The sequence below is a fragment of the Phalacrocorax carbo genome, chromosome 1, assembly GCF_963921805.1.
Source record: "Phalacrocorax carbo chromosome 1, bPhaCar2.1, whole genome shotgun sequence".
In the NCBI taxonomy this organism is placed as follows: Eukaryota; Metazoa; Chordata; class Aves; order Suliformes; family Phalacrocoracidae; genus Phalacrocorax; species Phalacrocorax carbo.
This window is the reverse complement of record NC_087513.1, coordinates 69213932-69325424: the sequence shown is the minus strand read 5'-3', so window position 1 is coordinate 69325424 and position 111493 is coordinate 69213932. Positions and strand designations below refer to the sequence as shown.

At 47.1% G+C, this 111493-nt stretch overlaps 1 protein-coding gene across 2 annotated transcripts; it reads right to left on the bottom strand.

Annotated features, from left to right (window-relative positions):
- Window positions 1-12349: 12349 nt before the first annotated feature.
- On the bottom strand, window positions 12350-110176 carry LOC135314679 (chromatin remodeling regulator CECR2). 2 transcript variants are annotated; one of them, XM_064458638.1, is made up of 19 exons: window positions 109959-110176; window positions 59515-59609; window positions 36651-36834; window positions 35760-35899; window positions 35127-35231; window positions 34462-34511; window positions 31966-32135; window positions 31141-31218; window positions 26177-26333; window positions 22304-22433; window positions 21979-22016; window positions 21789-21880; window positions 21383-21509; window positions 19539-19972; window positions 18280-18408; window positions 17340-18165; window positions 13869-15276; window positions 12906-13011; window positions 12350-12623 (listed from the first exon to the last, which is right to left on the bottom strand). In XM_064458638.1, exons 1-19 carry the CDS (start codon window positions 110133-110135, stop codon window positions 12618-12620), a joined length of 4452 nt encoding a protein of 1483 aa, XP_064314708.1. In that variant the 5' UTR covers window positions 110136-110176; the 3' UTR covers window positions 12350-12617. The 2 variants fall into 2 exon arrangements, with proteins under 2 accessions (XP_064314708.1, XP_064314717.1); XM_064458647.1 differs by lacking the exon at window positions 31141-31218.
- Between the last annotated feature and the right edge of the window lie 1317 nt (window positions 110177-111493).

Below are 111493 nucleotides of genomic sequence, written 5' to 3'. Positions count from 1 at the left end.
CACAAGGGACCAGGTGAAATACTGAAACCCTTCCTCCTGAACCCAAAATCTAGGGGCTCTTCAAGGGCTTGACCAAGGGGGAGTTTGTGACAGAGTAACTTCCCAAGGGAATCTGTGTTTAAGAGCAGGGAAGTGCGGTAGGATGCGTTTCCCTAGGGAAGAGGAGATCAGAGGGAGGGGAGACAGGGCAGGCAGCCAAGGGAAGCGGGGTAGACTGGTGTGTGCAGGCTGCATTTCCTCAGGGGAGATTCATTTCATATGCAGGTATGTCTTCAAAGGGGACACCCGGGTGCAGGGGAACATGTGCTCCTGAGATGAATTGCCGCCCTGGGAACTTCAGTGTAGAGGCAGATGCCTACCGGAGCCATTTCGCAGGGGATGGTTCTAGTTTGCTGCTGATTTTCCTAATGAAACTTAGTGGTGCGGGATCTTCCATAAACCTGTGCAGGCTGGAAATGTCAGAGACCATCAGCCGCTGGGCCTTTGGAGGCGGTAAATCTGCTGGCATCTCCTATTTTGTCCAGGCTCCTACTAAAAGTATGGACCCGATGCAGCTGGCTGGTCTGCAGGGCTGGCTCTCTGCACAAGTCCTGCAAGACATCTTTTCCCACTCTGCTGATGCAGCAAATCACAATCCAGCATCCCTCTCAGGAAAGAAAATTAAATCAAACTCTCTCAGATCTCTCCAGGAGGAACATATCATGCGGCACACATGGTGCAGCTTCCCTCACCGAATTGCCCATTGGGGAGCTTGAACCAGCAGCTGAGCCAGCAGCAAGGCATCCCCCCCACCTCCTGGCCAAACCCAAGGGGTGAAATGGTGTCCTTGTGCCCCCCTGCCCCTTGTAAAGGCACCCCCCCATCTGCTGGCTGAGGTAGCCCTCTCCCCCGCCCCTGGCGTGGGCCAGGCAAGGGTTTGATGGATTGCAATCCTCCTCTGCCATGGTCAAAACAAAGGTCATGGCCTGAGGAAATTGCAAACAACTTTTGCCCGCTGGCCCCGGAAGAACGGGTGCATTCGTGACAAGGGGGTGAACGTTTTACGATCCCTCCACCCTGGCAGCTTCTTTGGGAAAGGAATTTAAAAAAGATCAGCAGGCAGGGAACATGTGGCCTCCCGGTGTTGACAGAGGAGGAGGGGGCAGTCCTGAGATGCCGCTCCAGGCCCATGGGAAGCCCCTGCCCCTTCCCGCCTTCTCCTGCTCCTCTGGCAAAGCAGCTCTGTCTCCCCTCTCCTGTGCAAGCACAGGGCCCTCAGGGCTTCCCATTTGGGAGCAGCTTTTAGGGCTCTTGTTATAGTCCAGAACAAGTTTGCAGTTTTTGGTAGTGCTCAGGAGACCCTAACATGCTCAGCCAGTGTCATTCGTTGTAATATAAATATACAACAACACTGCACGCTCAGACTGAGCTTATAGCTGGGATCAAGGCGTTTGGGTTGATTCCTGCCTGCCATGGATGCAGGCTGCCCCACCGGGTGAGCAACTTTTCTTCGCCTTCCTGTGCCTTCTCCGCCAAACAAAAATCGCAGCTTCGAGGGCTGGAGGAGATATAGGGGGGTCCCACCCCTCAAAAGAACCCCGTCTGCTTGGAGAAGTTGCATTTTACATCTCAACGTGGGACAAAATAAAAATCTTGGAATTATGAGTGGATATATTTCTTCTAATACATATAGCTAGACATTTCTGTGAATAGAAACCATACATTTTAGCCTAAACCTGAGTCCTCCTGAGCTACCCCAAATGTCCTGTCTTTCTGTACAAGGTGCTCTCCCATGCTTAAGTGTGGTGACTAATAGGAAAATTCAAGATGGAAGCTTTACCTGCAGGATTCTTTACTTTAGGGAAATGTACAAAACAAAACAAATAAACCCTTCCCAAAACACTGATGGGTGCCAAGGGCTCTCCAGTTCTTCCCTCGCTATTAGGCACCCCCCAAAGATGCACTGTCCATGAGCTCTAGCAAAGCCTTCCTGAAGTCAGAGCTCTCCCCAGGGGCTGCCCCACATTGTGGTGAAGGGCTGCCATTTATTTCCACACACAAACTGGGCCTAAACTGGTCCCCATTGAAACCAATTCCTCCACCCATCCCCATTTCAAGCCTACACAAATTTGTGAGCAGCTCTGAGACAGCTGGACAAAAAGATGGAAGTGGGATGCGTTCCAGTTCTTAGGGAGAAGGAGGCTAGAAAGGAAGTAGAGAGTTTAATGCCTCAGCCTAAGAGCTCAGGAAAGCTGTAAGAAAGTACAAGTGGGCAGCTCTGCCAACCCCGGGAGGAAAGGAAGAAGGAAAAGAACCAAGAATTGTGGGCACCAGAAATTAGGAAGAAAGGTGACACGTGGCCTAGCTTGATGCTGCCTGTTACACTCACGATAACATCTTGTCAAGGTTAGGATGTGGCATTTCCTATAGCACAGATAAGCTTTGTCTTTGCCTGGGCTGCAAGGCAGCTCTAAAATCAGCGACTTTCCGCCCCTTCACCAGGGCTGGTTCCAATTAGCGCTGGCTCTGCTCAGTGCCGGCTTAGCCCCAGGATTAGAAATCTCCCCCTGCCAATCCCCTCTGACCCAAACACTTCCTGGGACTGATGGGGCGACTGAATTCCTCCCCTTCCTAAATTGGACAGCTTGCTCTCATCACCCCGAACTCTGGCCCCTGCAGCAGGGAGAGGAGGAAGGGGTATGCGTGACAGAGAGCAGCCCTTTGCTCACCCCCGGGGACAACTTACCTCACCCTGGCTCTGAGGAGCCAATGCCCTCAAACAGCCTTGCAGGGTCTGGAGCTGTAGCCGTGCTGGGCAGCACCCGTTGGGATGCTTGGCTTCACCTGCCTGGCACAGGCAGCAGGGGCAGCTCCCACACACACCTGGCTGGCAGATTTGATGTTTGAGATTTCATGGTGTAGCAGATCACTTCTCAGGCTCCTCCAAATGCCCAGGGGCAGGAAGGTGCCAACATATGCTCCTGCAGGCTTCTTTGGGCATGAAATATGCAGGTATGCAGCAGGATAAGTCACTCTCAGACCAAGCCGCAGAGGGTACAGTGAGTCCCTGAACAGCCCCAGGAGTGGAGGCGAGTTGGGGATTTACAGTCAGCTCTGAACCAATTCACTTGGGCTCATTTGCCCATCTTTGTAAAATGCTGGTCACCTCAGGGGATGGACTTGCTGCTTAGGGCACACAGAGGGAAAGGAGAGCAATGAGGACAGCGTGACGACCCTGGCTTGGCCAGCAAGTGTCAGGTCTCCTGCACAGGGAAACATTTTGTGAGCATCTCTTTGCAGAGGCAGCTTTGGTGCTGTGAGCTGGGGGGAGCGCACTGGGCTTGGGAGCAGCCCCAGCCCTGGTGAGGCTCCTGCAGGAGGGGCAGAGCCCATGGTGTAAGCGGGCTACTCTGCAAAGCTGTTTTGGCAGGAGGAGATGTGAGCAAGAGCATCTGTTGCCAGCCCTGAAGAGAAGGAGCTTTCACCAGCTAGAACTGGGGAAGAAAGGGAAGGTGCATGCAGTGTGCGCCTGGGAACCTTCATGCCCTCGGCCTTTTGCTGTTTGTCCCCTGTGCCTCCTTTTGCTGGCACCAACTTTTAAGGAAAATAGCCTTGATTTTGTCCTGATGAAAAGCTGCTGAATCAGAAAATTTGAGCAAACTTTTTCTTCAGGGACAAGCTGAGCAAGTGCCAAGTACAAGCTGCCCTCATGCACCTACAGCAGGCACCTTCCCACGTGAAACGATACAGCTGGTTCCCAGTTTCGGTGCCAAAACCTTTGTGAGAAAGTCTTTCAACAGCTCTCTGGTGGGAGGGCTGCAACCACTGGCCCATCTCACATGGGAGATTTAATAAACAGCAAACAACAAGCACTGTTTTGGGTCCAATACAGATTTGGACCACTGCACATGAGCTCAAAAGGCTTCCCATTCCTCTAACAGCACCTAAGGGCTGTCACACCCTATACTGTTTAGCATTAAAGCAGCGCAAAAGGGAACCATGTAGGCTAAACTAGTTTCTCCTTCATAGCAGCATCATACCTTTACTTTACTCAAAGGCAGTCACAGTTTTTAAAGCAAAGAGAGGTTGCACGCAAGTTTGGGGGAACAGACTACCTGCGACCTAAGACTGCACAGTGTTTTGTGGAGGGGGGGGAGACTTTCCAGCACACCTGAGCTGCAGAAGAACCTGCAGCCCACCAGGGACCCAGGAGGAAAGCAGTGACACCATCTCATTTCCACAACTGGGTTGTTTGTAGGCAGACAGCTGTGTTTCGGAAGGGGAAACGATCCCAATTAGCTTTCCAGGTGCTCTCTTGTAAATGGCTTTCAGGTGGTACAGCCGGGTCTGACTGCAGTCCAGGGCTTTGTCTCTCTGAAAAAAGCCCTCTGTTCCCCTCCCACCCCCATCGGCTCCCTCCTTGCAAATGAAGAGGGACACCATCCAGGAGACAAGAAAACACACGTACAGCATGGGTGATTGCTATTTTAAGAACATACTTTATACAAAATAACCAATTCATATGGAAATAAAATCTACAGACCTCCAAGGATCAAGCTTTTAAAAAAGTTTTTTAAAAAAATTACCCAACACACAGTATTAAACTAACTATTGAGGTAACTGTCGCTCTTGGGGAACAAAGGTAATCAGCAGACCAAGACAAAATATACACAATATAAAAATAAATAGCATTCCCCTTTCCAGTATTGACCAGGAAAGTTCACACAACTTTGCAGCAGCAGGAGAGAGAAGAGGATCCCTGACACTGTGCTCTACGGGATGGGGAGGGAGGTGGGGGCGAGAGCAGGGGCTCCTGGGCACCAGGCAATGGAGAGGTGCAGGATCTGACCCTCGACTGGGGAGAGGAGCACTGGGATGACCAACTCCAGCATAAACTCCTTCCACTGAAAAATTTGGGCTATCAAATCCAACCTTTCCTAAACAGCACAGGCAGCAGGCCAGCTCAGTTTCTAACCGAGTCAAAGACGAGTAGGACTAGCTCTTGAGCATTAAGTCCCACCAGACAGCAAAACACCCCAGTGCAGAGCTGCACGTAAGTCAGATTCCCCCCACTGAAGGATGCAGGCAGGGGTTGTTTTCACAGCTTGGTGAGGGAGGTCTCTGCTGCAGCATCAGCTCATCCTCCCATTGCCCTTGGATAGTTGCAATCAGCTGATAAGGGCCAGGCTTTTGCCCCTGTAGCCCCTAGACCCCCTCCCTGTTCAACAACAAAAAACACAGCAACATAAGAACAGCCTCACCCAAAAAGAGAAAGGCCCCCGTTTTCTCCTTGTGCCCCCAACAGACAGATTACATTCTTTACAAACTTACAATAACACAAAAAAACCCAAACCCCAATGTCACCCACCTTCAGAAAAATTGATGTAGTGGCATAGGCTCTCCCGCTACCTCCCCCATCAATGCCAAGTAGTAGCAGGTTGCTCTCCCCCAGATGCATTAAATCAGTGGTGCACCCACCCCTCACTCCGTGGCAGCAACAGGCACCCCTCTTCCATGTGCTCTGCTTCATGGACAGGCTCAACTTTACCAGCTTGCTCCCCTCCCTTTCTACATTCCTGAACACAGAGGAAAGAAACAGCTCTATCCCGGCTACCTAAATCAATGCATCAGTCGCTGGGAAAGCAGGAACACGGCAGAGATGAAATGCAGGGCTACAGAAAGCACCTTGCTTCCCACTCAAACTGTGAAGCCCAGCACTGTTTCATAGCCATCCACTCCCTGAAACAATATGGGAAAGTCAAAGTTGCACTGCTGCATGTTATTATTGCTCAGAAAAAATAAAGCAGCAGCATTCACTGATGTATCAGAGAAGAGAGGAAACAGTTTTCATGGTTGTACACATTATATGTTTCCAACCGAAGCTCACTGGGAGGTAGACACACCAGGATCATGCACAGGAATGCTGCACAGGGACCAGGAGCAAATCCTTCTGCTGGCAGAAGGACAGACATCACCGTGCCAGGATGGCAAACGCCAGGGGCATGCGGGAGAATGCCAGTGAGACACCGAGGACGCCTTAATTTCATGAAGAGAGTAAATGTGTACTCCTCAGCTGCTTTCTACATGCGTGTGCAGGGGAGATAGCTGGCAAGTTCAACCTTCTGCCCGTCTACTCACATGGGCAGAGAGCTTTCATCTCTGCACTTGACAGCAACCGACTAGAGCAAAGTGAGCAGAAGGAAAGAAACCTGAAAGCTAGAAAGCAAGGAGAGGGGAAGTGGTGGTGCATGACACAAAAGGGGATCAGAGGACTTTCCAGACTAAAAGTTGAGGCCTGAGCTCCTGTAGCTGCCTGACTTGCTTCAGAAAGGCAGATAGCTTCTCTGATGTACTCAGCAGTGTTTGAGTGCACTACGTGTCTGCTTATGTCTTACCGATTTGAAGGCCAAAGGAGTCGCTAATGGCTATCTGGTCTAACTTTGTCCACAACAAGGGAATTTTGCCCACACAGTCAGTTCCATTTTTATTTAGAAGGTATTCCACTTATTACCTTTCTGCTAGTGAGCCAAGTATTTCCAAAAAAGGGGCAAGGGACAGACAGACTTGCTGGAGTTGGTGAAAAACCCAGTTAATCCTCAGCCCTAATTAATCCTTCACCCCCCCTTTCACTGTAGCTCTTGCTCTCTCCTAGATGCACTGTCCTCTTTGACATCCGCATTTCAAAAAGAGGAACACCTTTGCCGAAAGAAGCCTAGGCCACTGCTGCAGATTAAGCAGGAAAACTCCCAGCCAATGCAAGGCCAGCAGTGTTAAAACTACAAAATGCTCCATGGTCTGTCAAATACTGCATGTGAGCTGAGGCGGTAATCAAAAAGGGTATGGTGTCACACAGCTAGCTACACCTGTGCTTCAAAGGTAGACTTGGATGTTACTATCTAGCTTTAAATACATAAAACCCTGCGCTGAATTTCCTTGCTTAGGAGTGGACCAAGCCTTGCTCTTGTCATCCCAGGAACTCCTATTTGGAGACAGCTGGAAATGGGTCTTCCCCAGCTCTTTTACAGAGAGGGAAGTGGGCAGTGGAGAGTGAAAACCAGAATGCGTAGTTCATTATGTGCTGGTTAAAAGCATTTTCCTTCCGCATGGGCGGCAGGGGTCCTGCCAAGCCCAAATGTGCTTTACCCCCATCTGTATGTTAAATAGGTACAGATGGGGAAAGGCTGGAAGGTCAATATTTGAGATGCTTTCTTGGTTACAATAAGCACACGCTTTTAAATCTTGCCACATGGCCTGCAGCTGCAATGCTACTTTCACAGCCCGCTATCTCAATCTTGGCCTTACAGAAAAGATACGGCACACACACCTGCTCTTCAACCACCACCTCTGGACTTAGAACGAAACAGGAATTCTGCAAGAGCAAACTCCTCTACCACCAATGCACCACAGTAAAAACTTTTTAAGGGGTTGCTCTGATTAAGGGCAGACCCAGTTGCACAGTTGCTCTGCAGCTGGGGGAACCAGGGGCAACCACACCATCACAAATTCCCATTTGTCTTCTCCAAGCCACCCCTCGGGATGGCTCTTCCCCATCACTTGATTCAGCGCCTTCTCCAAAACTCCACAATGCACATGGCAACACTGTCTCCTTAGAAAATGAAGGCAGAACAAAGCCACCAAGAGCAAAGAAACACCCCCAGCTGAACACAAAGATGCACAGAAGACTGACAGAGATCAGTAGAGGAAAAAAAGGAAGGTTGTTTTCTAATTATACTTTCATTTTAAATGGAGAAGTGTTGAGGTGAGAAGCTGCAAGAGAACTGCCTCCGTCAGCAGAATGAAAGACAGCCTCTGTGACTAGCTTTCAAATAAGACATCAAGAAGCTGATAGCTCTCCAAGACCCCGAGAAACCACACTTACAAAAATATACACAGGAGATTCATTTCGGAAAGTCTGCATGGGAAAGGCATTTGGCAGAGAAGAAAGGATCAGAAGCTCTTCCAAGAAAAGTGTCTCCATGTACTTTAAAGTCACAAATCAAACTAGTTGGGCCTTGAAGCTTCAAATTTACTTTCCTCTTTTGTCCTCCTCATTGTAGGCTGGTGCCTTGGATTGCTACCGAGTGGTTTGGTCGGTCACACTATGGAATTTATAGACGGCGAACTTCTGCTGGGCACAGCTAAAAATCACTGTGAAGCCTAGTGACTGGCCTTCTTAAAATACTCAAGCTGAATTGCCAGGCCCTGTAGTGCTTAAGATGCCTGAAGCTTCCAGAGTCCCAGGGGAAGTTTATACAATGGCATCTGTAATGGCAATTGCACATCTCGGGAACACCACACACCACTTGCAAAGGGCAAGGTGGTGGGGAAAGCAAGATGCTAAAAAGCCCAAGTAGCATACAAAGCCCATCTGAGAATATTGGAAATTTTTGGCATGTTCAATCATGGTCAACATAGTATTTGTTCTACATATTATATAGTCTCATTTAATGCGAAATCCGTAATTACAGCAAAACACATCCTCTGTATGGGAAAAGTAATAGCTACAGGAAACTTTGCAAAGTCACTAGCTCAAGATGCTTGCTGAAGAAGGACCAACTGGTAATTACTATACTACAACAGTGCTGGGGGATGAGAAAGAAGGCTTCCAAACAGAGTCCAGAATTTCTCTGTATTGTGTTAAAATATTTAAGATAGTGGCACAAATATGGCACTCAAAAGCCAGGGTATTTTAAAATGCAGCTACACTTCTCCTGCACTGTATGCCAACCTGTGGCAAAAAGTACCACTCTGTACATAAAAACCTGCCACTTTATTGTCTTCTAAACCCTTCCTTAAACCTGTCTCTTTCCTAATATCTACAAAACAGCCCTGCAGAGCATGGGTTAGGAAACCATAAACTATAAAATACACATTTTCTGCTTCTCCCTGTGCATTTCCACTGGTGTTCCACCCCAGCAATCTGCTCCCAGCCCTGTGCCCTCTGAAGAGTGCCAATTTTCTGTGATTTGCTCAAGATTGTAGCTAGTGAGATAGAGCTCTGATTTTTAGGGCATCCCTAGATGTAATCACAAAAAGAAGAAAAGAAGAAAAAAATAAAATCCAAACACTTGTGAACAAAGCATTTGAAAGTCTGGAAACTCTGAGCTAAGATTCTACAAGCAGCTCTCTCCCTTAGCGCGGCCTGTCCCCAGGATAGCCCTATCCCTGTAGCCCAGCCATAGTTACCCCTACACTATATTAGTACTTTTCTAATATAAACCATGTGTATCCTCACAACAGCAGCCTGTTAGTCACTTTAATAAGAATTACTGACTACATCAAAAGTCATTTACCTAGAAACCACCCTAGAGGGAATCAGCTTCACTACTCTGTTTTGTCTACCATCCACAAGTCAAACCCTTCTTCCAGATTTCCATTATATCAGGTAGGGGATAATATCTTCACGTCACACGCTCCATACAGGATCCTCAGGGTATTTATCACTAACACTCCACTACCCTCTCCAGGCAGGCCACAAGCAATTCTTGCCTTTCTTATTTGTCCCCTGTTTTGATCTGGGCTTGGTGCTCATCCAGATACCATGACCACTAGAACCATGTTTTCAGTGCCAGTTCCAGCTGAAGGCCAAGAGTGCTTCAGCTTAGTTGGGGTTTTTTTATAGCTTCTAAAAACCTCCTGTTCCACAAAGTTCACGATGAGCTGAATGAAAGGCACTTCAAATATTCGGGTAACTATCTGTGATACAGGTGAGACAGGCTGAAGCCCAGCAAGGGTTGTTTGCAGAATCTACATTCACATTTCCAGAATTTCAAATACTTTGCTACAAGTTCTATTTTACGGTTCCTCTATTTTTAAATGTGCTATTTCAAATTTTTTTAATATGTATAATGAACTAAAGATTGCTTTACAAGGGGGAGCAACCATGTTTTCATTTGTTAGGGGTCAGATTTATTGTCCTGAAGAGCAGTCATACTTGCACATTTTTTCTTAAATAGCTACTACTGCTTCAGTACCTCCATTCAGGGAAGTATCCAGACCTGCATTTCCAAGCAGCTGGGGCATATCTCTGAAAACCCACTGCAGCTGACAAGCCAGCAGCAGACCCTCAGATCCGGGACAAATTTGGATGAGCTGTAGCATAATGTCTTGGCTGGGGAGAGCAGTTACCTGCTTCTCAGGCAAAGGACAACCTTCAGGATTATCTATTCCAGTTGTACCAATCCCCCAGTGACAACTGCTCCCTGACAGATGAACACACACACAAAAAAATCTCCTTTTCATAATGTAATGGCATCTATAGATAGATATTTTAAGTATTTCACATTATACTCCTTTGCAGAGGAGCCAGCTGTCCCAGGCAACTCAGTGGACTAAGCAGACAGCAGCGATAGTTCACAGGCTAGCTGCAGCAGTGAGTAAGAACAACAGCATTTATAAACACGCTTGTGAGAATAGGGTGAAGAAGTTTAACTCCTGTTAGGCTTGGAAAATGCCTTGGCTCTGCACAGCTCATCAGAGGCAAAAGTACTTTAGCAACAGAACAGTGAGACTCATTGGTAAGAGGATACTAATGTGGCAGTCCTTCCTTGTTCTAACTATTTCAAGAAAGAATATTTCTCATCTTTTAGGCTTTTTGTGCTTCCAAAAGCTTAGGACAGAAGGAGTAATGGCTCAGTCGGATGCTACCTACCATTTACTCAGCTTTGCCAGCCCATGGTAGATCTACACAGCAGGACAAAGGCATTGCAGTCATGCGTGCTAGTGCAATCCAGCTAAAGATATGGGTGATGGCGCCATCCAAGACAACAAAGCAGCCAGCAAAGTTCTCCAGAAACCTGGAGACAAAGACCTTCCCCTAGCTAGTACCACAGACTAAAGGGCATGCTGCTCTGTCTTCACTTCTGCTGCCACTTATGCTTTTGCTAGCACAATTTGTCCAATGCATTGGCACATCCTCCTTTTAACCATACCACTGTCCCTCCAGTGCAACCAGCAGCCTGCCCACTAGGGCTGTGGTCCCAGCAGATCTTGCTGCCCAGACTTGTAGTGTAGCAACTCCCCTGTTTTACCCCAGCTCCCCCAGGAATAATTAGCTGTGTTTGCTTGTTAGCTTTATAATGTGAATAAATGCAGATGAAATTCCTACTGAACGCATTCACCAAAACTAGATTTGAACGCCAGTGGCTGAAGAAGTGCTGGCACACATGGATTTCCCATAGTTGCAGTACTACAACTGGGGAGGAAATCCCCTGCAGACTGCACACAGCCTCTGAGGGAAGCTGCCACTAGCCCTGCTAGGTAGGACCTGCTGCTACGTCATCAGCGATGACAAAGTTAAACCAACTCAGCTTGAGCACACAGCCTTCTTGTCCCTCAAACCTTGAGCTGTGACACCCCAATATATGATGTCAAATCAGTGCTTTCTGATTCACCTGTAACTTCCAAACCCCAAATCCAACTCCATAGGCCACAAATGGCTCACACCGCAGTAAACCAACCATTCTTCCAAAGCAGCCTCATGCTCCTCCTCCTCCTCCACAGGCAACTGAGAATGATCAGGAACCCTGAGGTACTTTCTGCTTTGCTGCTGGTAAGAAGTGAATATAGCCAAGGGTCAGAGAAAGAAAGATGGGGACTCAGCTCCTCTCCTCGGACAGCAGGGCACAAAGTTTGTTCTACAGGTGCTGCTCCACCCCCAGCTGCACTGGTTTCACCAAAATAAGTCTAAGATGACCACTTATGCCATTTTCTGTTTTCTAGAGCATATATTTCTCCTGTCAGAAAGGCAGGGAGAAGGGTACTATACTAGCAGAAGGGACAATGCCATGAATGTCCTGTTCTGGTTTCAATTCCTGGTCCTGGTTTCCTTGTTCCCCCATGATGACAGGAGCTGGAAGTGCACTCAGGCCCTGGATCCAGAGGGGGGGAGGTAGGGGTGAGGGGGGGAAGGAGAAAGAAGACAAGAGAAAAAGGAGGACATGTTATGCTCCTGAGCAATTCCTGCTATTAAGTCAACCAACCGTCAGGTTGTGTCTTGGTTGCAGAGGACAGGAAGGAGGACAGCAAGTCATCCATCACACATTCCCTCACCTCTCCCCGCTCCCCCCAAACCCTTACCCTATCCTGAAAGATTTCAGTGTGATATGATTGTAAACAGTTAAGGATTCCTCCAGTGCTAAGCCCACTACAAGCTGGGCCCACCCCCTCCCCTATTATGTACAATACATTCACCAACAACAGAAATTTATTTAAAAAGGCAACAGGTTAAATTCTGTAAACTGGATCCAGCTCCAAAACACACACATTAATACTACAAGTAAAATTCCATCATCATCCTCTTCCACCCTGAAAAATATACCTGAGTTAGCAGTCAATGAAAGTTTCTGCCCCCACCCCCGCCCCCCCACCCAAAAAAATCCCTCAAACCCTGAACAAGACGCAGTCTCCGGTCACAGAAAGCCACTAGTTTGTCGCGGCGGCGAGCCAGCTGCTCAGCTGGCTGGGGCCTAGCACCACTCCGGGTTTCCAACACAAAAGCCGTGAGGCATCATGTTCCACGGACCCAGGAAGCTACATGCTGCTCGGGCGAGGGGAGGGTGGGAGGAAGGCCTGCCCCTCCTCCCCCTTGTCCAAATCACGTGTGGCTTTCGTCTTCATGAGGTCCTTCCTTCCTCTCACTAGCTCTGGAAGAGGAAGAACAAGAGTTGGAGGCTTTAACTAGCAGCTTTAGAAAAGAGTAACCTCATGATTGCATGCCACCAGTTCAAAGCTAGCACTATCGGTCCGCCTAGGTTATGTTTTAGTGTTAGCTAAGACTACAGAGACATCCCCAACTGCTCTGTAGGGCAGCAGCTCACTTCCCAGCTTCCTCCAGTGCTTCCCGCTCTCATCCAACACTTCTCCCTTCCCACCGGTTCAAGGAGTAGGACTCGCATTTCAACTCTGCTCTCTTTAGGGGCCCTTACTTGATCCAGAGGCAATGCTGATGGTTTTTGTGGCGTCAAATCTTCCCGGGACATGGTTGCTGTAGGCATCTTCGGGAAGGCAACTTGAGCCTGATGCATTTGCATTCTGGAGCCAGGTTGAATGGAGAGAGTTTTAGCACATGAACATCAAGAGCAAATCTCATCTACTTGGTTGAATGCATACATAAGACATTTGCATACAAGCATGCATCTCGTGTATTTTTCTTTCTGGCTTTCCCCCAAAACACAACCTTTAATCCATGCCACCCCCACAATGACTTAGTTGTAAGCCAAGCCCCCTGAATACTTGATGACGGACTGTCGTGCTGGGACTATGACAAAACAGTAGCAGTTGAGCACATAAAATCTGGACAGGGAATTTTTTGAGTAACAGAAGTTTCCACTCTGGAATAAAATGTGATATGCACAATCTCAGTGAGAAATAATTTTCTGCGAGGGAAATGTGAGACAGAGAGGAAGGGCAAAGCAAGAAGAAGGGAAAAAAGGGGCAACATTAAAGTGAAGGAGTTCATAACAAGTTCATAACTTTAGTTAACTACTCTGCCCTGCTATGAGGAAGATGCAATAAAATTCTTGCAAAGAAAATGGTAAGAGATCATTTGATTAAGAGGTGCACAACCCTGGACAACACATTAACGAAACACTGTGAGATAAAACAAAGCACTGGTGTGCGGATGAGATGGATGGGACAGGCTAACAGGTCTCCCGTGATAATTATTGCTACTTGTTTTTAAGGAGCTGCAACAAGACTCTCTCCAGCTTACAGAAAGGTCTAAGTGACCTTTTACTCCAAGGGTCTGAGAGTCATCTGTTAGCCTCTCAACAGCACTTGCCATTTCCTCTGACTTCAACCCATGTCCTTTCAGGAATATCCAAACACTTATCATCACCCAGGCATCACCCCCCTCCCGCCTTGCCTTCTTGCAGAAAACACGATCTTACCCCGAGGGTCTATACAAGTCCTGGGGTGGCCCCCCCATGCCACCTCCACTGCCTCTCTGCTCCATCAGCAAGGCCTGAAAGTGACCTACGTTCTCCTCCCGGCAGCGGTACAGGGGTCCCTCCTGAGAGAGGCCATTGGCCTGGCCGGAGGCAGGGTGATGAGACAGGTGAGCATTCATGGGTGATCCATACGTCCTGGGCTGGAAATGACTGGCAGGATGCCGTGATGCATAAGGAGAGCCAGTCTGTAACATCATCCCATGGGGAGGGAAAGCCGACGGGCCGAATCCCATCCCCGAACCCAGGTGCGGTGGCGGGGCTCCATAGAGGAACTCCCCTGCTGCCACCGAGCTTTGCCTCTTTGTGGCCGCATTGTGGTTGTCCAAATCAAGAAACTCTTTGGGACTCTCCGGTCTTTCCTGGGATTCCTCAGACTTCTCGTCTTCAGGCCCCAGATCCTGCCCGTCACTTGGAGAAACCTCTTTGGCACTCGCTATGTCCATGCGGTTGGGAGAGGCCAGGGCGGTGCTCAGTGCCTCGCAGCCCTGCAAGCTGCTGGCAGACCCCCGCTCCGGGAAAGGGGGTCTGGCCAGGGGTGGGTGGGCAGTGGGGTGCCCGCTGGGGCTGGCCTGGGGGTGCAGAGGCCTCTGCCAGTCCGAGTAGCCCTGTGGACAGGCGTAGTAGGGCGGTCGCTGGTAGTGGTGGTAGGAAGGTTGAGGCTGCGGCTGGTAGGGATAGGGCATGCCCTGTGGGTGCCGATACCGGGGGAAGACACCGGGGTGGGCGCTGCTTGGCTGGAAGCCCCGTGGGGGAAAATGCTGGGGGTGAGAGGCGGGAGGAGGTGGTTTCCCCCCCATCACAGGGCCAAACCCCTGGAGGCCTGGGTTGATGTGGTACCGGCCAGCTGAATTTGGGTATTCCAGACCAGGCATGTAGAGAGGGTGGAACTGGTTGGGGGTGGCCCCCATGGAGCTGGTGTCCATGCCGGGGAGGCCAGTGCCCTGCCCCATGCAAGGCACAGCTGCTTCAGACAGAGCTTTCCCCCCGCCGCAGAGGGGCTTCTCCAGCATGTTGGTGGCTAGCCCCTTCCCCTCAGTGCCGGCTGCTGGCCCCTCGCCCGCCGCCCCGTTCTCAGGCAGGGGACCCCCTCTGTCAGAGGTGGGCACCAGGTCCCTCACGCAGCCTGGGCCACTGGCGTAGCTACTGTCCACCGGCCATGTGCCCTTGCCGTGCCCTGCCTTCAGGTCACCCTTCACGCTGGAGCTGTCCCCCTCCCCGTCTGGGAGCAAGGCGCGCCTGGTACACTCCATGGGCAGTGGGGGCTTGGGATGAGGTAGGAGTTTGGCGTAGGCCCCATCGGGAATGCCAATGCACTGAGCCTTCTCGTCCACGCCTGCTGGCGGCTCCACTGGAAAGAGAGGGGGGAAAAGTCACACATTGGTCTAATTTTGGAAATTGGCCCTCCCCACCTGACACATACACATGCCTAACACTCAGCCAAAGCACATGTGCCAAAGACTAATTCCTGCCGGCTTAACCAGATCTACCAAAGTAGCCTCTCAACACCCTCTTTTGCTGCTGACCCAAAGTTGCTGGGCAGCTCTGTCCGACAAGTCCCTAACATCTGGATGGAGAAAGCACCCTGCTTTCTGAACTGTGTAAATGGAAGAGAAGCAGCAGCTTTCTATTGAAGGCTTCAAAGTACACACTCCAAAGCCTACACTATCCTGTCCTCTACTCAAACCTCTCTACAGGACTGTTGGAGCATGGCACCAGGACAACTGCTCTTCTGCAGGGCTGCAGTCTCCCTCTCACACCCATCAAATAGTCTTCCCTTCAGAGAACTTTAGCAATTCTGAAGTGTGTTTTTGCAAAGTTGGGTGGCATTTAGTAGCTGCTTCTTTTAAAAGAGCTCTTTTAAAAACTACCCATGAGGTTGCACCTCTCTTGGAAAGATAGTACACATGGACTGAACCCTCAAGATACAGGCACACTGTAGTAGCACTGATAAGTCATACCTACCCCAGAGTAACACTGCACATGTGGGTTTGGTCTGACACCTGGGTGTGCAGAGGCTTCTGATGAGAGGCAGAGTTGGGAAATACCGCAGTGGGGTCCACATGACAGTAAGATAAGAAGCCAGGTCAATGGCAGCTTGATTTCAGGCTGCATTGCCCCTTCTGGTCCACAAACCCCACGTGTCCAGAGCTTGGGCAGAAGCACTACCACACACTGAGATGCTGCAGAGCTGATCACAGCCATATTTTAACCAACCATGATTTGGAGAGGCAACTGCTCTGCCCTGCAATTACTCAACGTCCTCTCCTGGTCTCTGTTCTATATCCAGCACAGTTAAACGATGATGACTTTTAAGCAATGCCACACAAGGAAAGAGTTTCCTTTTAGTGCAAAGCACACGAGGGATTGATAAAAGATGCAAGGGTTTTGATCTCTAGTTTACCAGCTAGAATTAATGAAAAAAAATTTTGTTTTTGATCTCTGGGGTTTTTTGATCTCTACTTTAGGTTTGCCTTATTTTTAAGGGTGGGTTTTTTTTTTTTTTGATCTCTAGTTTAGCAGCTAGAATGAATTAAATTCAACTAGAAAGAAACTTGTGATGGCACACATGACATGCTGCTATCCCACCTGAACTGACACTGCTGCTCTGGGCCTTCAGTCAGTCCTGTTGTGTGAAGACCTTGAGATATTAAACTCACAAGGCACACGTGCATTTCAGAGGAGAAGCTGCACTGACATATATTCAAAGGAGTGTATTTAAACCATTTATTCACATAAAATCTTCTTTCCCTACCTAACTCTCTGCAGATCCAATTTTCATATGAACTCCAAGTAAGCTCTAGATGCACTACAGCCTATGCTTTGCATTTGCACCCCATGACAAGCTGATAGCTTGCAGGTATAGCTGGGACAGAGGGGACCTCTGGCAGGCTACAGTGAAACAAAACCACCTTAGAAAAGTCTAAGCGATGGCTAGAGCACAAAATATATTCCGCTTTAGATTCAAAAAAGATGTGTAAAAAAATGTGTGTCCCACAACTACTTAATCAAAAGTTTAATTATTTTCTAGGAAAAAAACCCAGCTAAGCCTCAGCCACTGCTTAAAATTGGCGCCGGTATGCGTGAAAGTCAGGGCATATATTTACTTCTCTGGTGGTACAAATCCAAATAAAACCACATTTGCAGACACAAGTTTAGTGCATCTGTAAGGCAGTTAAAGTTTGGGACCCTATAAGTTTGGAGCCCAAGAGCAACTAAGCTGGCCTGGGGGTGCTCCTGCACCCTCCTTGCAAGTGCACACCGGCGGGCAGAGGGCCTGCACGGGCAAGGGAAGCAGTGATGCTGGGCTGTGGGCAGGAGGGAAGCCTGGCAGTAAGCAAAGGGTCAGGCAGGAAAGGTCAAACGCTACAGGCAGGGGCTGCCACGTTGGCAGGTGGGCGCTCAAGGGTCTACCTTGGCTGCTCTCCGGCTCCATGGTCTGACTGGTGGGATCCTGGGAGCTCCCGTTCCCCACAACAGGTTTCGGAGGCTGCACGCTGGTGGCAGAGGCGGCGTGAGCCAGCTGGGGAAAGGGTCCGGGGAGGTGTGGTGGGGGTGGCTGACGAGGGTGGTAAGGCACACCCGGTGGGCACACGCGGGAGGACAGCTGCTGCATGGCGATCATCTCCGGGCTGTCCATCATGGAGTCCCCACCCTGGCACCCTCTTTGAACCTGAGGCGGTCCCCCAAACAGAGTGGCTGGCGGTGGCTGTGGCATCCTCTGGCTCGTGGCTTTCCCAGGCGGTCTGATATACCCTGAGGGAGGCACCCCGTGAGGTAGGAAATTCGATTGCTCGGTCCACTGGCTAGGAGGCAGCGGCGGCCTCATGGCGCGGGGGTCCATCATATGACCCAGGGCGCGGGGCTGGAGTGAGGGCCCTGGCCCCATGGGCGCCTTCTCCTCTGGCCCCACAGTGCCCTGGCCAGTGGGGCCGTGGCTGCCATTCCACAGGGCTGGGTGTGCACGGTTCAGGTACTTGTAGGGCCGGTACATGTGCCCTGGGGGGACCTCCGAGCCCTCCGGTGGCCTCACGGCGGGCCCATTGTGCCTTGGGGGGAGGAAGCCCTGCTGGAACTGGGCTGGTGGGTAGACGGCATCAGGTGGGGGGCCACTCATGCGCCCCAGCTGCAGAGCGCCTGGCCGGGGGCCGAGGCCGGTGACGTGGGTTGGTCCTGCGCATGCCTGCTTCTCCGGGGCGGCCAGCCTGTGCCCACGGTGCTCACTCAGTCCCATGGCCGGCTGGGGAGGAGAGAGAGACAGACAAGGTGGGTCTCGGTGAGAGGCATTGCACCGAGAAATGGAGGAGACCTGCGGTTCCCAGGGTGCTGATCCCTTGGCTGCAGTGTTTCTTACCTGCATGGCAAAGTGCTGGTGCTGCTGGACCGGATCTCCAGGATGAGGCTCAGGCACTCGTGGCGAGCCATAAAGTTTTGTGGGATCTGATCCACGCAGGGGACCAAACGTTCCTGGCACAGCTGGTCTCTGGTGGACAGGGAGGGGTGCAGGAGGAAGAAATAAAACAATTTTTGAAGCGCAGAAAAGGAGCAGAGCTGCTGCAGGTGAGGGTAAGCCAAGGCTGGAAGAACCACACGGATGAGTGGACAGGTTTTTTTGAGATACCATGAAAAACCTGTGGTCTCTTTCCTATGAGGTGACACAGCTGCCTTGCCAAAGCCCCTATCTCACACCCCAGCCACGTGTCCCTGGGCTCAAGGTTGCAATACACTCATTTCCCACCCAACTACTGGGAGCAAGCAAGAAGACTGGAGGGGGCAGTGGTTCTGTCCAAGAAGAGGAGAGGACCACAGGAAAGAGTATGCAAGCAGGACGACAGGGGAACGTGCTGGATTTCCTTCAAAATACTCGTTGCCTCCAGCTCTCCTACTGCCTCCCGCTATCTGCATCACAAGAATCACTAAACATTTTGTTAGATCTCTAGCTGAAAGGATGACGGGTAGCCTGGATGTCAGAGGAACAGCTGATATACCACACCACAAGACATCACTGGTTAAAATGAAAAAGGCAGTGAAGGATGGGTGAGGAACAGCCCAGAGGGGATGCAGAACAGGTGGCATTCAGAGAAGAAATGTTGGGCTAAAGGGAGGTCACTGCTGCAGTCCACAGTGGTCTTGTGTTTGATTTTGTTTACTGCTTTTATAAATACTCAAGGCACAAAATGCAGTCATATACAGATGGCACAAAGTTACCAGGCATCTGTAAACAATTGAGATAAAAGAAGACCAGCTTGTTCAGAATCATAAACTGGAGGTTAAGAGAGGAAATGTGATTGCTTTCTATGCACAATGGGATAACTCTCTAAGGAGAGAAGAGAACTGCAGAAGCCAGGGCTGGCACAAGCCCACACAGGGACATGCTGGCCATAGGAAATGTTAGGAGACTGTTCCCAGCTAGCGTGGCAAAGACTGAAACAGTACCAGTTTAAATCTAAGCCTGAAAAGTTTCAGCTGTAGAAACCATAGCCCTGACCCTTAACCTCTGGGAGAATGTTCTTGCCACGCAGTAGGGAATTTAACAGTAGAAAGCTTCATTCCCCTTTACCTCCCTCCTTCCGCAGGCCTCATGGGTGAAGAACAGCAGAAATTGCTCCTTACCATCTGGCCGGGATGTGGCACAGGGCTGGGCATGCCGCCATATTGCAGAGAGCGAGGGAAACCTCGCCCATTGGAAGGGCCCACTTCTCGAGGAGGCTGCATTGGGTTGCCACTTGGATCCTCTGCAGAGGAGGAGGAGAAGGAGGAGGAAGAGGAAGAGGAGGAAGAAGCAGGAGCCCTGGAAGTAGCTCGATATGGTGGAGGTTTTCCTCCATTTTCTAGACGTTGCTGCCTCTTGCCTGGTCCATCTGGGTCTCGTGACCGAGTCCAAACACTGCCTGTGCTAGAGCGGCCAGTCCGTCGGCTCCTCTTCTCTCGTCTCCCGTCTTCTCTGATCCAAAACTCCTCATCTGTGTCTCCATCTTCCCCAGGGAAGTGCTTCATCATTGCTCGGTGGAAACACCTCTCTAAGTTGTAAGCCATCTTGGTATATTCTGCAGTCAAGAAAACCCAACAACATGAGGGACAGAGCCTTATAGAGGAGAAACAATTAAGCAACATCAGACTTTCCCCATCAGATAAATCATCTCCCCTGCACAAAGTTTCTTTGAGGAAGACTTGTTTCTAACTAGTTGACTTTGGTTTGCATTCTTAAACTCAATAAGCAATGCAGCACCAGATTTATTCCATAACCCCACCAGAGGACAGGCACATAGGCATGACAAAGTACCATTAGCAGCACGGCCTGCAGAGTCAGCATTAACTCAGTGTCCCAGCATCGTGCCAAGAATTACATTACGAGAAGCACCACCTCTGCTCGCAGAGATGCGTGACCTGCGCAGCTAGCCAGCAGAGTGCTGAGAGAAGAAATGTGAACTTCCAGCAATGCTATTTGATTACACTCAGAGGCTTTTCTTGGACTCATTCAAATCTCTGCTGTATGCTACAAGACAGAAGAAAATCAGCAAACATGTTTATCCATGTACAGTTTCTAAAGCACTTGCTGACCCTGACACAAAAGCTATTGCCAACACCAGTGTCCCCGTTGTGTCATTTCCACAGGACAGTTCTGCTCAGAGGGGCTCCTACTTTTCATTGGAATGGATAGGAAGGAAAAGACATGTGAGAAGTGTCAATTACAAGGGCTTGAAGCAAATGACACTGCAGTTGTTTCTACTAAACTAAACATGAAGTTCCTCGGGAAACAGAGGTCTCCCATTGGCAGTGCAGAAATGCTTTTACTTGGGGCCCACAGTGATGAGCTGGGTAGCTCTAACTATTCTCCCTTTCAAGGTGGTGCTGGTGAGGTACAGTCTGCAGTGATGACCCACCATATGGGAACTGATTTCTTATCTAAGCATCACATAGAACTTTAATTGGCATGGCAAATAAACTTCAGGTTTCCCATTTGCAGACTCATGTTGTTCATTCAACAGCCAAGTAACCTAAAAATTACATTTTCCATCCAAAGGACGACAAGCCTGGTTCATTCCTCACTTTTTTGTGGTACTCAACAAACACTGGGAGGTAACCACACTCCAATGCTTTTCAAAGTCTGAGTTAGACATTATGAGAAAAGGGGGCACACAGACACACACAAGCACATGAAGGAGCGAGCTCAGAAATAATCAGACTTTCTTCTCTTCCTATGTTCTACCTCCACCATGTACTAACATGGGAGACCCTTAGTATGCCATGCCCCAATTCAGCATGATCAAATTGTGCTAAAAACCTCACTGAAACCCCAGCCCTTATGACTCAGGAGCTCCTCCTCTTTCATCCGGCCTCTCAAAAATACCCCAAAAGAGAACAAGCACAAATCAAGTACTGGTGATAGGAAGAGATCACTGTTTGCTTTGCCTGAACACTGCAAATAGGTGAACTTAGCATCTTACTGCTCTTACCGCTGCCTTCACCATTGTACTTAAGACAGTTCCTGAACATGGTCTTCATATCGCCCACAAATTCTTCCTTGGTGCAATACTGACCTCCATTCAGCTTCTTCTCCATGCTAGAGATGTCCATGGGGGCCTGAAATGCAACAAAACCTCCCCTCAGTTACAGCAAGTGTAGTGGGGCTTACAAACCTGCACAGCTAGCTTCATTACACAGAAAAGAGATGGGGAGCCTCTCCTGAGAGGCAGCCTCTCATCTTTGGTTTCCTTGACTTACAAGGCTAGAAGGGGATACTGGAGTCATGCAGTTTGACTGCAAGGGTAACACAGCCCACAAAACTTCAAAACAATTCCAAAAAACTGCATCCTGGTCAATAAAGCGCATCAGTCAAGATGGCTGGACCACTTTCCATACCTTAATGATCTGGTAGTAGTTGGGAGCATACGATTCATCAACGGGCTCCAAGAAGGGCCAAGAGTCTTTGTGAGCCTTTACCACATCTAGAACTGGCAGTAGCAAAAGAAAGGTTAATACGTACACACGCCCAGGGGAGTATTTCACTTTGAGCAAGTCATGCAAAGGGGAAAGCTGGGACAGGACTTACCTTTGTACATGGCTGTGAACTCATCATCCAGTTCAAAGCTGTAATGGGAAGCACAACAGTGAATATGCAGACTGAGGACATATAAGACACGCTGTTGTACTTCATCTTCCCTTCCACCCCATGCAGAGTGCCCTAACGCTGACAAATAGGCCTCGTCACAAACATTCCTCTAGCATGGACCAAATCCAGATGTTTCTTGGCTTACTCCTCGCTGTTCTCCAGCCTCAATTCTCCTTCCTCATTCCTGTGAATGATCACACTCCCCTCCTTCCTGTACTCACTACTTCAATGCACTCGCATGCTGTATGCCCAGCTGCATACTCACAGATCCTTGGTCCTTCGCTCCTCCCTGGTAGGGGAACTGGGATCCAAGTGGGAAAGCTCAGGGGGGAGCTCCTTCCCCTGCGCCAGCAGCCAGGCCCGCTCTTCACGAAGCTTCCTCCTCTTGGCCCGTTCTGCAGTGGGGAGGGGGGAGAGGTGAAAAACCATTCAGCACTCCTTGGCAACAACATCTTGCAGGGAAAATGAAGGCAGGTCCTGCAGCTCTCAAGAACTCCAGTGAAATGTTCTTGTCCTTTCAGCAAAAGCAGCAACAGCACAGGAACAGAGGAGGTGAGAATACAGTGCACCATCAACACACCTTTGACTTTGCAGTCATTGATTTTGAAGCATTGCTATGATACAGATGCTCCCCTACGCAGCTTCCAGACAAATTCCTGACCATGGCGTGGTACAAAGAGAGAAGTTCAATGCACAGACCTTGGCATAGATCAGCACTATGGAAAGAGCTGGCTTGTTAAGTTACCAACCTCCACATGCTTCACCTCAGCCAGGTGAGATCAAGGCAGCTGTTTTTGCACCAAAGTGGATGAAGGGCAGTGCCGAGGGAAGGGTGAAGTTCTACCAGCAGGGTGGCAGTGAGTAACTGGGGTCATTATTATCTTCCACCACTGCTAGCTTTGGGAAGATTGCTCAGGTAGGCCTTAATGGCCAGTGGCCAGAGCAAGCAAGCTGCCACACAGGAGGGCCACTGGGACAGCTTTGGTTTAAGAGGTGAGAGACAGGAAGAAGCAACACTGGTAATATAACTTGTGGTTTGCAACCAGACAGCTGGCTAACAGATTGCTTCATAATAGAAAGTTTATTGGCTCTTATGAACCTCATTTCCTTTTACTTATAGGAAATGTGAATTCATTTGACTTGCTAAACACCTGTGGTTGTACCAACATTCTGTGGGAGCAGAATTCTGTTCAAGGAGAGATGTCATAGGAGTAAGACCCCAGAAAACAGGCCACATTGGGGAACACCCAGAGTGAAAGAAAGATGGGGGAGACTTGGCTGATACCCTGTAGAAGAGGGTCCATCTTTGGAAAATGCCAAAGACTCAAGAAGCACCAGCTCTGGTGGAAAAGTATTAATTTGCTGTCTTACTCTGTCAGTCAAAACAAAACTTGGAATGGGGGTTGAGAGCACAAGATGACTAGGGATAGCTACAAGGTGGGTATTTCCAAGGAGGTTTGCGGACAAATATGTCAAAGACTGGTAAAAGAAAGTAAAAATTTCCCATTAGAAGACTCTGGGTAGCACTGAATTTGGGAGGACAGGACTTAGATCTAAGATGTCCTACAGAATCTAACAACATCTGTTATAACATCAGATTGCAGATTATCTGAGTCTGTCCAAGCACAGTTCAGAACTTCATGTTTCTTTCATAAAATTAGCATCACTTAGAAAACATTATAATGGATGCCTAAGTGAGAAAGGTAAGAAAAACATGAGGCAATGACTTGGGCAGAAAAAGGAAAACCTCGTGGCAACAGCAGCCAAGAGGTAAGGTGATGGTTAGAAATCCATCAAGGCCTGCCAAGGATCTGACCTGGTAAACTGACAGGAATTGGGGACCACTACCCTGATACCAGATTGAAGCCCAGTCAGGATTAATGGCAGGTCCCTCTACCACAGCAAGTGATTAATATGGCAGGTTAAAGATCACTGGCAGAGCTCACTGTCATGCTGTCAGCCTGGGTTGAGTCCTACCCAGCAGCTTTCAAAATCTAACCAACACCCTAAAAAGTCCCTCAAACAGCTAGAAAATCATATGCGTGAGAAAGAATGTTGGAGCAGCATCTGAGAAGAGGACCAGGAAACTCTAACCTGCTGTTGTGGTAGAAATCTAGAAAGCTGCTTTAACTCATAAATTCAGGAAAGTACAGATGGGCCCAGCAGGAGGCTCGCTACCTGGGACGTGTGTTGGAGTGGGGGGAAGTCAAATTCCAGACTGGAAACAGAAACGTGACCTAAGAACAGGCATACAGTCTAAAACTCTGAAGTGGGTGAAGCGCTGATGAAGTTCATCAGACAGCAGATATTTTACCCTGTGTTTCACATCACCTCTCTATAGAAGACCTTAAAAAATTAATGTTAAATCACAAACAGGCTGCAAAATACAAGAAAATCTTTTTACCCTCAAATCTCTGTCAACGGATGTCCAGTTTTAACAAGTCTGAACCAAGCAAAACAAATGACTTAATTTTCAAATCACTTTCCGACCATCGTAAGAACTGTCATGAAAGTAAACGCTAATGGAGGGTGTGCTTGACAATAAGGAAAATAGTTAAGAAGCCAAAGTTCTACCTGGATAGCTGCTGTTTCTCAGGATGAAAAATACTGCAGTGATTTAACTGAACAAGTCAGCCATTTAAATAACCTTCCTAAACAGCTTTTTCATCAGCTTAAAAGGAGACCTCTCCCGACTTAGCCTAAACTGACTAGCGACAAGTTTAAACTAAACTGGAGGAAACTGCACAAACCAAAATAAAAGCATCTCTGCCAATAAAAGCATGAATGTATGCTAAATTGGCTTAAAACAGTTTACTGCCCAATCTCATGCCGGTTTCTTTGAGTGGCTCTGGTGCCTTTGCATGAGATGATATAGCGATTGCGTTCACCCAGAAAGGACATGGCTTGTATCAAAACAAGACCTTTTTACAGGTATATTTACCTTTGCAGCAATTCTGGAACTTCAAGATTAATTTTGTCTATAGAGATGGAGAATTAAAGCACAGAGAATATGTAATTTGCCAAGGTGAAACAGATATCTGCGGCAGATATGGAAGCTAATTGATTCTCAGTTTAAAGCGCTGGATTAGCTAGGACTGGCAACCAGGAATATATGAAGTCCAAGCAAGTATTGAATTTTCTAAAGGTTAAAAAGGTAAGCAGGTAAAAGAAACTATTCTTAGATAACATCTGGTCTGCTACCAAACATCTGGTAGCAGACTGTTTCATCTTGGAAAGTTTACAAGGTTTGCATGAACTTAATCTTTTTTTCCTTTTCTGATTCTTTATCCACTTGAGGATGCGTGATACTGATACTGCCACCACAGTTCTCTGAAGATGTTCAGCGTTTCCCTGGAGCTACAACAGCCCAGCCAGCCACTGTGGCAAAAGCAGCAGATAAAGGAATCCCTGTAAGGGAGGCTGACAGAAAGAAGGTGGTCAGAAATGAGCCTGCTCTTAGACACCAGTGCTTACATGTACTGGCTGAGTGCCTGCTGTCTGTGCCTCAATCTGATGTATTAAATGCAACACTGCTATTTCTTGCAGAACAGCTTAAATCATCATTTAATTCAAAACAAGGAAAAAACAAGGCCAACATCTGAAGTTGCCAACTCTGGTGCTCTATTTAGCCTGGTCCCCTCATCTTTAGTTCTCCAACTGATGAGGCCAGTAGCAATATAAAAATACTACTCTTGCTACTCCCATGTTGTCCCCTTCCCTTTCTCCTCAAAGGCAATCCTTCTTTCATCATACATTGGGCCACAAGGACTAAATACCATTCAGCAAGAACAAAGCCAGGTAATCCTGCGCACAGGGAAATCCATGAGGAGGCAAGTGGTGAGAAAGAAAAGAACTGAGGAACGCCACAAACAGCAGGAAAAAAAAGTACAGCTGGGGCAAAGGAGCATGTTTTGAGGAAGACAACACAATTAAAGGGTGCACTAAGGAACAGCCACCAAAACTGAGGGAGACAAAGGAAAAGAAGCTACAGTAAGACCAATTTATCTGAGGTAAGTGCAAGAAAAGATATTCCTGTTAGCAGGCCTGGCAGGGGAGGAATGCAAATGCAAGATCTTAATTCAAGATCTCAATCTCGGGTTTGAAATCTTCCACCCCGCTTCACACTGGCTGCACATACCTTCCACTGCTTTGACCTTCTCCTCCATCTCTCTCTTCCTCTCCTCCTTTAGCAGCTGTTCCTGCTCCCTCTTCTGCACTGCTATAAGGATCTGACGTTCCTCCTCTTCCTCTCTGCGCCTCTGCTTCTCCACTGAACTCAGCACATTCGGGTTTACCTGTGACAAAACGGTGCATCAAAAACTGTAATGAATTGGCTTACTGAAGGTTGAACAGAGGCAGGCTTACTTTAAGCAAGTATTAAAGCATACCTACAATGAATGGCTGGGAAAAAAAAGAAAAGAAAAAAAAAGAATTTATACATATGAATTCTCAGATGAAAAGCAACATGTAAAGGAAAGTAATTTGTCATGCGCTGAACGGAAGGAGAAGTGATGGGTTAGACAAGCTGCCACTCTGCCAGGGACACACCGTGTCTATTTCCCTTCCAGAGGCAAAGGATTCAGGCTGTTGACACTCCCAACACAACACCTCTACCCCTTCTAGGTAGCAAAGCCCTGAGTTGCAAGCGTGAGCAGAAGGGACTACTCTCCCAACCCTGGCTCTGCTATAAAACACAGAGTACTTAAGACAGGAAAAGAGACTGGTACAGCCTTGCATCAAGGTATCATTTGGATTGTTTTCCATTCCTGTTGAAAATAAGGTCCGCCATATTTCTATGTTCTAATCTCCCCTGAACTAGTTCTCGCTTGCTTGTTTGGACAGTTGTCCTGCTGGGTCCCCCAACCAGTTTTTTCATTCAAGGATGCCTGGCTTTTTAGTTCCCCACTGCCAGCAGGCTACAAGGCTGCATTTGATCCCACTTAGACTGCAGGCTTCCAAGACCAGGGATTGCCTGCTCCTAATGCTCCGATAATGTGTATGTATATGGCAGTGTGGAATTACCTTTATTAGCTTAATTTAATTATAAGACAAATGAATTGGTCCTCTACCAGCTACTCCCACCTCTTTGAATTCTGCAAGACCAAGGTATGTGTCCATTTTCAGCAAGTAATATCAATCAGAAAAGAACAATGTGCACACAGTTTTCCCCACCTTCATTTTCAGGGAACAACCAGCAACCCCTGCTTAGGCAGAAGGCATTTCCTGAGGATTAGCAATCAGCTGGGGTCCCTTGGTTGCTGCTTAGACCATCACCTTCTCCAGGCCCATTATTAAGCCCCAGAAAAAAATCTGGCACCATGATTACTATTTTGTCCTTGTTTTATTGCCTAGAAATGGAACCTTGAGGTGTTTTGATAAACGCCAAGAAATGTTGTCTGGTTTCACTGTACATTCATTCCCCCTCTGCCTCCCTTTCCCCTACACAGCACTACTCTACAATCTCCTCCTTCAGCCCTCCATGGACAAACATCATGTATTATCTCCCTGTCTCCAGCAGCAATGATATATTAAGGGAATTATGCTTTAACCACCAACAGCCACAGAGAAGTGTCCAAGCGAGGGTGTTGGGACTCTTGGCAAATTTAGGGCCATATCCTGCATCTAGGGACAGACTGGACAGCAAAACCACCTATTCTGTACCAATCTTTTTAGGTGAAACCCACAGCACAATCTCACCACCACAAGGGAACTCTGCCCATCATCTTTTCCTTTCCAGATCTTTGCCAAATATTAGTACTTTACTCTTCTCCCACCTTCCTAACACACCTAACCTAAAGGTGTGTTAGGTTAGCCAGCTTCTCCTTGCATTCAGTCTAATGTTCATTTCTCATCCCCTCATTCCATCCGGTTATTCCTGGTTGCACTCTTCAAGGCAAGCATACATTCTCTTCTTCAGCCACATTCCAGCCTTTATGGGCTTCCTCAGACACTTACACAAAACCCCCATGTTTCTGTAATTAGGTTAAATGTTTCCCTATAAAGCAATCCTTCCAGCTCCCTAATCATTCCAGTTGTCTCTCTCAGATCTCTCCTCCAAGCGATCAATATCCAAACACCAGGATGCCCAGGACCGAAACTGCTATGCCAAGTACCAGAGGTCAAGAACCTACAGAGCTGGGCTCTACACTTCCACTTTTGGGTCTTTTCATATCCCTCTCAACCACTCTACCATCCTATTTTCTACTCATGCAACGCAAACATCTTCCTTTCAGGCCCGATCCTGACTATCAACTAGTTTTCCCCTAACTTTCTTGATCAATCTTTAAATTGCAATAGGAACCAAACACCATCAGATTCTGCAGCAATTACGAAAAGAAAGAGGTGAGTGGGAGCCAGCCACCAGAAGTCGGCACACGAAGATATTTTATTGAGGATGTGACCATCAGCCTCTAGATTCTCCAAGCCAGCAGATCTAAGCCAGCCTGGTGAGCCACACTAATTTCTTCAACTGTTGGTGCACAGGTCAGACCTTCCCTTTCCCTGGATTCATACAGCTTCCACCATTTACATCCTGCGGAAACACGAACTCGACATCTGAGCCACAATGCTCACACCAGGGCCTCTCCAAGCATCCAGGGTGCATTCAGCACCCTATACTGTAATGGCGCAACACAGAATCCATAGCATGTTCCTCATCAACCCACCACAAATACAGCATCAACAAAGCAACAGGACAATCTGCAGCAAAGAAGATGTCATCCTAGCAGATCTAGGAAGAGAAGAAAATAGAAAAGCAGAAACCACAAGCGCAATGTAGTGAGCACCAAGGACTGCAGCAGATGCCCGTGACAACTGCACTTGCTCCCTGCAGTGCTGGCAGGACAGCAGCAACGATGGCATGGGCTCTTCAAGACACTTCAGACACAGAAATAGCCAGATTTTCAGAGGGACCTACTGCCCAGTGTCCCACTTAAGACCACTGGGGATGAGGGTGCTCAACTCAGGGTTAAAAAAAAAGCAAAACAAACAAGTAAACTCCTAGATGTGATGGAAGCAGATGCCTATTGGAATGATGAAAGCAGGAACCCAACACAAGTTAAACTTCCTTTCTGAATGAAGAGGTGGCAAAGGGATGTTTCTCCAGCTTCCTCCCGACTCGGAGAATAAAAACCATCCCTCTCATCTGCGACTGTGGCATCACCGCCTCCTTCCCTCCGCCAGAGAGCACTCCAGGACACAACATTGCTGCTTTTCCCCCCTGGGACCCCGAAAGGGCCAAACTTCTGCCTTTTGCTTTGCTCTCCAGACAGCGGGTATCAGGCTTCAGGGGCAGAAGGCCAGGAGGTGCGGGTGCCCCGACCCCTTCCAGCCACACGCCCCGGCCCCTCGCCCTCCAAACCCTCCCTGCTCCGGTTTCCGCAGCACTACCCTAATGAGGGTGCTGCTCAGACGGCTCTTTAATGAGGAGCTAATCTGAACCACCTGTTGAGAAATCCCCTGCAGGATTAGGAGCCTACAGAGCAGTTACATCTTGGACTGAAGTGGCATCCAGCTCCCGGAGCCAGGAGGAAGGGGTCACCCCTGCACCAGGCTGAGGTTTTCTCCCCCAGACTCGCCTGCTGCCCACCCCTCACTCGTCACAGAAGCCATCAGACATGCTGGCACCTTCCCTGGTTCCCCTGCGGCAGGGATGACTGCCACGTCCTGCTGGGGAGCCGGCAGGAGCATTGCCACCCTCGCACTGGCTGGCTCCCCATGTCTCAGTGCAGCGGGTGCTGGGAGGGCCCCCCGCTTGCTGGAAACGTTTCACTGGCCCACAGGCAGCAATTAACAGCCCTCTGCTGCTGCAGACCTGGAGCACCTGCGGTACTGATTAGCATCATTCAGGCTCCATGTGTTTCCCACTCCCCTCCTCCTCTGGGATTTCTGCTGCCCATGAACAAACACGTGTCCCTGCGCTTCCTGCATGGTGGGCTTTGCAGAAAGCAATTCTGGCCCCAAACTGACCATCGCTGGGGTCTTATTTTCCTCTCGGCAGGCTTTTATCTGCAGCATGATGAGAGGTTCTTCCTTCCTTTTATTTATCTATTCTAAGTAATTATATTTATTGCGGGGAGTTGTACTTTCTCCTTTGTTTTGTGGGAACCCCTGACCCTGGCTCACATGGAATATTCCCTGCAGTTTACTTTCCCAGGGTTTGACAAAACACCAGGTAACTATGTTTTCATTACATATACAGCAAGAGATTATGCCACAGCCTGGTAGAATCAAGCCAATTTTTTCCTCCAAACCTAATCCCATGTTGCCTGACCGATTGCTTTGGGTAGCAGTTGCCAGTTCAAAGACACCCCATCCCCACTCTACCATGCCCCTGGCTGTGCCAGCGTGACTGTTGGGGGCTGTGTGTTGAACTGGATCGAAAAGCTGATATACGTTAAAAATAACCCCAACCAAAGAAAAAGGTTATATTTAACTCCAGTCATTTTCCTGGGTCTGGTTCACTGCACAGATCTGCAAGCAGCAGCGCTGTTATACTGATGGGGTGGAGAGGAGATGGGGGTGAAGAGGCATGGAGAGCGCCGTTTCAGCTGACAAAGCTGCAGTTTGATAAGCATTTCTTTAAGCAGCCTAAATTGTGACTTCCATTTCCAGCTGACCCCCTCCTAGCTCAGCTCCGTACTGCATCAGTCATTCTTCTCTCCCTCCACACTATCTACACCCTCATGTGTTTGCAGCCTCACGTTTTCCCCTTGGCTGAATTTCTGTCATTTCCCTTTGTAAGCCGGTTCTTCTAGCCCTCTCATCCTTCTTCAACTTTTCTTTGAACTGCCTCGAATGTGCCAGCACTTTCATTGAAGTGGAATTCCCCAGACTGAGTGCAGATTTCCATATGCAGCTGCACCGGAGTCTGTGGCGAGGCCGGTTACCTCTGCGATCCAGAGGGCAGCACCTCCCTGCTCGCCACAGAAACCCTGAGTGTCAGCCTGCCTTTGACGGGCATTACCACCCATCTCTCTTTCAGCACAAGCACTTTCAAATGACTCCTTCCCACTGAATAGCGATGCTGCGGTTTATTTTTTCCCCCAGGAGGCATCTGCTCTCGCCTCCCTCCGTCGTCCTCCCCCTCGCACCCCCCCTCACCTCCTGCTTGATTGGTTTGATGGGCTGATGGTCAGACATCCACCTGGGAGAAAACTCTGTCCGCTGCAGACGCTTCTCCTGAAACAGGGTTGAAAATTGAGGGAAGGAAAAAGAGAGTGGAGGAAATTAGGGCACATCGGTGATACTGGCAGGAGAAACTCTGGGGGCTAGAAGAGACCATGAAATCCCTATTAGCTTTACAAGGCTAGCAAACAAGCAAACTGAACTCAATCCAAGAACATCGCACTGACTGCAGAGCCCTTTTTTGCAAAGCCATCTAGCTGAAGGATCCTGTTCCAAATCTGTCCCACCTGAAAACATTCAGTTGACGGGTGATGGTCTTCGGAGTTTTGGGGCTCTGGCATACCAGCTCGAATGGATATAGCTAGGACAGCTAAAGCAGCCACTGCTTCTTCAGCAGAGCCAGCTGAGAAACAGCAGTAAAAGTGGAATCACAGGCAGTTTGCATAGAAAAGCTAGGCTGTAAATCGCAGCAGTTCAAAAGCAGACAGAGATTCCCTGCTAGCAGAAGAGGGACACAGAACATGGCTGAAGACAGTAACCCCTTCAGCCATCCTACCTATGCTGCTGTGCAATCACGAACCAGATCCTTACGTATCGACTCTAGCCCTGCCACTCCATGGGGGAGAGCCTTTCTCCCCATACGCAAGCTAAATAGGTCCCACATCCAGGACACTTGCAGGCTGGAGTGGGGGGAGCAGGAGAGGATGAGGGCTGCTTGGATTTAGCTGTCCTTCAATCAGCAAACATCCAAGCTCTTGGAAGTGGTCATAGAGAGGTAAACAGGATGTCATGTCTCCTCACCTTCTGTGCAATCATGTTGCAGATCTCCGGCAGGAAGTCTTCACTCAAGAGTTTGTAGAGCTGTCGCTCTCTAAGGGAAGTCCTCTCTCTGAAGCTCTCTGTGACCTGCCTCCACTCCTCTTCCGTCTGACACAGCAGCCACCATGTCCCACGGCCAGGCCCTTGGGACCCTTCAACAACATGAAAGATGTTATCTCCACAGCAGTTATGACTAACAACTTTTCTTTATCCCTTCTCTTCTCTCCTCAGAGCTCAGGAAGAGCAAAAAATACTGCCAATGGCCACTGTTATGGGAAACATGCTCTTTGCTATAGGCCCAAGGCTCTCTTGATCCACCAGAAGCACTGCTACCTCCCCCAGTGACACCAAAAGTGATGCCAAGACACAGAGGAAGTTCACAGGTGAAGAAGTAATGGTGGCAGTTTGCAACACATGGATAGTGTGACATCCCTGTAGCAAGCCTCCATTCCAGTTATGATGGACCAGAGAAAAGGATTTAATTTGTTTCTTGTAATAGAGGCTGTCAGCCAGAGCAGGACACAGGGTAATGCAAATGTCTGATTTAGCCTGGCAGCAGAATAAAAACATTGAAAATTAATGTTACTTGAAATAAGCCAATTTGTTTTTTTTTTAGCACTGCAAACCTTTGCTGCGGTGAATAAAACCTCCCATTCTCCCCAAATGAAATATTTTGTTTGCAGGCACTTGAAAGAACAGAAGAGGAAGTGCAGGATGGGCTTCATCGGGCTGCCAGATGAGGGGGAAGTTCCAAAAGTTCACATCCTATCCCTGCTTAATCCAGAGCGGGATCTGAAGCAGATCTCCCACCGCTCTGAAGCATGTCCCAACTACCAAGACACTCTGAGCTGTTCCTCCTTGTGTGAAACATTTGAATATTAATTGCGAAGGAAGGACTCTTGTGTGGTGGTTGGAACACCCACCTGGAGAGAGGGAATGTGGTTCCTGCTCCACAAATGTTTACACAGAGCGGAGAAGCCTCATGGGTTGCAACTTGCGTGCTTTTGCCCCAGGACGCTCCCTAAGCAAAAAATGTTGTGGCCCATTTTTGGGGAGGGAGAAGATATTGGTTCAAACCCTTTTGGGCTGAGGGGTTCTCAGCTCCATCTAGACTTTTCTAGAGCTAACCACAGGCTACTGGAAAGAAAGTAATGGTCACCACCCCCACTGGCAGATGTCACGCAGCTTCTCACTGCATTTTCAAGCAAATTAAGTATTAAAAACAAAGAAGCAAAAAACAGAGCGCCTTTCTCTCTGAACCCGACCCTGGGCCCTTTGTGGATTTGAGCTGCCAGCAGCTCCGGCACACGAGCTATCAGGTTGCCCCAGGAAGGCTGGAGAGCTGCAGCCTCCCTCCAGCCACCTGCCCTGTGATGGAAACCTCCGTGCCGTGGTAGCAGCACAGAGCAAGCATATGCTAGCTCCAGGTCACAGGCCAGCGTGCAGCTTAACCCACCCTTGGCTTCGGCTCAAGTTAACGTACTGGGGACTGGTAACTGCAGTGGTGAAAGACACACCATGTGCTGGTTTCTGCTGCCCTGGCTATGCAACTGTCCCCTGCCCACCTGCAGCGGGGAGCTTACCTGCACACTGCCCCCAGAGCCTGCCCCCTCGTTTCCCCTTCCCTTGCCAGCTGCCTACACGTGACTTGTTTCAAAGGCAATCAGGACTAAGGCACTGCTTTGTGCCACCAGATTACTCCGCAGCTGAAGTGGCACAATTTGCTGGAAGACAATGATCTGAGAAACCCCTCCAGCACCCACCTCCAGAGCAGCTGCCAGGAAATCTGAAGACAAAGGGCAAAGAGAAGGAGGCAAAGACAATGCCACCTTTGCCTTTTTTGGAGGGGGAAGGAATGGGCAGGCTGAGCCACTGGGTTATGCGGAAGCCAATGGATCCACATGTATGACAAATGAGTCCCAGCACGCCCCGGACTCACTTTCACATTAGTTGCCAACTTGCTTTCTCTGCTTGCCTCATTAACCCTTAGGTGGGTATCCCCAAGACATCATTTACCATGCTCAGCCACCCAACAGCCTCCAGGAAGGAGAGGTGAGGAGAATCAAAAAGGTTCTTCCTTCCCTATCTTGGCATCACTGGCCCCACCCTCCTGCCAGTCTGAAAAAATGCACCCGTTATAAACAGGGCCTTGTATTCACCTCACCCCTGGAGGAGCAAGGGCCATTCACAGCCCATTTCCATCAATCTCGGTGAGTAGGTGGGCCCCCAAGACCTAGTGTAACCCAATACATTACAGTTCTTCATCCCAAACTAATCCACGATAAGATAGGAAGCCCACAGGTGCCCAGGCTCCCAGCTGCAAGGCAGCCTGTAACACCAACCCCTCCTTCCAAACTCAGCCCCAACCACCAGCAGAAAGACTCTCCCTTTCCTGAGAAAGGCATCTCTCTGGGCTTTGATAATTTGAGAGCTGTGTTAGCTGATTGTATCAACCCCGATCCCGCAAAATCTCTTTACCATTTCTTATCTGAGTCTCGCGGATTAGCAAGTTCTCTTCTGCCTTCTCCCTACCAAAAAAGAAAGAGAGGAGTGATACAATAAATACATTATTTCACATCATGGAAATGCAGGTGCTTCTGAGGAGACAAATGGGGGGGTGCAGCAATTATTCAGTGCACACTAAAAAACATGAAAAAGCCAGCACGCAGAACACACATTTGATACATATATATTTACATACATATTTATCATAGCTTCATAAAATTTTAATAAGTGAAGGGTGCAGGCTGGAGTTTGGCAAGGACAGTATTTCAATTCGTATGGGAAGCATCCCAAAATCTATACTGACTTAAGTGGCCAGGATTTTGGCTTCAAGTGCTATGCAGTGAAAACATTCTTTATTAGGAGCATATCCCCTAGCACTCCACGGGGGAACGGCATCTGAAGTGAGGTGGTTGGAAGTGTGATACCCACTGTTTCACCAAACTTGGCTTCCAGCTCAGTTAGAATTTTGTTTGGGTAGTGTTCAAAGGACCCACCAAGTCTGAGCTTGCTTCACTTCAGAGATGCATTGAAATTATGGCTGCATATACATACTTATTGGGGGAACCCCAGAAGTACATTATACTTCCCTCTGGGAACATAAGGATTTTATGTCCATTGCAGGAACCACCTTTCCATACCTCAGTAAATTTTCTTCCAGTAGTTTTTTCCGCTTTGGGGGTCGCCCTCGTCTCTTGCCTGTCTTCCCAGGAACATTTGGGGTGTTTGTCTGCCCCCCACACCCCCTGAAAAATGGCAAAACCACCATGAAATATCTGCTGAGCAAGGGAACTGTGGCTGGCAGGATGGAAGAAGGGCAGGAAAATCGGAACAGCTGCTAGGAACCCAACCAAAGGAGGGATTAAATCAGAGCAGCAACGGGATGGGGAGGGGAGGAGAGGAGGGATTCCCACTCGCTAGGAGCCTGATCTGGGAGCCGCCAGCACGGTGCGGGGCAGACAGGGAGGAATGCGGTGGGACAGGCAGCATCGCTCCCACAGCAGGCTCTCCTGGTGCCACAAAGGCTGCAGGCTGGCTCCGACACAATGCGTGACGCGGGGCAGCTCACAGTCTGCTTGGCAACTCCAGTCTCGCCCCGCACCTCCCCAGCCTCTCCCAGGCGCCCCCCCCCCCCGCGCAGCCGCCCGCTCCCCCCTGCTGCCCCCGACACAACAGCAGTCAGGCGGAGTCCCCTCCAGCCAGGCTGGCTGTGCTGCCCCCCCTGCTTTGCCCCTGCACCCAGACACAGGAGGGGACGTGGGGGAGGCTGTTACCTGTCTGGAGCCAGCTCTCCATTGGTTTTCCCCTGCACTGGGTCCTCCTTGTACATCCGTGTGCCATAGAAGTACCAGTACAGGGCACCGCTGCTGTCCTCACCCAGTGGCTCCACGCGGAGGCTGTCGGCGTCCAAGCCCTGTGCCCACCGGGAGACCCCCGCCAGACGGTGACAAGTTGAAAAGCAGCCACATTGTCACACAAAACATGATGACACCCCTCCACAAACACCTCCCTCCCTCCTCCCCTCCCATCATGCCACAGCAGCAGTACAGCTGCTCCTCCGGGCTGAGCTGGGAAAATGTTACTCCAGGGGGAAGGCAACATTCCCTCTCTGTCCAGGGAGGGATTTAGATTGGCATCTCTAATTTGAATGGCCTCTCTCGTTTTAACATTTCATCTCTGGTGCTCCTGACAGGGAAGGTCTAATTAGTGCTGGCGACAGTCATGCACAGCCCTGAGAAGCTCCCTCCCCCATCCCTGCCACCACCCTCCCCCAGCTCCCCCAGTAACTTCAGCCCCATCCTTTCATCTCACACCATGCTTCAGCAAGGCAGTCTCGGCTCTCAGCCCTGCCATTACAGTTGGAGCATCTCCAAATTCACTCTTCACAGGAAGGGTAACCAGTGAAGACAATTTACTTAGTGACTCCCGTGTTACAGATGCATCTGCCCAGGACAAGAGCCCCAAGAGCAGTCCTGTGCACTTGCCGTGGGTCCTCTGCAAGGTAGGGGAGGAGATGGCAAAATGCCCACCCATTGCACTGCCACCCGTTATGTGGCCTTTAAATACACTTAATAGCATCAACCCTTCTCTTCCCAGGAAGATTCACTGATCTGGCCCAGCTCCTGCAGCCACACCATTTCTCCCTTCCCTGTTGCCCAAAGCACCTTGAGGAGGTCGAAGACGTCATCTGCATCAAGGCGGTAGTCACAGAGGCGGTGCAGGATCTCGACCCGGGTGCGCAGGGGCAGCTCCTGGAAGGTGGACTCCCGCAGGGGGTTGGGTTTCCCTTCCTCCAGCTCCCAGCGATAGTTGATGATGTCCTCCAGGTAGCTGTGAAACGTCTGGGATCTAACCAAGGAAACAAAGCACCACATACTCACTGTAGTTCACCATGCCAAAAACACCTGGTGTAACCAGGCAACTCAAACATAACACAGAGACAGCTAACACTTGAAGAAAAAACGTGTCCCACAACAGCTACTGTGCAGCTCTGTAACTCAGGTTCCCAAAACACAGCAATCTCATTGCAGCATCGTGGGATTTCACATTATACACATATTCTGCATTACTGTTACTTCTTTCCAAGCTGAACGAACAAGCTATATATGATGCTAACTCAACGTCATCCCCTTTCTACCCCAATGGCAGGGCCGTGTGCCAGCACCAACATCAACCTTTTACTAAAATAGGATGCAATGAAGCTGATGAGTCTGATTCCCTTCCACCTCTCCCACCTCTCCCCATTTCATGCAGAGACCCTCTACTTTGGCTTTCCATTTTCTCCTCACATCTGCCATTGCCAAGCCCTACTCCTTTTCTCTGCCTGCTAAGTAGTTTTCCATGCCCTGGTTCAGTGGCTTGAAACTTTCCATAACTGTTCTTCTCCTCCTCACTTTGCTGCTGTATGCTTCCCATACTCCTGTTGTGGCCCCCATTCTCCTCTCCCTCCATCCCCAAAGGTGCTGCCACTTGCTGCCTGTTCCTCCACCAGCAAATCTGGCAGGACATATGCACAGCCCAGTTAATGCACGTGTTAATGTGTGCACAGTTAATTGGACACTGCCACACAAGGCTCATTCCCAACGTGAGCATACCTCCCGAACAGGGTTCAGCCCAGAGGACTCTCTCCTCTCTGGTGTCCCAGATGATCAAGTTGAACACATGAGTTCTTCATAAACACTGCTACTAAAATTATCTCTCTCATCTGCTAGCTGGGCCATATTAAGTCCCCCTTTCATCGCCAGCAGTTCACCATATAACCCAAGGAAACACACATTTCTTACCCTCGTCTGGCGTCGAGGGTAAATGACACACTTTAGATGAAGGTTAAGGCTAAAAGAACTTCTGCCTATATTTTAAGGAGAATGAAGTCCTTATTCTGACTGCTGAAAATTTCAGGGGAGGGAATGAAAAAGGGCTAGCGAGGCCATGTGTCCGTAAATAGAAAAATTCCTTAAGATCTGTCCCTATCACTTTGAGTCCTGAGACTTGCCAGGCTCTGTCAGTCTGCTCAAGTTGTGTACCCTGAGCACAGCAAAGGGGGACCCCCCCATGCCCCAGCCATTCTTGCACACACGGGAAGTCCATATGCCGGCAAGAACACCACTGGGTACACATTCCCACCAGCTCTCAAAAAGGCAGCTCAACTTGATAGGTTTTTGGCACAAATGGATTACTCTATATGATTAATGGAACCGTGCCAGCACTACAGAATTGCATTTGCCTGAGAAATTGCTAACTACTACAAAAGCTATTATTTTTGAACAAAGAGATTGAGGAGTGCGATCCAACTGAAATAAGATTGTTAAAAGTCAACAAGAAGTTAGCTATTAGATAGGGGGCTTCACACATTTGGTTAAGGCTGGACTTCTTTGCAAGGACCATGACTGGACGGTGACTGCAAGAACGAAGGAACAGATGCCACATGATTCTTCAAAGCCATGTCCACCTGGCAGTGTTCCCCTTCCTCCTTGAGTGGAGAGAAGTTGATGCTACCACCCTGCAGATTACTCCCCACCAGCCTGCTTCTTCCTGACGTCAAACGCAAGCTGACCTCCCAGAGATAACGCCTCTCACCAGATTAATTTTACCATCTCTGGAGTTGTATTTAACAACAGATGCTTGGATGTACCTGGATCTAGTACCTTCTGCAGCCTGAAGTTTGTTCTTTTCTGCATGACACAAGTAAAGCAATGGTATCTCCAAGTGTCATTGTTTTGCCCCGCTAATATCAGCAAACACACACAACTTGAAACAGTCCTCTACACTCACGCTGTTCAGTCAGCAAAATAAAGGAGGACCGTTTAATGAAATTATTTCTGTGCTGTCTCAAGTACTAGTTTTAGAGTAAAATCTACAGTAACTATTCTTTTTTAAAATGAAGTGCACAGTACACCTACCTGAAGTAGCTGTGCATTTCCACAGTGCCTTCCTCATATACCCCATCCAACTTTCAGCAAGGGCTTCAACTTGGCAAAAAGCATACTAAATTATCTTCATAGACTTTTTGTCTTTAAGAGTGCTATTTGATCACACACAGTTTATATGTTAGATATTTACTGAAGCCATCAGATTAAAACAGCTTTCAAGAACAGAAACAGTGACAAGCATATCTTTTCCTGAAAGCAGGAAAGCAACACCTGTATTTGGATGCTTGGTCTGTCACTGAAGGGGAATGACTGTAAGGTCTCAGAGGGCATCCGAGTTTTAGCCCTGAGTTCAGTTGTTCAACTCTGTCAGAGCTCAAGGCAGAAGATTATTTCATCAGATCTGATTTCTGATAGGCTCTGGCTATTTCCAATAAAATTGACTGAAAAAACAGTTTCCCTAGGATCCTGAAAAACTAGTGGGTGACATGGGATGCCACAAAGAAACAATAAAAGTACCAGGGCTTTCTCTGCTCCTATTTTTATCACTAGAATTTTTTCTACCGAAAAAAAGGGAAAGGTGTGGATCAGACAGATACTTTTACCGCTTCCATGAGTTCACTTATCTTGCTTTACCATTTTGGCTGCTCTCAAAGAAAACTGATCCAGGAAGCCACTCAATTACAGAAGATCATCTGAAATCTTTGCCTATGTAACTCTTATTCCCTCTGGGGACTGGGTCTGTTGACTTAACCAATTTGGTTTGAGTTTGACTTTCACATAAGTAGCTAACACTAGAAATTTCTGCCATCCACTCAGTGTCCGATACATTACAAGCTCTGTTCTCAAGAGTACTTTGAGTTCCTATCCCCATCAATTTTCAAAGACAGCTACTGTGCATTTGTCACTTTGAATAAGGATAGAAATGAGAACCAGAGATGGGAACCAGATGTCTCAAAGCATTCCCAATCACTCTCAACCTTACCCAATTTGTATTTTCCCTCTTCATGGGGGACAGCCTCTTTCCTCCAGACAAATGTGGCGTGCTCATCTTCAACCTGTTTGCCACACCTACAGTTAGTCTCACTTAGCCTCTATCTATTAAATTTCCCTTTGAAAAGGTTTCTGAAACAGCCCTCCTGATTTGGAGAAGAAAACTGCAGGGAGCACATCAATCTGTGAGAACTCTGCCCTTGGGGTTCTTCCCCGTGCAAAGCAGAAATGCTTGGGACTAATTCTTTAGCATTATCCATAAAATTCAATACGAAGAATCAGAGAGACAGGGTCCACGAGTGGAATGACCTGGATGTGGTCTGTCAAATAGCCTTTTTTCAAGCTCACAAATAGGACAGCTACACACTTGCAGGTGTGGCACATCCTACAGAGTCTCTGCTGCAGCTGAGAAGCTCCAAAAACTCTTTAGTAGGTGGGAAGAAGGCAGGAAGGAAATTACTAAGGTGAAGAGACAGATGTAGTTCTTCATTTGAGGTTCTCAGCATCACTGAGACTTGTAACAACACTCGACCAACAGAAGCAACGTTAAGTCAGCAATGTCCTTTTCTCTGCAAATTGGGGTGTTCCCAAGGAGAATGGACTGGTACATGGACACATTCTGTTTGAGGGCACATATCCAAAGGAAAATCAAGTCTCCCCTGAAAGTAAATTGGGGCTCCTACAAAAAATTTTTTTAAAAGTGTGAGACCATGGGCCCCAATGCTTGTCTCCATATCAAAAAGTTCTACCCCCCCGCCATACAGCAAAAGCATCTTCCATACAGCTCATTAACCAAGGAAAACTATTACAGAAATCACCTGCAAGAGGTCTGAAAAGTTACCTTAGAGCACCCTGTAACTGTAAAACTTAATCCTTCCCACTGACGGTCTTTCTCCCCATCCCAACTTCACTAGCACCATTCATATTTCAGAAAACTCAAAAGTTTCCCTTACCTGCCACAACATTCCTTACTTCGCATTTGCCACCTGACATGGAAAGGAATTTGGATATCTATAGTGGGGATGTTGTGAAATAGTACATGCATATTTATGTGATACATCCCAAAAGGATACAGGTGATTTCTCGTGAGCCCAATGCAATTCTTAGTCTCATCCCTGGCTGTGCTCTCAAACCACAGGGTCATTGTCAGAGGTCCCTACCTTTTTTTGCCATGGTTAGAAACAAGGCCAAAGCTGAATCACACCTGTGGTTGCAAGTTTTAATCATACATTGTGGACCTTTACATATGCAAAACGAAATCTGGGACACAGGGAAGGGTACGACCTAGCACATCAGTGTCAAATGGGAGGAATAACAGCAGACAATCCAAAAGAGTACCCGGTAAGGCTACAGCTCAAGTTGCCTGTGATCTTTAGTAGCAGCTGCAAAAGAATCAGGGCATAAAGAGGACAGGAGCAAGCCGAAGGAGGGGCTCCTCCCCAGCATGGGTATCAGCGTCCAGAACAGTCAGAGAAATGATACACCCCCCGAGAGCTCAGTGCTGCAGCCCAGCCATCTGCTGCCCGGCTGCCTCCCAAAGAGGGAGGTTTCTCTGTGCTCCAGGAGACGGAGAGCTGAGGACTACTCCTCCCCCCACCTGGCAATCCCAATTCATCAGTCTGCCTCAGTGGTGGCTTCCCCTTCTCTCAGAAGAGGCACCCTTTCTGTCACCTGGGGTTTAATGCATGGGGACACACTACTGTTGGAAAAAGAACCTTGGCCAGCATGTAGAGCGAGCCCCCATGCTGCTGCTTGTCACCGTGCCCAGCTTCCCAGAGGGGATCCTTTGGAGACCTCTGGAAAAAAGAGTGAAAATTTTGCAGGGTTGACAGGATATAGGGAGAATTTTGGTCAGAGCTTCTGGTGCGCATGCTTGGGAGGGGACAGCTGCACCTAGAGACCACAGCCCCACAGGCACCCTGGTAGGGCAGACTCAATGTGAAATGCCTTCTGGGCAAACCCAGTGCTGTCAGGGCTGGAATTATGTGTATACGCGTTTTTTTTCTTTTTCTTTATCCTTGTGCCCAGAGGAAGCAGAGCAACTTGTGCTTTTACTTTTAAAGTCTCCAAAGTAAATGAAATCTTGGCTGGGAAACTGTAAACAAAATCAAGCCAAAAAAACAAAAGCAAAAACAAACACTGATTCAGTAAGAGAGTCCCTGTGTCAATCTGCACTTCCCACAGGCAGGGTGCCATGGCCTGAGTGTGAAATTAATGCCACAGCACACTTTGCTATCTGGTCTATTGCTGCCAATTTTGTTACAAGCCCCGCACCCTGCTACTCCCCTCAAAAAAACCCTAACACCTTCCCCTACCCCCCCCACCCCCAACCCTGTGGGAGTAAATACTGGATTAAAAGAAACATTAGGATAAGAAGTTGGAAATATTGGAGACAAAAATCTCTCAACGATGCTCAGATACTGCTGGCATACACAGATAAGCCTTCTGAAAGTTCAGATTCCAAATAGTTGCCTGGACCCACTAGCTAGAATATCTATCATATTGACAGTGTTTTAAGTCTCTTGTTTCATTTAATTTACAAAATGCAACGGAAGAGTAAATACTGGAACATTCTTGAGCTAAAACTGCTGGTAAAATGGCAAGCCTGACCTATGTCTTATCCCAGACAGTATATTGCTCTGTACTTGAGATTAAAACCAAGAACCCCGAAAAAACCAGAGGACAACAGAAAGCAGGAACAGACGACCTCTTCCACCTCCTGCCCAAGAGTAGTATGTGGGAGAACACAGAGAACAAGACAGGGAGAGCTCAGCCTTTCTCTCAAAAATTATTTAAACAGGAATAAAATTGCTCTCGTAGAACCTTTCACAGAGTTAGCCAGTAAGAAAAATAACAGAAGTGATACTTCTGTCTGGTAAAAGCTTTAAAAGCTGAAAAAACTTTGATTCCCTCAGCTACCCAGCACAAGCAGTGCTTTTACAAGGTTCTCAGCAATAAATGAAAAAAGACTTCTTGGGCATCTAATTCACAGCACACAAGAGAATGGTTTTGCCTCTGTGATGTCTCTAGCTAAAATAAACACCACCACCACAAAAATCAAGGTCTTACAGAACAGATGTTTTATCATGGAACTAATTTTATGGACTGAAGATATTTCACCTTATGGACTGGCACCTTTTAAGTTCTGAATTGGCAAAAAGGCACCAGCTTGGTGTTGGGAGTCACTCAGGTGTTAATGAGAGCATTAACTGACAGATGGCATTCAAGATATTTCTCCCCTCTCCAAAGAAGAGAGCTTCTCTGCTGTAGCAGAGATCAGGAAAGCTTAATTCTTAACAAGTGTTCAATGCTTTGGCACAAGGCAAGCCCTCTAGAAGGTAATGGCAAGGATTCAGGGTTTGCTGGGATGACCTCAGTCAAACATCATTAACAGGGTCAGGAGAAGCAAAGCCTATTTCAGTAGAAAAAAATAATGTAAGGGCCCCCACGATCAATCTATCGTGGCTTGTCAGAAAGAGAAAGCTCAGGCTGACCTTAGAAGCAATATGAGTTACTACTACCAGCCTGACCTTGAGCTCTCATGTAACAATGGAGACTTTTTTTCTTACTGTATTAATGAGCTTTCTTATCTGAGGTGGGGGAGGAAGCCTTATGGACCAGCTTTTACTTTCCCTTCAGACAATTTACCCTACTGAGAAACTTAGTCAGGCATGATGCAGGGGAAAAAAAGATACTACCCCATCCTTCCAGGGGAGAAAATGGTTGGATAGGTATATTCCCCATTTCCTTCCAAGCCTTCTGTGTGCGGCTCCCTCAGAAGGTGTGCAAGCCAACAGGAAGCACATATTCCTCAGACCATGGGCCAACTTGTCATCAGGGCAATCAGACTGGCAGAGGCTCAAGTGCAACAAGCACCCTGAAAGGCCCCTCCTCAAAACACTTCACTGAAGCAGAGCAAAATGACCGAGGAGCTGGAGATCAGGAATTGTGACCTTAAGCTTTAATATCCATATTTTGTTTCCAATTCAACTAGCGGCACCACTAGCTGCACCACTGTCCTGCACCACTGGTGGGGACAGACGTTACAAATTCCAGCCAGACACAGCCTCGAAGGAAGCCGTGACTCCTGGCCACACCAAACTAGTGACAGACCTCGGCAAGGTCCAACCCTGGTAGAGCCCTTGCGATGAAGGAAGCAAACACCCAGGCTCATCCTGCTTTTCAGTGTCCTCTTTTGATTCATGCCTGGAGAAGACCAGCTGGCCTACAAGGGGCTGTAAACAAAAGGAGGACAGCTTACATTAATGGACCCTGAATGATACCACAAAATAGGGGAAAAGAAATTAAACTGCATTTATCAAGGTTCCAGAGTGAAGTTTCTCTTCCCAGAGTCAGAAAGACAGCAGAGATTGCTGGAGCACAAGACCATCACAAGGCATGTACAGGCCTGCATCTTGTCCTCCACTTCTAGCTAGAACTAGTTTTCTGAATGCAGATGCTGCCCAAATCTCAATTCTGTGGCTTACCTGTGTGGCCATCAGGAGCACTGGCAGTGAAGGAGAGGAGAAAGACACTTGAAGAATCCGAGCATGGATTGCACTGAGGTCTACATCAGTGACCTTCATTGCCACCCTTGCTGAACTTTCTACGTTACAACCATGGTTTTGTTTCAAATCATAAGGACAAGAAAAATAGCTGGTTAGCAAATGTTAAGTAGCAGCAGCTCTTCCGTAAAGTAGTCTGGTCCAACTCCTGGATTTGGCAGTCTGAAACATGAATGATCAGAAGTTTCCACATCCATGAAAGATATTCCCAAATTCTCCACACGAGTAGAGGACAGCAGAGTAAATTCAGCAGCCTAGCAATTCCTGTTCCCTGCCCCTCACTTGTCTAGCCTATATATACTTGCTTCCAGAGCTCAGATGTGGCACTGAGATCACCCCCAAGAATATGCTGAAGAGATGCTTAGAGAAGACATCATGGTACTGGACCTTTCCTCCAACATGATAATACAAAGTTAGGACAGGAGGTTCTCCAGCAGAAGGGCTGCTCCATCTTGCTAAGAAAATCTAATTTATGTGGTTGGATGCCAGAGAAGTCACTGCCTTCCCAGCTGAACTCCTAAACTTCATGTTTAGGAGAGGGAAAAAAATCATCAAAGAAAAACCAGGGTTATCGGCAGCTAAGAATACTCCTCTTGCTCCATGTCTTCCTCCATCTTACCTCGAGTGTTCTTCTATACAATAAAAAACGGGGAAGCTGGAAGGAGAGCTGGCAGATATGCTGTATCCCACAGAGAAGCAGAATAGGAACAGCTATGGAGCGAAGCAGTGTCTCCAGGGAGGCAGAGAGAATGGAGAGCTCATGTGGGCTGTCTAGTCTAATAAGGGATCACACCACAGGAGCATGTGCTGGCTTGACAGAAGCAAGTGCAGCCACTTAACCTGGGTATGACAGCTGAAGTGGGAGAATTGCTTTTCTACCCCCAAAAAAGGGGAGCATGAAGGAAAAAGGGGAAGCCACAAGGTCACCACAGCTGCCCGACCTTCAGGGAAGCTCCAGGTCTGCTCATGCAGACTTCTGCCCCCAGCCCAGGCAGAAAAGCTGAGCAACCAAGGAAGTTTCCAGCTTAGGCTCCTTAGTGCTACTAGACCACACTCACCAACTCTTGAATTAGCTGGAAATGCCCTTTTACATGCTGTAAGCTGATATGTGCTGCCCTCCACCCTTTTTCCCTCACACAAGGGACAGGAGGCAGAAAATCCACCCTTCCAAAAGGAGACGCCAGCTGTAGGAACTGAACTCATCTCACACACCCGTGTGGCAAAAGGGCATGCTCTGATCTTCCACAGCTGCCCACAGTCCATGCTTCTTCTGTGATTCTGCTTTTATCTAGCAACCACCCTACGCATGACACAGCTGCTGGGAGTGACTTGTTTGTTATTTTGTTGAGAGAAGGCAGAAAAGCAGCAGAGATATCGGTGCAGATATAGCACAGTCTCATGCTGGCCTGTTCTGAAAAGGCTCTTCCCTTAGGCTGGCAAATGCCGGGGACAGGCAGGAGTGCCGAGATAAACGTCTATTTGATCTTCTCTCCCCCATTCACCCAGGATTTTTCACTGCTTTATGTTCACTAAACACCAAGGCAGCTAATCAGTGCTCTGTGACCCCTGTTAATTGGGCTGAGAGAAAGGCAGCACCGGTAGGAGAAATCACACATACCTGTTACTTTGAACTGTCCTGTCATTTTCCATCTCCCTGCTTGCAGGAGCTCCAAGCACCCTTCTGTGAGCCAGGGCTGCTCTATTTTCATCAACATCCCCAGGATCAGCAGGAGGGGCCACAACTCTTTCGTGTGGTTGTCCTACCTCTAACACCTCAAGGTTCAGGGAGGCAACAAAAATGCATGTTGTTGTTTCTCCTTCTGTGGGAGAAGGTGAAAGTGATTTTTGGTGAAGGAAACACCATCAGAAGGTGCTGATGGCCCTTCTACCTACACCCAGCCGCTCCTCACTGCTGTTATCTGCCTCTCTGTTGCTCCCCCTCTCTCTCCCTACCACAATACCAGGGAGAAGCAAGCAGATGCCCAACATTCACCTCCCCTCTCAAGAGACCAGCAGCCTATTTGGCCAAGTAAGCCAGGGAAAGAAAGCAATTGGTATGAAGATGTGAAGCACTGGAGGAAAGAGGGGTTGGATTTGCCAAGCCTGGTGGATTATGCAGTACTTGGAGGATGAGGAAGACACATATGATTAACTAGATGCACACTGGGTGCGGGGGCCTGTGTTTGATTTTAGGTAGGAGAAAGGGCTGCTTGCATGTTTTTGTTGTTTGATTAGGGAAAAGAAGAAATAAGAATATGAGCATCAATAAAATCAGAGCAGCCAGCAACATCCCAAACAACAGCTGAAGGCATATGGTACCAAAGGAAGAGAAAGTCCTGGGGGCAAAGGGGGTGAGCAGGATGATGCCTACGCTGCCAGACAGATTCAAGAAATATTAATGGGATTAAAACAAAACTTAAACCATGATGAATAGCAGTTTGTTTTTCAATGCCAGCTCAACCTTCCCCTCCAAGTCAGTGCATCTCTGTACAGTCTACATGAAGTGAAGACCTGTGCTCTCAATGTATGCAGGGTTTGGGGGCAGTGGTATGGACAGAGAAGTAGGAACCCCCTCCCCCACTACTGATGCTGCAATTTGAGTGAAAACTGGTAATGACAAATCAATGGGTTGGATAACTGGATTAAAGAGGAGGAAAAATAATTCTGCTAAAAGATCCTGAAACATCACTGTGGTGAGCAAACAGTATTGCTATATATATTTGTGAAAACATGAATTAAAGTAGCAATAGATGAACAAAAACTATTATTTACCTTGAATGACTACAAAGAGGAGACTATTTGAGACAGTTTTTAAAATTGTCTTTTTCCTTAACTGTAACTGCATAAATACAATTAATTAAGTGTGGTTGTGTAGTTTTCCATGGGCATTGTTTGGTTTGGCTCAGGGTGACCATTTTTGCACCAAAGATGTATTTAAACACACCTGCCCAGCTTTGCCAACATACTAACGCCACATACGCTCTGTACTTCACCGTTTATTCAATTTTACCTTTAAGATACTACCCTGAAGCCATTAGTCAAAGGGTTCAATAACAATTCAGTTGCCTTCAGTGTGATGTACAGCCTGCAAGAACAGCAAGGGGAGGTTTAAACTCCAAGAGGAAATCAGCTCTGTAATTGGCCACTAACATACATTTTCCTACCTACCATTGTGTTGAAACATGCACTACAGCTCCAGCACGGAGGAAAGCAGATGACATTGCAGCTACTTTTTCTCTTGCCTAAAAACACAGACCTCAGTTCCTTGAGACTATGGCTGAAACTGTAAAATACTGTGTATCTGGAAATATATAGGAACCTCCAGAAAACTGGTAAGACAGTCTGTTGGATATCCTGCCTGTCTGAATGGGAATACTTGAGTGTCCATCAAGCATTAAGTGGTTTCTGCTTCTTTATCAGGGGGTGCACTGAACAGTTTGTCAGTCATAGATGAGACAAGATGCATGCTCCCAGCAGTGTCAGCTGTCCTTTTCCTGCCTTGAGGAATCAATCTGTTGCACCAAGGGCGCCTAGAAAGAGGCAATATCAGTTACCGAAGCTTTACTCAGAAAGGGAGGCAGAACTGATACTAGAACAGAGTAGTACCAGTGCTGATGCCATCACACATCATGTCCAAGGTAGAAAGGACCAAGGAAAGAAGCCCCATGTACCTGAGATAAATTAATGACAGAACTGAAAATGTCTCTGTATCATGCCTGGAGAAAGTTGGGTATCAAGCTGGCATGTGAAACTGCAGGAGAATACAAGGGAGATGTCTACGTGTATGTCACCCCTTGCCAAGCGATGACATTGATCTTGGCTGGGGAAGGGCCAGGGAAAGTGGCTTTCATTAAGCAATGAATTCCCTAGCATGCTAGTGAATAGGGTTGGAGAACTGAGGAGCGCTGGAGCTCAACGCTTCCCTATCCAACAAGATCTATCACAGCAGCTAGACTAGGAACATGAATTTTTCCCGGACAGGATGCTCAGATAGAGTGGTAAGAATCTCCTGAGACCCTGAAGCGCAGAGTTTTCTGTCAGGCTCAAAATCAGAAAACAAGTAACAGATGTCACTGGCAAAGGCAGAATAGCAGAAGGCAGAAGAGAGGTCCCGAGTCTCAGAGCCAACATCAGGGTGTGTACTGAAGGCACTGGAATGTAGGCTGGTACTGAAGGACAGGAAGATAACGGTGATGAGATGTCATGGTCATCAGTACTGAGGTTGGTGATACCAGTACACAAGACAGAGAAGTACACAAGGAGATCCAGCTGAAGGAAGGATACACCGATCTGCAGGGCACAGCTAGTCCCCTGGTGAAGCATAAAATCACCAAGAGAAGTTTAAGCAATATTGATGCCAAACTGGAGACTTTACCAGGCACATCAGCAGGCAGCAGGCTTGATGATGCTGAGAGACTGAATGGTATCAGTAAATTATGTCACTTTTTAGATGCAATGGAAAAGCAAGGAACCCAGGTTCTCCTCAGAGCATGTGCTCTCGAGGTAAAAAATCTGAGACACAGCAGTTTCCAGGGTCAGTTTTAGAGCTCAAGGAGCAGTTCCTGGACCCCAAAACAAAACTGTCTGACCTGGACATTTCTGAGCACAACTTGACAAAGGGAGGTACCTTACTCCCCCCACAGATAGGAGGCCAGATTTTTGTCAGCCTTCTAAAGAAAGTCAGACAAAGGCAGGAGGGTCCATAGGCAGGGTGAAATGCTGATCCTGAAAGACCCTGATCAGCAGGTGAAACTCCTCCAGTCCCAGCATGGATGGATGCCTCCCAGCACCACTCAGGAATTCAGAGTGCTGCATTCCTCTCTGCCCAGTTCTTCCCCAAGGCTTATCAGACACTGAGGATGTGAATCACTTATAGGCATAGCTATTTCACAGCCAAGGCAGCATTTCAAGCCTGGGGGCTTCTGCATTGCTCTGTGTCAAGTACCTTTGGCTCTGAATGACAAAAGGCAATCTCTTGAAGGATCAAAAAGCAAAACAAAAAGAACCAGTGTTAGAACTATTTATTAACTAACCCAAGAACTAGTTACAGGTTGTTAGATACAATAAAAAGGGAGAGAAGGATCTGGGTGCTCAAGAGGGAAACAAGTACCTTGGGGGAAGCCAAGTCTGTCAGTCGGGGGTGTGTGTGTGTGTGTGTGTGTGTTCAGGTAATGGTGGTGAGGGTGAAAGGCCTGGTAAAATGTAGGCTGTTGGCTACTGCTTTGAAGGGTTCTGCTAAGGAAGACTTTGGTTCATGCATGCTAGCTGTATAGCCAGCACATACTGATCTGACCTGGAAAAGAGGTGCAGTCCTTAAGGGAGGGATCTCGATGGCTACACAGACACAATGAAGCATGAGAACTGCTGCTGCATGCTCTGCTCTTGCTACACGCTGCCTCCATGTGCACACTTTGACACTTAAGGCATGGAGTTTTTCCCCCTTGTTTTGTGTCTTATTCTGTGTGATCTTGACAACCAACCACACAGTGCATGCCCAACAACAAACCACTCCAGATGTGGTGAAATGAAGATCAAGCCATAGTAGTCTCTAGCTCAGGAGGGATGAACACAGCCTTCTGGATAGTCCAGAATAAAGGAACATACCTACAGCCCAAGTTTCACCTTGTGAACTGACCTGGTAAGACAGCAAGGCTTTGATTGGTCTGTGATGTCATTTCACTTCTCCCATCGATTACCTTCACCTGAATCTAATCAGGCTTCTATCCATGCTTGCTTGCTTGCCAATTTTTGTGGACATGTGTCTGTCTTTCTACTACTGTAATTTGATGGCAATGCTCTTTCTGAAGAGAAGCAGATCAACCCCTGGGAGTTGGAGCCGATTAACTTACAAAAGACCCAAATACATCTCCTATATTCTGAAAGAGCAAATAGGAATGAGGCTCACTGTGCCCCACATTCAGACTGGAAGAGGATCATTACTTACTATTCATTCCTGGATCCTTGAAGAACAAGTGAAGCCAGCTTAATGCTGCATTGTTCATTCCTAGTGCCCATCAATAGAAAGCATGCGCCCAATTCATAGCCATGAGGAAACACAACAGTATTGCTGTGCCATAAGCTCTTCCAATTGTTTAGGGGCTGTAGAGAGGACCTTAGGGTATTACAGTGATGATGAGCACTGTGGGGAAGAAGCTAGAGTTATTGTCTTGATGATGATAGGGAAATGGGACACATTTTATGTGCCATGTGTTATGGCACAAATACATATGAAACAAGCTCTTATGTGCCTTGCTGCTCATAGAAAAATATGCTTAATGTGGGAGAAGAGACTCTCTTCTGAGGCAAAAAATACCTAGCATAGGGTTGCCTTGAAGCAAAGAAGCTTGTCGAATTCATTACTTGGAACCAGCCCCACATATTACATGTTTCTGGGTACAATGGATGAAAACAAGTTTTTACAGATAAATAAATGGGTCCTAAAGAAGTCCTTTTGGGATTCTTTTCAGAACAGGTATTTCCTCTTCTTTTCTCTAAAGCTTAAACCACTACTCTGACTGAGCCAGAAAGTGACAAAGGATAGAAGGTAAAACGAGAGAAAAATTAAAAGTATAGGTGACTTAGAATGGAGACTGGCATGACACACCAAATCATTTTAGTGGCTTAGCAGCTGGCCAGCTGTTCATCAAGCTCACTGGGGCTAAAAGGCTCCAAGAAAATAATTTCAGAACTTCTCCAATATTCATCCGTGGACTAAAGATCAGTTTCTGAACCTGGCTGAGGTGCTGGGAGGTGGCCTGCAAAATCAACCAAGATGGAGCAAAAGTCCTGCACTGGTGGGTTGGAGCATCAGTACCTTAAAATGCAAGTCTCAAAAGTGAGGGCAAAGGTTTCACATGGGGAGAATGTCCACATCCTGTCCCCCTCTCTCCATCACTCTTTGTCTTCTTCCTTCTATTTGCCTCTCCATCCATCTGCCCTGACAATTACAGCACAGCTTTCACACTTTCTTTTTCTTCCACCATTTTAATTTTATTCTCCACCACACCTACGGAACAGTACTTCTGGAACATGCCACCAACTTTTCCTCAAACTCTTCTTTAAAGATTCATTTTATCCATCTGAGAATCAAAGACATTTACTTAGCTTTATTTATACTTGAACTCTATAATTTTATTCCACTGTGCTACTCATTAATCTCTGAGTGACCGTGTTATTTTACAGCTGTAATCTCATCCTTCCTTTCCCAACACCTGCCAGCTGCCTCATTTTCACTTTTTACCCTTTAAAAGGCTCACCTTGAATAGCTTGGCTATTATTATAATAAATATTAATATTAGATTCAAGATGAGCAATGTAGCCACTTCATCTCCCTTGCCCCCTCACGGTATCTCCTGTGCCGATGATACTGGGTTGATTCCAGAGGCCATCCACCAGTCTCCATGATGTATGCAAGGCAACACTTGTTAAAAGTCAGACTGTAAATAATGCTGATCTTGTTGATATTCACTTGGCATTCATGAATATGATTCTGAGTTAGTGAGGTGCTTTGTGGCTGGGCCATTGAAACTGTTGTTATAATCAAGGTCACTGGCACAACTGCAAGAGCTGGCTGTTAAAACTCCGTCTGAAAGGTAGTGGTCCCTAGGTCTGCTGCGACTGAGCTTAGGCTGGCTGCCCCAGGTGTTATGGCATGGACTGAAGCGTTGACTTCATTCAGATTGTGCCTTAGCTTAGCCAGTCCTGCAGCCTGGTTCACCACAGTACCCATGAGATGGAAAACTTGGCATTGGTTTGCCAGCTATCCCTGTTGACCTGCCACTTTATCCCCTAGACCAGACCAACATACAGTGGTTCTTAAAGAACACAGCTCACGTAGCCACATGCAGAAGGGCAGTTAAGATGTTAAGTGTTCTATTGAGGGCACTTCTACCAAAACATGAGACCTGGGATAACTCCAAAGTAGCCTGTAATGACACAGTCCATACAGAATAAAGGACAAGGATGGACAAAAGTGACAAAGCAGAAGGAAGAAGCTTAATATCTCCGAGTGTTTAACACAGTCATCAGAAATGGGCATTCTGCCCCAATGGGTTAGAAGATTTCAGATTATACCTTATCTCTTTCTGAGGAAAGTTCAAATAAGTGATTACAGAAGAAGCATTAGAAAATAAGCAGAAAAGAGGCAGTATTCTTGATTGGCAATTCAACAAGTAGGGAATATAGCTCTTCAGATGCCATACTGGGAGTATTTCTCAATGCCACCACTAAGGGTATGCAGGAAATAATTAAGACAATTGTGGGGGAGGAAAGAGGAATTAAGGACTACCTTCTTATTATCCATATTCATAGGATCATAGAATCACAGGATCATTTAGGTCAGAATAAACCTTTAAGATCATCAAGTCCAGCCGCTCACCTAGCACTGCCAAGTCTACCACTGAACTATGTCCTTAAGCACCACATCTACATGTCTTTTAAATACCTCCAGTGATGGTGACTCAACCACTTCCCTGGGCAGCCTGTTCCAGTGCTTGACAACCTGTTCAGTGAAGAAATCTTTCCTAATATCCAATCTAAGCCTCCTCTGGTGCAACTTGAGGCCATTTGTCCTTACCTTATCACTTGTTACGTGGGAGAAGAGACCACCATCCACCTCGCTACCACCTCCTTTCAGGTTGTTGTAGTCAGCAATAGTTTCCCCTGAGCCTCCTTTTTTCCAGGCTAAACAACCTCAGTTCCCTCAGCTGCTCCTCATAAGACTTGTGCTCTAAACCCTTCATCAACTTTGTTGATCCTTCTTTGGACATGCTCTAGCAACTCAATGTCTTTCTTGTAGTGAGAGCTCTAAAACTAAGTACAGTATTCAAGGTGCAGCCTCACCAGTGCCAAGTACAGGGGGACTATCACTTCCCTAGTCCTGCTGCCACACTATTCCTGATACAAGCCATGGTGCTATTGGCCTTCTTGGCCACACTGCTGGCTCATGTTCAGCCAGCTGTCGATCAGCACCCCAGGGCCTTTTCAGCCAGGCAGCTCTGCAGCCACTCTTCCCCAAGTCTGTAGCGTTGCACAGAGTTGTTGTGACCCAAATGCAGGACCCAACACTTGGCCTTGTTGAACCTCATACAACTGGCTTTGGCCCATAGGTCCAGCCTGTCCAAATCTCTCTGTAGACCCTTCCTACCCTAAAGCAGATCAATGCTCCTGCACAATTTGGTGTCATCTGCAAACTTACTGAGGGTGCACTCAGATCTCCTCATCCAGATCATTGATGAAGATATTAAACAGAACCAGCCCCAACACTGAGCCCTGGGGAACCACTTGTGACCAGCTGCCAACTGGATTTAACTCCATTCACCACAACTCTTTGGGCCTGGCCATCCAGCCAGCTTTTTACCCAGCTAAGAGTACGCCTGTCCAAGGCACAAGCAGCCAGTTTCTCCAGGAGAATGCTGTGGGAAACAGTGTCAAAGGCTTTACTAAAGTCTAGGTAGACGACATCACAGCCTTTTCCTTATCCACTAAGCTGGTCGCCTTGTCATAGAAGGAGATCAGGTTAGTCAAGCAGGACCTGCCTTTCATAAACCCATACTGACCGTGCCTGATAACCTGGTTGTCCTGTACATGCCACGTGATAGCACTCAGGATGATCTGCTCCATAACATTCCCTGGCACTGAGGTCAGGTTAACAGGCCTGTAGTTCCCTGGATCCTCCTTTGGCCTTCTTCTAGATGGGCATCACATTTGCTTACCTCCAGTCAACTGGGACCTCCCCAGTTAGCCAGGACTGCTGATAAAGGACTGAAAGTGGCTTGGGGAGGACTTCTGCCAGCTCCCTCAGTACCCTTGGGTGGATCCCATCTGGCCCCATAGACTTTTGTGTATCCAGATGGTATAGCAGGTCGCTAACCATTTCTCCTTGGCTTATGGGGGCTTCATTCTGCTCCCCATCCCTGTCTGCCAGCTCAGGGGGCTGGGTACCCAGAGAACAACTGGTCTTACTATTAAAGACTGGAGCAGAGAAGGTATTAAGTACCTCAGCCTTTTCCTCATCCTTTGTCAGTATGTTTCCCCCCGCATCCAATAAAGGACAGAGTTTCTCCTTAGCCCTCCTTTTGTTGCTCATGTATTTATAGAAACATTTTTAATTGTCCTTTACAGCAGTAGCCAGATTAAGTCCTAGCTGGGCTTTGGCTCTTCTAATGTTCTCCCTGCATAATCTTGTGACATCCTTGTAGTCCTCCTTTGTTGCCTGCCCCTTCTCCCAAAGGTCAGAAACTCTTTTTTTTCTACCTGAGTTCCAGCCAAAGCGCTCTCTTCAGCCAGGCCCGTCGTCTTCCTCACCAGCTTGTCATTTGGCACATGGTGACGGGCTACTCCCGCATCTTTAAGATCTCCTTCTTGAAGAATGTCTAGCCTTCCTAGACTCCTTTGCCCTTCATATTAAAACAAACAAGGTGCAAACTACAAGCCAAAGACTCCAAGGTTAGTTTACAGATCCAGAAAGGACTTAAGGTGGGCATGAAACAGATGATCCACTTGGGGAAAAAAAAAATTCCAATGCATTAAAGGAAGAAATAATATGGAAAAAAATAATTGAGGTTTCTAAGGAAGCAAAAGCTGTCTGTGGTGCCACATAAGTCAATTAGATAGTTTTCAGCTACAGTGATGGACCAACCTCCTGGGGTATAAGAAAAAAAAGATCTCATGGGGGATAGGCAAAAGCAGAGATATTGTTTTTGTTCCTCCTCACTTTCTGGCACCTTTGCCCATGTTGAAAAAAAAAAAAATTAAAACATGTTATATAAAAAAAAGCAATTAAAATGTTTTTCAAGAGACAATAGCAGCATACAAAATGTCTCCCAATGAGAAATATGATAAAGTCATTGAAACTTTTTATGCCATCACATTAACAGTAGTGAAGAATGAGTTTCACCCAAAGAAATGCTGAACAGCAGCAGCTTTTCTGGATTATTTCAGTTCAGTGTACACATCCATGTCACACCATCACTTCTTACTTAAAAACAGCTGCAGAAGGCTCCTGCTGCGGCTGTTGCCGTTAGCTGAAGCTCTGATCTTCCTGTCTTGATACAAGTCATCAAGTCGCATTTCCTGCTGGAATTAAAGTGGCAGCCCCTAGGGACTATGCAGCTGCCCAATTTATATCAGAGAAAATCTGAAGCAAGCACCAGTATTTTTTCAAACTGCTTAATTCTTACTTATTTATTTTTTATAAACTCCAAATTCTATTACGAGTTTTCTCCCTCATCACTCCCCACTTTCCAGGAAGTGGCATTTTGAAACAATTAAAAGAAAAGATAGATGTTTCAAGGCCTATGCACAAAAGCTAGAGGCAGGAAAAATGTATGGGTAAATTCACTGACATCAAACCAAACGTGCTTGTCGCATAAAACCGAGCAGAGAGAGCATACAAAGATATTCAAGGATATTAGTTATTTTATGTGGTTAGTATTTCAATGGTACAGACGGTATATGAATACAATGAAGGTTATTTATAAAACAACAAAAGCTGCAGATCACGGAACAGAAGTATTTTGGGTTAAAGCAAAAAGAGGAGAGCAAGAGGGAAACTGTCCTGGCCAAGTGCACAAACCACCTGGTGCCGGGCAAGGACAGCTACCGGGTCATTGCTAAAGATGCTAGAAGCCAGAAATGCAGGCTACCATCTTTTTTGCTCTGTACTTCTACAGTGCTTAACACAGCAAGAACCAGGTCAATGAAGAGTGCTTCTAACAGCTATGATAGGTTATGATAACTAAGAATTTGGAGAATATCATGTGGCATCCCATTAAGTAGTCTCTGCAGTTAAACACAGATCTCCATAACTCAAAGAAAGTCTTAAGTTACCAGACATTCAGCACTCCTTAACCATCAATCAGGGTAAAAAACAGTCTCTCTCTTTTATGTAAATTCTTTTTAAGAAAAAAAGTCTATCATAAAGAATATCAAAACCAAGGCAAAGTTGCTCTACTTCAAACCAAGAATCACAGAACCCTACAAAAGTATTAATCTTGGGGTTTTTTTCAAAGCATAATAAGCAAATCAAACTAGAGTATGTTAAATTGTGCATTAGAAGGGCTCTCAGCTAGGTTCCTCTTCCAAAATTACTTGAGAGCACATTATAATTAGCAAAGGTATGTGACAGTTTTATACCCTTCTATGATGCATGATTAAAGCCAGGCAGCCCAGCTCTGCTGCAAGTTCTGCACGCTGTCAAAACAGATGTGACAAGAACTACAAGCTGCTCCCAGAAAGGCTGTGAGAAAGCATAGACAGATAACATTTTGGCCATCAAAGAGGTAACACATGATCCAAAACTAATTAAACCTTAAAACTCCTCGGAGAGGTAAACTGTATTTTATATGAAGTTATATGAAGCACCTTGTGCTTGAGCTGCAATGCTCCAGCCCAAGAACAAGGATGAGAACAGGCTCCTACCTTCTCCTCTGAGGTGCAACAGGGAGCAAAGTCTGCAGTCTAAAGATTAACAGCTCACAGCCTCAGCACAAGGATGCGGAGCACAAATGACCGTTACAGAAGTTGCTGCTGTAATGCCACTATGAGGGTCTGTGAAACTGCTCGTTTTTCCCACATGAGACAGATACCTACTATGTGTCTGCAACAGAAAAATGCGGAGTCCTGGCCTATTGTGAAAAGCCAAACCTAAACTCCACACAAATTCTGCCTCTTACATTTGCACGTCTTCGTCTGCTGAGCACTCAGAAAAACAATTAGAGGCTCAACTTCTTACCATTAATAGGGGACAAACTAAGTACAGTAAGGAAGCTGTGCATCAGCCAAGGCCCATGCCTCTTGAACTCAGATTAGGGGGAACAAAAGTGTTGGATAAATATGTAAGGAACAAGGAGAATTTCAGGCTTTAAAAACACACATTCCTTTTGGATAGATATTCCATGGCTGGTTTGTAAGCGTGAAACAAACAGTGGGGAAAGTTTGTTTCTGAGAAGTGTATCCAAGCAATTATTTTTATTCTCATTTATGTACAGATTTCCATGTTTAGACTACATCTTAATGCTTCTTCCTTTGTGACATCCCCTCTGCATACAGCACCTTTCCCTCTGTTTCCAGGTAGCCTTCCCCATTGCTTCCTCTGCAGAGCTTCAGAGCCCACCTCCCTAACATCCCAGTGGCTCCAGGCCATTTTCCTGATAGATTCCTTCAGCCATTTCCACCACACTGCTCCTGCTGGGCTCTTTTCCCCATCACCCCTGCAGAAAAGACTTTTCTTATTATTCCCCTGCCCGTGAGGTAGTCCCCTTCTAATGGCGGTGCTGTAGAAACGGTGAAGCTGGTTTCTCCTTCAGGCAGCTCATGCTTTCCTTAGCCCAACCATTCGGGTGAGGTATAAGTTCTCGCAACTTCACCATGTGACTTCACACTCCTCCGTTTCCGATGGCACCTCTCGTACATGGACAGACCCCCCAGCAGCAGCTACATAGGTACCCACCTATGCTGCATACGCATCATGACTAGGCTGCACAAAACCACAGTTGGATTACCAGCTCTCCCTTCTGCGATGACATTACCTCCTTGCAGATTTTGCATCTCAGAGTTAACCAAGGCTGTATTTACACGGGCACAATGTGGGGCCTACACGCAATACGGAATAACAAGTACACATTGTTGAGCTGCCAAGTGAGGCAAGTAACTGCATGAGTGTATGCGCATGTGTACATGTGTAACCTTCCCCAGACAGACAGACAACTTGCCAATGCCTAATGACTCACCCATGATTCATCCCTGACTTTTGTTAGTTAAAACATTGAGAAAGGGGAGACAATTAGACGGTGCAACTCCTAAGCAGACACTCTTAGATCTGGAGAGTTGAGGAGATCCTCAGACTGTTGAATTTATCAAGCTTACCCAAGACAAATCTTCCACTGCTTCTACAAGGCTGAGCTGATTAAGGTGGGCAAAACACTTAAATCACTACTTTCTGGTGTGAAGAAATAAATTTGCTGCATGTTTATAAGCAAGATTATATTGCCTTGGCTGTTTTGATGAAGGAGGTATACACAATTGCAGTCCCTTTACAATCAAGCTTCCTCATTAGATCAATTTCATTCAGCGACAGTAAATGCAGTGCAGCTGCCTGGTTCAGGTCCTGATACCCACTTATGCTGAATGTCAACCCAGTAATGCAAGAGAACTTACTTAAATGGCATATACATATATATATAGACTAACTATATAGATTTTGTTGGACATAATCAGTTAATTAGAAATACAGCTTTCAATGGAAGCAGCTATGTTTATGTCTATGCGCCAGCCTAAGCCTTGCACAACGGGGAATCTTAGGGAGCAGGATCACTTAACACCTCTTCTAAGCAATTGCAAGTGTTGCAAAGCTGTCTTCGTCTCCACAATTATGCTTTGCTATTAACATGATTCACAGAAGAACAAATAAAACACACTGCACAAGCCTTCATTATCACTGGAAGCACGTTTCACTGTGTGAGTGCTGATCCTCATGGTGATCCTAAAGAATGATGTTCTACAGATGTCTCATTCTGGGAGGCTACTTTGGTGGACACTAACAAAGTGTCTCTGGATGTCCAAACATCAGGAGAACGTGTCAAACCACCTTCCAACATCCTGCAACTGAACTGATTCCAATACTCCTCTTACTTCCATGAAAATAATTACAATTGACCCTCTAAAAAAAAAAGGGGGTCTTCCATGCAAGTTAGGTGGCTGCAGAGCAGCAAGTTTCATTCTGTGCAATACATATAAAATGTTGAAAACATATGTGATGATTTAAAGACTTACTGTGATATCACTAATTTGACCAAATAGAGTGCAGAGCATAACAGCAGATGTGAATGTTCAGTGTATGGGGTAGTGCTACAGCAGAGCATCACACAGATTTGTATGGGATCTGAACAAAAAATTTTGCTTAACAACGGGTCTGTAAAATTAAAAACCTACAACTCAACCCAAGAAGAGCTGGAATTCCCTTCCACTTGGTGAAGCATCTGGCCTGATTGCTGGCGGCTGCCGATCACTGCCATGTTATCACTCTAAAGCCGTGAAACATCCCCGCGACTGTGTTAATTAGCTCCCCTTGCAGAGTGCTTGAGCCATAGAGCGAGGTTACTCACGTGATGTCTCTGCGCTGATAGCAACCTTGAAGAAGGCAGGCGATCAGGTCACTGATAAACTCCACATCATCCCTGTGAAGAGCAGCTTCCAGTTCCTAATGAGCAGAAAGAAGAGAAAAAAATTCCAACCATCAAACTAATTCTTTAAAATTTACTGCTGCTGAGCAGGACCAAAAAGACCCAAGCAGCCTCAAGTATGTGTACAGCAGCAGAGCATACACTGGGTAAGCCGACCTTCCCCATCATTAAAAATACTGCTACTATTACCTCTTCGTTGCAACAGTTTATGGGAAGACCTTGAAAGGCTTTTACTGAATGTCACTCTCCAGCCAGAAGACTAATGGAAACCGAAAAATAGGGTTCAGTGAGGTTGAGTTACCACAGCCTAATAAGAAACCCATGATTTCTCCTACATTCAGCTGATGGGCAGGAATCAACAGTTTCATTCTCCTGCTTTGCTTTCCACTCACTAAGGCTGGTGAGCTAATTTATAAGATGTGCTCAGAACACATGGCCCTAAAAGCCACGGAGAAGTAGCAGTTTCAGATGGATAGCCAAAAATGGCTGAAAGCTAGCAAGCAAACGCCTCAAAGAAAAGCATTGTTTAACTTATATCTCTTTGTTTGGGGTTTGTTGGGTTTTTTTTCCCCAGTAAGAGAGAGAGAAAGGATGAAGGGATGTCAAACCTCATGACCCAAAACCTCAACCCTTAATGGAGGCGTGGAGAGTTTCATGGCTTATTTCAGCATTATGGAGTTCATGTAAAGATGTGATGTGGGAACTGATTCACTAAAATGATAAACTTCTGAAATGTAGTTATTACGAATTTCACATGTTGCAAGAAATACCTGTTTTTCAGCTAGCAATTTCAAGCTTTGTTTTCAACATTACGATGTTAACTACAGTTTTATTTATATGTCAGAAAATCACTCGCAGTAAGAAAAATCCACTTCCTATCAGAGTTATCATCAGTAGCACAAAGCAGTTAACAAGATTTAATATGGATAAATAACAGACGCATAGGAACCTATTCTTTTTTGGTTTCAGAGTAAATAATGGATTGAATACAAATTCCTACTTGAATGTTACTCAACAGACTGTTACACAAATAGCTAAGCTAATGGCTACAGAATAAAGGTTAATGGCCAGAGAATAAAGGATAAACGTTTTGGCACTTACCCAATAAAGAACAGAAAGTGCTTTTTTATTAGCCCACAGTAACTGCGGTAATAAAATTATTGATAACAGATTGCAGATTAAATGCTGCTTGTAGTTTTTTATTGGAAATGTATTAATGGCATATTTTTATTATCCACACCACTCTTATTTACCTTTTGCACAATATCCAAAGTGCTTCACGAGCGGAAGCCTGACACGTGCCCTGTGAAGGAGGTATTAAACGCATCCATTATATGTGGAAACTCTAGGCAAGGAAAGGGCAGCGGGCAGCCGAAGCCTGACATAGCATCCCTGCTGCAGAGCTAGGAAAAGTCCCAAGAACCTCTGTTCTGGCCTCTAGATGACTACCCTGCTTAATGACAAGTTAATACAAAAACTGCAGGTGCTGCTTGCCATCCCTGGGAGAGAGTGATATTATTGTTGTAGGAATAGTAATGATGCTATATAAATAGCAATTACTGAGTGAATTCACTTGGTAAGCAGCTAGTATTTTGGAGGTGTTGACTTATTTTATTGGTAAATGACTTTAGTGGACATCTGACCTCTAACAAAACCTACCTGAGAGGGGAAAGAAAAAAATACATGATGTGCTAAAATATCACAGGTCTGTTTCCACAGTGAACTTGCAGCTTGTGAAAAATGACATGAGGGCCCAGAATAAAGGGGGAGGGGGGGAAAGTAAGTCTCCGGGATATTCCCCCCCATTCAGCCTCTCTTTCTTATCCACATATACTCTGTGCGCTAAAGCTGTCAGTCAGCAGACTGCCCCTGCTAGGATGCGACAGCCTTTTGTATGAAGGAATATTTAAATTGCTTCCCGTGAGCCTTTTCAGCCTGCTGTTTGACTAACACTCCTTAAGCAGTGGCCACAACCGGCTCAGATAACCCCTATCTCCAGCCATTGTTTTCCAGGCCCAGGAGTGACCTTTACATTTTCGGATCTAGTGGGTCACCCAGGGAGGAGGGGGACATTCCTCAGGCACTGGGCAAGGTGCTGTCTCCTGGGCAGGGACCTGCGAGCCTTCCCCAGAATATCTTTCTGGAGAGTTTCCCCCCCTCTTGCTGCCTCCTCTCTCCCAGATGGGTGTCTCTCATCCCTGCCTTCATGGTGGGTGCAGAGTGGGTTTGGGAACCTGATTCAGCTGCAGATGGATCTTGCAGCCATTTACTACAGGCACTGGGCACGCAGACCCATACAGGGCTGGGTGCAGAGTCCCGGCACCACTCTGAGTTAAGGGCCTCTGGCACAAGTCAGGATTAAAAAGCCACACATAGTACGGGGCTAACAAAGGTCCATCGTTAGCAGGCGTGAGAGGCTGTCAGAGCCTCTGTAGAAAGGTGCTTGCATCACGCTCCCCAGTACCGTGGGTACTGCCTGTAGCTCACTCTGGTCCTCTTGTCCCTACCGACAGTTGCACCCGGTGCCAACAGGTTATGGTAAAGGCACAGTTCAAGTATTACTGTGATTATTTGTTTTGGAAAAAGATACTGACATTGTCCTGTAAAGTTTTTGTCTACTTTCTTTTCCTGTCACTGCTTGCAATAGGGCAAGAGCAGCGTGAGGTGCTTTAATTTCCCTGGGGTGGGTCCATTGGCCCTGTTCAACTGAATGTCACAATTTTCTATCCCATTGGAGTCTCCAGCTTTCTGCCTCAAAACACCTAAATCCTGGACTTTTCCTACATGCCCAGGGTGCTGTGGGAGCACCGGGGACCAGGAGTATGTGACACAACACTTAACATCTCAGGAGCATGAATGAAGAGTTAGGATCCCCTCGGGTTTTCACCTAATGCTTCAGATTTTGCAGGAGGAGGAATAAACCTTGTTTTTCCAGCCCTCCCCTCCAACAACAGATGGCCAGCAGAGCAGCAGGGTGCTCGAGCAGCGCATCTGAGCAGAGGTGGCCGAAGAGACCCAAGGGACTCCCAGGAAAAAGAGGCCACCAAAATCCCCCTGGTCCTGAGGGCGAAGCCTCCCCGGGGCACCCAACCCCGTGTTCCTCCAGCCTGGCCAGGGCGAGCGGCTGGGTTTCCTCCCAGCCACCATCCCCCCCATGCCTCCAACCCTTTTGTTTTTCCCCTTTTCTCTTTGAGCACTGAGCTGTGAGCACAGAAATCTGAACCTTGCCAAAACGCTTTGGGGACGGCACAGAAAGGAAACAGAAGAGGCAGCAAATCAGCAGAGGAAGGGGGGGGACACACACATCTCCTCCTCCTCTAGCTGGAGAGAGCAACAGACAGGAGAAAAGCAGGATTCTCCCCCTCTCCAGCTGGCGTCACACTTCATTAGGGAAAAGCCTGTTTAACATCTCTCCCTCCCCCCAGCCCAGGACTAAATCCCCCCTGAGTCAGGCAAGGGCTGTTGGGAAGAGGCGGCCACCAGAGCAAGGGTGACCACCTTGGCCGGGAAGAGTGCTGGCCCGAAGCGGGACTAGCTGGGGCAGCCAAGAGGGCACCAACCCATCCCTCCCACTCCCTGGGAAAATAGTTGGCATGGGTGGGCTGGAAGGTAGGAGCTGGCTTGCCCTACTCCTGCCCCACGCCAGGCACTCTGGCAGGTACAGTTAATGCCTCTGGTGTGATACTGGCCAAGGTTTGAGTCCAAAACAAATGCTGCTCCCCCAGAGCTGCTGTGAACATGTATTAAACGCTCCTATTACCTGCATTTTGTTGCAGTTGTTACTTCGGTCTGCTCTTGACAGCACACAAGTGCTCTGGCACCTGCACATGTAGTGACACAAACCCCATGTGCCCCAAAGTCTTTTCAGTACCTTTTTAGTATCTGCCCAGACTTTTGAGAGGAAAAGATGGTCAACTTCCTGGGTAAAAGTAAATGAATGAGTCCACAAGTGGGACAGCAGTGACACTGGTCACCAACACCAGCGCAGATGTGACGGCAGAGCTGCTGCATGCACTGGTGTTTTGAACTATGGAAAGCAGCCAGTCAGGCTCCAGCTCCTAGCAAGCTGTCTGCTTGGAGGGTGGTGTCGCAAAGTTTGGGGCCCTTGTTTCAGAAGACGGGCTCCTCCAAAGCTGCAGGGAAGCCCAGCACGTGCGAGAGCCTGGCGTGACCAGGCTGGATGCTGAGGTACAGGACTACAGTTCTAAGGCCTCCTCTGTGTTGGAGCTGAATCATCTATAACCGAATCTGATGGACATAACCATTTTAAGCACAGCTAAGCCTTGTCCAAGTTAGCCATCAGTTTAAAAACCCCAATCCCCTCAGCTCTATTTCCATACCACTGCTGTTATCAGCTTTCCACTGCAATGCTCCCAAGCGACTCACCAGGCTTTTGCAGAGGCTTTAGGAGATCACCAAAAGATACCAGTGTGGGCTGTGCTGAGCCAGCCCCAACCCATGCACTGAAATTTCAATGCTGTCACTGAATCAAGTCAGGACGTTCTTTTCCCTCACAGATAATTAATGACAACAGGTACCCGGGCAAGACTTAAGCGAATTCATGCAAAAGAGTACAGTTACCAGGATGGGGCAGGAAGACAAGAAGTCAACTGCAGCTCTGAAATGCTTCCAATAAGCATCATTTATTCCGTGTTACCTTAAGCTAGGTTGCGCGCGTCACATGTACAGCTAGGAGCTCCTGCAGTCCTCCCCACCAAAGAGCCAGCTGTCCCCTGGCTGCAAGGGGGACACAGGGACTTGGTGAGGGACCATCACTCACCCCAACACACCCCAGAGCGGAAAGTACAGCACCCTCCTTGGAGCCACAGTGCACACCCAAAGCAGCAGCAGAAGGTCAACGCAGTGAAAAGCGGGACACAGTCCCAAAGCTGAGGTGACAGGTTCCAGCTACATGACGGGATGGTTGCTCTGCCAAACCCCAGTCTCAGCTTGTTGGTCTGTCAGTGCACTCAGCTCACCTGCAAAAACCATGCCCTTGCCTTCTGCAGCCCAGTGCCATGCCCCCTCAGCTTGCGATTGCTGCCATCATATGGAAACAGTTTTCAAAATATGAAACCTATGGAGACTGCACCAATGGCATGACAAGCTGGGAGGGCACTGCAGGAAATTAGGGGTATTCCTGGGGCCACGTTACCTTAGAAGGGTAAACAGCAGTGGGTTTACATGGCTGCCATAAAGTCAAAAAGAAGTTATTTGGATCCTGATCAAGTCTCCCAGCTACATTATCTTAACTTTAGTGGCTGGTTGGAAACATCACCCATTACCTAAGTCTACAGCCAGATGTGTCTCTCCCAGCTTTCCCACAGTCCTGCAGGAGCCTGCACCCTCTCTCTATAAGACACTCCAGGGCTTTACAGCTTCCTGAGCCAAAAGGCCTCCCATCTTCTCCTCTCTCTGCCTTTCTCCTGGCGTTGCAGGGAGAGGGGGTGCTGAACGCCCTCCCTGTGCTCCTGACAGCAGGGACCGAGTGAGCAGCTCTCCTCAGGGAAACATCATCTTCACCTCACCCCCTGGGGACCACAAGCTCAGGGGGAGCCATGCTGGGCCTTCTACAGTAGCTCTAGGGACGTGAGATGGTTTAGTGACACTCAGCACCACTCAGCAGTCCCAGCTCTTATCTGAGCTGCCACACTGGTGTGTGCGAGGGCAAGGGATGAAGGGCAAACACCTGAGGCAGGAGAAAAGCTACCCTGTCAGAAGGGGATTATCATCTGGGGAGGGGGAAACAGCAGAAGCAGCTATGGTCTTCTCTTTTCCCATTTCTTCAGGTCCCCCTTAGTGTCTGTCAGTGCCTTCTGAGATCTCTACCTCTCTCGACTTTCTGTGAGTAGACTTTGAGGGCTATTTCAAGCATGTTGTAAATAGGGGCATAATATTACTCCAGGGCTAAGCAGAGGTGTGAGATGACAGCTTTGTACGAGGGAGATGGTTATAAACAGAAAGCTAGGGAGAATTTGTCATATTGCCTCCACATTACGGCTGTTTGGAAAGAACAAATCCCACATGCTCCCCACCAAGTGCCGGCAGCGTGACGGGTAACCTAAGCCACCCTCTCCTCCAGCAGCTCCCTTCAGCTATGAAAGGGGATGCAGAGACATTGACTTCTGCTCAGTCCAGCCCTAGTAGGTTTGAAAATGCAAACTCTTTCCAATGCCAATGGACATTTTTGGTCAGGCTAGAATTTTCTAGGCTTGGTTTATAGGCATACTCCAGCTCTGTCCTCCTTTCGCCTCTCTATCAGGATGCTTAAACATTTGAGACCACTGTGCTGTCTATCCACCACCTATCCCACTGGCCAGAATGGTTATGGCTTCTTGTTCTCCACCCATCTTAACTTGCTGCCTGATCTCTCCTTTGGGACAGGGACCCTCCCCTGTTTGCACAGCACGCCGCCGCTTGCTCTCCAGCTGGAATTTTTCACTGCTGTGTAATACAAACAAATATGAGCAGCTCATGCTGGGTGGCTAAACTGTACTGAAAAGAGATTTCAGACTGATCAATCCAGTCTCCCTTATGCCCCATAGCAGCGTGCCAGTGCTAATAAAGCTTTCCTCTCCTCCTAGCTCATCTTGAATGCAGTGCAAGCGATTTGAGACAAGAACTACATTCGTTATGAATTTTATGCATTGTCAGCACTTAAAAGATGTAAGACTGCTGCTCATTCCATTTCATCCCCCTGCAAAATACCTTTTCAGATGGATGGGGTACATCTGAAGCTCTGAAGTAACAAGTGATTAGTTTCTGTTTAATAGTTAGACATTAGTACTTTATGCCTCTAGAGCAGCTTTCATCCCAGAGCATCAAAGCATTTAAAGAACATTCAGTAAAGCTTTGCAGCACCTGTGAAGGAAGGGGAGGCACATGTGGAGCATTTTTTACAGATGGAGAAACTAACACAAGCCCCAGTATCCTTACTAGGGGCACGCTTCGCTCACTGGTAAGGCTAAGAGAGAAGGCATAAGGCATAAGGCTTGACACTCGATGCCGCTGCCATAATCTTTCTTTTACAGCAGTTTTATTAGCAACCAAAGCATTTGGAGATCGTTCTATTTCCCTCCAAAGGATCATTTCTCCCTTTCAGAATAATCCCCTCTTCCTTCAGAGCAGATAATCTACACCATTTACCATAAACCAGTTATGCTGGCTGAGGGGCAAGCATCGCACCAGGCACTGAGATGGCTTTACATGGGAGAGCGACAGAAATTTCAGGCTCAGCAGGACTGATGGTCTCCAGCCTGTGGTTTGCAGACCCCATGGAACTCTTCCAAGAGGTCTGCAAAGGGCAATTAAGAAAAGCAAGCTTAACACCAGTCTGCTTAGATTTCTAATCAGGGGTCCGTGCCTTTACGGGAAAAGTACTGGGATTGCACCCTTAAAAAACCCCAAACCAAAACACCCCCACAAAGTGGCTGACCACTATTGGCCAAGCCACAGACTCAACTCCTCTAGCTGAAAATAGTCTCCAAACACAACAGTATGAGAGGAAACACAGTCTGCTCGAATTGCATCCTGTTTTCCTCACCCTCAGAAAGATATAATTTATTATCACCTAGAAAGGATCTCTCCCAGTAGCTGTGCTGGTGTGGATTATTAGATCTATTCAGATCGTTAAACTACTTGTAGATTGTGCTGGTTTGTGCTTTTGGGTTTTTTTGCTGGGAAGACAGGCTGAGGAAAATGGTGAGCAGACAGCTAGAGATTGGGACCATTTCCGAAGTTAACCCATAATACCGTATAGATTATACACTGTTAAGCTCTCACAGTCCCATACCAGTAGTACCTTGCTGGTAAAACCAAATCAAACCCACCCCAAACTCCCTGTCTTCACAAATGCTGGATCTAGCATTCCCATTTACAGGCTAAGTACTACCAGCAGCTAAAGACTTAAAATTTTAGCAACCATTTTACGTAGAGCCTTGGGTGAGCCCAATCATGTCAGTAGGGAACAGCATCAGCATGGCTCTACCTGTTCTTGATGTTGTTTCTGGAAACAACATCACCAGGTTAGCCATGGTCCCTCCCCAGACAATCCAGCTGCACGATAAATAAAGAACAGCTGATCCTGCCATGTCACCATCTCCTGCGGTAAGAGGCTTCCTGGGTACCTAGTGGGAGTTCTGCTAAGCTTTTAAGCCCATTGGCAACATGGGGAACAGTCTGTAGCTCCAAAGCCAAGAGGCTCGAAGTAATAATCCGATTTCAAAGCTCCTCCTCCTCTCCAGCCAAAGGCAGCAAGGGAGGATGAGATCAGACTGTAGATGCTCTTCATTTTAGGTCTGGCCATTGCGCTCATCTGCTCAGCATGAGCATGGGGAAGGGAAAGGATGAGCGCCAAAATCTGGAATGGATTGCTTGGCTAAAGTTTCTGCAAAGATTTCAAGACTTACTGGGAAAATAATTTTTAAAGGGGATTTTCACCACTCTCAATATATCCAGACTGGCCCATCTGAGCCAACCTCCACTTTTCTAGTTCATGTACCAGCCAAAACTCCTGGGGGATTTACTCCCTGCCATCATGGACTGCTGATGCAACATGGCATGCAAGCTGTGCAGCTGGTTTGCACTCGCGCCATGAAACTTCTCCTGTAACAGCAGCGAGCGGTGCTCCGGTATTTACATCACTCCCCCACTCCAGGACGTTATTAGCTGCCAGTTGATAAGCAAGCAGTGAAAAAACTATCTTCATGGGCGTCGAAATGAACAGAAAGCCCAGATCACCCCTTACAGGCTCAGGTGATTCCCTTACATCCCTTCTGCCCCTCAAACAAAAAGGATGACCTGGCTTTTGAATGGGGGAAGAAAGGTCCCTGCTCACCCTTGCCTGAAAAGGCAGGATCAAAAGGTAAAATATATTAAGATAATAAAAGGCTGTAAAGCCTTGCTTTTTCCCTCTAATCTGATCTCCACGGCCACCTATTCTTCTGCTTCCCCTTTGGATGCTGCGCGAAGTGCAGCCCGCGGCGGCGTACCGACCACAAACAAACCCTGGCTGGTGGCTCAGAGGGAAGAGTGGCCTTAAAGTGCTATCGGCATTAAAAGCTTTTCCTCCTTGCTCCAGGTCAGGCATAAGAAAAGCCGCTGAGAGAGCCTGCAGCCACACACAAGTACACCTCATGTTTCTACCGCCACACGTGGCCAAGATGAATGGTGGGTGAATTCCACAGCAGTGCCATGCTGAAATTCAAGTTCCAGCATTTTTTCTACTAATTTAGCAAATAAGAATTTGCAAGACTACGAAATAGCTGCCTATTGGTATCAATCCTGATGATGCAGCCAGCTGACCACTCAGACGCATGAACTGCTTGTTTGCAACAAGCTTAAGAATAAGTTTCAAAAACATATATCTACTCCATGGCATAACAGTTTGTGGAGCCATAACTAATAGGTCCCTTTCGTATTCTTAGATAACTGTCTGCTCTACTCTGGATAGCGAAAAGCATCACCTTGCTTATCTATCAATACAAAAATGAATGGCTTTCACACAATTTTTTTTATTATTATAAGAAACACAGGTGCTACCACCCTAATGAGACATATATGCGCTAAGGGATAGGCTTGTCATAGGAAACGGTGTTTCAAGCCTATCAAATATTGTAATGCAAGTCACAGTTCCTTATACATCTTCATAATGCATATCACCATACGATCCAATGTCAAAGTAAATATGAGAAGTTACCTCTTCCAGTACTCACATTCTACTTTCAGCCTTTTCCAGAAAAATCTATATTTCATTGGATATGTGGAAAAGCCCCCCAGAGCTTTTAAAGCCTGACTGGGGCTCAGAGCCTCCATCCCCAGTCACAGCTATCTAGCATGCCTTCCCCAGCTGGCCTCCTGGCTCCAACGGGAATGCCACACACTTCCTCAGCTGTCCTGCTGAACATGCAGAGCTGCCCTGCTCCACTGAGCTGTCATTTACCGCAGGATGCTAGTAAAAACCCAAACCGGACCCAACTGGGTTGCCTGGTGACCGAGGTTGTCTGTTCTTGGGGCTGGGAGCAGCCAGGAGTCCCACCAGGATTCCCATCCCCTCCCTGTGGCGGGGGAACAGCAGAAAGGAGAAGGGTTTGCTCTGAAACGCAAAGCAAAAAGCTGGCAGTCCTAGGGTTTTTAGGCTGTCGAGTAAAGCGTAAAATCTCAGGAACGGCTTCTTGCGACATACTGTGAGTAACACTACATTTGCACAAGTGTCACCGGTGCAACTGTCCTGACTAAGGTGCCTTGGCCAGAGGTGGCCATGAACCACCACCTCTGCCCACGTCTGGAAGGAACTCAGATCACATGTGTGTTTGCCAAGGGAAATTATACGGAACCCTTCATGTGCTTAGGAGACTGATGCTCAGTGTTTTACTCCACATCTGGCAATGCTGCTCTATAAAAAAGGTGATGGAGTGCTTGTAGCTCTCCTTCCAGACCACAGGATGGATATCTTCTTCAACACATATGCCATGCAGGAATTATTCTCTAGCTTAATTTGATGTTGCCTTTATAGCCAATAAATTTGCAGATTACTACAAACACTTGGCTATTTACGCAGTAATAGTTCTATCCGCCAGAAACGGCAAATTATTATTAATGTTAATTGTTATTATGATGTTCATAAATGTTAACACTAACTACGCTCTTAAAACACATATTATAAACAGCATTGTAATTTGAGAGAGGCAGTAAACTACTGCCCAGACACAGATGAAATCGGATCTATTATTGAAACACTTACTCTACAGACATTATCTGGAGTACCTTTTTCTCCTAAAGTCCTTCCTCCCACAAAGAAAAAAGAAAAAAACCAGATTTGTTTCATTACATTTTTAAAAATGAAACAAAGGTCTGTTATGTCTTGTAAACTGGAATAGCCAGCTTTGTTTCTGCAATTCAATGCAGAAGTGATGACACTGGATTATCCAAAGATCCGCACAAAATGCTTCGGTTGGATAAAAGAGCTGATCTGCCTGAAGTGGGAGGAAAAAAAAAAAAAAAGGGTAACAGATAATTATATAACCAGCTTGTAAAAGTGTTATTAGTAGAGCTTGGGATCATGAAAGCCCTGGCTTTTATTCTCACTTCATGCATTCAGTGATGAGAGCTAAATCTCTGTCCGTGTCTCTCTCCCCGCTCCGCCCCGAAGTTAGATAATCTTTAGCCAACCCTGTAAAACACTTGCAATCTTTGAGTAAAAGCAAGGCTGAGGTTAATGTACTGCTACTTCTCTAACATTCAGATGCTGTGTTCTACCTTGATAACAGAAGAAAACTGGAAAAAAATTTCCTCTGCTGTTCAGATAAGGTAGCTCGAGGACTTAGGGTTAAACTCTAAAGTTCAACATTTTAGTTTGAAAGGACATTTCCACTCACTGGCTACTGGAATTCAGATCTTCAGATCTTGACTAAGTGATAAAACGCAATAAAAAAAGCTTTGCCAGAAGGTATCTCTTTCTTTCAAGGAAGGAATGGGAACATTAGCCATTCTGTACATTAACTAAGTGTAGCAAAAAACCGCACATGGACCTTGTTCTTAGTTATCCACAACTGGATATCTCTGGAAATCTTTCCTCAGGAGTACAGTTGTTTTGCTCCTCCTTTCTCAGGAACGACAGAAGCGAATCCAAGCAGGAGAAAAATTAAACTGGTGGCAATGGACCTTGAAGGTCTGACAGTGACCTGCAGCACCGAGGTCTTTGAAACTGCTTTCATTTGCCAGAACATAAATTAGATTCCTCACTAGCTACGGCACCAGGGTTAATGGGAGCTTTATAAAGCCTTCTTTGAACATACAGATTATCCTTTTCAAAAAAGACTAATCTTGTGGTTTAAAGTACAGTACTGGGAGCCAGGAAACCTATTCCCAGCTCTGTCAGGCTGGGTGACTTCAGGCAACGCACTTGACTATTCTTTGCTCTTTTTCAATATGCACAAAATAGAGACAAATACCTAAATCTCCCATGAGGCTTAATATTTGTAAGACAACGAGAACCAGCTTAACTACTCACAGATCCTTTGAAGCAGAAGAGGACAGCAGGCCCTTTTCTATGCAGGCTTGCTCAAACCTCTCCAAACAGTAAGTCCCACAGATAGCATCAAGGGCACCTGCACTGGGCACTTCATATAGGCAAGAATCCTGAATTACAGCATTACCAATTATATTTTTTTCAGTAGTGAAGGAAATGTCTCATCCCAGCCAGCATTTCTGTCCAAAGGAGGTGCTCAAGAGAAGCAAAACTGAGGAACTATGAAAAATTCTAGTTTAGGGAAAGCCATGCTGGCTGGGCAACTCTCAAAGAGCAGCCTTCCTCTACAGGATCCAATTTTACTGCAAGAGTGTTAAAAACAACTAAAAAGCAACAAAATAAATTTAATTTAGAAAAAGCATTTTGAAGGTAAAATACAGAAAACTACCAAAAGTGTGAGACAACACGGAATGTTCATTGCTGGGAACAAGGATCACTACTTTCTTTCCAAGAATAAATTCATCCTAGACATCTCCACTATGAAAACCAATGTTGGCTTAGGGTCGCCTCTCAGAAGGTGCATGCCATTTCTCCCAAACTGTCATAGTTACATACTCTTCATATTTTAGTTTCTATATATTAGCCTACTTCAAACTTTTAAATAAAACGAGGGAGTCTAAGTCATTTACAAACCAGCTCCAAGTATGTACTGTGACGTATCTTTGGGGCATTTTTGGTTTTTTCAAAAAACTGAACTGCACACTGAAATATGACAGAGTTCCCATCAAATGTTTGGGTATAAAACAATTCCATGATTTCCAAATCTTCTTAAAAGAGGGCAGGCATTTTACTTGTGCAATGTAGTACCATATTTCAAAGGCTCACATCTTTCAACACTGACCACAGCTGTTTTCTGCACACCCCAATGTTTTGATCAATGCATTTGTATGCTGCTACCGTTTGAAACACCTACTTGCCCAGGAGTGCAGGTGACTCTGACTTGGTCACTCCCAGAGAACTTGATCCCACCGCGTTGATGTGTGGTAACATTTCCTGTGACTCAGCCTCACCAGTAAAGCTTTAGCAAGAGGAGCTCCAAAAACTGTTTCCCAACTCATTCCCTTCTAGCATGCAGAAATCTCGGGAAGTCATTTTAACTCAATAAACTCCATGCCACTTCCACCCAGTCAAAAGAGAAGAAAAAAGGAAATTAAAAAAAAAAATCACATCCTACACATCCACAGACTACAGAATTTGCTCATTCCAGGGTTTCTCACACAGAAGAAAGTTATCCAAGCACAACAACGTAATGTCACTTCCTTTTCCTCCAGATTTTGGTGTTGAAAAAATTCCACCTATGCATTTACTGTGGGCAGCCTCAGTCAACACAGGAGCACATCCACAGCCAACAATCAAGGAACAGTATTCAGGACAACCTCTGTATTGATTTCTCGCTGGGGCAGAAAGTTATGAATATGTTCCCCGCCCCAAGTCTGTCCATTGATCTGAGAAGGAAGAAAAAAATCCAAAAATGTTCAGACTCATTTCCGTATAAACTGAGGTATCATAATTATTTTTCAACTAAAAAGCAAATGATTGTATTTTCCTAACAGCCCTTGCGAAAGGGCTAGAGCAGTTTGATCCATTGCTATTCATTCCTTTGAACACACATCCAACCTTTCAGTCACTCCGTGCTTATTGGCTATATAGAAGGTAGAGCAGCGAGGAGCACTAAAGGATTAATTCTCACAATAGCAGGAGGCAGGAGTCCCGGCTTTTGCGGGGGTGGGTGGGGGAGAAGGGGGAATGATGAGCATGTAGGCTGCATCCCTGGTCTTTGGACTTCCTTGCTGGGACTTCACCTTCTGCCTAAAGCTATCTTAAAAGGAAGCTACCACGGAAAGGGTGCCCCGATGACTGAAATGTAGAAAGTGTTATGGGACTTTTGTTTTAAACTTGCAAAGACTACAAGAAGGGGTTATATGTGAGATAAATGCAAGGCATGGCTCAGCAGGGAAGGGAACAGCTAAGGCACAAACAGTTTGTACTGTTTGTTGGGAGTCACGCAGTAGCTGAATAGATTTATGATTCAGATGTTTTAGTGTTGGTTATCAGTGACTAGCTCAAACTCTTATAAAAACAGAGAGAGAAAGATTAAGCTTTTGTCCACCCCCAGCCCTCATCCTTCGTCTGGCAGCAGGGGTTACTGATTGTTTCCGTCCCTTTTTTAACATCAGAATGGCTCTGAGCCACACTCACTACAGAAGCAGATCACACTGCCAATATAATCATTAACATTAGATTCAATAGCTAATCATTTAAGTGCAACATTATTTATTCAGGTACAGCCTATGCAAGTATATCTGTAAGATTTGGTTATATGGGAACTTCTAAATGTGGTGTTTTTCCAAACCATAGAGATCATCTAGGACACAGAAAGGGCTGACAAAGAGGGACCAGTTTTGTTAACTTTATCTTCAACCTCTGTATAAGCCCAGTAATATACACACAAGAGGACATCACTCATCTTTATGGCATTAAACCTCACAACAACCATGTGGGCTTCTCACAGATAAGCTAAGTGACTTGCCCAAGATCGCACAGGAAGCCAAATGCAGAGCACTAAAACCAAGCTTAACAACTCTTAGACCAGACCTCTGACCACTGCAGCATTAATCCATTTCTAATTTAGTTTAATTGAACTTAACGCTCAGCTAACAGATTTATTCCAACCCACCATTACATGGTGTGGAGCTATACACTAGAGGAAGAGATTTTGATTTTTCTCTGAATCACATCTCTACATGTAAATGTAACGATGCAACCTTTAGGACAGAATCAGCCTCAGCACCTCTTCACCGGGGGACGTGAAATGCTGCCGACCTTCAAAATCACACTGCAGCTAAACTCTGTGGTCATGGAGGACAGGAGAAGAAGGACATATATTCTGCCTCACTGCATCTGGAGAACAATATATATCCCCAGCTCAGGCCAAGGTCCAAAGTCCATATGGGAGCACCTGAACACAATGCCCAGTTTTTCAAATGCTCAGAGCCCATAACAACCCCTTTTTGTTGGAACTATAGGGGAGTCTATGTTTTCATGGGAAAGAGAGGAAATCACGGTAATTTAAAAATCTGTAATGGTGATAAAGCAACTATAGGTTATACTGCTACAAAAACACTGAGTTCCCCTATATTACCTTGGTTGTGGTTAAAACACACAGCAATATCGGGACTTGCACAGGAAGGCACCCGATGGCAGATTCCTCTCTTACAGATCCAGCCAGGACCACTCATCCAGGACATCTCCGGACAAATGCTTACGTGCTGACCCAGTGTACAGCGTAAGCAGCAAACACGATGCGCTTGGTACGTCTCCAGCCTCGCGCATGCGTGTTCGCTGCTCACAGAGTCCATCTGTGTACAATCCAACGCGTCTGGAAGGCAAACAGGCTGTACATCTGCACATCAGTGGTGCAGCAGGTCCAACACAGAGAAGGAACATCAGGCTTATTATGCAGAAGTTACACAGATCATCTGAGTGATTTCTATCCAAAAGCTCCCAGACAGGAATAGAGGAGGCCCCAGACTTCCCTGGACGGCTTCTTAAAAACTTGTAATGTTGCTTTCCTTGAGATGCTGTGCATGATGTGAGCAGATTAAGCTCTATTAATGTAAGACACTTTTAAACAGTGGAAACTAGAACTAAACTTGGAATTATCCAGACTGGTGTAAAATTATACCTTAATGCACACTGAAACCAGATTAGAAGACAGATGGCAAAGAGGAAAGGAGGAAAAAGAATAGTGGATTGGATATACATGTGTGGATTTACATTCTGTGAGCTTGGCACAAATCTTAGAGGCAGTTTTTTATTTCCAGCATAATAGAAAGTTGCCTGACAGTGCTGGTACACTAGATAAGGAGAAAAAAAGAGCAGATGCCTTTGAAGGGCTTTGTAGTATGAATCTTCAGCAGGAATTTAGAGATCAAGGTGGGTAGGAGCACTGGAGGAAGGAAGCTCTTTCAGATATGGTGGAAGCATAAAAAGGGAGAAGCAAGAGGAAAAAGGAAATTCTGGTGAAGCACGAGTAACTTTCACAGTCCAGATCATAAGCAAAAGTGCAAGAGAAATGCTCCGCAGAGATGTAGCTTGGGCACGCACAACCCTGAAAGTAGAAGCAATATAGTGGCAGTTGTCAAAAACAAAGTAATAATAGTAGGCGTGCCAAGGAAAGGAATGTAAAACATCATTATACCTCTGTATAAATGCAGAGTGTATCTACACCTTGAACACTACATACAGTTCTGGTCCACGCATTTGGGGGGAAAAAACCAAAAAAAGACAGAAGAACCCAAAATCTAGAGCAGGGCAACAACAGCGATCAAAGGCATGAAACAGCTTCTGCAGGAAAAACAATTACGCAAAACAACAAAAGACTATGAAACCAGAAATGGCATGAAGAATGAGTGCTCATAGACCCTCTGAAAAAAGAATGGACAGGCATCAAATGAAATTATCAGGACAAAAACAAACAAAAAGAGACACTTCCTTGCACAAGCAATAATTCATCTGCCTGTCTCTTTGCCATGGAATATTACGGATGATAAAAGTGCACATGGGCTCACAGAAGAAACAGGCAAATTAACAGAAGGGGGGCGGGGGGAATCTATCAAGGGCTGTTACATACAAAAGGAAGTTTCTGAGCTGCAAATATGAGCCAGAGGCTGGGAGCACAGTATTATTGCTAGATTGTCCTGTTCTGACACTCTTGCCTGGGTATCCGCTGTACAACAAGAGACAGGATGCTGGGCTAGACAGACCTTTGATCTAACACTGTACCATCCATTCTTGTGTATGAGGCAGAAAAGGGTTTGTATTCCACGCTGAATCAGGCTGGGGATAGTAAAATTCTAACAGGAAAGAACACGATTTGGATGGCAAACACAGAAAACACTGGCTGCCTAGAGTTGAATGTCATGGAGGAGGGAAAACGTGAGGCTCCTAAAAAAAAAAAAAAGCCTTGTTACAGCATTAAAACAGAGGAGAGAGATGAAACTTTTGATGGCAAGTATGTATACAAATACAGAAAACTGCATTTCAGGCATAGAAGGGAATAGACACTTGACTTCACATGACTTGGGGTGTAAGAAGGGAGGCAAAAAAAGAGGGGATAAAAGAACACTGTTGAAGACTCCCAAGATAAAAGAACAGTACTGAAGAAGACTCCCAACATGTAAAAACTCCACTCTCCTCCAATGCCTCCAGCTATAAGCAGAAGCAAGAGAAAAGAGATGAAAAATGCAGTTTGACACGCTTGTTCAACTTCAAGAGACGAATTTGAGATGAGGCAGTGGAGATGATCACGTAATGAAGGTACTGGACAGACACCAGGAGATCAGAGTTCATTTCCCAGCTGCGCCACAGACTTCCTTCATGATGTTGGGCATTTCACTTTGTTGTTCCATAGAAGTGAGAAAATATTTTCTTAATGCACAGGAAAGCTGTGAGGCTGAATTCTTTAAACATCTGAGATGCACTGTGGTGTCAGAAGCACAGTTCGGATAGCAAATGCCAAGCACTTGCATGCCAAGAACTAGGTTTCACAGGCTACTGGGACCAGACGCAGCGTGGGATGTCACCCCAGCACAGAGCAGCAGGGTCAGGGAAAATAGTTCCATCGCAGGAAATCAGCTCGAGGAAATTAAACCTGATAAGGTGTGAGGGGAAGAGTTATTGAAGGCAGGCAAAATTTAAGACATGAAGAACACATTTAGGGAGCCAAAAAGTTTGTAACGCCTCTGAAAAACAACACCACAAACTATAGGAAGGAATCAGCATGACACTATGAGGGTAGGAGATGCGTAGGACGATTGCGTATAATGTGCCAAGTGCTGCAATATCTGAGTCTACATCCAAGATGCACTTGAGTAATTAGAAAAAAAGAAACAACGTTTACCGTAACATTTTCAATGCTTTCCACGAAATTCCCCCAACCCGAACAGGAAAATAAACCCTAAATCCTTTTATTATTAACTGTATCACTAAAGGAGATATAAACAGGCTCTGACTTGGGATACCAGCACCAGTGCAAAGTCTACAAGAATTGCAATACAGGCTTTTTTGACCCACTGAAATGTTACACTCAAATACTTAAGATACACTAATACCTTTAAAACTTACTTAAAGCTAAATTTGAAATTACTGTAACCAGGAAGAGCTGAAGCGCTCCAACTTTTAATCAATCCTTTAAATTATACATAAAAACATCCAAACCAAATATTTGCCAAGAGATGTAAAATGACTCCCAGACTGAAATGGCAGAAAACACAGAAGAGCCCAGAATAGACCTTACTGATAGGATCAATTGAGCCTTGACATGTGCGGAGCCCATCTGCGAGCAGCGAAGAGTACGTGCTTCATTTCTGTTTATTCCCTTCACCCTAGATGAAATTTCACATGTAACTTTATAGCAACACTGCCAGGCTAGTGTCCCACTGCCCTACCTGTGTCCCCTGCTCTGCTTGCTCACAGCTCTGCGGCAGCTCCTGGGCGTCACTGACGACCAAGCACAGGGAGGTTTTTAGGGTTTTCAATCCTAAAACCGATCACCCAGTTGAGTTTTCTTTGCTGTGTTATTTTACAGGTGGATCAGCCTTTCTCTGCCCAGCTTGCAGTCACTCACAGCAACGCAGCACAGTGCATGGGAGGACACGGCTGCTGCCAAGCACCTACCTACAACCTGAGCGCAGCCCTTAGTGCACTGGGGAGCACTGAGCTGCAAGCCAAACACTTACTTTCTTCTTCCAATTTCTGAATAAAAACCTTTATGTGAGAGACTGAGATGTTGACTTCATAGACCCAAAAGGACCCGAGGATGAGAAACCAACTAGGTCAGTCGGCTAACTGCGGTAAATCAGTTTTAGGTGCAAAGTATTTCATTTAACACAATCTAATACTAAACTGCATCATCAAACTGATGTAAAATGTTTTAGTGCATTTTTTAATGCAATTTTTTAACCTGTAAAGAGGGAGAAACAGTTACGATTTTGTAACATAAAACATTAAAACAAATCCAAGTAAATATACATTAGAGCCATAAATTGCTTAAACATGTAGAATGTAAAGACTGAATTTGGCTGTAAGTCTCCAGGCTGTAGCAAGATCCAGACATAATCCCACTTTCACTAATATAAAAGGCTAAATACAATAAAATAATATTTAAATGACAATTTATTACTTGCTTGTTTGAATTAAAAAGTGAAAATCTCCAATTTTAACAAACGTGTTTACGCTTCCCAAAAGTTTGAGTGTAACAAGTTGTCAAGATTCTTGGAAGGCCTTTTCCAAGCGTATCTCCAGAGCAAGAAGCGTACGAGAGAGGCTGTGCTGGCTGCACCAAACAGATCGGTATTTGGAGGGCATCGCGGTCACAGAGAGCTGAACCCTGCAGGAGCCCTTGATGGGCGCCGGTAACGAGCAGTTCAAGAGCAGGCACTGTAAAAACCCAGGGCAGCCTGCCACTGATGCCTGGAGTCACATAAAATTAATTTAAATTGGAAACAAACTGGCCTGGGTAGCACTTGCCTGAGTTTCAAACAATGTTAAGAACGAAGCAGCGTATTACGTACTTTGCTGGCAGCTTGATCATTAAAATTAAATAGGAAACGGCAAAGCTGCAGGGCAGGCGATACCACGCATTCGTGTATAAAAAGCAACGGTGAGCTTGGGAATTACAGACACTTGTAAACCTTGCTTTAGTACCTGGTAAAATGGCTCAACTGGGTAGTTATGAAAGTTAGATTAATGTCATACAGGAGGCACAGATTAGCATGGTATTTCCATAAGAAAAATGGGCACCTCCGTATTTTCTATAAGGAGAGTTAAGACAGTGGTTAAAGAAAAACTGGTAGATATAATTAATTTGAATTTTCAAACAGCCTTTGGTAATATTAATCACCACAGCCTATTAGGGAAACTAGTCATGGGGTGAGAGGTAAACATCTGTCAATAGATTAAAGCTAATTTAGAAAAAACGAACAGCATGAATAAATGGCCAGTTTTCAAGGAGGTTAATGGGGGAAGTCCCAGGGGCGGGTACCATGATCAACATTTAATATATTAAATGATCTGGAAAGGGGCATATACAATGTGAAGTAGGACAATACTGCTCTATAGCTTGGTTAAAACCAGTGAGAATTAAAAAAATAAATCTGAAGGATCCACCTAAGTTACAGCAAATAAATGTTAGTACACACAAGTGCAGGGTTATGCAAATTGGCAAGGAGAGTTTGAACTAATTGTAGACATGGATGGGTTCCACATTAATTGTAACCATTTGGAGAAAGATCTAAGTGCCCTCATGGACAGTGCGGGGAAAACATCTGCTTAGTTTCCAGTCATTGTCAAAACCACAAACCAGATGTGGAGCTTCGTATTAGAGAGATAAAGAATAATGTGGAAAACACAATTTGTCTCAAACTTTGTGTTCAAACCCATTTGCCATTGTAACAAAACAAAATATCAGAAACTTAAAAGTCCAGACAGAGTTGACATAAATTAGAGCTCCAGAAAGATGCTCGTCTAAGAACTCAGTTACAAAATACACACTTTACAAAACTCAGACTTTTTGAACGCTAGCTAGCATGACTTTGGATGAACTACAGTCCATTAAAAAGTCTGCTGAATAAGAACTCTAATGATTTTCAAATTTTTGGGCTACATTCAAGGGGCGATAAGTAGGAGGTGAAACGATCCAAGCATATGACACCTAAAGCAGGCAGAGAAAGCCATCTGGATGCACTTTTCTCTGTTCCCACCCTCTTTTTCTCCCAATGAGACAGGAGCAAGGAGTTGTCCAACTAAATAATAAAAGACAATAGATACAGAAGTGATGAAAGAAAATATTGCTGCACCCATACAGACAGAACTAACCCACAGAACTCTTCTCTGCAAGGTATTTATTGAAGCAATAATTCTAATAAGATTAAAAACCACAAAACATCAACAGTGTCAGCAGTTGGAGTCAAGAAAGTTCTGCAGTTTTCCCACTTATCTTTGCAGGATTTTCCTCTTTCTTCCAAGGTATCTAATATTAGACATGACTCAAGACAAGAAACGAGAACAAGCCGGGCCAGTGGCCTCATCCAGAACCTGCTCAGAAGGTTCAGTGCGAGGAGGCGGACAAACCCTGGACATGAAAGTAGCTCAAAATGAAAAGAGGAAGGAAACAGGGAAGACATCATTTTAACTTCATTGTGTGAGTTGCATTCAAGGAAAGATGGTTTAAGTCACCACAAGAATAGCTGAAAAAAATGCTGAGAAACAGAGCTTCTCATGTTGAAATCTTGAGCCACCCCTGAAAAATGGTAGGAGGCAGTATCAGCTCTTCAGTTACTATCACCCATTCTTTCACCCAAACCAAATAGGATGCTTTTTTGGCCTACGTTTCGCCCACACCTGCGTATCCATTCAGATTAGAGAGAGGACTTAGAAGTAGAATAGCTGTTGTTGAATTGTAAATTGCACAGAGAAAACTTGGAGTTGTGATGCTGAAGGGGAGAAGGGCTGCACATCCACCCTGAAGGTCACATAACATGACCCACATCATGTTATTTTAGGCAAAGAGAAAGGTGGGTGTGAGATTACCAACCTGATGGCTATCCACCTCTGGAGGAAAAAGAAAAAGCCAGTATCTGAGGGGATGCCAATCTTTTCCTCCTATTGGTGAGGGAATATATCTCCCTCAAAAATTGACCACTGAGCAGTCAGCTAGCCTACGGAGCACTGACTCGCATAGCAAAATCATTGTATATTTGCCACCGAATTCCTTCTCATATCTTCCAGTAAACCCTAAGTCACTTGCTCAGTGCTCAGCCCAAGTCCACCAGAGGAATGCATGTCTGAAGTGTCCCCATTCTCCTACTTAATCAAATAATCCTGATATTGGTTACTGAGATGAGCCCACTACTGATTCATGATATTAACCATCCCCTGATTTCCAATTCCCTTTAGTGAACATAGAATTCAGAGATGCAAAAGGCATGTGAGATTCTATTTCTAAACCTAGACTATTTGGGGGATATTCTCTGCTACCTCTCTCTTCAATGTATTTGTCTAGAATAAGTATTTCAAGAGCAGAGCTTCCTATTTCTGCTCAGGAGCCCTTCCTTCTGTTCAGAATCAATTTTCTCCTCCTCCAGCTCAGCCAATTATTTCTATAACCCAACTTCCTTGGCATCTGTATCTAAAGGACACAGGTAAGCATCCAATATATTGAGGCCTTTCAATCTTTCTTTACAATAGGATCATTCTCCCACTGTCATTCTAGTTGATACTCTATGACTTCCACCTAATTTTAAAATCTTTTTGGTGTTCAGAAGCAAGCATGCTACAAGTGTGGTTACACAGAAGGGTAGGGGTTACTGCCGGTCTTAATACATTTTATTGTATAACATTCCTTTATATGCAGTCAGTAGCTTTCCTTCATACTGACACACATTTAAGAAGAAAACATCATGTAACATTATGCTCCTATTAGCATCTCTTGAACTAGTGGTCTGCTTTACTGCTCTAAAATATTAAGAACAAGGTGTCAGGTCCACAGCAAACATGGCATATTGCATTCACAAGATTTTTTTATATTATAATTAACGCTGGGCTTGATTTGGTTCTCTAAACTGGGGATATACTTGGACAATATTTTCAAAGCATCTTCAAGAACTGAAGGTTCAAGTAAAAATATGAAATACTGATTTTGACCAAAAGTCACAAGAGGTGGCACACTTGCTCTCATACTTTGAGTCTTCCCACCAACTAGCTCTGGGTTAGATTATTTATGTCCAGATATGATAGCATATGCTTTCCAGCTTGAATCTCTTCATCTATACTTTTAATCTCTCTCTAGGCTCTTGTACTTTTGAGTAGTACTCCCTTAGCATTTTTAACAGTCATGAATTTAATTAATACACTGCCTATTTCCTTCTCTGAATCATCAGTGAATTTGAGACAGAAACTACTTCTGATCCCTGTGGCACCCTGATATATATCCTTTAGCAGCACAGTGTAGTTTACAGTTACAGCTTGTCCAGGGTAGGGGGAGAGGACCTGAGGTTTTTTTGTTATTGCTTTTACAATTCTCAATATAAATTAAGCAGCATTATTAAGATAACTGAAGTGTTTTCCAATAACAATTGTTTTCTAACAACAAAGCACCATGTGTTATCTACCTTGAATGACAGCACTTAATACAATGTCATATTAACTGTGCTTCACTTAAATTTCTGAACCAAAGGAAACTGCAGGAAGCATAAAACTAAAGAAAACACTGAAAGTCATTTTCCATCTGAAGAATTACTCTATGTACCTACATGTTATTAATCAGCATTAAGTCTCATTTTAAGTCCACTTTAAAAGGCACCGTGTTTTGAATGTACCAGAGAGTGTAGTTGGCAGATGAGGGCAGGTTACTGGAAGATGGGACTCACGCAGACGCAAATTTTCTGGAAGCGCATGAAGCATCTGGAGCCCGTCCATGATCGCCACGCCACGCGCTCTGCAAAGTGCCTCACGTGCCAGCAGGACAGTGGCTGAGCAGCCCAGTTCTCTTCCCTTCCCCACTGCCCCCATCCCTCCTTGCGAGCCCAGCTCTGTCCTCTGCCACCAGAAGACCTAGTCTTGATTCTGTTTGTTGCGTGCAAAAAAGGGACACAGAAAAGGGACTCCAAAGGGTCGCATGCATCTCTACATGCTGTTAGCATTTCCTTAGCAAAACTGGGGCGCCATGCATTTTGTCTAAAGCACAACAGATGAATATACCCGTCAGACTGGGTCAGACCAAAGGTCTGTGGAGCCCAATATCCTGCCTGAGACAGTCACTAGCAGCAAATACTTGGCGGGAGCGTAAGAATGGCGCAAGCATACCATAAGGCTTCCCCCCTACCAGCTTCCAGCAAGCTGTGGCTTAAGACTTCCTGTGCCAAAGATTGTATCTTTGTGCTTAATTGCCCTCGATGAACTTTTCTTCCATGAATTTGTTTAATTGCTTTTTGAACCTATCTCGACTTCTGGCATCCACAACATCCTGTGGCAATGAATTCCAGTTTAATTATGTCTTGCATGAAAAAATACTTCCCTTTTGTGTAGGAAATTACTTCCTTTAAAAAAAAACAAAAACCAACCAACAACTACCACTATGTACAAGTTCTGGTAAAATACTGCAGAAATGGAAATCACTGCATTCAGTTATCTTCTCTGGACTTCTGTAGAAGGTTGCTGCCCAGAATATTAGACAAGGCTGCTGGTGGAAAAGGTGAAATGCTGCATGATGGTGGTACAGTCCTATATGAGTCAGGAACTTGCAGTAAATGAAAAACAAATGGGTCGACTACATTCCTGACTGTTGTATGTGCTTGCAAAAATCCAGTGTTATAAGACAAGGTTTGTTCCCTGCTAGACTGCAAGAAAAGGTCTGCTTTCTAAAAAGTTTCCAGTGTCACGCTTTTATAACTTAGGTGCTGCAACGCAGTGCAAATGATCACAAAGAACATCATTCTTTGCCTTGCTTGTACTACTATTAATTTTTGTGGGTTTAGTTGTTATTGATTACCACTGTTTCAGGTCTACAAGAAATAAACTGAAATATAAAGAATGTAAAGATAATATTATATGAAACCTCTTTCTACTTTCCTCTCCTTTCCCGCTAATCCAAGCCAAATAGCACAAAGAGTCCTTCTATACATTGGGGTTTTCTAAAACAGGGCAAATTTGGCAAACTGCCCCCTCTTTCAAAGAGGGAAAGAAAGGTATCAGAACTGAGAGCCATCTCCATAGCAAACCAAAGCAATGATGGTCTTTGCAGGATCAAGAGGAGAGAGCTAGCATGGCCACCAGCAGTTCCTCCTTACTGCTAGGTAAAGCATTAAAAGGGTTGACTCATTCCCTATCTCCTGTCCTCATCTGCAACACTGCTCGAACCAGGCCACTGTACATTATAAAAAGGTCTACTTAACTCAGCTGAACATCATTTCACTTCGCCCAAAAGGAGTGCAAGTGGCTACCCTGCAGAGTTACACAGCAATTCCTGGATTCTTGCAGGGGCTGCTCTTACCACACTTCCAGGGGCATCTCTCAGCCCTCAAACCACACGTGTAGCTGTTCCAAAATTATTTCCCTACAAACTGTGGAAGAATTTGTTAGTGTTCTGGAGACGCAAGATAAATTCAAGGAGGTGCTAGAGGGCTTTGAGCACTCAGGTGCTTTAGCCTCTATCTTTCCAGTGAAGTCAGAGGGTTAGCAATCTAAACAAACGCAACGCTTCCGCCTCAGGTGAGCATTCTCGTCCTCTGCCAAAGCACTTGCTAAGCTCTTCACAGACCTTGGGGTAGAGGCGCAGAGGAGAAGGGGAAGGGCAACACCCAGGGGAGATCAAATTCTCCAGTGAAGATGTGCTCGGAGCTCAAAGCTGCAAACACTGCCTTCCACATGTTTCAGAGCATTCCTCCTCATGGGTAGCCTCAGCATTTTACCTATTTTTTTACATAATTAATCATTGCCAATGTGCCACATGAGCAAGGCTTGGGGCCAGCTTCTCTTTGGATAGGTGATGGCAACCAGATAACCAGAACAACAACAAAACTCAGCATTTAGTTCTCCTGAAGAAAGGTCCTAGCTCTTCATCAGCCAAACACAGAAAAACACTCAAACCCCATTTTATTTATTTATACACGTTGCTGTGCTCTCTGTTCCTGGCAACTGGTGCTCAGGACATAGTGGCCTGGGACACGCTGGAACGGGGCTCCGGGTCACCTTGCAAGTGGTGGCAGCAGCTGCCTCCTGGATCAAGCGTTTATTAACCAGCAGCTCGGGAGGGCTCTAAATTAAGTTCTCTGCTCTGTTCCCACAGAGGGGGAGGGAGAAAAATACACAGCCACTGAATCCCTATTTGCTTCCAGCAGGACTTGCTGAAGTTTCCCCACTGCTCCCTCCTACTCTTGCCAAGATAAGCTGCCCAAGCCTGGGTTTCCAACAGCAGCCCTCCAGACTACAGGGGACCACTTGCTATTCCAGCTGCAATGGCTTTCCACAAACTACATATCCTTTTTTTTGTTGGTGGCAGTGACATGTGGCTTCTCTCCTGGTGCAGATCCAGCCCTTGAACCACCTCTGCCTCCGAGGTGCCTGTGCAATGTTATCCCTGCAAATCCCAGTGGCAGAGGCTCATGCACCAAGGGTGCTTTGGGCCCAGTATCAGTCATTTGGGAGGGGAGACTGTATAAATAGCTGGCATGCACATACTCTGGAGGAGCAGCAGGGGAGGGAGGAAGGGAGTGGGATCTGAAGTGTTGGGCCCCAGCTGTGAACTCCTCTTGTTTTTGTTTTAGGGTAATTAATGTTCCCTTGAATAGAGCCAGGGCATGGGCTCCTGTTTCTGCAGCTTTCAATGCTATCAGCAGCCCTTATTGGACTGGGCTGGGAGCGGCGGGGGGAGGTTTGTATTTCCTGCCATCCCCATTAAATGAGGTAATGCGAGCGCGGGGACTGGCAGTTCGGGGGGCTGGAGGCAGGACACAGGCAGGGGGAACCCACCCGAGCCTCGCTGGCCAGGGAAAGCACACCAGCCTGCTCCCGAGAAACCCCTCTGGAGAACTGCCCACCCCTTCCTGCTTCTCCATACTTATTAATTTTGCTGCCAAGGCAGGGGAACCACCGTACGCCCATCCCACCGCCCCTCTGCCTGCTCCCCTCTCCCACCCCAAGCTCCCCTCACGCCTGAATTAGATACATTCCCCCTGCGCTCCCAGACGTCTCCATCCCTTGGTCCCCTGACAGAGCAATCATTTATCAAGTTGTTTCACGCGTTGTCGGGGAGGGGGGCCCCGGGGGACGGGGGTTTGTTTCGTCCCTTTGTTGGAGCTCCACAGGACCGTCCAGCTTAGTCTCCAGCCAACTGCTGAGAGTTGCCGGAGTTCGGGAGCAAATGTTAAAGGGGCTGCCTTTCATCTGCGGGCTGATCCTGCTGCCTTTTCATTTTATTCTTCCAGCTTCTGGGATGTTACTTGCTTGCACGCCCCCACACCCACCCCGCTATCATTCTGCATGCATGTTTTTGAGGGAGCAGGAGCTTATTTTCCATGTGCTTGTCTCTTCTCCCCCTTCAGCAGCTTTTCCTGTCACCAGCCCACTCAGCCTCTGGGAGCTTTTTTACCACTGGCCTTTTTCTCAACCTCGAATGTAAGATATCATAAACCAATTTTGGTTAAAGGCAAGTCCTGCTCATGCAGCCCATCTCTTCCTTGCACAGGCTTTCATGTATTGGAAGCTTTTATTCCCCGCAGCGTGTGCCTGGGAGATGAGTAACTACCTAGTAGAGCATACCACCATCAAAATACAGTATTAAAAAAAAAGAGGCAAAAAAGAAGAGACCTTTTGGCAAAAGAACTAAGTAATGCTAAAGAAAAAAACATTTTGAGCGCTCTCGTGCTTTAAGCGCTCTTGTGTTTTCCACATGTAGGACTGGAAGACAGGCGATCTGGTTTGTACTGCAGACTGCCCACGCTCATGCAGGAAGCTTATGGTAGGTCACCTAACCCCCCTGCACTGCACCATGCCTGACCTGCCAGACCAGGACACTGCCCAGCTCCCCGGGATCCTGTCTGCCTGCACTCATTAACCAGCCACTAACACCCTCAGGAATCCTGGGTGGAAGGAAACATGGAAATACAAAGTGCATTAAAGCAAGGGATGTTTACCTGCACCCCAAAGCAAAGTTCTTAGTTACCTGCTTGGGAATGGCTGAATAACGAGAGGGTAGCCCAAGGAGCTGTGAATCCAAACACACCATTTCCTTCGTTTACCAAAGTGCATATGAAGTGCTTGCGAATCTTATGGCCGCATTTATTTTTGGACAACTATAGTTAGTTACAGTTTGTTTTCTAGCAAGCTGCCAAGACTGTCCTCTGTGCTTATGCTTGAGCATTTCCCAGCTATAGCTTGTTGTAGTCTTTAATTCAAAGGATGGACAGAACTTAAAGTTAAAAAAAATAAATCCTACTTGCTTAGCAGCTAAGTAGCCCCATTGTAAATTCCACACATTTCACAGCAGAGAGGGCAGGAGCTGCCTGAGATCTGATGTATTCCTCTCACCACCTTGCCTCCATAACTCTTCCTTTTGGAGGAGAGCTGGATTCATTTGCTTCCCAAGTCAATCAACAGAGTTCATGAGTCAGCCAAGGGAATGCTGAAAAGCAAGAGGGTACACTCCTGCCCCCAGGAACTGATTACACTGCCTCTTAATTGTTCCCAGATTCTATTATACCCGAAGAGAACGAGCAGCACCAGCACCAGTCAGCTTGTTGACAACATCCACTCCATACAGCCCACCTCATCAGACATACAGAAATTTGCATTTTTGCAAGCCATGGATCTGTTGAGACTACAATAGTTAGGTTATTAAAAAGAACAAGTCAGGTCTTAGAGATGTCTATGAGAAAAATCATCTGTCTTTTGAGTCTGAGCTGCATATCCTACAGTTTTAAGTGTGTTGGTAATCACATGGTCAGAAAGCCATCTGATACCAGGACAGTTCAAACCCATAACCAGCATGATACTCTGCGTATCTCTGATCCAGACAATTCCCTCTATTCACATTCCCTACCAGTGCTCATTTTTGTCCCAGTTCCCTCCTGTTCTCACCCAAATGAGGGCACCCGAAGCATCATTTCACTCTTGTTAATGGGAGTATTTTGGTTTTTTACACGGCCGCACGGCCTCACTAATTACTGCTTCTTTCATATCACCCATGCAGACTGTTGACCCTCCCTAACCGTTCAGGTGACAGCGTATGAAGCAGCAAATGCTACATTTAGGACTGGAAAAACAACCTGGAGTTCTGTCCCATTATTCAAACACTTTATAATAGTTATTAAATGAGTAATCACATACATCTCCATTGCACTTCATTCAGTACATGGGAGTGTGAGACTAGGAAGTAAAGACAGATGTTCAGTATTGATCTTTATCCCTCTTATTCTTTATGTACCCCTATGCCTAATTTGCTACATCGCTTCCAAGCCCATCCACCAAATAAGCTATTAATCGCTTCACAGACCTTTTTCTGTGATGGCCTCCATGTAGCATCTAAATCCAATAAGCATTAATTCTTTTCTCAACCTATTTACAAGTTAATGATTTTTAATCTGATTTGACAAATGAGAAATTGGGAAAAAAATAATGACCAAAGCTAGCAAAATTTGCCACTTCATTTAGGAATACGGTGGCTGCACCTCTATTTGAGATTACTCTCCAACCCCAAAAAGAACCTCACAAACCTTGCTTGGCATTTGTACAGCAGCATATAAAAAACAGTTTTATTTGTCAGTTTCCCCATGACTACAAGAAGGTGGGTAGGCAGCAATACACCCTAGAGGCAGGGGAAGCAAGGGAGAGAAAGGTGTCTTTACCAAAGCTGTTCAGAGAACCCATGGCAGAGGCAGGCTTTTCCCTGCAGAACTGTTACCAATGTCAACTTCAGCACCGAGCTCTTAGCACTTTCTAACGCCACAGTTTGGCAATACAGTTAAGATAGCTTTAGGGGGTTCAGTACTGAACCAGAAGTGCCACAGAGCACTACTGAGCATAAACTCCTTCTGCCATTTTAACACATCTCCCCAGTTTAGCTCTGTACTAGCTGGCAACCACAGCCGTTCCTCAGCTGGCTAATTCAACGAATGAAAAACATGCCCATATCTGGATCATCTGGATCACAAGCAGCCAGGGATGGAGGCATGTGGAAGGAACTAGGGCCCCAAGCTGGAGCTCTGCAGTGCAAACAGGAGGTGAAGGAGCCTTCGCCCTCTGTGCTTCGTCTGATGCAGTAACTTGTGTGGCCTGTCCATGACACGATCTGGGACCTCATGCCAGTCTCCCTTGGCTTCACCCATGCTTTTTCCCAACTCCTCCAGCTGTGGCAACACAACTGTTCACAAAGCTATTGTAGGACAGCACTGCCACCAAGCCAGGTAACTGAATATTTCTGGTGAGAAATGAAGCGTAAGCAACTCACCCAGAGCCACAAATCAGTCTGGGTCTCTGCAAGAGAGGTGAGTGCTGAGACTGAACATGCAACTTTACATCAGAATGTTTTTGGTGGCAAAATCTGTCTTTATTCCTCTGTTCCTACACCTCTTCCACTCATGTGAGGGCTTCATTGTAAGCCAGACAACCAAAATAATTTCATTTTTTAAAAAAATAAAACTCCCAAATTTAGCTTCTGAAACCTGGAGCATTTCTTTCCCCCCCTCCTTTCATAAGAATGGCCCCACAAAGTTGAACTGGTGGATGAAAAGGGGCTGTAATCTCTTATGGTAGAAGAGCAGAGGGCCAAGGACATCACACCTGCCTTGCCACCAGCTAGACCGACATGGCACCACACCCTCACTTAGCCAAAAGACAGCCTTTCTTGTCCCACAGCAGTCCTCATCTCTCGTGTCCTGCCCCCCTTCAAACTTCTTCAGCAAACGAGGCGAGAACCACATAGCTAAGAACTTTGTTCAGTGCGTAGCCTTGATTTATATTCTCAACACCATCTGCCCTACAGAGCAAGCACTGCCATTCTCCCATGGAAAAAGCATGTGACCCCGTAATTAAAAACAATCATCATCTGCAGGTACAAGGCGATGCATTAAAGGTTGTACAGACAACTGTAAATCTATAGTTTCCTGTCACGTAATTGAATTTGTAATCATTTAGCATCAGTTTCAACACAGAAAACAATAATGTACAATAAACCCCTCACTATGTCACAGCAGTGGTTTGAAGCAGACACCTTCTCTACCACGGCTACCACTTCAGCTCAAGTACAAATTACATTAGCAGGCAAGCAGAGAATATTGCTTTTTGAAGCCCTCACTGCAGGACAGAAACACTGAAAAGCATAAAGGAACAGCCCTGTTTTATGGGCAGTCTACCCAAAGGCAAGCAGTTAAAAGTGGGGTTCTCCACCCCCCACCCCACCCCCCCCGAGCTAATAGTTAGCTCTTCAACCAATTACATTATGGTTAGCAGTTGGATTTTCATGGTATCGCTATTGCTCTCACCTGCCCTGGTGACATTTTCTGAATTTACAACAGCACTGCAGGTGAAACATTATGAACATTAATTAGGCATGCTGATATTTTCATTATTTAAATATTAGAGTCAAAAAATGAGGTTAAGTTCAACGTCTTGTCTGAGCTGCTGCTCTCAGTTCCTCTTCATCATCCATGGAGAAAGAGAGAACACCTTCAGAGTGATTCATTCCAGTCTAAAATACACTCCTCTCATCTCTCAGAGATCAATTTCTTTCCACTGACAGTGATGAACCCCTGCACGATCAGTCTGACGTGACAGTCCACTTTGAACATTAAATCATTCTTGCCCCTTTTCTCATCCCCACCGCTTATTCCAACTCCTATACCACAGTATGGCTGGCACAACTGTTTGTTGGGCCACTTTAAGCAAGCTCATAGAACTAATCCAGGCAAAAAAACCAAACCAAAACAAAACACTGGAGGGAAGGGGAGTTGAGGTGTTTTGCTTTTTTTTTAATCCACCAGCCAGATCAGCTCCCTGACCTATTTCAGTGTGTTCCCACAAAGAACTGTGCTGGCACACCTGAGAACGTGCTGCTAGGGATGCAGGAACTAGATAGTCACCTAGATTTTGGGCACATAGAAGTAGATGAAATGAACATGGTCTTAAAGAATCAAAGGCCAAAACTCGTATCTGTTATTGAGAACAGACAGCTAAAACTAAATACCTTCCTGTCTCTTCTAAGGCGCTTCTGGCAATGCAACAGCTGCTATTTTGCGTGTTCCTTACCCACAGGTCCCATTTGGAGTGCTTGCATAATGACTCCTCAAGTAAGTATCAGTGCACAGGCAACAACCATCCCTCAAAGGCAAACTATTCCCTACAGAATGAGAAAAAGAACTGGCAGTTTCCAAGCCTGTCTTATTACCAGTCACAATTTGAGCCAAGGCTCAAAAAAACACCAGAAAACAAAACAAAAGGTATATCCCTGCCTCAGAACTAAACCACCTTTCTTCCCAGCTCCCCTTCTGACCAAGCTGAATTTCAGCAAACAGTTTGAGATCATGCATTGCTAAACGTTCTCTTAAAACAACTCTTGTGGAAATTCTGCTCTCTTTTTTTGGGGTGGGAGAAGAGAAAAGAACCAAGAGAAGTATTATGCATTCTTCAGACAGTGGTTAACCTCATCTACTGTTGGTAACAGCCTCAACCCAAGCAAGAGGTTGGACTAGAGGCTTTCAGAGGTTCCTTCTGACTATATATTTTTGTGATTCTATATTGGGCTTTCATTATCAGTCTTTCCTGAAATCAAGTCTTGACTGGCTTTCCCTTCATAATGGTTTTCACAGATCAATTACACCTTCAACGTCTCAGCCTCTGTTTAGCATCATCTCTCCCTGTTCAGACACCTTCTTTCACTCTCTTCTCCATGTATGACATAGCACAAAACCAAATGCACACCATGAGTGGTCAGGAAAAGCAACAAGCAAAGCCATCACACCCAGGGTAGGACACCAGTGCGGCAATACTCCACCCATCATGATCAAAGAAATGTGATGAAGAAGCATTTGGGGCTGGATGAGTGCGAACAGGTTCACACAAGGGTATGGCTGAGTAATGTTCAACACACCTAGGACCTTTTGATGGAAGGAGGTGGTATTAATGTACCCAGGCTAAAATGAACCTGCCTCCAAGCTGCAGCAGGTACCACTCCCCATCCCGCTTCTTACTGCACCCAGGAAGAAGGAGAAAAATAAAATCAGGGAAATCAGAATGGTTCCTTCCTTCCCATCTATAGGAGGAAAGGGCAGCAGAGGAGAGGATTCTTCCTCTTTGGCTGCATTCGAGCAAGCCACTCTTCTGGTGCTACAGGTCAGACCTTGTACACTCCTCCTACAGGGGGAAGAATGGAGGCTCTCACTTGCCCTTTCTATGGGGAAGAGTCCCAAATGACAGATAAGAGGTTTTATTTGTCAGTGGGGTATTTGTCCTAAGAGAGGGCTCTGCTCTAGGTAATGTCAAACGTCTGCCTGTTAACCAGGAAACATCACAAAAGAAAACATCACCCAAGTACATTTGCTCCTCTGCTTCTAAGGAACCCAGAAACATCACCACACTTCAGCATCTCCTACCCATCCTCTGCTTGCTTCTCATCCTGCGCCTACCAAGCCACCTGGCTGGACTAGGGCTCACACACTGTGTGATAGCTTTTGTGCAGTATACCCAGCTAACTCCTCAACATGCAGGCACATACATCCTCTTGGCTCAACTGTGTATAGCCCTGCTAATTTTTGTGGGTGGCAGTCGGGAAATAAACACTCAAAAAAAGAGAAGATGGGGAATTTGCAGAGCCCTCGCCATTTGTTTAGCTCAGACACAACTTCAAGCACTGTTGTAATTGTCTAGAAATCAAACAAGTGGTTGATAGCACCAATTAACACCTTCAAGCATAACAATACCTTCATCTCATCTCTCCCATTCTCTCAAGAGCTTAACATATTGGCACCCTGAACGACTTCTCTGCCAGACAGCAGACAAACAGTAATATGGAGGGGCGTGAGGAATTAAGGTGTACACAGTGCCCTAGCATGAGGAGAGAGGCAGTACAAAGTACTAGCAGTTATAAAACCTTATATTAGAATAAAAAATTAGGAGTTGACCTGACACAACAAAGAAGGTGAAAGTAGTCTAGAGAAATACTTTTTAGTGAGACTCAAAACATTTTTTATTAATAGCTGCCAGCTGAGAAGACTTTTTAGATGGACCTTCCACCAAAGAATTACAGTACCCATTTCACACAGTGGGGTAAAAGCCATATAAGCAAGATAATCAAAGCGGGGGAAGATATTTGGAAAAAATCTTCACATTTTCTTCAGTATAATGAAGCAATAAACATGAGAACTTGTAAGTTACCTCTTCAACCTTCTTGTGTAAGCTTAAGTTTGCAAGCTCAACCACGTGCAACAGTCTTGCATTACAGGAGCACATAAGACTGTTTCTATAGCACTCCATATTCAGCGTACAGATTGGGTACCACACGGAGCAGCAGTCATCTCTAGTTAACAGACAGGATATCCCAAAGATAAAACTTGGGTTTCAGATGAGACACTGTTCTCTGCGATTACCGCATAAATCTTGAGTACATCAACTTGAACCCACTAGTCTTGCTAGAATTTACAATACTGTGACTGAACACAGCATCATGCCTGACAGGGAGAGGAAAAGGGCAAAGCCTTGTTTTATTCAATACACTGTTTTATTAAAGTAATAGGACTGTGGATGTGAGATTCCCAGGATTTAAAGCAAAGCCAAGTTTGTGGAGAGGCAACATCTATTAGACCAGCAGCTACAAACAGAAAAAGTAAACAGTTTCTGGGTTCAGAGCTGGGGTTTTTTTCCCCCCAGAACTTGTGCTACCATTTAAAACAATAAAAAAATTACCCTTGCCTGAAAAGAAGGCTAATTATTCTTCACAGTGACACTGCCCATCTACCTCAAGATTCAGCTGTAGGGATAGCTACAGCTTGGACGTGTTCCCAACAGGGAGAAGCCTCAGGCTTTGCTCCTCATCAGAATCTGGGAAGCATGACTGCTGGGAAAGGAGCTGTAATCCCAAACCGGCTAAACCAGGCTGCCTTCCACTACAGCCCAAGGGCCTTTGCCTCCAACATTGAAATGCTAATCTGACTTTGTAAACCCATAAACAAAAACAAAGAGAAGGACACAAGAGGTAAAAAGCCTTCCTGAACTCCATCCCAAACCAAATCTCTGGCATTCAGGCTGTCCTACAGAGCATGATTTTACCCACAGGAGTGGGTACCACTAGCTCAGATATCAAAATTGCTGGCAGGCAGCATCTTTATGGTCAGATGCATTTAAATGGCCACTTCCACCACATGCTAGAATATCCTTTGTTTCAGATATCTCCTCAGAAAATAGCTTTTTACTGCAACAACAGGCCAAGCACAGACCCACTCGCCTTACTTATTGCCCTTTTACAACAGGACACCATCAAATATTAATAATACTAAAACCCAGCCAGCTTCTGCAGCTGGGCTCAAGCTTGACCCTGCATGTGCTGAACACACTTTCCCCACCTCCCCCAAACCCACACGTTGAAGACCTATCCCTGCTGACTCGCTCACAAAATGGGGGCAGCACCTTCCCAGAGACCCCGGCTAGGAGTCAGAGGTGGGTACCATAGCTCTGGGTCTACCACAGATTGGCATAGGGCGTGTAGGTCAGCTGGTGAAGAAAACATGCCCAATGGCTTCCCTCAGAAGCGGAGACCTGAATCCCTGAGATTTAGCGGTCACTAGCGACACGCGATCCCAAGGCTCGCTGGCCTTTCTCTCTGCTGACTCTGCTCTTCTTTCAAACCCTGTCAGCATACCCACATCTGTAGAGAGTCAACACGGGATCATTTCTCACCAGTGAATGCTCCCTACCGGAGGGAACACTGCAACCATCTAATTACCCTGAAAGCTGCCCTTTTGTTTCCCATCCTCCCTGTTTTCTTCTGTCTCCTGACCTGTTTTTGCAGGCATTTCAGGCTGCCTGTCATGTGGAAGCCAGATTTTAAAGGCAAAGCAGCAACTCAGATATTTATCCCTCCGCTGAGGACCGGCTGACTCTGAGGGCACTGCTGCTACCATTGATCTTCAGAGGAGAGTACGAGGATGGATCCAGCAAGGTGGACCACGGGTAAGGGGAAAGCAGTTCTGCACACCACAAATGGAGGAGCTTTCTTGGGTAGCTGAAGCCAGCCGTGGTTAACATAGGCCAGAAGGTCCAAGGGCTCTTCTCTGCCAAGTTTAGTCTTGGATGACAGTGAAATGTGCTTAATTTGACAGTTTCTTTTTAACATGTATGGGCAAAGTCTAGAAGGAGACGGCAGCAGCAGCAAGGGAGCAGGGTTGGATCATTATATGGTAGCTTTCCTGTTGCCTCAACTCAGTGCTCAGTACTAAAAATGGATACAAAAAATTATAGATGATGACTTTTCACCCTGGCAATGAAATAATTGAACAGAGAGTGTCTTCAACACTGTAATAATATTCTCACAGGTTATAAAAATTAGCCTTTCACTATAAGTGTCAAACTCTGGGCCACACCTCAGGCATTACAGGAGCTGAAAGCTTGGGTGCAGCATTGGGGCTAGAAAAGGTGAGGCTGGAAAGCACGGAAACTTTCTCCTTATTACTCTTTTCACATTCTTTTTTTTAAATGTATAATAACAGAAATTTATGGGACTGATATGACCTCTGTGTCATCCTCAAACTGTAAGAAATATGCTTGTATTTCTGTGAGCACATGGAAAATGCAGATCCTCATGCAGCCACTGAAGCAGTAGAGAGATCGTCAACAAGTTTAACTAGCAGAATCCCATCAAATGCATAGAGACAACCTGGCTTGTTTGGGGCTTTATGCCAGTGGGGATGGGGAAGAACAACGCTTTGAAGGTAATATGAGAACATCTTCTGATCTCCGCTTGATGGTTTCTCCTGAAGGACTGTGAAGTGCATCCTTCTTTCCAATACTTTGCTCTTCATCGGGTGATACAAAGCTATCGTCTGGTTTACAGTGCATACCTAGGCACCAACTTCCATAAGCCCAGTGCTTTCTCCAGGCTATTTGAGGACAAGATTTTTTTGTCAAGTGTTGCCAGTCATATTCATCACCTACCAGGTAGGCCAAACACCAAGTACACTGGAGGGTACAACTGTGTTGTCTTTTCCTCTCTAGGCTCTTGATAAGAAAGGACCACTTTGGCAGTTCAGCAGTGGCCATTTTGCCACCATCACCCCCTTCTGCTCACAGTCCCCACATTGGGGAAGCTGCCCTCTCCATTTCACACAAGTGCACCCCAGGCACACAGGGCAGTGAAGGGTTAATTTAATTAGTTCTGTGTGTGCTCAAAGAATTACAGGCAACTTCATTTAATTATTAAGTAGCCAATCAGGTAATCTCTGTATCTGATTAGCACGCTAATGAAATAATGTCTTCCAGTTCAAAGCTGTCATTCCAATCAGGAGACAGCCCTTCAGCTAGGAGGAAAAGCTGGCCAGGTTTCCATGGGCTCAAGGCTTTGGATTTTGGAAAGGAGATGGGAGCAAAGAGTGGAAAGCTTTCTATTTTCCCTCCCATCATCTCTATTCCTCTGCACAAAACAGCACGGCTCCCCCTTCCTGATGGCCAGGCACGTTGGCTCCAGGGAGGCTCCCTGATGCTCCAGGCAAGCGTCCTGTGTCACCACCACTGCGTGCCCCTTCTCTCACGCTCCCAGATGTCCAAGAAGACTCCAGTCGACCAGAGCCCAGAGAACACCAGGCCATTAGCATATCTCCTAGGCACTGCCAACTGAGAGATCTGCTAAATATGTGGGGCATGACTCTGCTATGGTCCACATGGGAGAAGAGTCACACAGCAAAGCCATTATAGCACTAAGAGGAAGCCAGAAACCCTCCTCCCTCCCCCACGCCGCGCTCTGCTCCTGTGTCACATGCAGTTATTTCCAGCCTGGGGAAAAGTGCAAGGCGGCAGCTGTCACACGAGGCAAGGACTTGCCCCTTTTAAACAGGGATTTCAGGACTAAATGACCCATTACAATTAACACAGCTGCAAGAACTGGGACACTTCCACACCGCCCAGAGAGGGGCTTCCGGAGTGGGGGAGGAAAGGAGGAGACAAGCAGAGGGTTAGGATCATACTTCCAAGACCTGGCATGGAGTCTCCCACCCCTCCAATATTAAGTATTAGCTCAGCTGTCGTCTTCCAACTGCTACTGCTCAGGCTAAGCCAGCGAGGCAGCCGAGCCGGCGTGTGCAGCCCAGCCTAAGCCCACCACACCACCTCCTCCATCAGCCCTTTACTTGCACAACTGCGCCTGCTCATACCCAGCTCAGAAACTCCCTTTCTCAAAGAGCAGCGCCAGTTACTTTACTGTGCAACAGCAGCACAGCTGCTTTTTGCCTAGCCATGCACATGCTAACTTTTAACTAGCTAGCCCAGGTTTATCAGGGGAGCTGCAGCAGGATGTGGTTCCGCATGACCAGACTATGCCAGCGTTTATCCGAGGAGCCCAAAAGATGTTGCTGTCCATGCTCAAGCCTGTGCTACTGCATCTGTACTTCTATACATCCTCTACTGCCAGTTTAAATGCTAACTTAGCTCCTATTGCCACAGCTGCCAGCGTGCCTTTGCAATGCAGGGCCGACATTCCCATTTCTGAGCACTAAATCACCTTCCCAGTGATGCTTCCACTCTCCCCGTGCATTTCCCAGGAAAAAAAGTGGAGCCTCCAGTATGTTCACACCAAACAGCCCTAGTTTTGTTTAAGCCACCACACTGAAAACAAATACAGAGAGAATCCCAAGAGGAAGCAGAAAAATAGCAAGCAGTCCCCAGCCGGCCAGCCAGCTGGCTTTCTAAGAGAATGCTGAAGTATTGACACTTTTTGTTGACCCTTTCTTTTTCCTGAACATAACCCACAAACAAGAAACAGCGCTGCTGAGAGGTAAGACGTAGCTCGCTCTCTTCTCTCTGCTGACCACAGCCATTCCAAATGAAGGAAACCGGTTAGATCAAGAAATTCAGGCTTGGACAGCACAAAGAGGCATCCACCAATAATCAATCCCTTCACAGCAGCCTTCCTGCCAACTGGCTATGGACTAGGCAATGATTATAAATTGTAGTTACTCCTCCAAGAAAGGACAACACAACATCATATGGCGGTCCATGCTCATCATTTAATTCCAAAACCAGTCCCACTTACAAAAAAAGACGGGTCTTTCTAACTGCCTGTCCTGAAAAAATCCCCAGACCTGAAATCCAAAGCTGGGTTCCCCCCAGCTTGTGCTTCGCTATTCACAAAAAAACCCCAAAAGTGATAAAACTTGCGTCATTAAAGTTAGCAGAAATTCTAAAAATGCCAAGGGGCTGAGTTTATTGGCTACCAAGATACTATTGTCACCCCCATATTTCTGGCATCCTGCTACCTCAGGAAGCGCACACAGGACAACCTGCCGAGGCAGAGCTGCCCCACCACTTATTAACCAGCAGGCAGATGCAATTCGAGCCTGACTTAAGCGCAAGCAACTGAGGCGGCCACCTGGGGACCCGCATTCCTTGACAGCTCCGCCATGCACATTCCAGCCCCCTTGTCCCCCAGCCCTGAAACCAGGTCAGGGAGGCACAGCATGACCTGATCTCCACCTCTGATAGCACCAAGCCCTGTCCCATCCCTTCATGCCACCCTTGCCAGAGTCAGACCACATGCGCCGCCTCTCACCCTGCCAAAAAGCACAGAGCAAGGATACAGATACCCATCCACACATGTGAAGGGACTCCCTCTCAATGCCACGGCTATTTGTGGATCAGCCATCATCCAAAACTTCCCAAAATGAGAAAGTCCAGGCGTTTGGCAGGTCAGACGCTTACTACAGTGAGTAGTTTGTTCTGCTGAGTGACTCGTAACACCCTCCCAAATTACACATTGCCCTTTATGGGACACCACAGCAGCTGGAATCAGCTCCCTTCTCACATTCCTTAATAAGCACTTCCATCAGAGAGCAGGGTGGATGCAGGGCATCAGCTGCAGTTAATCATAACTGAGAGCCGGGCTCCCTTTCCCCATGCTCCACAGCACTATCTGCAGTCTAAGAATATCCAGCACCACCCGCCCTGCTGGGGCAGGGGGAGTCAAGTGGTCTGAGCTCCCAGCCATTACAGGTCTCCCTGTTACAGGAGACTTTCACTCTGCCTCCCCCCAGCAGCAGCCTTCAGCAGGGCCCCTCGATAGCTGGTTGAGATCCTACAGATCATGGAAAGATAATCCATTGCACTACTAATACACTACTGCAGCTGTCCATGGAGAAAATCCCCTTTCAACCAAAAAAAAAACCCTCAAGCCCTTTGATCCTCTCCAACACACAATTATCTTAAGGGCAAAATAGTCTTCTGTGCCTCAGCACCTTGTATCGGGCTGAAAGAAAGGAAATCGAGACTGCTATTCCCTGTTTATTCTACATGGCTGCCCGTCCGACAAGGGAAGCGGCTCAGGCTTCTTCAGTACAGGCAAGTAAATCCTGATGGATAGATACCTGCATTGCTGGGTGACCAGAGCCTAAGGGAAACTCGTTTTGGAAAACAGTTTGTTCTTTTAAAAAAAGAATAGCCTGAATTTCTAAGATAAAATTTTGCACTATCTTGGTTTTGTGCAAGACTGTCAGCTACAGTGAAGTTTAACTGATTTCAACTGCACGTACGGGTCTGACTTTGGGAGGAAAAGTTTAAAGAATCACCACCAACTTCAATTTAAACTTTTTCTGACCAGGACTTTAACTTAAAAAAGAAAGAAATATAGCAAGCCTTTATAGAGTTCCAAAAAAGAACCCCCAAAACCCTTTTACAGAGGCTGTAAAGGTTCTTCCCCAGGTGCCCCCCTTGCTGCATGACCTCTTGTTACCTGTGCAGTCTCACTCCACCTGCTACCCAGGGCTGCAGTGTGATAAGCATTTCTTTCAGCAGAAGGGTCAGCTATAAAAAGCCCTTCCCCTCCCTGTTGCCTGTTTCCATTCCCGTGCCACTGCTTCGGTCATGCTGGTACAACCCTTTTGTGGGGCTGCGGAAAGAGCTGGCTGGGGGAACCACTCCTGGTTAGATGCAGCTCGCTTAAAGAAAAAAGTGTTGTGGTTTTTAATCCGGGTGAGCAGTTTTACTGCCATCTGTGACGGGTGGCAGGAGCTGCTGTGGGAAGGCAGCTTGAGAATTGATGTTCTCTGGTTCCACCAGACATCGCTCATGAGTCTGCACTAACAACACAGGGAGAATGGCCACGTGATGTCAAACCCTCCACTGAAGAATACAAAAATAAGAAAGAAAAGTCACTGCTTTAACACCCTGAAAGCCTACTAATTTCAGAGTTACTCACAACTGTGCTTTACTCAAGGCTTTTTAGAAAACTCATCTAAAAATTCCAACGAAGTATTATTCCTTGTGCACATTTCTCCATCAATCAGCCATTAATAAGTTTTGAACTCTTGGCTGACTCAACCAAAAGCAACAGGAGTTCTGGAGCCTTGGACACACAGTTTCCATAGAGAGTGCTCACCATACTTGGCCCCTGCAATTATCCTGAACATGTTTACATGCCAATGCACACACGTGGCCTGGGAGCTGCATGGGACAAGACATGACCTTTGCAAGAGGAGGATGCAGAAAAGAGAAGTAAAGAGAAGCACTGAGAAATGTCAGACGTGGGGACGTGAAGGGCTGCCATCCTCCATGTCCAGACTGGGAACCTTTCTGAAACCAGGACTCACTTTTACTTGCAAGTGTAATGTGGTTTGCATTTGAAAATGCATTTCACTTTTACAGAGCACCCTTAACATTACTTATTCAAGTGCCATGAAGCATCCTATGTGTTGGGCAGTAAGGGTTAGGCCTCAGTGAGGTCTTGAAATGCAACAGGAAAGCACAGAAGGGGTCTTGCTTGCTGAGCTTTTTTCCCTTGCTTATTTTTCAGTGTTTGAACCTTCCCAGCACACCAGAAGAGGGAGCCTTCGACTCCACTCCCATGCTCATCATTTGTTTTATATTAGCAACAATGACAAGCTCTATTAAGAGTCAAGCTCTTTTAAGTGAACTCTCACCCTTTGCCTCCTAAAACAAACAAAAACCCAACCAAGAAAAAAACCACAACCCTCTTTGCCTTGTGCTAGGGATATATAAATATTTTTGCTGCCACACAACTCCCTGTGTACAGGGCTCACTAGTAATGAGGAAACTAGCTCTGCCTTCCAACCTTTTGGCTGTGCAAAGCCCCAGCCCCTTTACGGCAGGCTTGGCTGAAGAGCCAGAGAATTAACAGCTTTACCAATGAGGACGAAAAAGACCCTCCAGAGCTCCTTTTACATCACCAGCCCCAGCAATAAGAACTAAACTAAGGCTAGAGTTTCAAGAGCCACAGTGGATTGACCTGGCAGCTCGTGGCCGCCAAAAGCACACGGTCCTGCTCCCACCACAGCACTGCAACCCCCCAAAAGCCCAGCCATGACCCAGCGAGCATCTGGGCTAGTGCCAGGGAAGGGGCCAACCACAAAGTCAGAAGCACAACCAGGGCAAGAGCTTGAAAGGGATGGAGATCGTCCTTCTGGCAGCCGGCAGCCACCAACTCCAAAGCTTCAGGTTTCACCGCTCCCTCGGCAGTGTGCGCGCCATCCTTCCCAGCGGGCTGAACACACCAGCTTGACCACACCAGCGTAAAAACCAGAGACACCACCCCCACGACCACCCCACTGTTGCTGAGCTAAGCTATGTTAACACAGGGGAGACCTGAATCAGTTAAGTACATCTACAGTGAAGAGCTTGTACCGTTTAAATCAGATCAGTCCCAAAACTGTGTTAAACGGGTGGTCTGGCCCAGGGCAGAGGTGGCCTGAGGACCATTACACCCCTCACGTTTCAAGTTGTTCAGAATTAACTTAACATACTGCCTTCTCCAGCCAGCCCTCAGCGGCCCTACCCTGGATGATACCAGCAGCTTTGCTTTTTTAGTGGAGAGCTGGTGTTTTAGCTAGGGATTTACAGGATATAAAGACTTCATCAAGAAGTTGAGCCAGCTCTGAAACCAGTTGCCACATTGGGCTGCGAGGCCACCTCGGAGCAAAGCAAAGACCTTGACTGCCATCAGCGCGTAGCATCAAGTTATTCCCCCGTCCCCAGTAAAGGCAGACTTAAAAGCCCCCCCAAAAAAGCAGAAAAATGTGCGTTCTGGCAGTAAGCAAACCACACTTTCCCCCATCAGCTGTTTTCTGTTTCTCACACAAAAGGCTGCAAAACCCCTCCTAATTGCAGGAGCCCTCCACCTAACAGACCCTGCTCCCTCCTCCCCAGGAACTGGGGGAGAACTGGGGCACAATAGGAAGGAGACCGGCTAAAGGGAATAGATCTGTTAAATTAACACATTTTCTGTCAACCAAATCAGCTGCCCCTAGTGCTATTGTTGGTGAAACAATGGAGACCCCAGGAATGGGCACCCATTAAAAGGAACAAGCCTGCTGAAAGGATACACTCTGAGGCACAGCCTTGTGTGTTTAACAGGATTCTCTACTGTAAGGAAGGAGGAATCACTAGGCTGCATTGTTCCCACCACCACAGCAGATGCTGTTGCTTCTGGTAACGAGGGGGGTGAAAAAATAATAATTTTCATACCTACCTACAATAAGGTTTACAGGATAAACTTTTAATTTGGGAATTTTTAAATGCCTGGCTGTTGTCATTTCTGCCTATGGCCCTTTTCTTGAGGAGATTTTTGCCTGAAAGAAGTCTATGAAAGCATCCATTGCCATTACAAAAGTTAATTCTTCACCCTTCATGCAGGCACTTAACAGATGCCAGGGGCAGAATGGCACAGCTCTGCCGGCATTATTGCTGGGAGAGAAAGACCGCAGTTAAGCAGGTCTACATATAAAGCTGCAACACTTTAAAGGTGTTACTTTTAGCTGGTTTGGTCAGACCAAATTCCAAAACGAACAAACTTTTGAGGCCTAATTTAGATGCACTATGCAGGAGTTCACATCAATTGCATTTAACCGGTACAGGTTTGTGGTAGCAAGTCTTTGTAAACAAAGCAAAACGTGAAGTAATATTTAAGCTACTACACAAGTCGGTTTTTTTTTTTCCCTAGCAGGGAAAGACTTACACCAGATTATCTTAAATTGGTTTTTAAACAAGTTCTGCTTAAAGCATTAAACTTGTGGGCACACAAACACATCAGCTAACACCAGACAATTTTCAGAGTCTGCTGCACTAGCGGAAGGGGCAATTGCCTCCAACTACTAACACCACAGAACATTTGTAGTATCAACCTCCCTGTACCCCATCCAAATCTCCGAAAGTCTTATCGCATTCCTCTTTCTCTTCTGCCTTGGACTGCTACAGCCGTTCCCCAACTCCCCTGTCACCTAACTCACATCCATTCAAAATGTTGCTGTCAAAATAACTTTCCTCATCCATTGTTCAGACACCCTTCGGCTGCATGCAGTCACTTCTTGCTTCTTTTCATAGGCTTAAGATAGTGTTTTAACTCACATATCGGCCTCCTGAACTACCTATTCCTTCTTTTTGTATCCAATCACACTACAGTCTCATCATAAGAGATGTAAACACTTGTTAAAAAGTTTAAGATTTATAGTTGAGAAAGATGTGACTTGCATTTGAAATGGAAACTGATATAAAGCTTACCAATTTGCAGACCACTTGAAACAACAGCTCTGAGAAGTATCTCTCTGCCTTCCCCTCCATTAATCTCAATGAACTCTAGAGCCCAATACTGACATGTAGAGTGTTAATGATTCTATTATGAACAGAATAACTAAGGCAGCAAAAGTGAATACCAGCAATGTAAGAACTGCTGCTGGAACAGATGTGGGAGAGGGATGAGGCACTAACAAAGCAACTAAACCAAACAGTGGATAGGACAGGTAGAAAGAACAATGAAAACAATACTACTCCTCAATTTCATTTTGATTTTTTAACTTGGTGTTCAAACAACAAATACCCAGCTCGCACCCTCTGCTCCGATGAAGCTGATGCTGCCCAGGGGAAGGAGAACCACCGTGGCGTGACTGTGATATGTAACCCAAATTTGTACGCCAGTCCATAAATGGATCTCTCTGCACAATGGGGTTGACACTTTCCTTTCAGCATGTTTGAAATCCATCATTTCTTCCGACCCTGCCTACTTGCCATACAGAGCCTCTCCCTGCACTGCCAGTTACTCTACCTTTCCTCAGATGACTTGCTTTTCCTAAAGCCAGGTGCTTTGTGGGAGAGAAGTTCTACTGAGCAGATCTATTGTTTGCTCTTGTTTCAGTCAGTGCCCACTCCCTTCCACTTCAACATCGCCTACTGCCAACGGGCAAACGGCAAAAGGGACAGACATCCTAATGCCTGAACTATTCTACTGAAAAGACATTTAAACTCAGACTTACCCTCTATGAGCAGATCTGACCTACATGAATTCACTGACATTTTGTCAGCTTGCTGCACCTACTTGTCGCATTTGTCTTAATTAGATTCTAAATTCTTCCGATCAGAAGCTATCTGGCCATCTCTGCTATCATACAATATGACGAGGCATCAGCACATGCTGTATATGCTACCGCAATACAAATAATAATGCAGTACCAGACCAGAATAGCTATAGATGGGTAAAGGCTTAGCACTCAGGTACTGGTACAACACTGCCTGTGCAATTAACCCCATACAAACCACTGACAGAACAGGAAGGTTGTGCCATTTTGGTGTCACAGATCACAAGGGACCCACCCAGAGGGCACAGAGGAATGGACTCCATGAAGAAATTTTAGCAGAAACTAACATGACAGGACAGTGGAGGTCAAAGCATATTCAGCCATCTGGTCCCCACTTGAAAAAATTTTTTCCAAATATTAAAATCCTAACACATTTAGAGTTTAACATGTTAAAAAGTGGGGTTTTTTTTGCTTTTAAAGCTGTATCTGGTTTGCACAAATAGAAGAAACCCTGTTCTTTGCTCTCTCCTTCACATGGCTGCAGCACAGCTCTCCCTCTCTCCACACTCTTCCTCCTCCTGGGGGACCCACGGGAGCAGTAGCAGCCGCTGGCTTGAAACAGCCACATAATATTCCTGACAGAAAGAGCCTGTTCAAGAACCAGCACGGCAGATACCACACTACAGGAGGAAAAAGGTGGGCAAGAGCAGCAGTGCCCTGTCTGTGGGTGGGAGGAGTGTAGCTAAAGGTAGAGTCAGAGCCCGAAGTGCTAGGAAGGGGCAAGAGGCGAGGAAAAGCATCTTAAAGCCATAGTGAAGTTAACAGCAGAGGCAATTTGCCCAAAGGCACTTTTAAAAACCACAGGAAAAGATTTATGTTTTCCCTGTGTAATGTGGCTTTTCCCTCTTTTCCAAATAAACTAAGTTAACAACAATGTTTTGACTATTTTCAAGCACGTTCTGGAAAGTCACCTCCCCTCGACCTACCCGGGCAGAAGTTCCTAAATGTTTTAGCCCACAGCTCCTGGGAGCACATGCCGAAGAGCTGGGTGGCCGAGCCATGCTGGCTTCTGTCCAGTGTTTTCAAGTTGTGCTGAAATACGGTTGAAAACGTTAAATATTCTCCTAATATTTTCGACACAACCAATCGCTGCAGCTGCCAGGAGGATATTTCAGTTGCAGAGAGGAGGGCACAAGGCCAGGAGAGACTTTGTCACGAGAGGTGTCCCACATTACAGTCCGGTCTTGAAGAGGGAAACAAATCACTCCCTATCATCGCCTGCACTAACTTGACTGTGGAAAGCATCCTTTCTGTCCATCAAGGTAATGCCTACAAAAAGAATGATGTGCCCCGGTACAGCCAGACCTTCTCCCACTGGAGTACTGTTAGAATAGGTAAGAACAAACCCACTCGATGCAGATTTTACAAACCACTGAAAAAGAAGCCACGACAACCAAACCAACACAAGTAAAAGCCCACTTTTGAAGTGGCATGTAAGTTTTGTACAGCAGATGGCCGACAAGGCAGCCATTTAAAGGGGGGCCGGGGGGGGAGAGGAAAAAAAACCAACCCACCCCAGAAGGCAGAATCTCTCTCTGCCATCCTCAGAGATCCACGTAAAAACACGGTGTGAAGCTGAACGTGTCCCGGAGCACCCGCTCCTGGCCCACTGAACTTTTGACCCGCTGGCGGTAGCTGAACCCCTCCTGAGTCTATCGCCGGGCGATGCTGCGGCGGAGGTTTGAAAAGAGGAGCCCTGCGCCTCGTCAGGCGCCTGCATCTGCCGGAGCCAGCATGGGGGCTGGCTGCGCCCACCCCCTCCCCAAACAATGCCCAGGGCCTTGCCTGATGGATGCACTTCTTTCTTTCATTTTTTGGACACCCCTTCCCTGTAGTAGTCTCTGGCTACGCACTGGTCCAGCAAGAAGAGAAAGAAAACATCTGCTTCCCAGGTTTCCAACATCCAGCTGCTGATGGCAGCCTCACATCTGGAAGCTTCACCTTCTTTTGGGCCAATAAGTAGAGGGCAAGAGGTTTGCATATAAAAAAAAAATAATAATAAAAGAGCTCTGTACTGCCTCCCTGTACTACAGCCCCCAAACTTCTCAAATACCATCAACAAATCTGCTGGGCACAGGAGGGATGGGTCCAGATGGCCTATCATTACAGAGCCTTCCAGCTAGCTATGGCCAGACCCACCAGAGGAAAAAAAAAAAAACAAAAAAAACAAAAACAAAAAACCAACAAAAGATAAATCAGGAGGGTGGGGGGAGAAACAGAACAAAAGATAACTACAGCCCTTTATTTGTTCTTTTTTTAAACATACTGAAAGATCAGGTTTTGTCTGGTTTAGGGACTGCAGAGGCTGGCAGTGAAACGCTAACCTCACCCTCCCCTAAAATTGGGGGGGTGGGGGGGGGAAAGCAGAGATTATTTGTTACAAGCAGAATTAATGTTTGTCTAAAACTTTCACTTTTTGTAACAATGTTATAAGAGTTTAGAACCAAACTCCCCACTGGAGATACACTAGTATCCAAAAGAGAAAAAAAGCCACCAACCAGGTTTTACCTTGAGAGGAGCTCAGCCCTCCTAGGAAAAGGAGAACGTCCTCCACAGCTGACTGCATCCAGCATAAGGCCATCCCTTAGAGATACGGGACGCGCTCGGGCAGACATTTGCCATGAAGCTCAAGGAGTTTGCGTGTGACCACCCTCCGGCTGAACCCCCCAGCTCTCCATTTCTGCTCCCACACAGAAGAAAAGAGGTTCACTCAAACCACCTGTTTTACTTTGCATCCAAATGGATTGGCACCCCACAGTTACCCACGAGGGACAGTAACTTTTGAGGGAAGGGGCAGTAACTTCTCAAACAGCTTGCATTCAGCCACAAGCATGCCTCTCCACAATAACCAAAGCTAAAGCAAGGAAATGTCATTTGTAGATGAGCACAGTTTCAATTTTTGATGGTTACGTAGGGTTTTATTTACGCCCTAATATTTGCCTCAAGTTCTAGTGTTTCGCCAAACCCCTAGAAGAACTGCTACCTCTGTTTTATTCAGACACCCCTGAAGCTCAAAGCCCATCTCAGAGGCTTCAGTGAGACAGGCAGAACAGGCACCGGCACTATTAGGTCCAAAACCAAGGGGGGGGAGACTTCCTTATGCAGCCAAATAAAGTAGTAACAACAACAATAAAAATCACTCAGAGCAGTACTCTTAGAAAAAAAGAGAAGTATAAGTCTCTCTGCTGGCCATCGGTTTCACACCACGAACTGTTTGGGCAAGCTCTTTGTACAAAGCACCGTTCCCAGATATCCCTGAAACCAGTGATGAGACTGGAACAACTACGCCAGGCAAGAGGTAACAAGATGGTGAGCTTCAAGGAACTGCAAGTTTTGAAACCGCCCGCGCCAGAGAAGGAGATTTACTCTGCGTGCCTTAAGACACCGAGTTCTGACAGCTGCATCCGTCCTCTCACAGCATCCCGATTTCAACCGTCCCTCGGACAAACGCCACCCTCTAAAACCCATTTCTGCCAAGCGCTGCAGGCCATCCACGCGCACAGAGGGTTTTGGCGACGTTTTCCGTGGGTTCCTTCTGCTCTGCAACCCTCCCAGCAGCAACCGCACGCACTTCTCATCCCGGGCACACACCCCAAACACCCAACACCCCCCCCCCCCCCAAAAAAAAGGCAAGTTAATTTGTCCCGAGTGATGTTAACTCCCCCACCCTAAGCGTGCTGCGGGAAGCAAAGGGGAGCCCACATTTACTTCATTTGTGAAGCAAGCCAGATGCTAATTGCCTCCAAAGGTGAAAGGCTAGTGCCTTGGCCCTTTTATCATTGTAAATTCAGGTTCCTTCAAGACTTTGCGCTGCTGGGCCCGGAGAGCCTTCCCCCCCCCCCCCCCCCAGTGGTTTGGCATCAATAGGAGGGGGAGGGGAGTTCCCTTTCGCAAGAAGTTGCATCATTGAGAGACCTTATCCCCTTTCAAGATTTCGCACCGCATAAGGGATTCCCCCTCTTCAGAAATTCACATCCTGCTCGAGGAGTTTTTGCTCTTTAGGGCTTCGCGCATCCCATTGAACTTTTAAGCATCTTCGGAATTCGCATTCACAGGGCAATTACTGTCTTTAAAAAACACACGCCAGCACGTTATTCACCCGGTTTATTGCCAACGCGCTGGCAAGAATAGCTTTTCACAGCAAGCACAAAAGATTTCCTACCAGGACACACTTTGTTTGTAACGTTTGTAGCCGGAGCACAAAATATTTACGGAACATTAGCCACGCACGCGAAAATAAGAATAAAAAAATAAATAAATTAACCACAACCACCCACATGAGAAAGTTAGAGGAAAATGGGTTAAAAAATAAAAAAAGGTAGGAAAGCCGGGAGTTTTCCCCACGCGGGGTACAGCGGCGGCCCCGCCGCTCCCCCGTAGCCTCGGCGGAGCCGCACAATGAGCGGCGCGGTGCCCCGGGGCCCGGCCCGGCCCCGCCGGGGCTTGCTGGGATGCGGGAGAAAGGCTGCACCTCCCGCCGCCCGGCTAGGCACCGACCGTCCGCGCCCCCCCTCCCTGCCCCGCAGCGGCACCGGCCAGGTGGGGACCTCCTTCTCCTCCCCACTTCCAACAAAAGGGACCAACTTGGGCACAGGCTGAGCGGGCTGGGGACCCCCCCGCACCACCGCCAGCCGCGGGTACACCCGGGGGAGGTGGGGGGGTTACCGGGCCGGGCCCGCCTCTCGCCGCCACCATTTTGGGCACGGGGGACCCACCGCCGGCTCCGTGCCGCGTCCGTCGGTCCGTCCCGTTCCCCCCCCCCCCCCACCTCCCAACCACCTTTGTGTGCGGACACCGGCCCGGCGGAACAATGCGGCCCGGCGGCGGCCGGCTCCGCTCCGCCCGCGGCTGCTCCCGCGCTGCGCCCCGCCGCCTCCGGAGCCGGGGGGTGGGGGGGGTCCTGCTCGCCGCCGCCCCGAGAAGGGGCGCGCCGAAAGTTTCCGAGCGCGCCCGGGAGGGACGGGGAAGTTGCTGCATCTGCCGCAAGCGGAGGGGAGCCCCCGCGCTGCACCGCGCCGGGAGCCGGCGGCTTGCCCGGGATGGGGGGTGCGTCCCCCGCCCCACCGCCCGCCGGCGCGGGGCACGGGGAGCGGCGTGCGGGACCCGCCGGGCAGCGGGAGCACGGCGGGGACGGCGCCGCGGCAGGAAAACAGCCCGCGGGGCTGTGGAGGTGCAGAGACCGGGGGTGCGGCTGCCCGGCGGGGCGCGGACCGGGCGGGGGACGCTCTCACCTCGATCTCGAAGTCGGGCAGGCGGAAGGCGGTGCGGAAGAGGGAGCAGAAGTGCGCGATGGCCGGGACTTCCCACCAGGAGCGGAGCTCGTCCAGCGCCACCGCCGCCTCGGGGCCACCGGTGCCGGCCACGCCGCCGCCGCCGCCGCCGCAGCCGCCGTCCTCCTCCGGGCACATCTCCCGCGGCCGCCGGCTGCCTGCCCGCCTGCCGCCCGCTCCCTCCCTCCCTCGCTCCCTCACTCCGCGGGCGGCTGCGTGCCGCCGCCGCTCGGCGCTCCGGCTCCGCCCGCCCCCCGGCGCCACGCCGCTCAGCGGCCGCCCCCCGGCGGCCCCGCGCTGCCCCCTCGCTGCCGCCCGCGCATGGGGCGGCTCGGCGCCGGCGCGGGGGCGCTAGGGCCGGCGGGGGCGCTGCTGCTGCTGCTGCTGCCCCTGCCGCGGGCGGCCGCCGCTGCGCGGGCCCATCCTCCTCCGCCTCCCCGCGCCGCCGCCCGCGCCCTGCAGTGCAACCGCCGCGCCGCCGGGAACAGATGGGCTCGGGGCGGGATGGGCGGCGGGGGGGGGGGGAGGGGGGGGGGAAAACACGGGGACGAGGGGACAGGACCCGGCAGCGGAGGGGAGGGGCCCCGCGCTGAGGGGGGCGTGGCTCGGTGCGGGAGGACGAATGGGAAGGTGAGAGCGGGCGGAGGGGCGGGGCGGGGCGGGCCCGGCGGGGCGGGGCGCGGGGAGTGGACAAAAGGCGTGAGGGCGGGGTGGGCGGGGCCCGGGCGGCTCGGGGGGCTGCGCGGCCGTGCACGAGGAGGAGGCGGAGCCGGCGGTCATCACAACAACAGGCTCCCTATCCCCGGCGCCCGCCCGGCCACGCCCGCCGGGGCGGGGCCGCCGGGGGTGGGCGGGGTCACCGGCGGCGGTGCCGGCCGTTGTCCCCTCACGGGCGGCGGCTCCCGTGTCCCTCCCCGCCCCGGGCTCGGCTGGGCGGTGCCCGCCCGCTCTCCCGCCGGGGCGAAGCGGTGCGCGCCGATCGGGGAGCCTCCAACCCTCTCCTCCTCAGGGGTCACGCGGCTCCGCCCCTCCCCGCAGCCCTCTACTCCGCCTCAGCCCCTCACCTCCGGCCTCGCCGGTGCCCGGCCTCAGCCCCGGGCGGATCTCCCGCTCCGTCCCAGGGCGCTGGGGCCGGCCGCCGGGCTGCCCGGGACAGGTCACCTGCTCGGGCAGGTCACCAGGGGCGGCTGCGGCCGCCTGGTGTGGCGGGGAGCTGCTGGGGCTGGCGCCTGGGTGCAGCCGAGGGGGAACCCTCCGGGATTTCTCTTCTCACTCTGTATTTTTGAGTGAGGGAACCCAAGCGGCGCTTCGTGTTCTCCACGTGCTGCTGCTGCTGGAGGAGGAGCCGGACACCCTCCCCTGCCCTGAGGTGCTTTAGCCTCTCACCCGTACACCCCGTACACCTCCATTTCTCCTGGTGGATACCACGGCCCTATTTCGAAATCTGTCATGGGAAAACATCCAGCAACAGTGAGGATGGTTTTCTTTGTGGGACT

Excerpts from the sequence above, each read along its gene's own strand:
- LOC135314679 (XM_064458638.1), bottom strand. The coding sequence starts at position 110,135 with ATGTGCCCGGAGGAGGACGGCGGCTGCGGCGGCGGCGGCGGCGGCGTG. Across the intron at positions 32,136-34,461 it reads CGAGACTCAGATAAGAAATG|GGTCCCAAGGGCCTGGCCGT; the intron begins GTAAAGAGATTT and ends ATGTTGTTGAAG. Across the intron at positions 18,166-18,279 it reads ACCAGCACTTTGCCATGCAG|CCGGCCATGGGACTGAGTGA; the intron begins GTAAGAAACACT and ends TCTCCTCCCCAG.